Source organism: Amblyomma mixtum, chromosome 7, assembly GCF_055824585.1.
Source record: "Amblyomma mixtum isolate Tamu chromosome 7, ASM5582458v1, whole genome shotgun sequence".
NCBI lineage: Eukaryota > Metazoa > Arthropoda > Arachnida > Ixodida > Ixodidae > Amblyomma > Amblyomma mixtum.
This window is the reverse complement of record NC_143018.1, coordinates 111,210,331-111,354,509: the sequence shown is the minus strand read 5'-3', so window position 1 is coordinate 111,354,509 and position 144,179 is coordinate 111,210,331. Positions and strand designations below refer to the sequence as shown.

The 144,179-nt window shown below is 46.9% G+C and overlaps 2 protein-coding genes and 1 pseudogene across 2 annotated transcripts; 2 read left to right on the top strand and 1 right to left on the bottom strand.

The window, feature by feature from the left end:
* Positions 1 to 34,448: 34,448 nt before the first annotated feature.
* Positions 34,449 to 70,274, bottom strand: LOC149337219 (putative chitinase 10). Its single transcript, XM_089554354.1, has 8 exons — positions 68,532 to 70,274; positions 66,066 to 66,188; positions 64,242 to 64,394; positions 59,782 to 59,969; positions 57,022 to 57,343; positions 51,379 to 51,714; positions 42,166 to 42,363; positions 34,449 to 34,631 (listed from the first exon to the last, which is right to left on the bottom strand). The coding sequence occupies exons 1-8, from the start codon at positions 68,532 to 68,534 to the stop codon at positions 34,449 to 34,451; spliced, it is 1,506 nt and encodes a 501-aa protein (XP_089410480.1). The 5' UTR covers positions 68,535 to 70,274.
* A 14,744-nt stretch (positions 70,275 to 85,018) lies between these two features.
* On the top strand, positions 85,019 to 122,898 carry LOC149337218 (cathepsin L2-like). The gene is made up of 7 exons (XM_089554353.1): positions 85,019 to 85,055; positions 87,241 to 87,383; positions 95,371 to 95,562; positions 113,569 to 113,757; positions 115,903 to 116,071; positions 120,652 to 120,757; positions 122,799 to 122,898. The coding sequence occupies exons 1-7, from the start codon at positions 85,019 to 85,021 to the stop codon at positions 122,896 to 122,898; spliced, it is 936 nt and encodes a 311-aa protein (XP_089410479.1).
* Positions 122,899 to 124,529: 1,631 nt separating this feature from the next.
* Positions 124,530 to 135,409, top strand: LOC149337217 (uncharacterized; annotated as a pseudogene).
* The last annotated feature ends 8,770 nt before the right edge of the window (positions 135,410 to 144,179 follow it).

Genomic DNA, 144,179 nt, shown 5'->3' with positions numbered 1-144,179 from the left:
GGATCCTCGGACAAATTGGGCCGCCGCCTCGTTTCCAGGATGGTCCGAATGGGCGGGGCCCCAGATCATTGTGATCTGGCGGGTATTGGACATTTTTTGTAAGATTTTGATGGCTGCGGAGTGGGCCCTTCCTTCTGCAAAATTTCGAATTGCTGTTTTAGAGTAGCTGATGATGCATTTGGCAGTTGTGGAGGTAATGGCTAAAGCTATGGCAGCTTCTTCGGCCTCCTCCGGAAATTTTGTTTTATCGATTGTCTCCGAAGCAAGGGGAGAACCTTGCTGATTGACAACTGCCAGGGAAAAGGCGTCTCTGTCAGCATGTTCTGTCACGTCCACTTGCGCCGTGTCTTCCTGAACTGAAAACCTTTCGTGAAGTTTTTGTGCCCTAGCCTAGCCAAAGTACAATTGGCCCCGTTTGAAATTCGCGCACTGTGACGTCACGACCGTTTCGACTATTTGAAAAGCGTGAGATTTCGGTCGACAACTGCAGCTTACAACGATGAGACATTAAAGGCTTCTGCCTTAAAAGTGATTTAAGTGATTATCGGCTGATGGTCGGATTTCCCGCAGACACACCTCGCAACATGTTAGTGTGTCAAAGGACGATTCCAGTGAAAGGACGATCGCGAGTGAACGCTGCCGGGGCGAACGATGTTATGCACGCGGACGACTCTAGTATTTTTGAATGATGTAGTCGAGGCTTTGACGGCATATCGTCCGGTCAGGAATCATGGTGATGAGGATTGCTGCTCACTGGCCAAAGTCAATAAAGAAAGACAGATAGTGAACAAGGGAGCCGTAGCGCAATAAGAAAGACGTTTCGGGAGCGCTACGGCTCCCTTGTTCACTATCTGTCTTTCTTTATTGACTTTGGCCAGTGACCAGCAATCCTCATCACATATTTGAATGATGTGTGACCAAAAATATTTCGGACAGAGCGTAATCGTATTTGGTTTCGTTGCTTTGGTTTATTGGGGTTTAACGTCTCAAAGCGACTGAGGCTATGAGAGACGCCGTAGTGAAGGGCTCCGGAAATTTCGACCACCTGGGGTTCTTTAACGTGCACTAACATCGCACAGCACATGGGCCTCTAGAATTTCGCCTTCATCGAAATTCAGCCGCCGCAGCCGGGATCGAACCCGCGTCCTCCGGGTCAGCAGCCGAGCGCCGTAACCACCGAGCCACCGCGGCGGGGCGTAATCGTATTTCGCTCTGTCAGGAGGTGGTGTGAGCGCGTTTCGCTGCCTTTTCGTTCAGTTTCCTTGGCAATATTAAAGCCAAAGAAGAAATGAAGGCGCGAGCGAAACAGGGCTCTTCAGACTCTGACAAACAGTGGTAAATTTTGAACATGTGTGCGAAGCTGCACATTTTTTTGTGTTACTCTCACGCGTCTCCTAGAGCAAATGCTTAAACGAAGAGTTGGAAGTTCTCCATTGGTTTTTTTATGCATTTCAGACGCTTTCCGTAGCACCGCTGCAAACAATCGAACTGCCAGTTCATTTGTGCGCTGAAACATTCTGAAATTAAACTTGACGCTACTTTAAAAATTTGTTAAGTATAGAGCTGTATTGAATAAAAATTGAGCGACTTTAAAGCTTCGGTGCTGGCACATTTTTCTGTCCGGTATGAATTCCGAATTCAGAAAATAACAGCGGTGCCTTCTAAGTAATATACTCGAAATGGTATGCTTTATAACTATGTAAGATTGAGTGATTCTGATCCCAGCTCGAAACAGAACGGTAATGGGGTTTCCGTTGCTTCCCGACCCCATACAAAGCAAATTATATCTGTGCGCTCTCGTTCCGAACATGAAGCAGGAAATGAGCGAAGAAAACTTCTCATTCGTTGCGCAAGTTGTTCGCATGCACGATATTATTGAAAAGCTAACAGCATCTGCTCCTTTCAAACGCTATATCACTACCTCATACCCCTTTACACATTACCGAACACTTCTCAGTAGCAGATTATGAGGCCCTTCTCCTTAGCTACAATAGCATTCAGGAAAAACGATACCTGGTCAATCTTGCACGACACTGCAACTCGCATTAGCCGAGCGTTTAGCTGCACCGGAATTAATTTTTTTCTTACAACCAACAGTTTGAATAGTGGCCAGAAACGGCGGGGTCCTCCAGTGGTTCGTATGCCTCGGATGCAGTTGGTCATCCACTACTGTGGGGATAGATGCATCAGTGGAAAGAAATGCGTCGTATCCTCCTATTTAGGTGGGGATGCCCCCCCTCCTCCTCTCGTGTAGATTCAGAGCACCTCTGGAGAAAGTAGCTGGAGTGCAAAATGAAAACACTCGGCAACAGTTACGTTTGAGTGCGCAGGAGAGCATCGGTTGTTGGCAGCATGCCAATCCTGGTCATGAAGGTATTATTACCGCTGTATCTTACTCGCTGCTTGATATGGCACCGCGTACAGATGTCGATGCACGGCACTCGTTAGCAGTAATCAGCGCCAACACGAATCACCCAAATTCTAAGGACTGGTACTCTGTCTGATAGTTACCGGCTACTCACTAGCTCCGCCCGTGTTGCCCCAGGAGTGAAACGCATAATTCGGCAAAGTGTAAAACTTCAGGCACACTCTCAGAACGGCCTGAAGGAAATGGGGGATCTTTATTTCCTTCGCTTGCGCAATGGAGCGGAGCTATATAGAGACTTGTGACCCGCATCTCACGCAATCTAGGGCCGTCTCTGACTCGACTCAATAAAAATAAACAGCTCTTCTTTTGAGCGGGCCGCCGCGATGGTTCAGTGGTTAAGGTGCTCGGCTGCTCGCCAGAAAGAAGTTGGTTCCATCCCTGCCGTAGCGGTTTCATTTTTATGGAGGTGGAATGCTATAGGTGCATGAACTGTGCGATCTCAGTGCACGTTAAGAAACCATAGGCGGTGAGATTATCCGGAGCCCTTCACTACAGAGTCCTTCCTAGTCTGAGTCGCTTTGGGATGCTAAACACTTTCGAAGCGAACCAAAATTTTTTGACGGGCTTTAAAACCTAACCAAACCGTTTGAACCGCAGGAAAGACGCGATATGCCTCAGCAAAGATTCTCAAAAAGTACCATATTCAATGAAGGCATGCATTTCTATAGATGCGTATGAGAAGAGACAGTTTATTACTGTCGCATTTTCTCCGAACCTTAGCTCTAGCGGTGAGTGAAAATATTATATTCGCTGCAGAGTCTCCATTCACATTTTGGTATGTCTGTTGGAGGGCACACTTAAGGGACGTGTTACTGTTAATGGCTGAACACCTTATACACGGAATTGGTCATTCTCGACTGCACACTCATAAAACCCCGGAAGTTTTCATACCGCTCTTAGCGCAGTTGTACAGTGGTTGCGTACTCCATTCCGTAAACGATACAGCGCATCAGCTGCTGGTATTGTCTCCTGGCTGGTCTGAAATATTTCTGAACGCACATTTCTGGGCCAAAGCCCTTCATAATACGACCTGTAAAAACTTACAGAAAGCGCGACGTGATATTGTGAATTATTTTAGGGGTGCGGTAGTTGCTGGCTCAAATAAAGAAAAAGACAAGGAAAATTGGTTTCTACTGAATGGTTTAAACAGCTATTTTCGCTCGCATCTCACAATTCCCCCTGAAAGGCAACACACCGCCAAGCGAAAATGACAAATTATTTGAGTAGTGTGTATACTCGAAAAAGAAAAACTTATAAGGTTTACAAGAAAAAATAGGATTCCAAGTGCTATTTTACCCTTTCTAATCCAGTACTCTAATACACTGGGCCACAGAAGCAGCGACGATCTGTGGTGTGAATTCTCGACATCCTGTATGTGGCACAACTGAATTGGTGCGCGTTATCTTTGACGGTTCGGAAACACATGCAGCGGTTAAGCCATGTGCCACTGCCATGCGAAGGCAGGTGCTGGCACCGGTGGGGTTTGAGCGACCCAGATTTCTCATCCCTAGGAAACTCTCTCGTCCAATCAACAACTTCTACCGGCCACGGTGGTCAGTTTGCCCGCATTCCGGAAGGTAGGCCGATTGTGATGACGCCACAAGGTTACGTCACCTAGGCGTTCAACCTAGGTTGCTTCTTTGGAGGTTTTTCTCTCCCAACTCTGATTCCTGGGGCGACACCGACGTCAACGGTGGGTTTTCAGCAGAACGGAAGACAACGCTGTGGCGTTAAGACAGTTAGTTACCTTGCGAGTAAAAACACTTCGCAGAAAATAGCGATGCTTCCATGCGTTCAGATCCTGCAACCCTTCTCTATTTGTCGCCAAACATCAGTCTAAATACTTCATATATAAGTGCAACTGCAACGTAATGCTCGCCTGGAGATCAAGTGAAGCTGCAGATGGTTTTCAATGTAGAGAATGGTAGAAAAAGGACACCAGTTATCTCATTCACGATGGGCGAGTCTTCAACTTACTGTGCACAATGAAATTCTTTTCGAGGGACGATTCTCTGTGTCCTGCTGCTATTGTCTGGCCTGTTCTAGAGTTTACTGAGCTGTGCTAATTCTAATGCGGCCGTGATCTGTGCAGTTAAAACAGAGTTTCGCGAAATATGCTCAGGAAACCGCCGCGGGACTGAAAATGAAGCCTATATATGTGTCCAAAAGCAATGACGCTCATTCCAGCGTAGTCAAGAGTTAAAGCACCCGTCTCGCGACGGATATTGGCGCGGTTCGATTCCTCGCTGAGCTTCAGCTCTTTTTCCTTCCAGAAGTTTCGTAATAGGAGTTTATTCCCGCCTGCAGCGGGCGTAATAGCAGCATAATCCTTTCTGCATTAGTGCGGCAATTCTGGAAAAAGGAATGGAATATGGCACAAACATAAACTTCGTGGAAAGACGTTCCGTTACTTCAGTTCAAGAGTGCAAAGCGGGTGAAATTTACGAATTTAATTTTTCTCGTTGCGCACTTGAAAGCAGTTGGCGTATTAGATTGTAACGTAACTGCCACTCAGAAACAAAATAACGAGTGTCGAAGATGCAAGACACCGATAAACCGGGATGATTAGGGTAGACGTAATGCACGTTAAGGGAACACTGTTGGCGGTCATTGCAGGTTTTTTTCTTTGCCACACTTTCTTAATTCCAACTGTTTTCTGAGCTTCAGAACGCACATGCTTGTGTACTATACGTCCTCTTGGATAGATTTTAGTTTGGTAGTGAAGAATGCTTCCATCTCGCAGATTTCCCTGGTTGAAGACTGACGACGTTGCTGGCAAGCGCCACGAACTGGAGTGGCGCCGCTCTTTAAGAGGACTGGACCTCTTAGCACACGCCATTCTTATATTGACTGCACAGTGTTAAGGTTCCCGCATCGCAGAGAAGCCGGAATCGGCATGTTTGGCCGTGAAGAAAAAATGAACAAAAGTCCCCAAAGAAGCAATGTAGTGGGAGATTATTGGTAGCGACAGGTTGCTCGAGTGGAAAGAACAACCTTATTCCCGCAAGAATTACCGGTGACGGAACCTACCGTTCCAATGCAGTGGTGCATTGCTTTAACGCTACACCTCTGGGCCAGCAGTGCTATAAGGACTCCCAGGGATCTATGGAAGCGAAGTAGAGAATCTCCAGTTTCGCATATAAATGATCACTCACTAATTGACGCTGTCTCGTCATACCCCTAAGACGAAGCTTAAGTTTTGCTTACGGTTTTGTTTTTCAGTGAGCGGCTAAACAGTGTGTCTGCCACGGCTGCAATTAGTCTTCATGGCTACGCGAGCAAGGCAGAAAGGCAGCCGTAAAGCTAACGACTGATCAACGCGGCACTCTTATTGCAGACACCACCAGCACTGAGTATGAAGACCTCACTACGAGCCAGAAGACTTATTACACGACCTACGACACGTTTCCCGTCACCACTGCGCGGACCACGAGCGCATCCACGGAGCCCACGACTCCCACCGGAACATTGGGAACCGGTGCGTATCAGAGGCGAACGCGCGGGCTTTTTGAAGGGGCGCGTTAGAGCAAACGGCACCGTACGCGGCGTAGCAGTGAAGTTTCCGTTGCATGCGCTGTCTAGCAGCATTATTTTGCAGTCTGTAATGACAGGTGCAGAACACGGCGTCTTGCATTCAGCGTTCGTTCCCTGCGCAGTAGTAGCGTATAATTATTTATTAAGCAAACCTAAAAGAAATTCAGGGGCACTTTGACTGTCTAAAGTGCGTAGAGGCGAAAGCGTTTTCCGCATCACTTTGGCTGCTTCTGTGGCACTGGTGGCATCACATGTAATTGAGTACTAATTACTAAGTGATGAAAAATCACTGATTAATGCCTGAATACTAATTAACTGCTAACTAATGACGCTTAAGCTTCGCCTTTAGGAGTGGAACGCCAAAGCGTGTTGTAGCGCTGCCACGGAACGCCACCACCCGTTCGGCGCGATGCCTTGCCGTTTGAACGCAACGCTTTTTGAGGAAAGGAAATGGTGCTGTAGTTCTCTGTCATCTCGTTGGACACCTGAACCGCACCGTAGAGGAAGGGAGGAAGAGAGAGTGAAAGAAGAAAGACAAAAATGGCCCGTAATGAAGAAAATCAAAATTGTATTTGAGAAAAGGAAATTACGCAGTAACTGTCTCGCATATCTCGGTGGACACCCGTCAAAATTCAGGGGCGGGGGGGGGGGTGCACTTTTTTTGACCTAAAGTGCTGTCACTGATGTGCGGTTAAGATGTTAAGCTTCGCCTCTAATGGCGCATTCGGTTGGCGGGACGAGAGCAGAGGCGCCGAGCAGTGCGGAGCAGTACAGTAGCACGCCGAGCAAGGGGGTGACTGCCCTCCCACGGGAACGCTCTCCGAGAGTCGAGAGCAGTGCGCCACGACCACGTGACCGCACTTCTCTTCCCAGCATTCTCCGCCTGCCCGCAGTGGCGGCAGTTGCAAGCCGAGGAGGCCAGCGCGCTGTGAAAAACCACGTGTTTTGGACATACGCGATTGTGGCTTGCATGCCCTTGTTCCCGCAGCACCACGAATTGCCTCCAAGAAGGACTGGTACAGAAATTACACGAAAAATCGGAAATAAAACCTAAATTATAGTTCAAATGTTTGCTCTTGGGACATAAAAAAACTCTGCCTCTCCCGTAACCGAGAGTAGAGTAAGCATGAAATGTTTACGGGCATAATGCGAAGTGCGCGCGGACACGACGAGACGCAGGTCTGACAAGAACGTATATGCAGCGCGTTCGAAACTGTCCGAAGTGCGTAGAGGCGAAAGCGTTTTCAGCACCACTTTGCGTATGTGACACTGGTGATGTTACCACTGGATTACGTCACACATAAATCATGACGAAGTAATGACAAATTACTGATTAGTGTGTAATGACTGATTAATGACTAAATACTAATAAACTGCTAATTAATAACGCTTAAGCTTCGCCTTTAGGAGTGGAACGCAACAGCGTGTTGTAGCGCTGCCAGGCAGTCCGCGGAACGCCACCACCCGTTCGGCGTGTTGCCTCGTCCTTTGAACGCGACGCTTTTTGAGGAAAGGAAATTACGCAGTAATTCTCTGCCATCTCGGTGGACACCCGAGCCGCACCTTACAGGAAGGTAGGAACGCCACCACCCGTTCGGCGCGATGCCTTGCCCTTTGAACGCAACGTTTTTTGAGGACAGGAAATGGAGCAGTAATTCTGTCATCGCGATGAACACCCGAACCGCACCGTGTCGCCAACAAGAGAGAAGGAAAAAAAAAAGATAGCGCGGATATGACGCTTTATGCCATGTGACTTCCTCTACACTCGCTTTACAAGAGAGAGCAGCGGGACTGCTCCCGACTGCTCTCAGCGCAGGGAAAGCCCCCCTCCTCTACCATTGGAAGAAAGTGATTCTACTCCTGCTCTCCCACTGAAGGGCGTCCGCTTGTCTGAGAGCACTTTTGAAGTGCTCTCTAGTGCTCCTGCTCTCCCACTCGAATTCGCCATAAGAGTGGAACGCGACCGCGTCTTGCAACGCTGCCAGGGAGTCCATAGAACGCCATCGCCCATTCGGTTCTACGCCTCGCTCGTCGGTAAATTGGTTTTTGAGGAAAGGAAATCTATCTGGCTCTCATATCTCGGTGGACACCTAAACCTCGCCGGAAGGGAAGGGAGGAGGATGGCAGTGAGCGAAGACACCGTACTCACTAGACGCGCCTTTGTTTATTCCAAACCATCGAGCTGGCATGGCGGAGTGGATATCATGCTCGTCTCGCACTCCAAAGACCGGGGTTCGATTCCCGAGCTCGACCAATTTCCTACTCGGTTTTATTTATTTATATGACCTGACTAGAAAAGTTAATTACGCTAATTGGGTAATTAAGCAATTAACTAAGCTCAGTCCCACTTTCTTGGAGCATCACTATGGGATCCCTTCAATTGGTTGCATGGTTACTAGCCAAAGTACAATTGCCCCGTTTGAAATTGGCGCACTGTGACGTCACGACCGTTTCGACCAACTGAAAAGCGTGACATTTCTGTCGACAACTGCTGCTTACAACGATGAGACATTAAAGGCTTTCGCCTTAAAAGAAGGAAAAGATTTTTGCCGGCGATGGCATAGGCTATCGGATACTGAAGTACTTGAGCAGCGGCCAGCGGAAATAAAGGGAAGCGAGTAGACAGGGAGACGAAATAAACGAGGGGACCGATAGGTGGAAAGAACAGAGTTGCCCTCATGGCCTTTCTGTAGGCACTTGCCATGAACGCTCTGCAGCTGGCTGCACTTAGTGCCAACATCTATTGTATGTTAGGTGAACTATCACCACTCATTGTGTCATTGTAATCTTCAACGCTGTTGAGGAGCGCATCGTGAAGCACAACGAGCTTCCCAGGGCTGAAAGCATAATAAGCGGTCAGTCGAACGATGCCATTCACTCGAGGTTTGCGCTCATTTATAGATGTGGGTATCATGGGGTAGCGTCCCAGTCGAACAGGACATCGGCGTCCTACATACGGTTTACCTTTTCCGGCCCGAGGTTGAATCATGCAAGAGCTGTCGGAGAGGTGCACACAGACGTGAGGTGTATTCAGTGTCAGTCTAAAGTCACGGTCAGTGATTTTCTACGATCCTTCAGCAAGTCTGCAGCCTTGTCTGCATCAGATGTGGAGGGGACCACAGAACGGGAGCGGGAAGATGCGGACATCGTTTCCGGCCCACGCCCAGAAAAGCATGGGGCGCCACGGGAAGGTCTTCACATACTTGGTCACATGCTCCAGGTCAAACAAATTTCTTACGCTGGAGGATCCAGATCCTCCAACAAAACTCCAACATGAAGCGGAGACTCCAGCGGCACGTAGAAATCCGCGCACACAAAATGGATGATCTGGGCGAAGATGGCCTCCCATCCTTCTAAGGACCGCTCATAGTGTCAAAACTTTCAACAATAAGAATCATAGATAACTCAATCAAAGGGAACAGAATTCTGAAGCAGAATAGAATGCAGAATCTCGCTCGGTTAAATACTCTTGCGAGTCTCACCGCCCTCTTCGCAGCTCAAAACTCACCTCCTCTCACGACTGACGAATCTACCTACGCCTATAGCTAGCCCCACCAATTGCTGAAAATTCTCCTTCAACTCAGCCCTCAGTCCTCGCAAAGAGCAACCTCTTTTTGATGAGGGAATAAAGATGGTAATAAATCAACTAATTAGAAATGTCGAAGACATAGCAAAGAATGCTCAAGAAAAAGTCGAGGTGGCCTTCATCTCAATCGCGGAGCAATTTAATTGCCTCCAGCAAAAACGTGACAGTATTGTCGAGAACCTTAGCACACCTTACTCGACTTCTTTCTCATACATCACAGACACGCCACCTCCACGCAATACCACCAACACCTAGACCCAGCCCTTCCCTCTTTATTTCGCAACAGAAGTGCACAGGCCCTAAAAAAGAAAAAATAGTTTTCTTCTCGATATCCAGCAAACCTCTCAAAATGCAGATATCATAGCAATCAATGAACACACACACACACGCACACAAACACACACACACACACACATAATATATATATATATATATATATATATATATATATATATATATATATATATATATATATATATATATATATATATATATATAGATTGCAAGGCTATGATGCATCCAAACCATTCGTCACCAGAGCTGTGCATCGAACCTTCACCTACAGCACAGGTAACATGATAGACATGCTCAATGATTGCGTGTACATTAAATTCTTCCCTCACATCTCAAGTTGACCTGCCTATTTGTCCTCAGTATCTACAGCCACCTAAATTCTATACAAATGATAAACATGCACGTATTTCGCAGCCATACGAAAAACCGTCACTATAATGGCGCCATCGCGCAAGTTATGGGGGTTTTAATACTTCACAAATAGATTGGGAATATGAATAGACTCAGCACAGAGGGAAACATCTGCGGGAATTTATCCTCCAAACTCAGGTCAATATACGATGGTCCCAGTCAGGCAACCAGAGTGGGAAACAGCGCAGCAGAAATACCTGCCCAGACCTCATGCTTGGTAAAATTTAAGAGCATCTTGCCTGGACTAAAGCCGGCCAAACCTTCGGAAGCGATAATTACATTCTCTCACTAACGCGTTTTGCAAAAGGCCTCAACTTCCCAGTAAAAAATAGATGCATAGCGGATGGAAACCTCTATATATAAAAGCGGTGGACCACTGCAGCTCCAAAAATAGAGGACTAATCTTCTAGCGTTGCCCAATTAATCAAACGTATCCAAGCTCCTAGAAATGAAGCAGCAACTGCTCAGGAAGAAAATCTATCCGCTTTCCTCATGAAAACAGCTGAGATGATCTTCTTTAATTAGTATACAGCGAACCCAAATTATGCCTTTATGGCATGTGTGCGAAATAAAAAAAAGAGAGAGCTGACTACTACATTTATTTCAAGCCTGTCAAGGGGTTAAAAACGAATGTTGCGGTATAAACATAATCACAACCTTAAAATACATTCACCAAACTACTACACCAAATTAGGGAACAGACAGCCTAGGTAACCAGCAGGCAATTATCTCAGTTGTGTAGACTGGACATGAATCTTCAATCAATGAATACCAAGTATTTCCTCAGATTCTTATCTGGTTACAGCCCATCCATATCAGAGACCTCCGAAGTCATTATACTCCTAATTCCACACAAGGTCAGAACTTTGTTGAAATACTTCAAGATAAGTACCTGCTAGACAATGCTTAATTAACCCCTCTGGAATATGAGGAATTTTCTAGTTCTCACCTGGATATCTTATAGCCAAGGCAGGTGTTTTCGCAGCCTTACAGCAGCTCACGACTACATCAGCACCAGGAGAGATAAAGTCACCAATAAGGCTCTGGGAAATCTGGATGGTGAAACCATCGCGTCCTTAGCAGAATTCATGAACCAGCATTGAGAAGCTGGTACGCTCTGGAACACGACATCACCAGCACTGCACATCAAGACTTCACATCAACCCCGGAGGCCGATTACACGAGCGGCGGCACGTGGTCCGCCACCACTGAGGGGCTCACGGCGCACACCAGCACGCTTAGAACCGGCGCTTATCAGAGGAGAAGCCGTTTGTCGTCTGAAGCGGCGTATGAGAGCACACGTCGCAGTACGCTCCGCTGCAGTGAAGAGTTAGTTGCCATTGGATACCTTTATCAGGCATATACTGTTTCTGGCTAGATTCAAACAGGGGTAGAACCCGCGCCTTGAGCTCAGCGTTCATCCCCAGCGTTTTCCTCAACGTAATTTGCGGAGGCACTCAGCGTAAGCGCTGTGGAGCTGGCATTGCTTAGCGCAAACATCTATTCTAGTGTCTCTTTACTATCGCCCGCACTGTGATTTTGCGACGCGGTTGAAGCTCACCTCATGAAACACAACTGGCTGCTTTGTGCTCTAAGCATATCCACATAGTTGTCAGTCAAACTGATGGCAGCCTAGGGTTTCCACTTATAGCGCTGAATGAAGACGGGAAACCACTTGTCTATTACAACGCGAGACACCAGCCGCTTAAGACTGGTAGGCTCAGGTCCTAATAAACGCGAGTGTACCAGTGCTTTTGATGACGGCCGCATGTTGGCTTTATGCCTGGTGGCAACAATGCTTCGTGCCAGTTGCCAATCACTTCGCACTCGCGCCAGCGCCAGAGAAATTGTTGGCGGCAGCGGAAATGAGGATACAAACTGTAGAATGTAGAGGAGAAAAATTGCTGGCGGTTAAATATTCCTGAGTGCAAAATATTGTGCGAAAGCACGGTGTTTTGCAGGTGCAACCCACGACCACGTATCCAAGAGCGCGATTCCGGTGTCCCCTCACACAGGTACCTGGTTATGCGAATTTGCTTTCCTCAAAATCAACGAAGTCTAAACCTTCAGCTGGTTTTAAGAAAAGGAAAGGCGCATAAACACCTCAGTGTGCAGGTGAACGCCACTGCCTACTCACAGTCCACTGACCCAGTTACTCTTGCTACTCCGACACAAAGATATATACAATCCTGAAACCCTGAGTTTGCGGCTAAAAGTTTCTTCGCACTAAAACCTTGGAGGCTTAAAAGAGGAAAATGACTCGATGAAATAGAAGGACGACACCATGGACGCAAATATAGTCCTCTCTTGCAGCTTTATTTGTACAGCTTTACTTTCTTTGGCGAAAGGCCATTCCTGTTTGAGACCGAAAAATTGCCGAGAGAAGTAGTTACGTTTTAGAGAATATGTGCCCTGTTTGCGTCTGGCAGCTGGTCCAAACGAGGCTTCAGAGAGCGCGGCAGTTCTACACGGTTTTCAAAAACATTCTATACTCACGCTATGACAGATTATGATCTTCAAAACCTCATATGAAAAGAAAGTGTCTTCCGCACATGTTTGGCGGGAAGGAGGGAAACAATTATGAATAATTGTCCTCACCAGTAGAGTAAACACCAGCAATACAAGTTTTAGCTACTACGGTTAGCCTGAATGTTTGTAATGGAAAGTTAGAGGCGGTAGTGTCCCTTACTATTTTGATTTGTGTAATTACCCACGCACATCCATGTTTAGACATAGTCGAATTAAGTTTTTCTCCTAAGTCTCGGTAATTATACATGCAAGAGACGACTGCTGTTGCTGAGCGCCTCCCGGCGCGGCACACCATCCGCCCGTGTGTCTATCATTATTCATGCCTCCGTCCGCCCGTCTTTAACTTGCGTTGACATCGCATAGAACACGCGCGCCTCAGCGTTTCGACCTCCTAAAAACGCGGCCACCATGGTCGGGTGCAAACCTGGCTACTCCTGGTCAGTAGCTTAGTGTGTAAACAATGAGCCACCACGACCTTAGAACTTCTACTAAGCCGCGGTGGGTCGGCGTTTAGGGCGCTCGGCTATTGAGCCGGAGTTCTTGGGTTCGAGTTCGGCTGTGGCAGCCGTGTATAGATGGAGGAGGAACGCAAAAAGGCACCCGTGTGCTGTGCAATATAAGTGCAAGTTAAAGAACCCCAGGTTGTTGAAATTACTTCGCAGCGCTCCAGTACGGCACCTTATAGTTGCGAAAGCAACACTACGAGAGCCGCCGAGCCACTTCGCGGAGCTGAGGAAAGGCCATACTGCGCATGCGCGAGGAGCAGTCGCGTCACACGGCGCACAGCTGGCGCGCCGCCGCCGTCGCTGCGCGAGTGACAGAGGTGCCGCCGCCGCAGCATGTCGCTAGCATGCCGGGGCTGCCGCCGCTGCCGCGCGCTCTCTATCGCCTCTCTCTCTCTCTGCTCATTGCTTTCACAATCCTCCAGGTTTAACCAGAGCTAAACCACTGCCAAATTTTTGTCCTTTCTTAAAATTCCACCTCCCTCCCTTCCCTTAAGGCGTGGTTCAAGTGTATTCCGAGATGCGAAACAGTTACACGCCGTCCCTTTATCAGCGGTTAAATAACCTGTGTATTATTTCTGCAAGTAGTCTGACTGGCCATGCAAACAAGGCTGATAGACAGCCCAAAGCCAATGACTGCTCAACGCGATACCCTCATTGCAGGCGATATCCCTGGTACTGTGGGGCCAGACTTCACTGGGACCCCGGTAAAAGATTACACGACCGACAACACCACAACTGCGGGGCCCACGAGCGCCACCACGGAGCCCCCGACGCGCACCAGCTCGCTGTCAAGCAGTAAGTACCACAGCAAAGTCCGAGAGCTGTCTGAAGCGGCGTGTGAGAGCAAAGGCCACCGTACGCTCTACAGCAGTGGAGTAGCCTTTGCACACACTTATAGAACAGTCTTCTTTTTCAAGCTGTATTGAGATACGTGTCGAAAGCGGCACCTTACGCTCAGCGTACTTGGCCAGCGTCTCTCTCTGAGCCTTTTGAGGGCACTTACCCGGAACGTTCTGGAGCTGGCTGCACTTGGCGCTAACATCAGTTCTGCTTTATGTGTACTATGTGTACTACCCACTGTGATCCTGAGCTGTCCTGGTCGCAAATCGTTCCCGCACAGGTGCCAGTTTGAACGTTGACTGACACCACGACTTCACTCATCGGTATGCTGGATGTCATGCGATAACTCTAGTGTGTGAAAGCACGCGGCAACACGTCCTCAGGACTAGTGGGCTCAGGTAATACTAAATGTGAGTGTACTACAGGCTTTTGGGCATCACTGTGTAACGTTTCACTGCCTTATGGTTTCACTGCCTTATGTTTCACTTCCCATAACACAACTCCACCAGAGAAATATTTAGCATCAGCGCGAGATCGACAAATGTACATACTTTAGCATGTTGAGCGGAAAAGTAGCCCTGCACAAATAAAACGTTCTCAATGGCGAAGAAACACAGAGAGCACAATGCGGGCCCAAATTTATTCGACTCCTCCCAATTGATTTTCGCAGTTATACTTTCCTTGCCTATAGCCCTTTTCTGTTTGAGATAAAGGAGCGTCGAGGGAAGAAGTTGGGTCGTCGAGAAATTTTTCCCGGTCCGTGTCTGGCGCTCAAAAGAAGGCTTGATGGTTTTTAGGGGCCCAACGTCCCAAAGCGACTGAGGCTATAGGGACGCCGTAGTGATGGACTCCGGAAATTTCGAATACCTGGGCTTCTTTAACGTGCAGTGACATTGTACAGTACACGGGCCTCTATAATTTTGCCACTATCGAAATCAGATAGCCGTGATCGCACCTGTGTCTTTCGGGTGAGCAGCCGAGCGCCATAACAGCAGAGACACCGCGGCGGCTGAAAGGAGGCTTTAGACAGCGCGGCAGGTATACCCGATGTTCAAACTCAAGCAGTGTGCATTGTGGATAATATTGTTACGGGGATGTCACGGTATTACCGTTACAGTAAGTCTATATTGGCGGCTGCTCTGAGATGACCAGCACTCAGCTCAGACTCCAGGGCTCAGCTACCCACTGTCAACGTCGTCGTCGTCCAGCGCACCGCCACTTCTTCGTTCACGCTTCGTTCACTTATTGAGTAACCAGTTCACCGGTAACACTATCCCCCTCGGCTGAAGGCAACGTCCCGGTGCGTGTTAGGCGTGCGATGTCGAGGGTGGGTGATAGGGCTTGAGGCGAGCCCCATGAACGACTTCGGATGTCAGTGGAGCGGACGGGGACTTTGGGTGGAGCGGTGTGATCTCGTACGTTACGTCGGTCACTGCCCGTAATACACGATAAGGACCTGTGTAGCCCGGCAGAAGTTTTTCACATAACCCCACATGACGGGATGGGAGCCACAGCAAGACGAGAGATCCGGCAGGGTAGCGCACATCACGGTGCAGGCCATCGTAGCGGTGTTTTTGAGCCTCTTGAGAGGCGGAGAGCTTGTGATGAGCAACCTGGCGGGCGGCGTCTGCTCGGGTGATAGCATCTCGCGCATATGTAGTGACAGGGCCGGCTGTGGGCAGCAGTGTGGAAGGGCAGTAAGGGGTCTCGTCCAAAGAGAAGATAGAAGGGCGAGTAACCAGCGGTATCATGGCGCGAAGAGTTGTACGCGAAGGTGACAAAAGGCAAGCTGATGTCCCAGTCCCGGTGGTCGTCGGATACATACATGGCGAGCATGTCTGTCAGCGTGCGGTTGAGACGCTCCGTAAGGCCTTTCGTCTGAGGATGGTAAGCCGTCGTGAACTTGTGATGAACGGAGCACGAACGAAGGATTTCGTCAACAACTCGGGAGAGGAAGCAGCGGCCACGGTCGGTAAGGAGTTGACGGGGAGTGCCATGGTGTAATATGACGTCGTGCAGAAGGAAGTCAGTGACGTCAGTGGCGCAGCTGGTTGGAATGGCGCGAGTGATCACGTACCGCGTGGCACGCGTGTAACAGATCACTCCGCCAATATTTTGGACCTTGTTCTAACGACTAATAATCGGTGGCGACTGCAATCCACTTGTTCCCTGAGGAGAACTCCGGGAAGGGCCCAAATAAATCGAGCCCAACACGAGAAAACGGGTCGGTCGGGATGGAAATCGGCTGCAGGTGTCCAGACGGCAGAACAGCGGGCTTCTTTCGGCGCTGACAGAGGTCGCAAGCGGCCACGTAGCGTTGGACAAAGCGGTACAGACCAGGCCAGAAGAAACGCCGGCGCACGCGGTCCTACGTACGGGAGACACAAAGATGACCAGCCGTAGGTGCGTCATGCAGTTGTTCGAGGATAGTGGAGCGGAGGTGTCGGGGAACAACTAGCAAGTGCTCAGCGCCATCAGGTCGTATGTTGCGGCAGTACAGCGTGTTCCCGTCCAGCAAAAACCGGGCCAGAGAAGTGTCGCGCCGGTCTGTGCTGAGGCGATCGATGAGAGAGGTAAGGGTGGTATGCAGACGCTGTTCGTCGGCAATGTGGGACAGGTCGGAGATGGAGAGGAGACAGGCATCCGACTCCCAGTCTGTAGAAGGAGGATCCACGGGGTTGCGTGACAGGCAGTCTGCATCTTGATGGAGGCGACCGGACTTGTGAACCACGGAAAAGGTGTATTCTTGCAATAGCAGTGCCTACCGGCCAAGACGGCCAGTAGGGTCCTTGAGAGAGGAGAGCCAACACAAGGCGTGGTGGTCGGTTATAACAGTGAATGGTCGACCGAACAAGTATGTGCGCAATTTTCCAATGGCCCAAACAGGAGCCAGGCACTCGCGTTCTGTGATGGAGTAATTCTTCTCGGCGGAAGAAAGAAGACTGCTTGCGTACGCAATCACGCAGTGCTGGCCGCGTTGTCGCTGAGCAAGGATGGCGCCAATTCCGTGACCACTTGCATCGGTGTGAAGTTCAGTGGGGGCAGACGGGTTGAAATGGGCCAATACAGGAGGGTTGTTGAGGACGGCGATAAGGCTGGAGAATGCACTAGCCTGCTCTGGTCGCCAGGAAAAAGGAACGCCTTTCTGCAACAGATTGCTGAGAGGGCGAGCGACGGCTGCGAAGTTCGGGACGAACCGGCGAAAGTAGGAACAGAGACCGATGAAATTGCGGACATCGCTGGGCGAGCGGGGACAGGGAAATGCACTGACGGCACGAACTTTATCAGGGTCAGGTTGTATGCCACTCGCATTCACCAAATGGCCGAGGACTTTAAGTTCGCGGCGGCCGAAAGTGCATTTTTTCGAGTTGAGTTGAAGACCTGCGCGGCGGAAAAGTGCCAAGATGGATGAAAGGCGAAGCAAGTGGGTTTCAAAAGAGGGCGAGAAAACAATTACATTATCTAAGTAACAGAGACAGGTCGTCCACTTGAAGCCGCGGAGTAACGAGTCCATCATCGGTTCAAATGTGGCAGGGGCGTAACAAAGGCCGAAGGGCATGACCTTAAATTGGTAAAGGCCATCAGGGGTGACGAAAGCTGTTTTCTCGCGGTCTCTTGCGTCCACACAGATTTGCCAATACCCGCTAGGAAGGTCGATGGAAGAAAAGTAGCGGGCGCCATGTAAACAGTCCAGGGCATCATCTATGCGCGGAAGGGGATAGACGTCTTTCTTCGTGACCTTGTTGAGATGACTACAGTCGACGCAAAACCGCCAACTTTGGTCTTTCTTTTTCACGAGCACGACAGGAGATGCCCAAGGGCTGTTGGAAGGCTCTATGATATCGTTGGCCAACATCTTGTCGACCTCCCGCTGGATTACCTGGCGCTCTGGTAGCGACACACGTTAAGGCCTCCGGTGTATAGTTCTTGCATCGCCGGTGTCAATGCGGTGAGTCACTACCGATGTTTGACCCAGAGGAGCAGAAGCAAAGTCAAAAATGTCGGTGTAGGACACCAAAAGGTTGTGAAGATCCTGTGCATGCTCGGGGCTCAGGTCAGAAGCAATCATCGCAGAAATGGATTGCGGAACATTGGCCGGGATGTCGGGCGCTTGAGAAACAGTACAAGGCGGTCCAGGTGAGAGAGCAGTGACGGTACAGTCGGTGACAGAACACAAAGTAGGAAGCGATATGCCAGCAGGAAGAACTTGTGTTGACAAGCTGAAGTTGAGGACAGGAAGGTAGGTGCTATTCTTGGTGACGCTCACGATGAGGTGCGGAAGAACAACATTGCGGGAGAGAACGACATCGGCGAGTGGGCAGGCAAGATAATCCCCATCAGGAACCGCAGGAAATGGTGACATAGGCAGATAAACGGCAGAGTCGGGGGGCAGGCGAGCGTACTCGGTGGAGCGAAGGCGGGGCGTGGAGCTTGAGGGTGTGTCGGCTGAGCAGAGAGGCAGGTCCAATCGTAGAAGGCTGCTGGAGCAGTCGATAAGGGCAGAGTGAGCGGTTAGAAAGTCAAGACCAAGGATCACATAGTGAGGGCAATGTTCGAGGACTGTGAACAAAACTGGGATGGGATGATCGGCAACAGTGACGCGGGCAGTGCACAGGCCAGTGACGGCAGCAGTGCTGCCATCGGCAACGCGAACGGTGGGCGAAGCGGCAGGGGTCTGGACTTTTTTGAGGCGACGACAAAAGGATGAGCTAAGAACCGAGACTTGGGCACCAGTGTCAATGAGGGCAGAAACAGGAACACCATCCACAAAGACATCGAGGAGATTACAGGGCGAAGGCTGGGTCAGTAGAGGATTTTCAGGTCGGGGCACCAATGCAGCATCACCTGCGGGAGCTGCAGTGGTTAGTTTCACGCGAGGCGGCCTGCAGAGGACGGTGAGTAACTGCGGTGCGGAAGAGGTGAGCGGGAACGGTGGGCTGTCGGGGAGGGAGAGCGGCTGGTTCTACGAGCAGGCGGTGGGGACTCGGCGCTCGGTAGATCATTCCGAGACGTGAACCGACGGGGTCCATAGTCATAACGGCGGTCAACGTAGGGCAAAGGTCGGGGTGGTGTGGACCAACTGTTGCGGCAGTGACGAGAGATGTGGCCTATGCGCGAACAGGTGAAGCAGATCGGCTGGTCATCAGGGGTACGCCACTCATCTGGATTGCGATATCTTGGGTAACTTGGGACGAAGGTGTTGCCAGCCGTAGCGGTAGCGACCACGGGAGAGATGGGGCTCGCACTCCGAGGTTCGACAGGATGGCTAGAGGGCATGCCCAAGTTGGTGACCTCCTGGCGGATGACAGCTTGAATAAGGGATATTGTGGCGAGGGTTCTGTCCGACAAGGGCGCGTTGGTCGTAACAGGAGCCAGGGCCTCCAGTTCACGGCCCACGATGCGAGTCACGTTGTTGGGGTTTGAAGGCTGCCTCAGTGTCGGCAGATCCTCGCACGTGGAACTGGCAGCTGTGTTAAGCAGGCGGTCAAAGCGGTGTGCAATGCGCCGGTGCTTGGCTTGGCCTGCTCGAAGCGTCGACACACCTGCAGAACGGAGTCAACCGTAGAGCAGTCCCGGCATAGAAGAAGATGGAAGGCATCGTCGGCAATGCCTTTAAGAATGTGGCCTACCTTATCGTCTTCGGTCATGTTGTGATCGACCTTTCGGCACAGTGCCAAGACGTCTTGGATGTATGTAATATACGATTCAGTGGCCGTTTGGGCGCGAGCTGCAAGTTCTTTTTTGGCAGCAAGCTGACGGCCTACTGGTTTCCCAAACAGGTCGCGGAGCTTCTGCTTGCAGACATCCCACGTGGCAATTTCTTCTTCGTGTGTTTCGAACCAGATGTGTGCGTTGCCGGCAAGATAAAATATCACATTGGCCAGCATCAGCGTGGCATCCTACCTGTTGTGCTGGCTAACACGCTCATAAAGCGAGAGCCAGTCCTCGACGTCCGCGCCATCTGTACCGCAGAATGTGCCCGGGTCGCGAGGGTGGGCTACGACGACATTTGGCGTGGCAGGCGCAGATGTGGGGGCCGGGTCGGTAGTCAGCTCGACGGTTCGGCCCATCGGCTCGTCGGGTCGTCGGCATGTCGGCTCGAACCCGCGACCTCCACCTAAAGATGTTACGGGGATGTTACGGTATTACCGTTACGGTAAGTCTATATTGGCGGCTGCTCTGAGATGGCAAGCACTCAGCTCAGACTCCAGGGCTCAGCTACCCACTGTCAACGTCGTCGTCGTCCAGCGCACCGCCACTTCTTTATTCACGATTCGTTCACTTATTGAGTAACCAGTTCACCGGTAACACTAAGTTTGGCATTTGATTGCAGGCAAATGGTCGCCGAGCATATTTCTTCATAAAGCCAATTTATTGTAAAGTAGTTGCTGCATCGGAGAAAGGCGATACAATAAGCGGGGAGCCTCGGGCTACGTGGTGTTAACAACCAGGCTTTGAAGCGTTTCCCATCCACCCGACAGTGTCATCGGCGCTTCTTGCAGCGTTAATGTCGTGTGTAAACAGGGAAACCAACAGTTGATGCGCTGCAGAAGATAATATTTCAGATAATGAAAGCTTCGATTGCAGATCATCCTATGTATACGAGCAGTGGATATCTGGGTAATATGCGCAGTGTGGCTATTTGCAGTCTAAGAGTTCTTCTTAGGGCATACAGTGATCACACAAGGAACGACGACGTTGTATGTACAGCTTTTGTAAGAAGTTTAGAGCCCAGAAGGTTTGCTTCTGGGCCACACTGCTTTGCTCGTAATGCGCGCTGAGCGTCCCAAATCTCCTGAAGGTAAGAAGATTTTTCGTCCTGCTCCCTCCGATGCGTAGGACTTCCATGAGTGCTACAGGAGGGCCACAATAGTTCTCTGAAGCAAATCCCCTGGGCTCTAAACTTTTGACAAAGGCTGTATTTACCTCTCTGTATACACAGGTATGTAAATACAAGCGCTGGGGCGCAATCGTCATAGTCCGCGACTCTGCGCATTCCCCTAGGCAACCAGGGCTAGCCCAGTAAATGCCAAATAGTCTGCGATTATCTTGAAGGACTCGTTTAGCGAACACGCCAATAACTTGCTTAGGAAGCAGCAACAAAATAGCGAGCGGAATGTATCCTCGAGAGCCGGAGGCTGCCTCAACAATCTCAGAACAGGATCTCCAAACAAACCCACGACTAAAAGGAACACTAAGCTCGCGTACCATCCTCGAGGCTTCTAAAAGAAAAAAAGTGAGAGTTAGATTTCGCTTAACTGAAAAAAAAAAAACTATGCAGACAGAGTCCACGGCGTGCATGCAAGCACATCAGCACATCCAATAGCGCACAGCGTATGACGCGGCGCCAATGTTTGCTAGCACATGCCTCGGTCGTTTTTACAATTTCCTTTCTTTACACTCTATACAAACACTTCGTGAGGTCAAATCTGTGTAAACCTCGTATATTTACTGTGCATGATAAAACATTTTGTTCAGTATGAAAGCTTCCTGTGCACCATTATTCTCATTTTAGCAGCATTAAAAATGAAGCGACGAGGTGTTCAGTTTCAGCTTTTACTACTAACACGTCCCAGGTACCTGTCGTGGAGACTGCGTTAAGCCGGAGAGGCGTCACTTGGTAGACCTCACCAACCAGCGCCACAGAGCAGTGGATGGCGTAATCCTTCGCACCAGCCCCAACGACTCTGTTGGGAGAATACAAGTGCTGCACGAACAACGCTCTCAAGAGCGTTCCGTGCGTGTCGACGTTCCTCTTACATCTCCGCTGCCACAAGCTGTTGAGGAACGAACGGGAACGCCGATCTCTCCGCGCTTTGTTGGTGAGTAGCTGGTGGACGCTCGAGTCTTAACTCGCTTTCCTGTTTGGCTGGAGAATCTGAGTCGGCTGCATGCTGTGTGTGAGAGCGGTCCAGGAACGTGGTGCTTAGCATCGAGAGCGACAGAAGAAAGCGTTAATAAAATTCAAATTTCACTTCTTCTTAAACACATAATCAGAGCAATTCTTATAAGGGACCGTTGTCACTGGCTTCACAACATAGCTGCGGATGCACGTAATGACAGGAGGTACATGTTTAACTAAACAATAACATAGGTTGTCAACTATATCCTGAACCGTATGCAGCCATTAATTGGCGTATAATAGTAAAAGACGTGAACACAAGGCTATCACAGGGCTATCCACTATAAATATAATATATTGAGAGATGAGCAAGTTAATCATAAAAAATGAAAGATGGAAGAGCTCATCTGTTTCGTTCACTCAAGAAGGATATCGATGGTAGATGACAATCACAAAGCCCAAAGAAAAGTGTCTAAAGCATATTCAACATAAGAAAAATGTGCATTCGGAATCACAGTGATCTGAATGATTTAATCAGAAATGTAACTTGGACCCAAAAAAATAATGTCATTTTTTGACTGGAGGAAGCAGTTATTTCGGGGTGCAGGGATAGTGTAACAGTATTTGGAAGTGAGGGTATGATAACACACCAAGTTTAGTAAAAAATTAGAGGAACTTTAAGCTTTGCCTTGCAGAGTGGAACGTGACAGCGTGTTGGAGGTGGTAGTGGTGTAAATGAACGCATTTTAATTTTTTGCAATTGTTTCAATTAAATAATTGATCAACTACACACTATAAATTTTCTTGACTACAATTATCACGCATTGGCTTTCCATTGTTATTCTTTTGTCACCTTTCAACCCCCTTTTTCCAAATTTTAGTGCTTTTTATTTCTAATAAATTAATTACAATTATTTAATTAGCTCCTAATCACCTATCACATACCAATCAATTATCACTAGAACCACAGATTACCATGATGCGACTTTTTTTACACAGCTCCCGATTTTTTCCGACACGCGGTGATGGCTACTACTACGCCGACAGCTTTTAACCGAACGAGCTGTATTTATACCCGGTCGCGTAAAAGTTTTGACGCTTCACCGAAGACATAAAATGGGTTTTAGCGGCTATAATTTGTTTTCTCTTGCGCAGAAAATATTTTTTTATTTTCTTTCGTGTGGGAGCAGAGAAGTCAGAAACTGCAGGAGTGTTTTGGGGAAAAAAATGCTTCTTTGTCGTCCTTATTTTGTATTTCAAGGACTCGGCACAAGAAGAGGCTGTCAATATGTCAGGGTAGGTTGTAGAGGTTTTTAGTGCTGTCCATTAGCCACAAGGATAGGAATTCTTCGCTTGTAGCCATGGGTACAAAACCAGTGGCCGTCTTGTTCGTAAAGACTACGTTCGTGGACACGTCCACAAAAGGTGGCGAAGATCCAATTAAGCTGGCGGCGTTTAATATGTGGGGCATGTGCTTAGCACAGCCACTTCTAGAAATCCTCATCAGCACGTCACCGGCGGCTTAAGGGGCGCCCAGCTCCAGTTCTCCTAATGAACACCTCCTTTAGTAATATTGTGTTATTAGGTAAGGGGCAGATTCGCAGGGTAATCAGGGCATGTGTACGTTATAATATAGAGAATGACAAGATCGGAAGAGGTGAGCAGAGTTAAGAAGGGAGACTAGTTTGGGTGTTTGGGGCTTCATGCGAAAGAGGATCTCCTTTCCTTCTGTGAACGTCCTTAGCATATTCGTGGGTGCGGTGTAAACGGATGTGTTTAATTATTTACTTTTTGACAGCATGCACAGTCAGGCCGGAATGAAACGCGAACAGAGCATGTCAAGAAACAAAATATTTTACCTGCCTACTTTCAGCTGAAGTGCACAACTAGCCTGATTCATGTCTCTGGGTAAAGGGCCTACTGAAATGCATAATCGAAAATAGGTTGTAAAGGAATATCTCGCTTCAAAGCACAAATGCATGACATATGCGTGTTCGCGTTTCATTCCGGCCTGACTGTACCTCCTGAGTAATCCTCGTTGTGCGTAACTATTTTCAATGGTTTAATAGCAGCTAAGCAGCCGGTGTAGATGTGGGCTTCTTTTATATAGGTATGTTATTTTATGGACTATATCACATAGTGGAATGCGTTGAGCTCCATCCGGGGGTCGGATTGTTATTCCTGATGTGCGATGTATGCTATATCATTTTCTATCAACACTTATATTAACATAAACCACAAGCACATGCAACTTGTAACAACACTTGCGGAAGGCACAGCTGGTGCAGGTATTTAATATAGCCCGTCCAGCCACTTGCGAAGCGTGTGCTTGAAAAGAAGTGAAAACTGCTGATAAAACTAAAAATATGTTATAGTTTAATGTTTGCCACTTAGAGGTGTACATATGTGATAGACGTAAGGAAGGCAAAGTTTTGTAAACGGAGGAGTGTACAATTGTTTACAAAAATTACAAGTGCCAAAACTAGTGTACAGTGCTCACTTTATGATAAGACTAACGTATGATGTATTTGTGATTTTCCTTTTCAGGAAAAACATGACAGCGCAGTCTCTCTCTTGTCACTGATGGCAGTACTTTTAATTTGGATTCATGGTAACGTGTTTGCGGTGTTTTGGTACAAATGTTCGCTGCAAGAATTTCGTGATTTCAGCTAATAAATCAGAAGCGCGAACTGCTGGGTGAGTTGGTTCAAGTTAAAGTGATGAAAACTAGCGAAATAGTACGCAGGACCAGAAGAAGACACATACAAACTGTCGCCGGACTAACAACTAATTTATTATTAGTTCAACCTAGTATTTAAAGCAACTTACTTGCGCAAGCACACATACATACAGCATTTATCAAAGTGCGGATGTCATTAAAACCCGGATAAAAATTGCCACTCTTTGTCATTGATAACAGACGCGTCACTTATGCAAACGCCTTCGTTCTTTTTTGATTAAAAACGCTTCTAACAGTTCGCGCTCGTCCTTGGACTCTTCGGGGCTGATAATGATAGTGCTGTGAAGCAAAGCTTAGCAGTTTTGACACTCTTTCACCTCTATATCTAGGTTGCTCCTTGTAGCAGAATGCAGCATTCTGCCGTGTTCCCTGGGGCGCTCATTCAACCACCACCCCGTCTGCCTTATGAAAATTTTTCCACTACTTAAACGCGGCATTACCAACCTGTGTTTCTCAAATGCGCTGTGAACAAGTTGCCCGCATGCTATGCAGCAGAGTGGTGCCGAGCAGGTGGTCCGACTGGAGGCTACTGGTTTTCCTTCAGCGTTGCTTGTGGCGGTCGCGAAACTTAGGGTAAAAAGAAATTATGAGTCCTCCTGCCATTATCGCGCACCCAACAGATAGGACAAGAAATATGCAGGTGATCCCCTACTACCATGAAATTTCTCATACGCTGAAAAAACATTTGGTGTTTTCGTCCGTAGGCTTTCTGGTCTGTGCGTCCGCATTTCAGGCTCTCAGCGCGAACCTGACTGCAAAACAACACCCCAAAGGAAGTTTACAAAGTGTTCCATGGGGTAGTTTATTCTATCTCTAACTTCCCTACCTCTTGTGGAAAAAATGACATAGGGCAGGCGGGGCAATGCTTGAACGAGCGGTTCACAGAACACGGCAAAACACTGCCTTCTGGTATATGAAGGAACCTGGCCATACATGCGAAAGACTACCAAGACTGCTTAGTTTTGCTCCCCAGCGCTATCATAATCGACCGCCCAAAGTCCAGGCACGAGCGCGAAATGCTAGATGTACTGCAGATTGGGCTAGTTGGTGTAGATTCATAGTGATGGTTCAACAGCGCAAACACACACAGACCAAGAAGGAGACAAGATGTGTTTTAAATTAAAAAGAACGAACGCGTTAGCAGATGTTACCCGTCTGTTATCATCGCTGACAAAGAGTGGCAGTTTTTATTGGATTGCAATGATGTGCAGGCTTTGATAAATGTGGCATGTATGTGCGCTTGCGCAAATAAGTGGCTTTAAATGCCTCTTTGATCCAGTAATAAATTAGTTGTAAGTCCGGCGATAGCCTGTGCATATCTACTCCTGGTCCTGCGTCCTTTCTCGCTGCTTTTTCTCACTTGAACGGTTAATAAATGAGCACGTCATCAGGTACACGCCATTATCTATTCCTCTCCAGAAGTAAAAATGATGCATATTTCTGTAAATAATATGTGTGCCATGCCATAGAGAAAATTAGCACAACACAAACATTTGTTGCCTCCGTTTTGAACCGCTTCGTTCAGTCGGTTTACGGCAAGAGCCAAAAAGGCCAGTACAATACGCTCAAATCAAGAGCAGTGTGCGGTTGTTCCGTGTAGCAATACCAATGAGAGAGGCAGTAAATTCAAATAAGATTCAATAAAAACTTCGTTGCGTTGGCGCATGCCGAAAGGAGTGATTTCGGAAGAGGCAGGCTATTTGCTACCGGATCACAATGCCTACATTATTGAAGATACGAATAAAACAATAAAAATTCCACATGACAAAACCAGACTGCGCCGCTTACTCAATAATTATCACTAAATTTCCAATGCCTTCTAATGCTCATAAGTATTGCATAACGGTATAACACAGTGTAAGAATGACACAGCTTCTTTTTTTCCTGGGGGAGACGTTGTTACTTTCATTTAAAGTCTACGCCAATGCTAATGCAATACCGGGACAACGCTTCATCATCTGTGCTTTAGTACCAAAGACGCAACCGTGACAATATTACCACATAGCGTTACGGCCTAATTAAGCAGAGAAACCGCCGTACTTGCTAGACTTCACCTGCTCTGAACATTCCGATTCACCATGACGGTCGCGACTTAACGCGTTTATCAGTCGATAAAAAATTATCAACATAGCATAGTGGGCGAGTTGGTATTGCATCTTTAAGGAACGAAACAGCGCAACTAAAACGAAGGACCAAGAAAAAGAAAAAGAGAGACACGAACACGCGCTGATCGTGTTCGTGTCTCTCTTTTTCTTGGTCCTTCGTTTTAGTTGCGCTGTTTCGTACCTTAAAAAAAATTATCACAACTTCAGTTAAAATTGTGACCAAGGGGCAGTAACACGACTCAATTGCCATGATAACAGAAAAAAACAACAACTTAATGATGATGAAAAGAAAACTGCGATAAACTATTGTGAATCGAACCAATGAACCTTGAGTTCCGAGCGAAACACGCTTTCCCTATGGCGCTGCGGCACATTGGGTGAAAATGGTTAAAAAAAGGCCTCTGTCTTTCTCAGAGTAACGTGGTGTAGTAAGCGTATTTATTTTTGTTAATGAGTGCGCAATTGAAGAGAGCCGCTAATTGAGAAATAAAGCATAAAACAACCATTAACGCGATCGTGTCAAAAATTTAGCTTAAGTGTCTTCCTAATTTACGGCATTCGTTATAACGCGCGGCGGCGCTTATAAAGCAGCATTTTCTCAGAGATTTACGCGCGCAGTCTGAACAGTTCCAAAGGCCTTTAAATAGGGAAATACTGACAGTGATGGCCATTCTCGCCCGAAATGGCAGTGACCTGACGCGTCACTATCGACATCTCTCAGCTTCTTTGTTTTAAAACGCACAAGTTCAACCAAATAAAAAGTCCGTATTTCAGTGACTCTATGTGTATATGCGTCCCTCATTGATAATCGCCGTCGCTGCGTAGCAATGCGAATACTTATTTCTCCAATTACTACCTACGCAGCTCAGTAGGGCAATGGGCCGGAATGATGCCTAGCCCTGTTGGCTGCTTACAGGGTTTCAAAACGGGCACAATTTTCGCCAGCTTCCATTCCGTGGGGACCTCACTAGTCATCCAGGAAGAACTGTAATACTCCAGGAGTCGAAGACGGGAGGTGTGGGGTAGCTTTGCAATGGCGTCATAGGTCACCTCATCATGACCCGGAGACGTGTGTCGATTTGTCTCCGCGATAGCTGTGGATAGTTCTTTCATTGTGAAAGGCAGGTCTAACGCCGGCACTGCCACCTTTGGGATGCCTGTTTGACCATCTGCGGAGAGTGTCGAATGCCCTGACCCTGCCGACAGTAGCCTGCAGTATTCTTCTGAGACTTCTTTTATAGATTTTTGTTCGTGAAGGGAGAGCGCAGCGAAGGGGTGGAGTTGTTGAAGTGGCGTGCGCATACCTCTAACTATCCGCCAAATATTGGTTACTGGTTGGCGCACATCCAGCGTAGAATAAAAGTCATGCCACTTTTTCCGATGCCTCGCTACAGCGCTGCAATGAACGCGACAGTAACAAACCTTTTAGAGCCTCTGGCGCAGTCGCCGGAGGCTCGCCATGTTCATCAACCAGTCGTGAAGTCGATGCGCCATATGTTGCATGGAGACCACGAAAGCGCTTGCAGTGCTGGCGGATTCGAAGTGCTTTGAAACAAGCAAGAAACCTTATGCTGTCAGCTTTCTCCGCGGCGACCGTAGCACACCAGAAAAAAATGAAATTCGATAAACGCAAAAGAAGCACGAACAAATCTCAGAAGCGGGTTCTTTTTCGTTACGACGTTCAAAGAGCAGCTCTTCATCAGAATTTGAAAACTTTAAAAGGGCGCAAACACACACGACCACAAAGTACAAGAGACGAGACACAAGCGCCGACTGTCAACTGATTTTTATTGGAGCAAGGGAACACCTTATATACACAGCAGCATACACAAGATAAGAAGTTGCAGAACGCACGTGCGAGCAAGAGTCACTGCGGAAAAAAAGATACGAAAAACCAAGCAAGGCGCTCAAGGGGTGAACAGATTAGTCGCATCTAAAAAACAGGCCTCAGCGTTTAAGAGAGATATCGAAGGCTTGCTAATGCAACTGTTGCCATATTTCATGATATGAAAGGCTTCCAAGCTGAGACGTGCCGTCTTATCAATGCTTTTGCCGAGAATCTTCGTCTCATGAAATCGGGCCACGCAACCACTGCAATTACTAACATGCGCAACTAAATGTGCGTACTTGTCTTTAAAATTCTTAACATTTCTTGAATTTTCTGACAGAGTACCACTGGAGGTGCCTCCTGAACCTGTTGCTGCCATGTTTCCACAACAAGAAAAGGACACAGGAAAGAAGAAACAATAGTGTTGCCGTGTTGGGGAATGTATGCTTGCCTGAGAACATTATGCGCCTGCTGCAGAAGGGCCCAAAATTTGGCTTGGAGCCAAGTGTTTCTGCGCACGAGCTGATTGCAGCGAACAGGAAAATGGCCCTGAAGGTTAGAAATGAGGAGGATCGAGAGCGGTGTCTTCTTGAAGGCGTTGACTGTCTGAGAAGGTCTCCGCCAGCTGATCATGGCGTGCACAATGATAGAGGGCTGTTGAAAGGCGTAGTTTCACATTTTAAAAGAAATAACCTTATGCTTGTACAGGCAGATAAAGAGACGGGTTTTGTTGTTTTGCCAAAGGGTATGTACAGCCAGAAAGCGCTAGCTGCAATTAACAAGAATTTTGTATCTGTCAAGAAAAGCGAGGTCAGGATTAGGACTAAGTTCGTGAACTTCTGTAAAGATTTGAATCTTGATTCCCTTGCCAAAAGCATTACTAAGAGCAGAGGTAGCAACCTAAATGTATTTTTCACAGCAAAGACTCATAAGCCGGAAATACCTTTCCGCACTATTGTTAGTGAAGAAGGGTCGTGGCAGAGAAATGTTAGCCAATTTTTGCAAAGGCACCTAAAGATGCTTGTTTTAGATGACCCCTTCCTTATTAAAAAGTCTGCAGATGTGGCTCTTTTCCTTGAGAACACAGACGATATTGGATTTGGTTTCTCTGTAGATGTAGAAGATTTGTTCTATTCCGTGCCTCAAGGCGAGCTAATGCTGGCTGTAAAAGACTGTATTGAAACCAACGGCGACGTGTGTTTCCAGAATGCAACAGGTTTGACTGTGGAGAGTTTTACTGATCTTTTGCAGTTTTACTTGAGGTCAACTTTTATTGTTTTTGACAACCTGCCTTATTTGCAGCGCGATGGCATTTGTATTGGGTCCTGCGTGGCTCCCATCCTTTGTGACCTTTTTTTAGCTAAGGTCGACAAAGTTTTAGATAAGTATTTTAATGGGGGAAGGATTTTAAAGATTTATAGATATGTTGACGACTTTTTAGTGCTTTTAAGAAAACAGACTACCTTCACCTACCCCTCTACAGTAGGTGAAGTTTTAATAGCTTTCAAAAAATATGGACTTGGGCTAAATTTTACCCATCAACTACCTGACTCATCTGTTTTACAGTTTTTAGATCTCGAACTAACATTCTGTGAAACACACGTTTGCTGGTCTTTCCACCCTCGAGCGAAAAAAGATCTGCTGCCATATAGCTCGGCGCATTCCAAGACTGTGAAGAGAGGGATAGCTTTGCAATGCATGGAATCTGCTCTCAGGAGGTCGTGCCCGCATCGAATGCAAAATAGCTTCCTTAATCAGATAAGCCGACTTTTAGCGGCAGGGTTCCCCTCTTCGATCTTGATTGCTGTTTGTGAGACCCTCCTCCAGAAGTTGAAGCATGGAACAGGAATGACCGGTTGTAATCGGGAAAAGGCCGAAAAACCTTTGGTTGTGCCGTACCTACACAAGACCACTCACAACCTAAAAAAAGTGGCCAACAGGCACGGTGTGCCGGTTGTGTTTTCGGCACCCAGTAAGCTGGGAGGGCTATGCCCCCGCATCTGTGGCCCGAAAAAGAGTGGGTGCCAAATTAATCACAAGCATCGGTTTGCGACATGTTCCACGGGAGTGGTCTACGCTATTCCCTTGACGTGCGGGAAGGTGTATGTCGGCCAAACCGGCCGTTGCATCAATGATCGATTAGGGGACCATTCAAGAAATGTTAAGAATTTTAAAGACAAGTACGCACATTTAGTTGCGCATATTAGTAATTGCAGTGGTTGCGTGGCCCGATTTCATGAGACGAAGATTCTCGGCAAAAGCATTGATAAGACGGCACGTCTCAGCTTGGAAGCCTTTCATATCATGAAATATGGCAACAGTTGCATTAGCAAGCCTTCGATATCTCTCTTAAACGCTGAGGCCTGTTTTTTAGATGCGACTAATCTGTTCACCCCTTGAGCGCCTTGCTTGGTTTTTCGTATCTTTTTTTCCGCAGTGACTCTTGCTCGCACGTGCGTTCTGCAACTTCTTATCTTGTGTATGCTGCTGTGTATATAAGGTGTTCCCTTGCTCCAATAAAAATCAGTTGACAGTCGGCGCTTGTGTCTCTTCTCTTGTACTTTGTGGTCGTGTGTTTTTGCGCCCTTTTAAAGTTTTCAAATATGAACCAACTTGCCCAAAAAGAAGTGTTAATGAAGCTCTTCATCAGAGTGAAACATACAAGGTCTTGCTATTTGGGTCCGCTTAACCCGTTTACCTCTTATGTAGATATGCAGGCAGGCTAAATGTGAGAATGCCAACTCTTCCCGTGTACAGCAAACGTACGTGGGACTGTCGATAGGTGTGACCCGGCAACTCGCTAATGGCGCATGACGTTTCTGCACTCTGAAGCCCAGAGCAATCTGCGCAGGACTTCCGAAGGCTGCTGGCGGATATATACTAGCCGTTTGCCCGCACACAGCCGCCCTGGCTTTGTCAGGGTGCTGCACGGGAAGCCAATATGGCGGTTGCCCGCGATCCCCCTTCATGCAGCCCCCGTCTTTCATGCACAAACTGCATGTTTTGCCAATGCTCAGCTCACGCTTAGCCCTTTCAACAAAACCGTGTATGTGTTGATTACTGCACTTAAGCGCACGCTGACCCCCCCCCCCCCCCCCCTGCCCCTAAAAAGTATCTGCTGGCGTACAACAGTTAATCTGCAAACCACGCACCAAAACCACGCAGCACATATCGCTCTGAATACGGACTGGTCTGTCCGGTTTGAGCTCTGTACCGGACTTGTCTGTCCGGTTTGAGCTTCGAACCGGGAATGGTCTGTCCGGTATAATCTCTGTACCGGAAGGACTGTCCGGTTTGGGATCGATACCGGACCGGTATGAACAGGTATAGCCATCAAACCGGACGGGTCTCGCCGCTATGAGAGTGATACCGGACTGGTATGAAACCGATATGTTCCGGTAAAATCCGGTTTGCCGCGATACCGTTTTTTTTCAATAGGAAAAGAACCTTTTATATACGTATACTGAAGGGATTAAATGAGAAATTTGGTCAAGGTTGCTCGCCTTTAAAATGGAGGCCTTTTCCAGCGATCAGTAGGGAAGAACATAAGCACACAGACGAGACAAAAACTAACTTACATTCTTTATTGCAAAGCCCCGCATAAAACCTCTGGGCAGCTCACACAACAGTAAATTATATCTGCAATTCAACACCAGCCCTAGTAAAAAAAGGTGCTTCTCTTTTCTTATATCACTTTTACTTTTCTCCATAATAGGCCGGGACGCACCACTAAATTTCAGATGATTCCAGAATTCGTTTACACTACGTACACGTGCAAAATCTCCTTTTGGCGAGTTTGCTGAGCAGCACAGGTCACAAATATCTTTGACTGATTCATGTGTGAAAACCAGCGCGGTTTAAGGCATGCGCAGAATGCACGGAAGAGATCGGCGCGTCGTCTATTAGCGCTGCTCCTTCGCCATTACGGGAGCGTCTGCTTACCTTCAGAGATATCCTTACCCACTACCGAGATACCCGGCGCGTTTACGCACCGCCGGCTCCATCTCTAACCCTAACCCAGGCCTCCCACTGGCGCCGACTCCAGACCCGTACTGCTCCCTAACCTATTCTTCTACATACCCGCTACCCCGATGAAGTTCCTTTCCTCCTTTAAACTCTGCGGGAAACCGGGAGACTTTATCCATATCCTTCTCACATGCCCCACCTTCCCACATCCTCCATCCCCAACCACGGCGGAGTCATACTGGGAGACTCGCCAGGCCAGCTCCGCTGCTGCTGACCAGCGCCGGATAATTACCGACGCCTTGAAGCGGATAGCCCTCCAAGGGCCGTCCTTTGCCCTCTAAAGGCAACCCCCTGAGGTTTGCCTCGTGCCACGTAAGGGGAGGTAGAGTTCGCCCCCTCTGCATTGCTTGACAATAAACGTTTCCACCACTACCACCTTGAACCCCTCCCCCCCCTCGACAGAGTGCGCGTGTAGTTGTAGCTACCTTTCAAAACAATAGTGGAGCCTTAGGAAACGGGGCTCCGCAGTACGCCAGTCAGCATCTGGCTCGACGATGACTAAGACACGGAAATCACGAACGGCTGTTGAAGAGCTCTGCTCTGAAACAGCGCCATTATACACGATTCGCCTAATTTCCGCGTTAAAAGTTCGCAGTGCTCCCGAGAAGACTTGTGTCCACAACGAAGGAACAGAAAGGTGAGCAAAATCATTAACTAAATGCCCTGCCAATATGACGAAGTTAAAGAACAACCCGAAAAACGCCGCCTTGAATGGAGGCTTGTTGCTGTGATTTAAGTGAACTCGACATACCCTTTAAAAGTTCCAGCAGAAAAATATGGCGCTGAAGTGGGTTTCAAAGCACAAAAAAACTGTCTAGCATGTGGACTGTTGTGAACTGCGAACATAAACCTCGCGGGCGCAACGCCGACACAATACGTTCTAAGTTTGTCGAATGTGATGGGGGCGTTGTTTTGAACGTGTCGCTAAGCTTTGTTCGCTCTTACTGAGAGGTCAGTGGCGACATTGAAAGCGACTCTGTTGAATTTTGGTATTGAAATTCTATCCGTGTCCTTTTTCTGACTCTGATGTTAATGGTCGGGCGGAAGGAAGCAATGTATTTGTGAAACTTAATGAAGTGTTGCTTCCAAAATGGAATGGATTCACTGAGAGTGAGATAGTTATTGCCCATTTTCCTTATAGCTCATTATTATTACCATTACCAGTACTCTGAATGTTCTTGGTCCCCTAAAATATTGGTTGAATTACTGGTTGATTGACTGGCTATTGTCATTAATATTTGCTTCATGGAACAAGATAGGCGCCCAATAAACATTGCTGTTGGTAAAAATTTCTAAATTTATTGATTCTCATTTCTAGACAAATTCCTCAAGTAGCCACTGTAACGTTGCATTATTTTCAGTCGACGCCACTTCTTTCCCAGAGGCAGCTGACGTCGGTGATGTTTCGCAGGAATTTTTTTAGGGCTCTTTCTCTGGGGGATATTCTTTGTGGAGTTATATTTCTTGCATGTCATGTTGGCAGGTATGTTAGGCGCGATGAAAAGATTTGTCCACATCGATTACTGTCATACCGTCGTTAAAGAGAGAATTTGGAGCAAGTTTGTGGTTTGAGTTGAAGCCGCAACAAGGTGAACCGAGATGTTGTGATTTTTCTTATTTTCTATATAACACAACTGACATCTACGCCACAACTTACGTTCATTTCTTTGAAATAAAGCTAAAGTTACGCTGCATTGCCGGAAGCTTTCAAGAACTAGTTACAGCCATTGGGATCGGCAGACATTATCTCGAGACCTCTGAGCCAGCTTGCTCCGTCTTCAGGGATTGTACGGGGCCGTGGCGTAGGCCTCGATCTGCGGAGACTGCAATTTGTCGTGGCACTTCCCCTGGAAATCATCCAGGTCGATGTCGTACACCACGATCGGCGTTTCGCCGAGGGCCACGTCGTAGGCCCGGTTCAGGCGCGTCCTGATCTCAATGGGGCCCGCGAAAGTCGCCACCTGCGCGACGAACAACAATGACTGGTTTCAATGTGAAATAAAATGCTTTATGTTCTCTACAAAGAAGAAGAAGGAAGCGGAGTAAAAATAGGGCATACGCTTAAGCTTAGCCTTTAAGAATATAATGCGAAAAGCTGATAAGGTTCCATTCGCATCGCCTTTTCGACATTCATACAACGACCTTATTCCTAATTATAATACTCACACTTACTACTGTACGCATGAGTATTTGTCTCTAAGACAGTCCACTAAGTCGAGAGTCAAAACACGTTCACTATGTTCACCTTTATTCTGGCTGAACCAACAAGCCTTCGTGGTCTATGGGTAGCTTTCCCGTCTCGCAACCCGTAAGTCCTAGCTTTATTGGCCTTCTAAACAACATTCTTCATTTCTTTCAGCTCAGTTAAATTCCCTTGGTCACAGCAACCTTCCTGATAAATTTGGCGTCAATCCGAACATTCTTTGACCTGTTTGCGAGGTTTATTAATTCTTTGCTTCCATCGGGTATTTTCGATCGCGGCCAATGGCGTCGAAGTAGATACCGGGTTTTCTGGGACGCGGGGCCCTCAAGGCTATTGCGTTAAGGCCCGTAAAGCCTGACAAAGCCTCAGCGCCCTTGTACAGTTTGGAGTGCAGTACAGCGAAAAAAGCGAACATGTTACACAGAAGTAGCCTTGCACATTGCATAAAGAAGAGCAAAACAGCAGAAAAGCGATTCATAAAACGAGATTTCGTTTGGCGAAGGAAAACAGGGATGAAAAAATTTATAGAAGTTTGCTACAGCCGGTAATGCGAAATTTGAACGCAGGTCTTCACGGCTGTCAGGTGGCGTGTTAGGCTGCTATAGTAGGATACAACTTAAAAAAACAGCAGTTGCTAACACTGGGCCGCGGTCCGCGGCGTCCTGTATTACTCCGCTGGCCAATCGAAAAAGCAAACGAAACCAGTTTTTTAATGTTTGACTATATCAAACACTGCACGTAACAAAATTCTAGTGCTCATAACTTTTTTCTTGTGCTAAGCTTCTTGTTTACGTAACAAGAAACTCTTAAGCAGTGCACTATTTTTTTGTCGTGGGGGAATTCTGTGCGCGGAGGCTGAATGTGGGCGGAGCTTCACTGCAGACTTAAGTTGTATCCGAGTATAGCCAGTCTCCTTCCCGTCGCAGCCACCTTCCAAGGAACGTTTTTCTCTGCCACTTGGACAACCGGCTACGCTGACGACTACGACGCGGAAGCCAGGAAAGCGCGCATAAGAGCTGCGCTCTAAAATACAAGCTAGTGTGTCGGAAGTAATATTCTTTGCACACAAGAAAGAAGTAGAGTATACATAAAATATAAAGTCAACATGAGATCGGAACACGCAAGATTAAAAATTATACATGTCATTTCGCATCAAGTAGCGTTTAATAATTTTAAAAAGCTCTTTCAGAGAAATACTGAATTCAAGATCGTAGGAAAGTATTAAGGGCGGTAGGTGCCTGATAGCAAATTTTCGGTTTCTCGAAGCTGGTCGGAGTGCTAGGGAGAAGTTTCTTCCTGGTCTAAGGTGGCACAATAACAAAGCGTATTCTGTAATGGCAGTGTACATGCGTTTTTGTAGACATGTTGGAATAAAGCATAGAAATAAACTTAGCATCCTTTAAGCATGCTGTGTTTGAGGAAGAGAGGGACCGTAACCAGGTATTCCGTTTGACTGCAATAACCTTGGATTCTACGTATTCTTTGTGCAAGGACGAAGTTGCTGTAGTAACTCTTAGGCATGGTGCCGCGAAAGGAATACAATGAGAAAGTTTAGAATAGAAAAGGGATGATACATAGATAACTTCATATATTCTGTGGTAACACAGACGGTTCTGTAAAGACAACCAAGTGCGGTACATGTAATGAATATGAGAATAGAAATGTGGACATTCCAAGAAAGAGTTTCGCAAAACCAGAGATTCAGAAATTTGTGACTACTTGCTTTATCAATTGTTCTTTTGGCGTACTGAAGATTATTCACATAGTGTTCAATGGTATTAATCGGTCTAAACATAATAACGGCACTATTCGTCACGTTTAGGGCAAGGCTGTTCGCTTAGAACCATGTATATAATTTAGTTGGGTCAATATTTTCGCACTTTTCAGGGAAGAGATTGAAGGAACAGTAAGAAGCGATTCATGTCGTCAGTGCCGACTAGAAGGTCAAGAGAATATAATTGGCATATATATTCGACTCGGACAGGTGCTACGTCGAATCACAACCTTCTTTGTTGGCGCGCCTCAGTGCGCGCCTCTGTTTTAGTTGGCAGCGCCGTACCCAAGAAAAAGAGGCAGATAACTATTATGCTATTGTGTGTACACAATTTTCCCTGCCTTAGCCGATGCTGAAACGGAGCGTGAGCGAACATGCCTTGATGCTATTTCTTGTATATATTTCTTGCGCTGTGTCTCGGTCACATGAGCCTCGCGTGGATTACGGTGAGCCCGCCTATACACATGGTCTCATGAAACTGTTGCATTATAGGAGGGTCTGTCGAATCAACGGTGACAGTGCGATTAAGGGAAGAGCTGACTCCAGTCTGGCGGTTCTTGCCAGGAGCTTTCAGAGAGAGCTTAGGCAGCTCCACTTGAATCTTACTCTGCCATTTTATCCATCTTCAGTGTATCAACGATGCTACTATAATGTTTATAGTTTCTCGTTTTCTAGCGAAAGTGCCCGTCGTAATAATCCGCGCCCGCACCAATCAGAACACCAGTCACTAACGACAACGCGACGGTCTGACCTCGCTGCGTAACAGCAGCGAGGTCGAACAAAACTTCTGCTCAGGGGTGAGCACGCGCTGGACGTACAAGGGTAGTCGGCCCGTTTTACGACGTTCCGTTCGGCGGAGATGCATCTGGAGGCAGGTTTGGAGGATTTGCACAAGAACTGAACAGGAGTTGATTGACGATAGCAGATGTTCAACTAAGCACATGGACAAACGAGTGGACGGGCACGCAAAATGAGCAGGAGCGGCCCGTTGGACTCGACAGTCAGAATGTAAGGGGGGGGGGGGGGGGGACAATGAGTTTTATGCATTCAAATTGCAGTAATGTTATACTTTGCACGGGATGACATATCCGCACAGGACGGCACAACAGAAATTCGAAGCCGAGCGAAGTGCCCCGGCCAAGCTCCTAAAAAATTTTTTTAGGGACAGGGGAAGGCTGTTACAGCAGTGTTGTGAAACGCACCTTCTAAGACACCCCAGTTTGTCGTCGCGCTGCTTCTAATAATTCATCGACGGCATTAGTTGTTCACCACACAAGCGCGTAAACTTGGCCACAAGTGTTCGAGCAAGTGTTTACATCGAAGTAATGCTGAAGTTACTTAATCGGCACCGAAATTTGCAAACCTGCCCAAACTGCTCACACACTTATGCAGACATAGAACACTGCCTTACACAGTGCCACGTAGCCTTCCAGTCCCCCGCCTATCCTTTCCCTCCACCCCCACCGTGGCCCATCTGGCTTGCCTTCTGGGACCTGAACCTGCAACGCGCCCTCGTCACCTTGGCCCAGGACCTATTGAACGCCTAACATAAAGGCTGTTAATAAAAAGTGTCACACCACCACCACTAAACAGTTCCTATATTCTGCGAAATAATAGAAAATTGCAGGGACATTTACGCTCCGCATTAAGAGAATGACGCGATGGCTTTGAAGAATTAATGTCTAGATGTGCGGAATTGGTCATTCTGTACTTAACAATCATAGACCCATGGCAGTCCTCATACCCCTCCTGCCGCAGTGGTACAGCGGTTAAGCGATGCGCCACTGCCCTCCGATGGAAGATATGCTGCAACTGGTGGGGCTTGTACGTCCCAGGTTGCTCCTGTCGGGCAATCTCTCGTTATCAACCATTAATTTTACTCACACCTGCCACAGTGCGCAGTTTTGTTCACAATCCCCAGGGCAGGTGTGGTGACGCCACAAGGTTACCTGACCTAGGTGCCCCACCTGGTTGCTTGGTTGTTTGTCGTGGAATGTTTCGCGGATTTTTTGCTCACGGCCGTATTTTCTGTGACACGAGGTCCTCAACGCTATCGCCTTAAAAGCCTGAACGGCGAACGTTTCAGGAAATTTCTTGTCAGCTGCACTGTTCAGTTCAAGAAAACATTTAAAACTCAAATTCAGCTACTTAATCGCAACTGGCAGGGCCACAGCCACAAATTAGACCAGTTAGGTTAATACGCACTTATAATTTTACGAGAATCTCATTGCATTCGAGAACGGAATGCACATCTGCCAAATTGCGAAATTAAAATTAATACCATTAACACAATGCAAGTAATGGTTTGGTTTATGGGGTTTAACGTCCCAATGCGACTCAGGCTATGAGGGACGCCGTAGTGAAGGGCTCCGGAAATTTCGACCACCTGAGGTTCTTTAACGTCCACTGACATCGCACAGTACACGGGCCTGTAGGATATCGCCTCCATCGAAATTCAACTGCCGCGGCCGGGATTGCAGCCGCGTCTTTCGGGTCAGTAGCCGAGCACCATAACCACTGAGCTACCGCGGCGGCCACAATGCAACTAATACACTTATGGAAATTAAACACGTAGTAAAACTAAACCTACTGTAATATTATTAGCGACGATTTGCAAGAACAGTTTTCTATTAGTGGTACGGGACTATGTTCAAGCACAACATTCAGGGCAATAATAACTAGGCTCCATGGTTTGCTTCTTATTCGTATAATAGAGCCCTCACGGCTTCCCTAAAGATCAAAAAGTTCTTTGAAGCTGAGAACAGGGGCTCTTCTTACCATACAGAGATTTAGAGTTTGAGGGCTGGCATAATAGCTTTAATATACGACTGAGAAAAAGAAATATGCAGCCTGGTTACTTTTGACAAAAACTGTACATGGCCGGCTGCACGGGCAGGCGGTGTTCATCTTCGCGTTCATCTCGAAGCCAGATAAGCCAGGTCCTGACAGTGGTCCCGACAGAGCAACAGCGCAGGAGAATAAACAGGGGGAAATTGACATAAAGCGCCGGACAGCTCGGGCATAACGGATCTCAACGGAATTTTCACAGATAAAGCCCTGCAGGTGCACCAAATGATTGGTTTTATGGTTTTATGGGGTTTAACGTCCCAAAGCGACTAAGGCTATGAGAGACGCCGGAGTGGAGGGCGGTGCACCAAATGAGTGGAGTTGTAGCTTTCGAAGGATGTGAGCCTCCCGCATTGAAAGAGTAGGATTATGATGGAGGTAAAATTCACGATCAAGGCAGACAGCGTTGTAATAAGGGCAGCCTCTGCTCTCTCTCCGAAGAACCTGAGTCAAGGGAACAACGGTTCCTGGATGAGATCAAGCTTCAAGCTCGGTCTCATGCCAGCTACTTATATAACTTCGGCATAAAATGTGATGAAGATTGGGGATGGATGGCAACTGAACAATGAAGGAAGCCATGGCAATATTAACAGCTGTAGGAGAAAAAATGTCTCCTTGAGGGGCACCCCGCGTGAGATGATGTGGCGATGAAGTGACGTCAGATACATGCGCCTGGCGGTTAGAAAGGAAAGCCACCGCGATCTGCTCCGGCGGCGCGCCGTTGCTCTGCTCTACCGCGGAGGCCACGGTTGTTATACATGCGATAGCCATGTGGGTGTTAATGAAACAGGGAAGGATGTGGTCTTGAGAGACAGTCGAATGAATTGAGGACCTTACTGTGGCAAGGGGTGGAAGTTGAGAGCTGCCCCAGATTAAGAAAGCGTGTCGAAGTATGAGAAAGAGGTCCTGGGCAGACACGTATTGACGAAAGACGATGAGGGTGTGAGGAAGGTAGAACAGCGCTTGGGAAGAAGGTACCCTGCTCTCACCCTGGACTTCCTCACACTTTTCTCTCATTCCGAACCCCGGCAAGCCACCCGTCCTTATCAATCTCCGCCCAATTTCTTTGATTTCCTGCGTCGGCACGAGAATTAAGATTATGGTGCTCACTAGGCTTGGTCGGCATTAAGAGTCTTCGAACTCGTTACTACAAGCATAGCACAAAGAGCAAGTTGAAACATTTTATAGCATGCATGTACAAGCTACGACAGATACGCCATCAACAGTGCGTGTTAAGCCCAGTAAGCGAAAACATTGAAGTTTCTTTTGACTTTTTAGCGGGGTTAGCAAAGGTGCTAGACTACGATAAAACATTTTATATCCGTACTGAGTATATGCTGCGCTGCAATAAGCTACGTTTCTTTGTGACTTGTATAGTAACTGATGAAGTCGTTGGCAGATGATATAATCGATAAATAAAATGAATAGACCCTTTTTCTCCCGAGGCAAAATATTTGAGTAAACTATTATAATTAAACGATGCGAACAGTTTCAACATGAATCGCACTCCAATGAGGTTCCATTTGTGCATCATAATAAGAGTCACTAGTAATAGTGTGCACGGCTTTCTTCAGTCATAGAAAAAAGTTTCCTGATGGTCGACATTTTTGTGTTGCCACATAATAGGCGCTAGTATATTAAACTTGAAGCAGACAGGCAGGTGAAGAACAGATTCTGTATGCTTAACAGAAAAAGAAATCGAGCTTCATAGTTATATCCACAATGGAAGCAAAGTGCACCTTCGTCAATGGAAAATTTCTGACAAATTCTTGTGAAATACAACCACGAGAAATCTAGAGACACAGTTAATAACTTTTGATCCAATGAGCGCACCCTAAACTTGTTTTAGCGTGTATGGGAGTAAAAGGGTGTACGGTGCCCTCTAGCGAACGCCATTGTATGGGAAACGTATGCTGTTCAAGTCCCGGTGTAGATTTCGATGACTAAATGCACCGAATGCTTTTCCTAGGCAAAGCAGGCATAGCTTCATCGCAAAGCATCATAACCTGATGCAGTTAGCAATGGGAGGAGTCTTCCAAACGGGGTGTCAGGGGCCCTGAGGTGACTGAAACGTTGGTTAAAATGCTCCTTACACCTAAAAATTTGTATGCTCTGTAGACAGAATTTGTTTATGTTACCAACCCGAAGCATTCCGTACTTAAATCAAGAAACTTTGCTCCAAGACATGGGCAGTATACTTTCTCCCTAAAAGAGAGTGCACTATAGAACAACTTACTGCGTTTGTACTATCGTATACATCGTGTTTCAGATAGCCATCAGTATTTATCCTGTAGTCATGTAATCTATTCGGCGTGGACTCTACATTGAAGTAGGCCCCGTCGCATCACACGAAAAAGAAACTTGTGCTATTATTCGTTTCGCCGGCGCGCAGAAAAAAATGCAATCACGAGAGTTCTCCATGGTGCAGGCTCGAACCGAAATGTAAAATTGCACCGCGCGCGAATCCGCACTGAACCCAAAAGGTATCAATTGGACTCCGAAACCAAGCCAAAGGGAAAAAGAAGTTGGTTCTACGCACTGCTCCCAACTTTTCTTTCGTTCCTCTAAGCTCCTCAAGTGCATGTGGGTTCCTCAAGAGCAATTTTACCTACCAGTGTAATTAACCAACAGCAGTTCTCGTTTTTTTTTAGCGATAGGGTCACGCGCCCACCTTGACGTCCGCTGACCCCTGGATGCGCACGTAGCCTACGGTGCATTCGTCCGATGCGTGTCGGCTGCGCTGGAGCTGACACACGAGGTCGTAGCGAGTCCGGCGAGGCTGGTGCGTATAGTAGTCGAACGATGAGGGGCCCTTGGAGGGCGCGCCAAGCCCGACGGAGCCCTCCGTGGTGAAGGTGTCTGCACCCACCTGCATTGTATGCAGGATATCCTGCTACCTAGTATATTCTATACTCTTTATTCAGAGCTTACCCAGCAGCGCCAATAGGCGTTACAGCAGGGAGGTTACAGCATTGAAAAAAATGCATCCTCGTGAGTACAGAACACTTGCATTTCACTCAGTCGATTCCATTCGCCAATTGTTTTAACAAAAAAAGAGTTTGCGTAAGTGCCAGTCCTTGAGTCATACTCACGAATTTTGAGACTATGGTCTGTGCGCCTGGAAACATAGTGAGGCTCTATCAGATAGGTTCCACTATTAATACCGGTTTTATTATGAAATATTGTGTATAAGAGTTTAAGTCTCCGTTTTCTTCGGCGAGAGGCAAGTAGTTCCCAGTTAAGCTGATGCGTCATGGCACTTACGCTATCCTGCCTTCGGAATCGTCCTAAGAAAAACAGCGCAGTAATTATGAACGCATTGAAGGTGGCCTGTTCTGGAAGAGCTTCACAGGTTCACAGCGCCTCGACTTGTTGTTTTTGTTCAGAAAAGCTTTACAAATTAGTCATGCTATGTTATGTCCACTGTTCTCGTTGTGCTGGCAATCGAGACTATGCGCAACTGAAACTCTTTAGTGATGCCGCGGTGTAGCAACTCCCCTAATGATGCATTCAATAGGCGATTCGGATCGTCGTCCTCAATCCGCGGTGGAGCAAAGAATCCGTCGCGGTGTCGACGTTGGGAACAGACGAGCCGCTCCGGGCTGTGCTGCCGAGGCAAGGCGCGGCGATCCACCACAGCCAATTTCTACTTTTCAACAATTGCAAATCACGATCAGAATCAATAGAAACTATCATTTTCAACATGCTGTTCGGTTCGCAGACAAAACAAAAAAACATTGGATTCCCGTTTGGAATGCGCCATTAGTCCGTCAGTCACCCACTGCAGCATCATTTGCGTATGTTGGTTGGTTCGTAGCGTGAGATTATATGGTTCTTTCGAGCTTTGTTGCTAAAATGTGCGCCTCTCTTTGGTCTGCGGGAAAAAATGGCGAGTTACTTTTAAGCATTTCGAGCGGCAGTGCGAAGCACCTACAGCTATCTTTTAAAGAATGAAACTTTACCGACTTTGGACGAGGGGCTTGGTGGGATTGCATAGGTGCTTAAGCACAGTGCTGACAATCGCATTCAGGGCTTTGCCTTAGGCTCTGAGATAGTTCGCTCCCCGAAGAGGGAGATACGAGAGCGACATCATGAAAACTAAAACTGTCCTACATTCGAGGCATTCGCGGGTAATGAACTAGTGCAGCTATATTTGCTACGCTGTCAGGAAATCGTGTAATGAAACAGTGTCTCATGTTTTCAGTCTCTAAGGCGTCGCCGGGTTCTACATTTAAGAGAGCGTGAGGTTGAAAAGCAGAAGATAGGGTCAGCCTGTATCTCCACAGGTTTTCGATAGAGCCTTGCCGCTTCCATGTGCGCACTATGGCATGCCCGGCTGGCCACGTGCCGTCTTTACGGCTGGAAACAATGAATAAATACAAAATAATTTCATTATACTTATCACTGCAAAATAGGAACTAGAAACAATAACATAATGGCAGCTTTAAGAGGACGCTAAGGACAAAATCAAATTGGCCTGTAACGATACGGTACCACGTTCTAGCCACAAAGAGGACACTCACACCACGAACGGAGCTTTCATAAGGTAATAAAGACCAAAAATTGAAATATCGTATCGCTAGCATCGGCGGATTTCGCAAGAGGAATTCGTGTGTCGACACCAATTTTTGCGCTCAGAACCTACTGGCTACGTTCTACCGCACTGACTTCAGAACAGTGGCAACCCGTCCATTTCGGCAAGGTCGTCAGGAATGTATATCTACTAGTCGTCAGGTTTTACCGAGAAAGCAGTAGCAGTGTCTCAGGGGGAGAATGCCAGCATCTTTATGTAACACCGGAGTGTGAAGCCTCCACTCCCCGGAAGCATCACCACTGAACGCCCCTAAGTGCGCTGCTCACCAACCCAACACGACACTCGATCTGTCGCCTCACCGTCTCAACAAACATCCGCGTGTCTAGTCTTCACTTTCCGGAACGCCATCTATACCAAACTCGCCTACCATCACCCTCCATAAGGCTCTAACCGAAGCGCAGACTTACGTTCCGCCTGAAGGGTATGAGGCGATAGCTTTAATGGGTTATTACACATATATGCGGAATCAGTTATTCTGTACTCTACATACATGCAGAGAACGCCGGGAATCATCACACCCCTTCTGGAGCAGTGATCCAGTGGTTAACCAATGCGCCATTGCCCCGGCACCGGTGGAGCTTGTGAGACCTAGATTTTCACTTTCCTAGCAACCCCTCGCGACAGTATAAGTGTCACCTGCCACAGCGGGCAGCTTGCTCACAATACAGTGGGCAGGTTATGATGACCTCATACGATCACGTCAGGAAGATGGCGCACCTAACAGCTGGGTGCACGGTGCTCGTAGGTTGCTTCTCTGGGAATTTTTTGTCACGCCGCCGCCGAAGACAACGACGCCGGGTTTCCCGCTGAACGTGACACTTAACGCTGTTGCGTTAAAAATCGACCGGGAATTGCAATGTAAAGACGCAATGGGAAAAGCAGCTGCACTCCAGAAGCATCACCCACAAGCTATCTCCGCACACCATCACCCTTGCTTGCGGGGTGCTCACCCATACACCGCCAACATCGACCCACCTTCGACTCCCTTCACCCCCCCCCCCTTAAAATTCTAGAGGAAAAGAATTCATTAGCTTAAAAGCATCAGAGTAAACGTCAAGGCTAAATTTTAGTGCTATCGCACATCATGTCTTACCATTTTGTTTCCTTAAAGCACTTTCCTCACTGATGAATGCGTATTTTGCTGCCGCAAACGCCAATATTGCGAAGAAAACTAGACAATTTACTTTTACTGATAACTGCAATTGGATGGAGTTGTTCTGAGCGCCAGTTTTAATTTATATTGGTATTTTTTATAATGGGTTTTTTGGTTTTGTGCAGAGTAGAAACTAACAAACTATTTTTGTAGAGACCACCACTGGTTGGTGCTTGAGTTATTCGTTGCTGAAGATAAGAGCTAGCATTCAAAAAAGCCTTTTGAAATTAAAAAAAAAATGGCTGAGAGTTACGCTTCTCGGTAATGCACTTTTTGAGCGCAGGTGACTGTGATGTGCACACCACACTGTTGAGGGATTTGTGGAACGCGGCGTGTCGGCAGTGGTGCGTCGGACATCGGAGCGCCGTACGTGCCAGCCCCGCGTTGCGCGTGGGCGCGTGCGAGTGGTGTACGCGAGGCAGGCACGAGGAGCGTAGAGCTACGTGTCGGCAAACCCAGGTGTTGAGGAAGACACCGTAGCACAACTCCGGTCGTTCACGCGTGGAAGTGGCAGCTGTCGGACGTTGGATCCGAGCTGCCGGTGGCTTCCCTGGAATCATCGACTCAAGATCATTACGCCTCATTCAAGCGTGGAGGTGGCAGCCGTCAGACTTCGGGTCTGTGCTGCCGTCAACTTCCCTTGAATCTACGACGCAGGCCTAGTGCAATTTCCATTTTGCTGTTAAGGCTTCCTTGGATAGGCTGCACAAGCCTACGGCGTTTTGGAACGCCATCCACAAGACCTGGCCACGGTTTTCCTGCTGCTGCTGCCCACTTCTAGGGGGCGACTGACAAGAGTTCGTCAGCGTCTCCCGTGTCATCTCTGTTCCTCCTCTCCTGGCTCTCTACCACCGCCTCCCTGGACGCAACACCAGCGACGCATTGCAACTCGCCAACCCGCGTCTGTGTCACCTGCAAGGCCTTCCAGCTCCAACTGGGACGCTTTGTATCCGGTGAACTCTCTCCTTTTTGCCTCTAGTGTTGTACGCGTTTCTAGTGTGTGTTTTCCTTGATGTTTTCGTATCTTTTATTGGCTCCTTTCCTTTAAAACATAAACGGTGCTGCGTTTTGTTTTGTTTGATTTCTTTGTTCCTTTCCTCGAACCTGCACGCGAAAGCGTTCCCCTTCAGCAGTCGGGGACGCGTACACCCGATTCGCGACAGTGACGCGGTATTTGAACCATAGCTGACCACAGACCCAACACGCAGTGCCGAACGGAGGCGGGCATTGGTTTAGACTTCCGCAGCGCGCCAAGCGATCCGCCGCCGCTAAGTTATAGCTGAGCCTCTTCTCGGGAAAACCTCACTTGTAACATTTACAAATAACATTGCAGCTTAGGCGGCAACAACGAAAGAAAGTATGTCCACTCAAGCTGGTGTCATTAGCCGAAAACAGCTTTAATGCCCCGCCTGACAGTGGGCTATTTCTCTTCCTTGGAATTCCTTGGGTTCTGCAGCGCAGTTCAGTGCCTTATTCGCCATCTCTTTTCTCCTGCAGATTCCTTGATATCCAAGGCATTTATCGTGAATGGCGCGCGTTGTTGTTGACGTAACCCACCATATTACGCACTATTTGTTCTTACGGTGCACCATTTAACACAAAACGTCACACATCACTATTTGAGTAAAAGCGGTCGCACACAGAGAAAGATGATTCCGCACATGCAAATTAAAATGACGCGACAAATTGCCATAGGAAACGGCCGGCACAGCTGGTCTTCAACATTATAATCTTTAGGAGGCGTCCATTCAGACCCATAGGAAAAGAGGGGAGAAATAATCGCCGAATGCCGATGGCGGTAGCACATCAATCAAGCCGCCGACGCCTGTAACCATCCGTATATCGCTGTCGAAAAACCAAGCATGAAATTTCTGGAAGACTGCGCGCAGTGGCCGCTCGCGCGCACTAATTTTCGGAAAAAGCCTGCACATTTGCGCGCGAGCGGTGCGTACTACGTTAGTGTTGTATTTTGTAAATAGTGTACAAAGCTCTCCCCTGGCCTTGCTGTCACTCCCCTCTATACATCTCCTGGCTATCCTCTCTTTTTCCCTTTCCCCTCCGCCGGCTGCAGCTTGGGTGCTTCAGATATTGGATAGCAATTGCCGTGATTGGCGACATTATTTTCCTTCACTTCTTTTTCGTTTAAATAAATCACTACGAGCACCACCACGAAATTCTGGAAGGGGGCGACGGCGCCGAGAAAGGCAATATTTCGAGAAAGGCAGATTTCGCCAATTTTAAACATGCATTTTCGTTATTATTGCCGCTTACTGTTGCTAACTGTGTTGTCATTGCTTTGTATTATAGCTTGTGTTATGAGTATTTCTAAGTGACCTTATGCCTTAACACTACTTTGTATACTTTTGTTTCTCAAACCTAAAGTTTTTTCGCGTTTCATACTTTTTTGCAATATTGTTTACTTGTATTCTCTTAACATCGAAATCTTGTGTAATGATGCTGCTAAATACGCGCGTTAGCTATTGTTTTAAATAACCCGTTGTGTATATATTCTGTACGTATTTGTAAACTGCTCACTGCCTTCTCTAATGCCCTCCAAGGGGCATGAAGGAACCTTATATAAATAAATAAATAAATAAATAAATAAATAGGCACGAGGCAAGCTGCGTCTTCCGCCTGACTTCCTGTGAAGGCTGGAAACATCTCGATCCGTCGCTAGATGCACGCCGCTTCGCCAAGGGGCAAAGGTGGCGTTGAGGGAAGGTCTAGGGCCTTGAAATGAGTAGTGTTAGCGGGAGCCCGAGCCTTCCAGAGTGCTCCGGAACAATGCTATTCTTTTTTGTAACGAAAGCTACATTGGCCATGAACTTGCGATTTCGCTGTGGTGCTGCTCCGAGAAGGCACAGAAACCGACTTTGAGCTCTTGCCTAGCAACCGCCGCAGCTGGCGGACGCCGCTCGCCCGCCGCGCCATCTAGCATGACGTCACACCGTGTGCTTCGCCGCGGAGCCGCCGCCGCCGTTTGGTATGGCGTCACACCGCTTGCCTCGTTGTTGCGCTCGCCTGCGCTCGGCTTGCCAGCTGCGTCGCATGCCTGATAACAATTCGGAGGATTGAAAAGGAGAGCTCGCGTGCGCCGCAACCACAGTTGAGGCCTTTCTCTACGTATAACTTGGCATAGCGGAACTAGGCCACTGCCATTTTTTTTTTTGGCCACCGGTCACCGCCGCGTGACCTGACTTCACGCTACCACTTTCCTTCTCGCGCTATGTTTGCTATCGCAGTCTTTCGTCCGCCTCTACGTTCTGCATTCACTCTCTTTTACCATCTGATGCGCTCGTTCTCTCGGTTACGCCGAGAACGGTGACGGGGACGCCGCTACACGCAGGAACGAGCGCGTGAGAGCTCCTTTGTAAAACAAGCCGTTATGTGTTGTCTTTTGTCAGTGGGGCCCTTATCGAATTGTAAAGCCAGCGTGCTGTGCTGTGCCTACTCACTGTAGCCGCTTATTCAGTGGTGAAGGATTAATTCGCGATGGGTTAGCCTCCCTTCATTGAATTAGCAGTCGTCGTTAGTAGGCAGCGAATTTGTTGTGTTGTTGTTAACAGCGTTCATCAGCCACTAGCGGCAAAGAGGTGCTAGGTTATTTGCGATGATTATTTCGGGCACAACATGTGTTATATGACAAGGCAAGGTGAAAAAGCTACTAATTACAATATATTCGAAAAAAATTCACTTAGGCATGAAAGTACTTCAGCAGTCTTCAACACAGCACCTAGCCCATGAATGCAGGGGCTCCATCGCTTCACCAGTGCTTTGCTTCCGGAAGAAAAAAAAATGCTTCTCAAGGACCCTGTTGCCACGCGTTCCCAGCTTTTTACATCTCGTTGTCCGTGCTGAAATCGCTCCGACCAAGTTCCTCCTTAACAAACCAAGGAATGCGGCATTCTCTCAGCGCTAGGTAGATTGATCACGCTCAGTTCAGAAGAAATTCAAGAAGAGGAACTGTGATCTGCTCCGTAGTTGCACGAACTATGTGGGACTGTGTTTTATCACGCTAAACAGCACACAAGAACTCAGCAAGACGCCGTGTTTACACTTTTATGCAACTTCTGTACACGTAATCACGAATCGAACAAGGAAGGAAGAGAACGAACATGGAAGGAGTTGCCTTCGTCTTGGCAAAGCGTTCGTCATTGGCGGGGATTAAATAGGGTCATTCCTGAGGCCCTTTTTAGACCCCGCCAATGACGAGCGCGTTGCCCATACGAAGACCAGTCATCTTGTCGAAACGCTGGCAAGCATCCTGAGGTTTTCCCTCCATTGTTCACTTTGTGCTCCTCAAGAACCATCTGGCGAACCTCTTTCTACCACGGACGTGTATGCAGGTGTCAGGTTGTCCTTGCGTATGTGACACCCCGAACAGCAGCTCACTGTGAGTCCCACTAGCGTATAATGCTCCTCGATTGCCTCTCTACAGTCCCAGACGAGTAGCAGTACCAGTTTGTCTCCCGACGGTGTTGTCGGAAAATGCGGTTTCGGCGACAATGGAGGGCGTAACTTCTTGATTCCTCGTTTATTCTGTGCCTAGAAGTAATGCGCTCAGTATTGGTCTACAGTGACGATAAGCTGCAGGGACTATTTTCCTGAGCTTCAAAGCACTGCAATAGTGCCTCACACTTGTCCTGAAGTTGGGAGTGAGTAATGTTGGTAGCCACTTAGTGTCAGCGCTTTCGGCATCGCACTGCCTCGCCCGCCCGCTTGTTGCAACCGGTCAGACCACCTCACTCCCCTTTTGAGAAGATCGGGGTTGACTTGCTTGGTACGCTTCTAAAGTCAACAACAGGCAAACGCTGGATTATTGTGCGCATCGACTACTTGATACGTCACGCGGAAACAGCTGCTCTCGTGTCCGCGAAGGGAACAGACGTCGGGTTGTTTTTACTCCGCGCAGTCATCCTTCGCCACGGAGCTCATCGAGTCGTAAACAGCTACCGTGGGCTCCAGTTTACTGCCTAAATCGTGGAAGAGCTACCACGGCTATGTCACTGTGACTCTTCATTCAAAGCCTTACCGTCCAGAAGCGAATGGCCTGACGGAGCGCACCACCGGCACCTTCACGAATAGGTTGTCCATGTATGCAACCACCGACCATATGAACTGGAACACCGTGCTACCGTTTGTCAGGTACGCTTAGACCACTGGAAAACACGTCACCGGATACTCTCCCTTAATTCTGCTTTACACCCGTATCCTACCCACCTTTCCGGAGCCGATTATTCTATTTTCTCAACAACCTGCTCCACCCGTTTCGCAGACCTTCTGCATTTCAGACAAAGCGCGACGACAAACTCGCCCAGGAACGATCAGGGCACAATTCACACAAAGGCTGTTACGAGAGTGGGCACTTTGCGGTTACGTACAAGCCAGGTGACTGCTTTTGTCTCTGGACTCCCCTGCGTAGACAGGGCCTTCAGCAGGAATTCCACCAGGAATTCTTCTCGAAGTACTGCGGCCCTGTAGTCTTTCTTTAGACTTTCTTTTTTAGGGATGTCGACTACATAATTGCAAATGTTAACTCAGGTAATCGCCGCTCCCGCAAGACCCAGGTTGTACACGCTGCCATTACAGCGCCGTCTAAATCACCCAACGACAAGGTTAGACTGACCCGGGCAAAGTGTTACGCCACGCTGCAGTGCAGTCAGGAGACAACAGACTCTATCAGCGCGAGGAATGAGCTGCGGAGACCGCCAACACAGACCGTTCTGTGACGTTCCGAATTCCCAATTTTAACCTTGTAAATGAACCCATTCTCATCCTCGCAGCTTAGTATGAATACTATGATACTTGGCATGCATCGAATTGGGTTAATTTTCTTGCTTTACGGCGTGACGGAACCTACATAAAAGTATGTCCGAACATCAATGACAGGCCCCACTAACAGAGGTCCAGCTCTGAACCAAACAGGCGCAACAGCGAAATTCTTTTGAGGCCTTTCAGACGTTTAGCTGTCATGCACCGGCTTTTCGCGGGTATTCTACGGACGTCCAGAATAGCGTAAGTGGAAATACGTCTGGTTTCCGACAAATATTGAGTTTGGTTGAATATTTTCACCGTAAATTTTGCTACTCCTTAGAAGGAATTAGCTTTAGTCCCACAAATGTGTCCATTGAGCTCACCGCTACGCTGTAGATGAAGCGGGTCCACAAGGTACGGTCGAACTGCCGCCGTATGCTGTCCATGGTGTACGCGACGACGGCGCCCGGCGCCGAGCACTGGACGGTGGGGAAGGAGCGGCGGCCGGCCGGAGGCTTGTGCGTCGCCACCACCACGTACAGGAGGAGCGGCAGCAACTGCTCGAGGCCGTACGAGTGCACCCTCTCGGGCCGCACCGACAGCAGAAGGAAGCGCTCCGGCCGTAGGCTCCGCATCATCTGGGCGAACCTGAGCAGGTTTGCGCTATCTGTCCGGTCGCCGCAGGTGCCATGCGGATAGTCCCAGTCCAGGTGCAGGCCCTGTCCGAATCGGAATGGCGCACGTCAGAAGCGGAAGCCCTTTATAGAAGTCGATGACGGCTTCTGACGCTGGCCGAATATTTGTAAATATGCCTGCGCGTCCCTTTATTGTCTGAAACTGGCATATGGGCTAAGCGGGAAACCGTAGTGGTGAGGTCCAGGTTACTTAGACCGCCTAGCGTTCTTAACGTGCCTTCTGAGTGAAAATTTAGCAGTATGTGTTACAATATTCATGTGAAAGTAAGCTTCTGAAGGCATTTTCAATTGTTATTTGAGGCTAACCAGAACTCTTTATTAGCATTATTTATTGTTTGCGATGTGGATGGAGAATTCGTTCTCTAAACCAAATACTGCACCCCAGGAACAGCAGAAACACACCTGATTACGAGTAAGTCGCCTTAGATGTCATAATTAAAAATTTGTCTGTAGAAAGGCCGTATACAATTTCGTCCACCAACAAAAATAAAGGCGTACAATTTGCCGTACCTCGCTCTTTTAAATAATGTAGCAATTTTTTCGTAACTTTGGTTACAGATGGCAGAATGTGCCTCTGTTGGAAGATTTGCGGTTAAGATGAGTAGGTTTGGGAGGACTCTTGCGAGCTCGATGCAATAAATCCGCGGGGTCAGAGAACGTAAAATATTTTCTCTTCCGTATTACGAAGGCGCTTGCGCCTCTGAAACCCATTAATATTTACATCCGTTCGAACAGAAAGAGTTTTCGTTTAAATGACTCAAGCCATAAGAATGATTTTTTACCTCATCTACACGCTTTTGCGGCTACGTGTTTTAACTGGAACATTGAGATACGGAAGGCGCACAGATGCTCTAAAAGTAAAACTGAGCACACGAACCGTGGACAGCCTACTCGTCGGCAAGCTCTAACAGTGGAAGCGCATGCAGAAAGCGGGGGTCCAGTGGACCTCCCGCGCCGCTGGGATCCTTGCCTTATCGCCGGCACGAGCCAAGCCAGACTATTTCATCAGTGCTCGTCACGGGCGGCTATAACTCTTTATTGAAGGATTTATCGTTTACATTCATCGTGGTGAAAATGACGTTGAGCGGGCACGTTGTGCTTCGTCACCAATGGGACCATTTACAGAGGCCGCGTGCCTGCCGTGGTTCCTCCCTGGCTTCGAGGTTATTATTCAGCCATTTAAACGCCTCATGCCGGACATAAATCCTTATATCAAGTATAAGCGCTCCTGACATGCACGGACTGCAATAGCGCGGCTGCGCCAGGGCCGACGGTAAGGCGAGCATCTAAACTGCAAGATGCGTCTGGCAGACACTCGCCGCCTACATTCGCTTCCGCTGTAAGAGTGCACTGGACACAGTTTTGCCACCACTAGAGTGATGCGTCATACTTTTGATGGGCGTGCACAGGGCAAATACGCTGGGAAAGAGTCCGTAACAAACGCTTTAATTCGAAAAAAGTTTTCTTCTTGTTAGATGAAGTCTGTCCCAAGCATGCTAATAAACGAGACAACAAAATTATTCGCTTGCTGCAGCGAGCACAGAGGAAAGTCAGTGATCAATACGTGGTAAAAATGACAAGGAATTCACTAATTCTGAAGATGACGGGCGAGTTCTGTACGAAAGGATTTTGAATCGTTGAATAAAACTATGTCGTCAGGTAGGGAATTCCAGAGTGTTATTGCATTGGCGAAAAATGAACTATTCATTGCTAATGTACGGGTCTTGATACCGGCTATGGGGTGGCTATGGCTGAGGCGACTTGAAGTTCTTATCGGGGATTTTAGAAGCGGGTGTCTTGAAGCTGATGAAGTGATGAAGCAGGCAAAGATGTGGGATTATGCGGCGTGATTCAAGTGATTTGAGGGAAAGAGAGCGTTTGAGTGCACTGATACTAACTTCTTTGGAATATTCTGAGCTGATAAACCTGACGGCGCGATTTTGGGTGGCCTCGATTTCGGCGGAAAGGTGTGCTTGAGATGGATGCCAGATAGAAGATGCGAATTCAAGTTTAGGGTGGACGAATGTTTGATAAGCCAGTTTTTTTCACATCTGGATATGCTGATTTCAGGTTTCGCCGGAGATAACCTAAGACACGTGAGGCATCGGAACATATCGTTTGGACGTGAGTTACACAAGAGAGTGACGATGTCAGATGTAAACCAAGGTACTTGTAGGATGTTGTTGGAGTAATCGGAACCGTGTCAATGCTGTAAGTGTGCTGGGTCACAGTGCGCTTGCGAGAGAATGACAAGATGTGTCATTTTTCAAGGTTTAAAGGCATGAGCCATCGGTCGCACCATGTAGCTATTGCATCAATTTCTTTTTGCAGGAGGTGACTGTCGGTGGGATGACGAATGGGGCTGTATATGACACAGTCGTCAGCAAATAGTCTTAGCTTCGCGTTTATGTCAAGTGGAAGATCGTTTATGTAAATTAGGAATAGCAATGGTGATAAACCTGCGCCCTGGGGGACGCCTGATGTAACATTAGTGAGGGGTGAGCGGTAACCATTGTTTGAGGTAAACTGCATGCGTTCATTAAGAAATGTCTCAATCCAGGTGATAAGGTTGTCAGGAATGCATAGGAAAGAAAGCTTTGTGAGCAGGTATGAGTGTGGAACGCGGTCGAAAGCCTTTGAAAAATCTAAAAAGATGGCGTGGATTTGAAGGTTGTCGTCTATTAAGCGAAGGATGTGAAGTGTGAATTCAGCCAATTGTGTTTCACAGGAGTAGTGTTTACGGAAACCGTGTTGGTGAGGATAAAAGAAGTTAACTGAATTCAGATGGTTCATTAGATTGGACGCTATAGCATGTTCAAGTAATTTGAAGGAACGCTCGTTAAAGAAATAGGGCGATAGTTAAAAGGATTTGTGCGGTCACCTTTTTTAAAGATTGGTATGATTTCGGCTATATTGCACTCGTCGGGAATTGCTCCGGATTCTAATGATTGTGTAAATAATAGGTGCAGTATCTGGCTTGAGACTAGACTAGTGTTTTTCAGGAGTTTACTGTTTATGTGGTCACAGCCAGATGATGAAGAAATCTTAAGGGAACTGATTAGATTTTCTATTCCCGTCGCGGTGACTATCTATCTTTAAAACAGATTGATAGGGTGTGGGTAACATAGGGCACGTCTTTGCAAGAAAGCAATCTGCAAGCGCTCCAATATTAAATGATTTGATTGCGCCAGCGTTTATAATGTCCATTTATAGCATTTCCCCGTAGTGTGTTCGTCTGAAGCCCGTGACAGGCTGGTCACCTGTCCACCGGGTAGTGGGCAACCTGCGCAGTCATATATATGCCTAGCAACCGGCCCGTGTCAGGCGGCAGCTATTTTAATCATGAGAGGCTGCTTGGAAAGAGCAACCTGGGTCGCAACCCAACCCAAGCAAAACCCAAGTCCCACCAATGGCAGCACATGCCATAGAAATTTCGAGGCGCATCGCTCCTAGCACCACTTCGCCAGGAGTGGTCGGAAGACTCCCGCGGATCTATGAGTGGAAAGAATGACCAATTCCACATATAAGGACATTAACCCCATTATCGCCATCCGAACAACTGCCTTCTGTGAACACTGGATCTGAACACCGGAACCGAAGTGTAACCGAACTGCTAGCGCACCTAATTCGCATTTGGCCTAACTACGCAAATCGGCCATCATTTTTTGTTGTGAAAGGTCCGCTCACGTTGAAATCTCTTAAAATCTCAAAAGTAAATCTTAGCGGCTAATTGATTTCAATTTTTTTTGTCTTAAAAAAAATATGCGCTTTACACGACCTTTCCACTGCATTTCTCAGCCGTGGTGTCACACAGCAAGAGAGTGCTACATGCGCTGGTGAATCGTCACCACCTACTATCACGGCGCACCTCGCCTTGCAGCTGGAGCGCCTCTGTGACAGCAAGAAGAGTTTCGGCCTCCTGCTTTTCACTGCTCTCAAAGCCAATGGCCTCTGGAAGCTCGCAGCTTCTTAACCCCAGCAAAGCCGCGCCTCTCCTGAAGAAACAAAGGCAGTTGAAATACAAACCCCACGTTATCATGAACGGATCTCTCCGGCCTCTCCCTGAGGCCCCAGGGTTTCAGTATATTCTCTGTGCTCGAATGATTCGACGTAGCCGCATCCCCGCCCTCTCCTTCAATGAAACGAGCGTTTGATCGGGGCTTAAAGATACGGGGGAGGGAGCGTGGAAATTTTAATAGTCGTGTGTTGAGCCCTTTCACATTGAATTAAGGCGCACAGAGCTTTTTGTGTGGCAAAGTTTATCGATGTATAACGCTTTCAAAGTCACTGTGCGAAATTTTATTACTTACAGAGCACCTGAAAGTTTCCTTTGGGGCCAGAAGATTGCTACCCACAACGCCGTTTGGTAACTGCAATACTGGTAATAGCTTTATTTTCGATTATGTGTCACTCAAGAACAGCAAGAAAATTGCATTATGTATTTAAAGTAATTGCTAGAACCTGTTCTGAAACTTTGTCTCTGAAGCTAAAACGAAAGTGAAAATTCCATTGTTTCCACGAATATGAGCGCTAAAGGTTTCTATCCAGTTATAAAGTGTAACGTTCTGATCTTAAGTACACTTGCTAGATGAATTAAAATTGCGTAAGCACTTCCAACGAAAAGCCAGACTGTATTCGCAAGTTTTTGTCATAGGAAATTCGGGCATTGAGCAATTACGCCGATATAATGAACACTGCTAAAATATGCCGTATTTTGAGTTTTTTACGAAATTAAGAGGCTTCAAGACAAAAATAAAAGCGTGATTTCTTTACTAGCGTAAAATGGTTAGAAAAACACTGATTGCTACGTATACAAGTTATTCCATTTTGCTGTAGTAGAGAGCTGGTGTCTTAAAATCTACAACGTCAATATTATTGCTTAGCTCAGAATTACTGTTCAAATGTAATTACCTATTTTAGAACAACACGACGTCTATAAGCTGAAGAGATCTTCGTTCGAATCCCTGCAATTTTTAATGACCGATTCATGCTTTGACAGCGAGAGCAATACAACAGCTTGTAGCCCTTTTTGTTCCTTTCTTCGCATATCCAGCAGTTCTGTGCAAACTTTATTTTTATCGAGAGATAGTGTAAGAACGTAATTTTTGTCATATGTCGTATGATTTAACTACAAAAATCAGTATATCCGCCGACTCCAATTTGGAAGGCTCCATTTTTTTGCTATTAACGCTTTTGCTGCCGTCAAAAACGTTCCTCCTTTTTTTCAACGCAGTCCTAAGATGTGAGGGATAGGAAAACGCTAAGAGAAAGATTTTTCTAGGCATCCGAAGAGTGGATCGTTACCTTCATTGTTTCCATAACAGTACTCACGGCGAACTTGTTGTCGATCAGGAAGTCCGCCATGGCGTGCGCGAAGCGAACGAGCCGTTCGTCATTGCGGAACACCTTGGTGAAGTTGGCGTTGTCCTCTGGCTCGCCGCCTAGCGTGATGTAGACGGGCAGTGGGTGACCTCTGTGCTTGAACGCCGATGTCCCGGTGTCTGTCAGGTTCGGCACGAACACCGAGTCCAGGCTGGGCCGCCTCCACTGGACGCCATCGTGGAACACGGCCACGGACGAATAGATGATGGAGGAGCAGAAGTCGTAGGGTATGTGCAGCGGCAGGTAGATGGCGTCCGCCGACCGGTAGTACCTGCCACAGAGCGTTCCATGAGAGCGCGGATGGTGAAACGCCATCAACAGAAAGCGATGATAGCGGAGGCAAGGCAGCCATGTAGCTGCCGCATTTGCCATTGACATCGCCGGGGAAGTTCCGCCGTCGACCAAAACTAAATCCTGGATTGGTTACAGCACTTGGTTACCGCCATCTCGCTCTTACCGCAGTTGGTTGCCATCCTGGATTGGTTATCGCTGTCCTTCCGGGATAATGTTTTCTTTACATTCTCAAGGGAAGACACGCAGCAAAGCACACCCTTAAGTTCTTCACCAGCAAACCCCTCTCAAATATAAAATACTGCACATAAAACAGACTTCCGCGCGGTGCGTAATGTCATCTAGACTACATTGGTAGCTACTCTGTGTGATACGTGAGATGTGGTGCGGGAAATCAGCTCTGGCGGCGAGGATCTCAGCACCGCTTCAGCCTTTGAAAGAGCCAGCGCATAACCAGAGCCGCGCTGGTTAGATGGAGTAAGCTCGAAGAGATGTGATATAGGAAAGTATTTTTTTACCTGTGCAAACCTGTTCGTTAGAAGGCTAGCAGATCATCGTTACTAGGAAGTGCTGCGAGGACAGATAATAAATATCTCAGTAAGACAAGTCCTAACATGATTTCTGTCGGTAATAAGCACAAAGCAACTGGCACACAACAGAGTTTAACTTACTTATGCCTAATAGCAACCATTCTGCCAGACGAGTAGGATTCTGTCAGTGTCAAATACATTAATATAGTTCAAAACACAATATGCATCGCTACAGATATAATTATCTCCTACAGCCTACAACCGTCCACCAGTCACTAAAAATAAAGATTTGGGGGTAGCATACAAACGGGAAAAAATGGTAGGGGGCACTTAAGCTCGGCCTTAACGGTATGATGCAATACAGTATTGGGTTAATTCCCATATACAAAGGTCATTCTCCGATTTACCTTCATAAATCTCTGGGACTCCTCTTACAGCTCCTAGCGCAGTTTTTCAGCGGTTCAGCAATGCGCCACTGCTCTGCGATGGCAGGGGCTCCCAAGGGTGAGACGTGTGGGGCCCAGGTCACTCTTCCCGAGCGACTAATTAATAATTTAACTGCCACGTGCCATGGAGTGCGGTTTGCTCACTATCCGGCGGCCAAGTTGAGATGACGCTGAAAGGCCACGTGACTTTTGTGGCCCACCTACCTCCTAGGTTGCGCCCAGGGCTCCACCTGCCAGAGTCATGCTTGTCATTTTTCTCTCACAACACCGACGCCAACAAAGCAGACAACGCCGACACCGGGTTTTATGGTCAAAGGGGCCTTTAACGCTGTCCAGTTAAAATATTGTACCAAGTCTGCCTGTGCCCCCTCCGCACAGGCTTCGTGATCCTTGTGTAGAGCACTCGAGTAGTTCCCATGACACTTAGGTTTATAGGCAACGCTTGCGTGGAGGTAGCGTTGCACAGGCATGAAAGTTACATGGCGCAATGGTATTGCCGAAAACGATGGGCGGCTTTCTAATTTAAGTTTTTAATGTATGGTACATACTGCTGGAACCCTCTACACAAAGAAGACGCAGGGTGTACATTAATACAACAAGTAGACGGATAGCGGTTTGACGCAGCCGTTGATGTTTAAGACATTTGCGCGCATAATCTGGTAAAAATGACTCATGCTGATGGGGACAAGGCACATGTTCCCGATAGCTAGCTCTTGTTTTCTGGTTCTGTGTCGCTTTTAAAATGCTTCAAATGTAAGAGAAATGCATGTACACAAACGTTTTTGGGATGCGTGATAAATTCTAGGTTGCGTCATCCATTCAGCTGTAGTTGGTTCCAGAAGATAAGAGCATGCATGTTTCCCATGCATCTATGCTTTTCATTCACCTGATTTACCTGACCATGCTGAAATAAATTGTTTTTTTTTGTTCAACCGGCATCCAGCAAAAGTTTTTTCATAAATGTGGGAATTATTGCTTTCTTTGTGCTGATGTATTTATCTTTAATGTAGCCCCTGATAAGCGTTTTATCTATGAGGCATTGAGCCTGAGTCGCAGTCCACCGTATCTTCCCAACATAATGAGTACGCCTTGAAAGCCGCGTTGCTGGCGATATATAAGCGCATCGCAGTAAAAAAACACGACAGGAAAATTGGCGTCGTCAGCAAAATTTCTGCAGTGTTTTTGACCAGAAATTTGTAGCAACAACATAATTTTGTATAATTGCTACAGAGAAGCACTACACAACTATGCAGACTGCAGAAAAGTACTACAAACAACAGTTCAAGAGAAAACCACAAGAAAACAGAAAATTTTCTGTTTACTACAAAACTCGAAAATATATTGTTAGATTTTTTGCATGTTTGTGCTGTTGTTTTTTTTTACTCGGATGCGCGCTCAGATGTACTGTACAGGCTGCTTAATAAATCTGTAGGGACCCTTACTTGGTGTCGAAGACGCAGAAAATTTCGCGGTACTGGTAGTGGCTCGTGTCTCCACGGAAGGCGTTGGCCGCTGCGCTGGCGGCAGGCAACGAGTGGTTCACGGTGCGCAGCTGCTGGGAGCAGAACTGCTGATAGTTGAGGCCGCTTTCCCGCACCGGATCCTGGGCCGACTCGTCCGGGCCCAGCGTCTGCGCGCAGCGGGCGCTTTTAGCCACTTTTGAAAGATCATTCGCTGGAAATTTTATTCCTACCCGGAACCGTATCCTCGATACTCAAAGGCAACCATACTCAACTTTTTTTTTGTCGCTTAGCCACATCTGAGAGTTGCTGATCGCTTCCGACGTGTTCATCTTGCGTTCGGCGATCCCTAGATTAATATTTAAAAAATCAGCTCTTGATGCTAACCAACTCGTGCTTTGTGGAAGTTTTTGTCGAAACAGTTTGGGAGGATTATGATCTGAAGGTGTTTTCAGCCTTCGACCTGAAGAGCTACCTGTGTGATCAGTTAGAACCATACTAGCTTAAATTTGTATGCAAACCAGCACGAAGCAGGCGACACATTTGATGGACTGCTGGCTTAAAGAAAGAAAAAATGTTCCTAATGCGTTTTTTCACGCAGTAATATGCAGAGTTACACACCATTTAAGATCTTTGAGGAGCAAACACCACTCCTTTTCATGGCTTTTTTTAAACGCTCCTGCCCTTTTTTTAAGTTTTCATGTGAACAAGGAAAGATGATTCAGATTTTGGAAAAACAAAAAAAAAGATCTTCTATACAGTAACACCACTTTCATGCAACTTAGCAGTGAAGTTAACATTGGTTGGAGGTTAGGGCAGAAATTACGGACGATGTACGCCAAGATAATGCGTCGGTACAAGTGCTAACCACCTGATCCCTCGCACCGCGGCGGTAGTGCGGAAACGTATCAAAACATGAGCTCTAAACAGGACGTCTGCTCTACGTAGAATCAAATAAAGTGTTATGGGTCTACATGTGCAGCTAATATCCAAAATCAATGCTGCATTTAAAGCATCAAATATTTATTTTCATTGATGACTAATATGGACCTGAAATAGCTTTAAGCCAGTTCCTTTTTGGCCAATACCAAACCTTAAAGGTGAAGTGAAGAGGGATCTGAACTCGTCTTAATGCCTCGGGAACTCGATCTACACGTTCCCAGCATTCTTAGAAACTTTGACTTATTTCCCTGTGTGGCCAATTTCCCTAATTAAATCGAATTAACGTCCAGCTCCCGCTCTTTTTTTGAAGAGGGCCATGCGGAAGAGGGCCATGCGGAAATTAGGTTATTTAAGAAGAACTCTGCGACAATGTACAAACGAAGTTAAACTAATAGCGTAAAAACCTTAGTTCGACCAGTACTAGAATATGGATCAATTGTTTGGGACCCGCACACTCGTGGCAACATAGACAAGCTCGAATCTGTACAAAAGAAAGCAGCTAGGTTTATATACCAATCATATAGCTGGCGTACTTCCGCGAGTACTCTAGTAAAAAAGGCAGGTTTATGCAATTTACAAAAACGGTGTCGGTATGATCGATTAAAATACATGCCCTTCCTGTTTCATGATAAACTAGGTATGCGAAAACACTATTACATAGAGCCTGTACACCGAAGAACCACCCGATCGCATCATAGCAAAAAACTTAGATTATTCCTGTCACACTCAAACCTTCGCTAACTCTTTCTTTCCTGGAAACTGTCCGTGAGTGGAACCGGCTTCCGGCCAGCATTGTAGAATGCCCTACTACTGAAGCATTTATGAATGCTGTCAGATTGTAACTGATGATTACGGAGTGTTCTTGAGATTGCTTTGTGTTTCTGCACGCAACTTTCCATCATCTATTTTTGCTCGTGAGTGCATCTCATTTTGTTGAAGGCAGCGTGTTGTGCCTTGATTTGTTTTGCGCATGTCACTTATGTTTTTTTTCTTCTCCCGCTCCTGCTTACAGCCTCACCTAGAGGCTAGCAGTACTGTGTAAATAAAATAAATATATATATCCCGTAAGGTGAGCGGAGTCAACTAACGCGTGGAGTGCCTTTCAGCCAGCGCCGTGGAGGCTTTGCTTTCGCTTTATTTTGTTTTTTAGGTTTCCGTGAACAAACAGTTTCATTCGCAGATAATATCGCCCCAAAATAAGCCCGCAGAAATAAAAATACGCGCGGACTATTTGCTGCTACGGATTACTACGTATTAGTCCGCCGATGGCAGAGCGGCAAGCCGCCACGGGACTCGGTGAAAGGCACTCCACGCGTTGGTCGACTCCTCCCATCGTACGGGAGAATTCAAGAAAAAAAGGCGGGAGCCGGACGTTAATTCGGTTTAATTAGGAAAATCGGCCACACAGGGCAATAAATCCAAGTTTCTAAGAATGCTCGGGACGCGTAGATTGAGTTCCCGCGGCAAAAAGACGAGTTCATATTACTCTTCACTGCACCTTTAACAAACATTCCAGTGCCTGCGAACTGGCAGGGCCAACGGCTCGAAATCATTTCATCGTAGTGGCTACTACCACCGGAGCTCTCCCACGGGTGGCATGGTCACAATGCGTCCTGTATCAAGCACAATCACTTGATATACGAGCTCCAGCTGGCTCATAGGTTGGTTGCATGGGGGGGTGGAGAGAGAGGGGAGGAGAGTAACGATGGCGAGAGTACCTTTTCAGAAGTGTAGACGTCGAGTTTTTGGTTTGCCTGTTTATTCTTTTTAATGATGGGTTAGATTGAATTATTTATGGGTCAGCACGTGGCATTGGCCTACGACAAATAATAATTTCAAATCGACTTTCTTCTCTGAGCTACTTCGGTTCCCGTTTCAGCGAGGCTTGTATAGGCCATGTGGGACATGAAAAGTAGTGCGTTGTAATCGCTTATAATTAAATAGTTTTAATTCAGTGCTTCGATAAAGCTAGCCTGGCTCAAGAGCTGGAATCACGAGTGAAAAAGCATCGGTTCATATCTCCATTTTCATCATGCCTCACGTGACCTGACTGGCCTTTGACGTCGTAACCACGCTTGGCTGTTGAAACCGATACCGAAACAGGTAAGAGAAGAAATTGAATGAGCAGTTATTTAACTGTCGTAACGGAATGTCTTGTGCTCTATACAAAGTAGCCGCTTACCCATCATTACCAGGAAGAAAATGTGCAAACAGAAATTGGCGTCTATGCTCCTTTAAATAAATATTCAAAAAATAATATTTTAACTCGGGACACAAAATGAAGCAACTGCTGGCAGCTCCTTCGTGATGCGCTAGCTGCACAAAGCTATGTCATACATCAAGGTGCTGCCAGTGGAACACGGCACACCACAGTATACAAAACCAACCACAGGAGCAGTGCGAGGAGGCCTTACTCAACTCACACCATGAAGGCCAACGGCGCCTGGTGCACCGTGCCAGAGCTGATGCATTCTCTGCAAGAGACCCGGATTAGGCATCCGCCGCGGAGGCTGAGTGGTTATGGCGCTGTCTACTGTGCCGGAGTACTCGGGCGGCCGCGTTTCGATGAAGGCAAAACGCACATGACGCCCTTGCGATGTGCGATGTCAGTGCGTGTTAGGGATCCCGAGGTGGTCTATATTAATCAGGACAGCTCCACTATAGCACCTTTTTCTTCCTTTCTTCTTTGACTCCCAGCTTCCTCCGTTCCCTTACGACGCGATTTGGGTGTCCACGTAGATATGAGGGACAGTTACTGCGTCATTTCTTTCCGTCAAAACCAATTTTGTTGCGAGAGCAACACTACGCCCACCGCTTCGCCTCTTCAGCGTCGCCGCACTTTTGCCGTGGCGGCGACTCCACGAATGACCTTGAGCCGTCGCCTAGCAACCGTAGCAGCTGCCGCCACCCGGCTTCGCCAGATGGCGCCGCCGGCGCTCGCTTCGCCAGTTGTGCGTAGTAGAGGGGAGCAGGTGTCGTTTCGAGGTTATATATACGGTTTGCCAATATACACTACTTTACTAACCATCGAAGCGTATTCATTAGTGTAAATAAAGTTGTAACCAATGCTTAACTATGTGTTTTCATTGTGTATAAACAATAGAGCTCGGCCAAAAGGCCTAAACGCCTAACCACAAGCGAATCCTAAGCGTAGCCAGGCAGCCGTTGCTTTCGCAACACAACCAGGTTTAACCAGAGCTAAACCACTGCCAGTTTTTTTAGTTCAAAGGCAAGAATGTGGACATAGTGTTGTGACCATTTTGATAATTGTGTGAACGTGAAGATACAAAAGTCACTGTGTGTAAAGAGAAACAGTTGAAGCGAGCCATCAACACTATTGCGTCACGCCCTTAACGGCTGAGTTTAATTGTCCCCTCATATTGTTTTGCTGTTCCTTTTCACACGGGCGCCTCACGCTACTGCCCACAACCACTGGTCTAAAGAAGCACTTTGTGACATAACCATTGTCAGGATGGTCTCTTAGTACAGCAGGGACACACCTGTGAGGGCAGGCGCGTCGTCCTTTTTCCGAGCATGGTGGGCGAGAACGGGATGAGGAGCAGCGCCAGCGGGATGGTGACTGACACGAAGGTCACCGAGCTCAGCACCCACATGACGAAGAAGCGGCGGCTGGTAGCTTCGACCCGGTCGTTCTGCGAGGGGACGCCGACGGCACAGCGTGAGAAATACTTTCACTTTTACGGTCTTTCCTTCAACGGCCCGAAGAGGGCAGCGAAGTTACTGTTTTATTTTGTATTTTCTCTCAGTCGGGTTCAGTACAGTTCCCTGATTTAGAATACTGCGTGAGCGAAATGGAGCGGCAGAGTTGACAATAGAACCAATATCTTGCTTACGTAAGTTAAGCAAGATATGCAAATCCTACAGATATGATAATTCTGCGCAACAGTGAAGAAGGCGCACTAAATACAATGCACGTTCACGGTAAAAAAGAAACAATGAGAAATAAAATCTTTTGCTGTCATAGATATTTATTAGTTCATCATGTAGACTATTTCGGTCTACATCTGGAGAAAGTTGATTGCGGGAAGTGTTTGTTTTGAATCAATATTCGTGCACTTTGTCGGACTTGTCAGATGTTTCAGTTTGGTTTGGTTTATTAGGGTTTAACGTCAAAAGAAATTCTGGCTGTGAGGGACGCCGTAGTGAAGGAATCCGCTACGCTCTTTGCCAATGCCAGATTGGCTAACGTACGCCGTGAAGAAATTTGTCTGAGACTTCGCTTTTGAATTTTCGGGTGTTCCAGATCCAGCATGGCTTTTGTTTGAAATACATTACAAAAGCAATCCTAGTCGATAGTGATGAATTGGGCTGGTTGTTCGGCTCTACAAGGCACATACGTAACGAAGCTGCGAAACGTGAGTTGTTTTACTTATCTTAGCGAGCGCCTGCATCGGCGAAAGCGTGTCATTACCAAACACTGTGACACCGAAAGGTGCGCAGACACAACACCATGACCAGCGCTTTCTTCGCGCCTCGAATAGCAAAGTAAGTTTGTAACAGCAGGCCCGAAGAACTAATCAACGTAGAACTGGTGCATGTCCCGCGTTGGATTTAGCTGTTTTGTTTCGGAAGCAACACTGCGCTAGGTCTGAGCGATTTCGCGGAGTCCCGGAGAGGCCCAACTGCGCATGCGTGAGGAGTGAGTGTGAGACAGTTACTGCGTAATTTCCTTTCCTGAAATAAAATTGCCATTTTCTTCATTGCGGCCCCCTTTTTCTATTTCTTCTTTCACTCCGACTTCTTTCACTCCGACTTCCTCCCTTCCTATACGGTGCAGTTGAGGCGTCCACCGAGATGACAGAGAATTACTCCGCATTTCCTTTCCTCAAAAAGCGTTTCGTTCAAAGGGCAAGGCATCGCGCCGAATGGGTGGGTGGCGTTGTTCCGTGGACTCCCTGGCAGCGCTACAACACGCTTTGGCGTTCCACTCCTAAAGGAGAAGCTTCAGCGTCATTAAATAGCAATTACTTATATTTAATAATTAATCAGTTATTAGGCATTGATTAATAATCGGTCATTACTTAGTAATTAGTCATTAGTCATGTGTGAGGTCACCAGTGCCACAGAGGCAATCAAATTGGTGCAGAAAACGCTTTCGCCTCTACGCACTGTAGAAAGTCAAACTGCCCCCTGAGATGCCGCTGCCGCTGCGATTGCTGCGCTGTTGCTTCCGCAGTTCTACTCGGGATGGCCATTGGTCAAACCACAGCCAATTTTTTTTACTCTTGTCTGTCCATCTTCACCATATGGGAACTGAGCACCTAGGAAAGTGCTTTGTGAAGCGCGAGGGAAAAGCTCCTCACCTGCGTGACCGTTACGTAGGTCGACCCAGCTGCCCCCGTCACGCCCTTGGTCCCTCGCTGCGTGCGGGCACTGGCAGCCGGAGGCGAGGCTGCGTTGCGGCCGACGGCTGCCTGCTCTTTATCCTGCGGCAGAAAAGAGTGCGCTTCTAAGTTAAAAACGCAGATAAGGGGACGCAAAAAGACGTCGTGGTAATGTCTGCTGTAGACCAGTACTACCAAGTCATGCATGCGCGCGTGTTGCCGTGTTCATTTCTTTGCTTCTTGTCCTTGTCTTTTACAGTAGACCTAATTTTTGCACCAAATGAACCGACTAGCAGGCTGGAACCTACTACTAAACGCCACGTTACACGCTCGCTGTAGCAGTTATGTAAGCGAATGCCGACCAGATCCGATTTCACCAGTCTTTCGACCAGTTGAACGCTGTCACATGACTGGCCTTACTTTTGCAAATAGCAAATACGTAGTGGTGTACCGTCTGTGCCGGGCAAGACTTACAACACCTTCGACGTGTCTCCTATACGGTGTAAGGGGAATGTTCATATCTTCATTTCATTTTAGTTAAATTGAGTTGCATTCGATTATCCAGTTCAGTTAGGTCGGTTGACTGAATCCTACCCAATTTATCTGGTACACTGAATTTCGAAATGAAAAAGCATTAACGGGAAAGTTAAAGGTATAACTGCCTAGTGAGGGTTGGCATTAGCAGTTTACTGACCAATTACCCATAATACCCGGCTAGCTTCGCTGAGAAGTGGTGTCTCTACGAGCACCTTTTTCTCCGCCATGGCAATTTTTTCCCCATTTTTCTGAGAGAGTACAGTTATTCAGAGCAAACGCTGAAATCAGAGCTTTTCTAGAGCAGTATAGGCGCCGTTTTCCAGTCACAGCCGCCAGTGATGTCTCCCTAACGAGTTCCAGGAGCAGGGCTAGTTAGACCTCTAGTCAAATCGATTTGACAAATTGTTTGTCACCGCCTCATATATTTCAACATCTACTGCCAGAACAAGTAGCCACTGAATTTACAGGTTACGCAGAAGAAATTTGCTGACTGCCATGAACTAATTCCTTGCTTTTCCTAACTCCAGACCAGCCTCAATTGCAAAGGAAAATGATAGGTGTAACGTCAGGAGACAGGAAGAGGACAGAATGGGTCTAGGAACAAACGTACGTTAATGATATCCTTCGCGAAATAAAAAAAGAACATGGCTTGGGCAGGGCATGCAATGCGATGGTCAGGAAGCCAATGGTCGTTAACGATAACAGACTAGATAGTAGGAGAAAGCAATAGTAGCAGATTCCGGGAATAAGATGGCCGCAGCTGGCTCGGCACAGGGTTAATTGGAGAGATGAGGAAAAGGACTGTCCTGCAGTGGGCCTAGTCAAGTAGGTGATGATGATGACGACCAGCCTTTATAGAGGATGAAAAAGGTAGGGGGTCATACCCAGCAGTTCTGCACAAAAGCCTCTACTAAAGGAAAAGAGTTTGTGAACGCAGTTTTTTTACATATTGTAAGCTTTCGCTATAACAATCAATACATCTGAAGATCTCCCGTCATCAGGCTTGCATTTTGTATTGCTATTTACTCTGCTGCGATCGTCGAAAGAGTTCCGCGTTGGATTTATAGGACAATCTTAACTGCTCCATGCTAGCGATGGAAGAAAATAAAGAAAGATTTTGCTACACACTGAAATATTGCATAGTTACCTTCAATATTTTCCTTGCATTACCTCGGAATTTTCCAGTATTCAAGTTAATTTCTCAATAAAGTTGGACATGTGTTCGAGCGACGTGCTTTGATAGCGGAGCCCGCCGTCGAGCGAACTCTTTGGCCGCATAGGAATTATGTCTGAAACATGCCACCGCTTAAAGCAGTATCGAAACTACTCTCGTCAAAGATATTCCCGGATTGCAACCTCGCAGCGTTATTTCAGCTCGAAAACTGCAGAGTTAAGTCCTAAACTGAACCGTAATTTGCAAATGAAAGAATATCGAGGGAATAAATGTTTGATGCGTGAGTTTCTCTATACATAGCCGAGAAAGGCAGCGCGAGCTGGTAAAAAAATACAATGACAGCGAAAAAGATGTGCGCTGTAGCTACGAATACATATTTTGAGAAGAAAGGAATCATTTACATCTCGTGTCGTACCATTCCGACGAGGAGAAAACAAAAATTAAGAAAAAAACTGAAGCTGTAAAGCTGGCAGCTGCGTACCTTCGTGCGATAAAATGTGCGAAAATGACGTTTTGAGCACACACTTGGCAAAATAACTTTGAAGTTTGTTGGGCGCGTTAATCACAGGGCGCAGAATTCCCACACAGTTTACCTCGCCGCAGCTCCCATTCAGTCACACAGCTGCCTGTCTCGACCGCGACACAGTGACGCACGCTTTAACCCGACGTCTCTCTGTCTACCACCGTACGACTACCCGCGTACTTCCTATACTGCCACATTTACGCTCACTCACCATGTCCACTTCAGCAGGTACCCACGGAACTCCTGTGCCAGAGTGCTGTTATGCCACGTGGTGGCGTGACCTGTGCCTAGTCTTACAAGTGGGAAAAGAACCAGAAGAAGTGGCGTTAGGGAAAACAACGGGTAAGAAGGCAAACAAGTGCAAAACTAAAATCAAGCACACGAAAGCAGTGCAAAGGGAGTCCAAAGCAAAACTTCTTTAGGCTAAAGTGAGTAAAAAACAAAAGAAAAGCTTTAGTAAAGCTATACCCTGCTCATATATGAAAAGAAGCAGTGCAAAAGCAGAGAAATGGGTGAGCCGGAACAACTAGGCATAAACTAAAAAAAAGCAAGGGAAGTTAAGAAACACTGAACACCGTTAACGCAAAAGTGTGAGACCAGCTCAGCGAAAGCGGCACCAAGTAAACCGAGGCGGAGCTCCTACCTTCGGTTCGGGTTGCGCCGGCCTGCAAAACGTCAATAATTTACACTTGATTTTCAGTGTGCATGTGCCTTGACCTATATTCTTCATACCTCGGCTGGTACTTATTCCGCATGCAGTAGGCTGGGCAACCGACAGACGCTTAAGAGTGCATCGGCGTCCACACAGTGTACGTAATTGCGCATTCTGTGAAATTGGTTGCAATTAGACAGTGGGAAACCTGTATTTAAGAAGTAGCAGTCTATGTTGGTGCCGTTCACAACGCCGAAATGAACTGGCTGTCACACAGACCCAATACATCTCATGCTGTCACTTGAAATAACCTCTTAGCGCCAACTTCGAGTAGGCCCTTGGCTTCTGGACAAATGTCAAAGGAAGCGCGCTCGGCCTGATGGTCTCCTTGAAGCCCAATTGGAGCGCTCGGAAAAGTTAAAAATACAAATATCCCAAAGATGTGCAGCGTTTCTTTATATTCATGATCAGGATGCTCTAAGTCAACGGCTGCTGTTGTCCCCTGCTGAAATCGCACAATATCCGAATGGGGAATTGGCCACAGTTCGGTCTCGAGTTCCAAAAAATAAAAATATAGAATGCCTGTTTACATACAGCTGAAGCCATTACACGAGAGGTGGCAAAGAAAAATTTTCAAAACAAGCATATTTTAATTTTAAAATATTGTCACGTTGTAGTGACGGCAGTCCAGCGGTTAGGAGGATAGCAAGAATACTGGCTAACGAAGCTCTTTATTTGGGCTGACTTGCGCCCGCAAAACAACTGAATCACTCGCCGGCGGCGGCAGCAACAAACGTGCTCGTCAGCCGTGGAACTACGAATGACCGCCGCTTCTGGCATCGCTCAATTTAAAGCCGGCGAGGAAACTTCGAGATAGCAGGTCAAGGTCACCTACAGTCATCTGGAAAAACGTAGCTACAGCTCTTCATGCCTGCGATCAATTTAGACTAGTCCGGTCGCTTCTCGCGTCACGAACAAAAAATGATAACGCCCCTTTCCTGTGGCCTTGAGCGCGGACACTACAATGATACGTGACAATATATTGGTAATGCTTTTTAGCTAGTCCTGATTGAAGAACCATGCCAGAATCTAAAAACAAGTTCGATTGAAGCTAACGAGGGAATCTTCTGATTGCCATGACATAGTTACAAAGATTGTAATGCACTGACTTCGCTGAGTAGCCCCTGATGTTCTTACCTAAGTAGAGAATGAGACGTACTGAAAAACAGGCCAAAGCATGCGATAGGCACCTTCAAACGAGTCGTTCTCTCGGAAGCGAGGAGCTGGCAGCAAGTCAGCACTGGGCACCAATTCTTCTTCTTCGTCTCCTGTTGTTTTGAGGAAATTATTGGTCTATGAGAGCTCTTCTACTTCCTTTCCAGCCTTGTATAAAATTTCGGGGTAAACTTAAGCTCCACCGTAATGTTATGTCGTGATGGTGCTTATGGGCCCCTTAGGAGCTTGGAGTCCCCTTTGCATTGCACTTCGCAAACAGGGACTGTGAGTTTTATTTTATTTTAATATACATTATTCCAAATTTTTTAAAATATACCAGAAGACATAGAAAGCCTTCCTCTACCCGGTCGAACGAATGTTTTTCAGATATCGAGGAGCAGTCGTTCGAGTCCGGATCAAAAATTTTACTTTTCAGCACAAATGCGTTTCTTTCCTCAGAGGCACTACGTAAAGGCAGTGGAATGATGTCACTACCTTGCAGACCAGTGAGGAAGTGTTCAGTGACACCACCACTGCTGTAGGGAGTGATCGTTGTGGAGGGCTTGAAATTTCCGCGAGGTCATGGGTTGTGACGTCAAAACCCTTTTGACCAATCAACATTTTCTCAGCCCGACAAAGCAGACGCCTGGTTTTCTGCTAAATGGGGCCCTTAGTGCTGGTTATACGACATATGTTTCGTTTCTGATGCTCCGAGTAGATCGCAGCCTGTTTGTCGTCGTAACCTCCACTGCACTGCCTTATACAGTACGTACTACTTTACGGTCTGACCGCGAGACGGGACGACCGCTGTGCCGCTGATTGGTTGAAGAACAGGAGTGATTAGTTTGTCGTCAAAGGAATGGGTGCGTGTACGTTTTTGGTCGGCATGTGCTTCATACCATCGGTACCGCTAACGTTCTGCCATCTAGGAAGCTTTCTACCGGACGACTTCCGCCATCGTTTCGCGTCATACTTCCGTGAACCAACTGCAACTGAATATTGCATTATTACAAGAATAAACAGCAGCTAGATTTTCTTGCCTCGTAATTCCCTCCAACGAATCATAAATGAACTTCATTTTCCGTCCCGCGCTGCTTTCTTCCTGTCTCTGAAAGATACCCTTATCATTTTCCTATATTTGGTTGGCTATCTGTGGTCTTTTCAGTTTACTTTCTAGGTTTTGCCGCCGCCTCCAACAGTTATAGATTTTTTTTTTTTCGCGGACACTGGAATACCGCTTCTCATAACATGAAAGTGCCTGCTAAATGCTATCAGACTTACGATTTCCTGGCTATTTCTCGTGGTCCGGTGCTGTGGTCGGTAGTGTCGTCCACATACATATTCTCTTACTTGTTATAATACTTCCCTTGAAATTATTAACAATTCCTTCTCCCTTTAGTTTTGCGCGCACCATAGGACTCTCTGCGTAATCTCAAGGATTTATTCCGTTTCGTGCGACTTTGACTCCTGAGTAACCAAAAAAGCTACTGCTATCAGCAATCAGAGGTCCTTTACTTTCTCTGCGGTAATTATTACCTATAGGAGGGCGCGCATAGTTCGGACAACTGACGCACGAGGGTGGGAAGGAAGACGAGGAAGACAGGCGGGCATATATGGACCTTGTGTACCTTGTATGTTGCATTAAGCCTGACAACGTCATCATCATTATCATTATTGTGGCTGGAGCGCCTTTAGAAATGAGGTTTTCCCATCGATAAGCAAAAATGTTGCGGTAGTCCGGTAACTAATGCGTCCAGTTTCCGATCCGACATTCCCGAATTGAGTTGCAGAAAATCGTAGCTTGATTTCTGATGCCGGTTCTGCAATGCAGAGAACTTCAAGGATACTTTGCAAGGAGGTGAAAATCTTTGCGTTTCTAGCAAGGACATATGGTTTCAGTAGAGCAAATGGTATCAAAGGAATAAATGCTTTGAAAGCACAGCTCCAACTTTTTGTCCTTTTTTTTGAGACTGCTAGAGAACGCTTTCATTGACCTGTCCGGCGATAAAGAAGGTGTGCGTGTCTATTTTGTTAATTCGAAAGCAGTCACTCGTGAGAAAGAAAGTGTCCGTATAGTTCTATGAAGCCTCCACCTTCAGATGGCAAGTGGGCCTCAAGAACCACATGCCACGTTTGGCAAGTAATAAATTAGAGGAGGGAAATCCATGTCACGCGAAGAACTCTTCGTCCAGTGGTGGCTATCATGGACTGGTGAGGTTCTGATTCGGACGGAAGAATGAGCGACCTGAAGGTCTTTGCTGTGACGAAATCCGAGCGGTGGCGAGAGTCCAGGGAGAGGTTGGTTCAGCTGAGAAAAGGAGCGCATACATTAGAGCGGTTCGGACGCACCGGACGCCACTGTTCCGCTGAAGTGGTTGTGTGCCAGCCACCTCCACAACCGAGTACTGATGGATAGTGGAGATCAGACACGGAATCCAACACCAAGCGTGGAAGGCACCGAAGTGTAAAGTAACAAGAAGGCTACGAGTGCAAGAAATAAATATATATCTATAGGGGAATATTCGTGATGCTATGCGTCATGCCAAGGAGAGAGAAACGCTAATTCTACTCACTTCCCTGGCGTCCGACCAACGATGGCCTGCCCCCTTTTTTTTTTTTTTGCTGGATGCGACGCTTAGGTTCCAGCTTTCAAGAGAAGATCGACGGAAACACCCATGTCCTGACTGGCTTATTGGTTTATGATGGGTTAACGTCCCAAAGCTACTCAGGCTATGAGGGACGCCATAGTGAAGGGATCCGGAAATTTCGACCACCTGGGGTTCTCTGACATCGCACAGTACACGGGCATCTAGAATTTTGCCTCCATCGAAATTCCACCGCTGCGGCCGGGATCGAACTAAATAGTAATTGTCAAAAACTTACTTATTCAGTGTTAGTTAACCAGCCTGCAAGTTAGCTCGTCTTCTCGGCATTCTGACGTACCACACGGGTGTCAATGTTACGCCGAAAAGAGCGCGTTTCTAAGTGAACAAAAGTCTCTTTTTTAAAAATTGCTTAAAGTCTGAGCGGACGCACTTGTATATGTAAACAGCGGGCGCAATGGCAAGAGGGTGAGGAAAGAAAGAATAGCCTCTTCGATTTCTGAACACAGGTAAAGCCGCAATTTCAAAGCAGCTACGCGAACAATGGTATCCAGGTTAGGCGCGGAAGCTGCAATGCTCTTTCTAGAAACCGCAAATATGGAGCCCTCTTTTTTCGGGAATATAGGCACCATCGTGGTATAAACTAACTGAACCCCATTTACCACCTCACTCCGTCCGCTCTGTGTAGGCCGCCGATGACGGCAGATCAGCTCATTTACTCATCTCGAGTGTAAGTAGGACGCTCTTAACTAAGAGCTGAAAAGGATCAGAAGGTTCTCACGGCTCGTTAGCGTAGATGTATTAGATCAGCGGGTATTTGAGTGATGCAAGGCAACAGCTTATGCCGCGCTCGAAAATTTTGGACGTGATCAGCGTCGGTATGCAAGAAGGCGCAACTGTTAGCGCTCTATTTCTCGCTTTAACGAGAGGGTAATCGAAATATGAATGTAAACCTTTTGGGGCTGTCATATGGCTTCGTGGCGTCTTCTGGATAATGAATTGCAAACAATGAAATAGGCTATGCATTAACAATGTAGTTATAGACTGCATTTCGCAGGGATGTCATGAGAGTTGACTGGTCAGATGTTTCCAACAGCTCGGATGCAAATTATACTTATGATTTTTTCATTAAAAAGTTCATTGACATTTATAGATCTTGTTTTCCTTTTGTTACTATAAACTTATCCAGAAAAATAAGAAAACCATGGATTTATGGCGATCTAATGGCAAGAATAAAAATTAGGAATGGCATGTTCCACAATTTCATTCTGACCAAAGATATCAACCTCCGAAGAGAATTCAAAAAGTATCGGAATAAGCTAACTAAAGATATTAAGAAAGTTAAAGCACACTACCTGGAAAAGTATTTTAGTGCAGTGGAAAATAATAGTAAATCATCATGGAGGAAACTTAATGAAATTCTTTACCGCTGAAAAAGAACTAGTCCAGGGGAAGAACTTTTGATAGATGGACAAATATTTAATGGGGCTTCCCTAGCCGACGCATTTAATGATCACTTCGCTATCCTCCCTACCCCTCAGCTATCTGGACATACAAAGCTTTCGAATATCCCTCCTTGCCTACACAGCTTATTTCTTACGCCTATTTCAGACGAAGAAATTTTTTCTAAATTCTTGAATCTCAAGAATTCACGCAGCTGTGGCACTCAAAGTATGCAAATCGAGCCATTAAAATACTTTATTGATTACATAACACCTGTACTAGCGCACATTTTCAATCTGAGTTTTACTACAGGTACGTTCCCAAAACAGCTTCAAGTAGCGAAAGTGAAACCAATTTATAAAATAGGAGATCACAATGACCTCGGCAATTACCGTCCCATATCAATTCTACCAGCGTTTTCTAAAGAATGAGAAACACTTCTTCTGGTTCGCCTTGTTTCCTTCTTAGATACATTAGACACACTGCCGAGCGCAGAGTACGGGTTCCGGAAACATCGGTCTACCCAATGAGCTCTACTTGATCAAAAGGAGTATATTTTACATAATATAGAAGCAAAAAAACTTGTGTTGGGTGTGTTCATTGATTTTACCAAAGCGTTTGATTACCTGAACAGAACCTTACTCCTCGAAAAGTGGGAATCTTATGGAATTTGCGGAAATTCAATGGAATTAATTAAATCATACCTCTCTCATCGTTATCAATTTGTTGAGGTCAATGCTCACCCTTCACATTTAATACAAACGTACACTGGAGTTCCTTAATGGAGTATTCTTGGCTCCATTTTTTTGGCTGAATTTTTAATGATAGCCAACTTTGTACTCGCTAAGGTAGCTGCTTGGGCACAGGTAAATGACTTAGTAATCAGCATTCTTAAAACAAAACTATCGTTTTCCGTCCTAAGATATGACAGTTTCCACCTAATTTAACGCTTAGTTTCAATAATACGGAGATAGAAATAGTAAGCGAATTTAAAATGTTGGCGGTGATCTTCTCGGAACATATATCTTAGGACAGACACATCGGTTATATCTCAAGTAAGCTCGCCTCGATTAACGGCATTTTGTACAGACATAGAGATTTCCTCCCTAAAAATATTTTGTTACTCCCATATAATTCTTTGTTTGTGTCTCATTTACAATGTTGTAGTCTGGTCTGGGGTACTACTACCCTAACTTAAACAAGTTGAGTACATTACAGCGAAGGGTTATTAGAATTATTACACGCTCTCAATACGACTGTGATATATACTCTGTAATGCAAAACCTTTGCATAATACGTTTTGAAAATATGTACAATTATCATCTGTGCCTTGGGCTTATCAGGGAAAAGGAAGCTAGATGCAATAGCTTAATCAGGTTCGCCGAATTAGACATGAAAGGTCCATCACGCTACCCCACAGGCAATCTCGAGTTTTGCAAAGTGCATTCCCTCTGAACTAATTATGGATTTGAGACCCTAAAATGTCGAATTCCTAATATACTCAACGCATACCTAAAGTGAAGTGAAGTGAAGTCTTTATTTCATAACAAAGTGTACAAAATGAAGTACTGGTCAATCTAAGCACATAGTGCTTGTTAGAAGACCAGGCAGCCAGTGTTGCATCCTTAAACTAGGATATAAAGCAATATACATTCACAATATTGACATAACGGGAAAAAATAATAATACAAGGTAAATACAAGTAATACAGTCCTATGCGAACAAAATATAAAAACGATAAAAAGTAAAAAAAACGAAAAAAGAAATCCGTCAAGTTTCCCACTTGGCAAAAAAAAAAACACACATTACAAGACAAAGTTGAACACCATTTCCTTACTTCTCTCAGCATTACAGCTCGTGATTTTAAATCGTACAGTATCTCACTTAGTTCATTGAATATCTGAGGTACATAATAATTTCTGGCTTTCTTTCCATAGTTTGTAAAGACTCGTGGTTTAACATATTTCTCAGTTTTTCGTAGTAATACATCTTTCTTTACTAATAGCTTAAAATTGTTAGAATAATAGTAGCGGGTCAACACAGTATACTTAAATAGCTCATGCACTGGAAGTATTCCTAGTATGCGGTATTTCTCATGTGTCTCTATATGTTCCCATTCCGTTCCATAGGCTATGCTATTGACAATTCTTTTAATTATTCGGTTAATATTTTGTTTCTTGTGGTCAGAACACGTACCATACAAGGTGATGCCGAATGTGATAATTGTTTCGGCTAATGACTTATATACTGTTCTTCGAATGTTGACAGGACTTTTCCCTCGAAGGTTATACATCATGGCTGCGACAGCCCTCAGTTTTCTGCAAACGTAAATGACATGGTCACTCCAGGATAGGTGCTGGTCAAAAAAATTCCTAAATACTTGACCACTGGCTCGAACTGTAATGGTTGGCAGATGCATGAACTACAATTAGAAGAATGCAAATATATGTCCCTATTTAACGAAAGCGCCTTATGAGGATTTCTGAAGCACATTAATTTCGTTTTTTGTGCATTTATAAAAATTAAATTATGAGCGAACCAATCTACTATCGCTGATAAGTCCTCTTGAAAGCTTTGATATCCCGTGTTATAATCGTGAATTTCCAGAGCAATTGCAGTGTCGTCTGCGTACTCGAAAATTTTTGATTTCAGCGGTAGCAGGCCGAGGTCGGAAACATATACGTTGAAAAGTATCGGTCCGAGAGTGCTCCCTTGGGGCACACCAAACTTTATTATTTGAAGTTCACTGCATGTCTCTTCTAGTTTAACGCACTGAAGTCGGTCGGAAAAGTAATTTACAAAAAATTGATAAAAGCGTCCTATGAAACCTAGCTTCATTAATTTCTTCAGTAATAAGTTGTGTTCTACCGTGTCAAAAGCCTTGCTTAGGTCTAAAAATAGAGCTAAGACTACGTTATTATTTTCTATTGATGCGGTTATATAGTCGGAGAATTCCTCTAGCAAAGAAGTTGTGTTTTTATTTTTTGTGAACCCGTATTGCGCCATGTTATTCAGGGAATACTTTTCGCAAAAGGATTGCATTACAGAGACAATATGCTTTTCCATTATGTGTGCAATAGTGGACAATATCGCTATCGGCCTGTAATTTGTGCAGTCATTTCTTTTACCGTTTTTGTAAACCGGCCTCACAATTGAAATTTTCAATTCTTTGGGTATTATACCTGTTTCAAATATCCCATTCAATATCTTAAGGACGACCTGTTTGATAATCTCGAAGTTCGTGCACAAATCCCGAGAGCGAATTTTATCAAACCCTGGTGGTTTAATCTTTTTCATGCCCCTTATTATATTCCATAGATCCATTTCAGACATCGCTGGGAGATATGCAGAGTGCGCGCATGCGCGTTTCGGTTCATATTCATCATGTCGGTCACTTTGCGTTGTTCTCAGTTTCTCAGCTACAGCGATAAAAGTTTTATTGAACCTGTCACACAAAGTCTGAAGGTTTTCCTTTGGAAAATTTCGTTTGATGGTATCATCAACACCGGCTGTTTTGGATCTGCCCATCAATTCGTTTGCCGTACTCCAAGTTTTTTTCACGTCATTTCTGCTGTCTGCAAATCGACGCATCATGTATTTCCTTTTTTCCTCCCGTAACTTTGCCGTCACTGCGTTTCGCAACATTCGGAATTCTGCCCTGTGATCCTCATTGCCAGGTTCTTTTCTACACTTTTGCCATGCTTTGTCTTTTTGAAAGCACAACTCAACAATGTCACGCGTGATCCATTTCTTATTATGGTTCCTTTGTTTGATTGTTACGATTTTAGTAGACATTGCGTATATCGTCCTAAACGTTTCAGTAAACTTGGAATATAAGCTAACATGGTCTAACACTAAAAGCGCATTCCAGTCCGTGTTTTTTATGTATTTGTCAACTTTCTCGTTGTCTATGTACTGTTTCTGTATTCTGGTGTCACAGTCAGCATTCCTTTTGTCAGACATAATTACGTAAAGTAATGATCGGCTAGTTTGACTCTAATTACACCGCTTGTGTAGCACTGATTTCTTAGCCGAATAACAATGTGATCAATGCATGACCTTGTTATTTTCGTGCCCAAGTATTCCTCTCTTGTGTAGTCCTTAATTACATTTACCAGTCCATACTCAGCTATGATATTAAGGTAATCTGTAACAGCCTTCCTCGATACTTGCATCACGTCAATATTGAAGTCCCCTACCAATATAAGGTGCTGCTCATTCATGTATTTCTTTAGTAGAGAGTTTAGTTCCTCTAAAAACAGATCTGTGTTCATGTTCGGCGGCCTGTATATCGCACATATGGTGTAGGTAACATCCATTTTGCTCAAGGTGACAAAAATAACTTCCGCATACTTGAATTTTACTGCGATATTATGAAATACCCAGTTATCTTTTACATATATAACTACTCCTCCGCCTTTTCGAGTTTCCCTGCATAAAGCAATCTGAGAGTACCCGGTCAGTGTATACCTACTCAGTTTGCTTGTATCGAGATTGATCTCTGTGATCACTATTATGTCAATGTTAGCAAGCCTAGCGTGTAAATATGCGCATAACTGATCCCAGTTCTTCTTTATGCTCCGCACATTTACGTGTATTAAGCCAAGCTCACCTTTTGTCTTGTTTTCAGCTGTAGCGTTGGAAACGTGTAGGTCCTAATCGCGGAAGGAATCGAATGAAGCCATCTAAGACATTTTTGCAAGATCATTCTCAGTGGCAATGACGATCACACTAGCGCCTTCCGATTTGCGGGCTAGAAACCTGCCATTCCGTGTCCAGATAAATTTATACCCGAGTTCCTTGCCGAGCTTTCTGCACTTCCAAAACAGTTCTTTTTGTGCTGTCGTGAAGTTTTCATTCACGAAAATATTTTCGCTTCGAAGGGCGTGTTTCTTTGTCAGCCACAAGTCCCTTGTTTTCCGCTCTGTAAACCTCACTATTATGGGTGCGATTTTGTCTTTCTGTGCCTTCAATCTGTGCACAGCTTCAAGTGAGTGTTTTTCAGGCACCGGCAGATCAAGCTTCCTGCTAAGGTCCACTAGGACCTGGTACAGATCCTGGTCCTCTGCTTCTTGAACGCCGTGTATTTCAATATTCTTCCGTCTCGAACATTGTTCTCCACTTTCTACTCGTTCTCTGAGCTTTGCGATTTCGTTATCTTTTTCTTGCATGTTTTGTTGCAGTTCTTGTGAGGTTTGCTTTAGTTCAGCAATTTCCTTCTGCTGATCGTTCACCTTTGTCAGCAGATCTTCAAACTTAGCTGCTAAAAATTCAGTTGACTTCTCAATGGCCTCAGTTGTGTTACATTGCTTATCTACCTTTCTTTCAAGATTTTCAAGCCTACCCAAGACTTCCACTATCTTCTGGTTTAGATCACCAATCAGCCTAGCCAAAGAGCTGTGCTCACTTGACTCAGATAGTGCTTTCTTTCTGCGGTCTTCCGCATCACTGCTATCTGAATCAGTTTCATCATCTTTTCCTTCTCTGTTACACGTGTCACATTCCCAAGCCTTGATTTCACCCTGATTCATTTTCTTCAAATTCCTGCTGTACACGCCCGAACATTTGCCAGCATGATACCTTTTCTTGCACCGATTGCAAATTAGATGTTGCTCATCTTTTTCAAAGCATTTACAACATGTCACACACTTCTGCGGCATAATTCAGCTCAAGGAATGGTGCAGTCCGGTGGAGCAAAAAAGAGAGCACAACTTCCACAAAAAGCCTGCTTACCTAAAAGCAGAGAAGGCTGTTATTCTGTCTCCCGATGCTCCACCGGACTGCGAGCTGGCATCACAAGTGTTGTCCTTTTAAAGCTGTGGTCCGTGACGTCACCACCGTAGCCCGCGCAAGCAGCGACGAAATCGCCTTCGCCACGTTCTTCACGCAGTTCTGCGCTGTTCTTCATTCATCGACGATCCCTCCCCCATCCGCCAGACAGGTCAGCAGGAAAGCGGAACGTAGCCAGGCAAACAGCGGGCGGTAGGCCGCAGGGCTCGGCCTAAAAGCAGAGAAGGCTGTTATTCTGTCTCCCGATGCTCCACCGGACTGCGAGCTGGCATCACAAGTGTTGTCCTTTTAAAGCTGTGGTACGTGACGTCACCACCGTAGCCCGCGCAAGCAGCGACGAAATCGCCTTCGCCACGTTCTTCAGGCAGTTCTGCGCTGTTCTTCATTCATCGACGATCCCTCCCCCTTCCGCCAGACAGGTCAGCAGGAAAGCGGAACGTAGCCAGGCAAACAGCGGGCGGTAGGCCGCAGGGCTCGGCCTAAAAGCAGAGAAGGCTGTTATTCTGTCTCCCGATGCTCCACCGGACTGCGAGCTGGCATCACAAGTGTTGTCCTTTTAAAGCTGTGGTCCGTGACGTCACCACCGTAGCCCGCGCAAGCAGCGACGAAATCGCCTTCGCCACGTTCTTCAGGCAGTTCTGCGCTGTTCTTCATTCATCGACGATCCCTCCCCCATCCGCCAGACAGGTCAGCAGGAAAGCGGAACGTAGCCAGGCAAACAGCGGGCGGTAGGCGGCAGGGCTCGGCCTAAAAGCAGAGAAGGCTGTTATTCTGTCTCCCGATGCTCCACCGGACTGCGAGCTGGCATCACAAGTGTTGTCCTTTTAAAGCTGTGGTCCGTGACGTCACCACCGTAGCCCGCGCAAGCAGCGACGAAATCGCCTTCGCCACGTTCTTCAGGTAGTTCTGCGCTGTTCTTCATTCATCGACGATCCCTCCCCCATCCGCCAGACAGGTCAGCAGGAAAGCGGAACGTAGCCAGGCAAACAGCGGGCGGTAGGCCGCAGGGCTCGGCCTAAAAGCAGAGAAGGCTGTTATTCTGTCTCCCGATGCTCCACCGGACTGCCTACCGGACTACCGGAGGAAAACATTGATATTCTTTGTCTTAACCCACATGAACTGAAATATGTATACTTGTAATGCACTGTTTTTTTTCTCTCTTTTTTGCTCCATTGTATGTTATTAATATTTTTACTCATAATTAGGCCTTGCCTAATTCACTTTTCATGAATGCATACATTTGTTAATGCTTCCTTAAATATGAACTATCAACCAATGTCGCCTTTATGTTGCTGTATTACATTTGCGCGCTCCTTTTTACCATTACATTGTTCTTTGCAGTGTATTTACAGTGTTCAATGCTTCCTTGTCTGATATTAGTATCTAATCTTCCTCCGACTTACGCACTTGTATTCACCTGTTTTTTTTTATTTTTGCATGAAAACAACTGCATTCAGTGTACATACCTTTCTTATCAATTTGTTAACAAGTGCATGCTTTTGGTGTGTGCAAGTCCTACATCCTTTTTTTATCATTTTTTTATTGTACGAGCGGTACATTCTATACTTTATCATATATATATCTTTTCTTTCTCTTATTTTTTTTTCTCTTTTCATTTTTCGATGTAATATGTGTCGGGTTGTCGGCGTGTACTGCTGCTGGTTTGTAGGGGACGAGGACTTGTCAAGCTGCTATCGCAGCTTTTTGCCTCGCCTCCCCCATCTTTGATGGAAATAAATGGAATATTATTATAATTTAGCGCTGCGAAATGCGCTTTTAGCTCGAAGCCCCCTTTTGCAGAAGAGCATTCTTAACAGCTGGTCGGTTCCTGCGCTTAGAGGAACGAACAGGCTCCAAATCGACAGCAACGTGTTGTCGTTAAGTATGTTTGAAGGAGAAATAATAGTGTGCCAAATGGCCGAGGGTATCTCGCATACAAGACAGCTTGTGGGAGTCTATGGAAAAAGCTATATCCGTCTGTGGCCTTTCATAATCGTCTATACACGCCCAAAGCGGTTGCTATTGCTAGCAATTGAAAAATCTATGCCACCAGTGAAATACCTTCAAAACCATACAAATGTTTTTATCTGTCTATCGAAAAGTATATCGGCCGGAATCTAGAGCTATAGACTACCATAGGAGAGGTTTATATTTGTTTTGGTGAATTACCTTTAGCCGGCCATAGCACATTTTTTTGTAGGGGATATTAATAGAAGAAAAAAATTTGGGCCCCTCATTTTAAACTGTAACTTACATACTGTAACTTACATCGTTGCCTTTTATCAGTTTCGCTGATATGTACGGAGTCGCAACCGGCATATGGAATGCGGTAAATGATGTCTTGACATTTTAGCTGAGGATGCATGTCTTACACGCTCACCAATGCTTCCCGAGTTTTCTTGTCGCAACAGACGCCACCTTCACTTTGAAAGGGAAGTAGTATTTTGGGCCAACGCCTGACTTGCCCAGCAGTGTAGAGGTTTATTGATGCACGTGTGAACTGTACACCGTGTGTATAATTTTTCATGTGCGGATTATCCTGCGGAATGTTTCATCTCCATAAGCCGCGAGCTCCTATAGCTGGCCAGCTAGCTTCGCATTGTAGAAGCGTTTTCTTGAGTACGATTTGGTGATTGAAGCTCATTTTCGAACTGCGCAGAGAACAACCACAGAGCCAAACGACACGCACGCACGCACGCACGCACGCACGCACGCACGCACACACACACACACGCACACACACACACACACACACACACGCGCGCGCACACACACGCACGCACGCACACGCGTGCGCGCGGCGCCCATATATTTCCAACGAGCCATGGCCTACGACAGCGGCGGCCACCTCGTATTCGCAGGCCTAATGACAGGCTTATTCATTACGTGTAGCCACAAGCCAGTGGCCGTTGCTTGTCCCGAAGCGCAATACAACTCGCGCACTCTAGTCGAACCTATCCTTAATTATGCAGAAAGTCATCACTACCGCCGAAAAAAAAAGCGCCGTCAACTAGTGCAACGCAAAAGAATAGTCTCTTTTCCAGGCAAATCATTTGCAGTGCGTTATTGGAGTGACACCTTTCCTGCACCATGAAGGGTGCCGCGACCTAATAGGTTTAGCAGTGTATGCTGACAATCTTGCGCCATACAGAACAGCCAGAAAGGAGTACCCAACACCACACAAATCCCTCAACAAGTTAGAAGAAAACACCCTTAGGAGACTACAAACCAACACATACCCAGCACCAGCTAAATTACACCAGTGGTACCCTCCACTATACTCTCCGCAGTGTCCACATTGTGGAGCGGTAGCTAACCTCTGCCATATGGTGTGGGCATGCCAATATAATCCCTTAGTTGACCCCATTCCCAACCCCTCGGAGGAGCAGTGGGAGGCTATTCTGCTCAGCGATGATCCTGACCGTCAGCACTGGCTGGTGGGGAGGGCCAGCGCAGCAGCAGCAGTCAGTGGACTACCGGACTAGCCGGCCCACCCGCATGTTCTGAGAATATTGAAGAAATAAAGATGTTTGTAATCAATCAATCAATGCCACAACACAAAGCCTCCGCGGATTACACCCAGCTGGAGTGCAGCATATGCCCAGTTTGCCTGTTATACATATAATGAAAAGTAATAAGGGAGTAATTACTGATTGACGTCCACCCAAGCGCAGCCATACGGCTACAAAGGAAAGCTATACAGCTTTCTCACAAACTTCGCAGTTAAAGAAAAATTCGTCCTGGTCCGGGGTTCGAACCGGGGACCACCGCTTCACCGGAGCAGTCGCTCTACCAATTGAGCTAACCGGGACGGCAAGCTTATGGTAGGGCGAGAGCGAATTGATCAATAACTCGAAGTCGGAACAGTGTTGGTCAAACGTTTAGGGGAATCCTCCAATGTGGAGTAGATCGATGAGTAATTACTCCCTTGTTACAAATCTACTCCACATTGGGGGATTCCCCTAAACTTTTGACCAATAATGAAAAGTAGTACAGTTACAAAACACAAACAACGACAAGCTCTCTGGACAAGGAGGGTAAGCGCTAATAGAATAAGAATGAGGTGGAACGGAGCTGGCAAGTACCGTTAGATCACAAATGCCTCTTTACTATTGTCCCTATGTGACAGAACCTTGATGGCTAACCCAAAGGCCTGACAATAAATTGAGGACAACTCAGCAAGGTAGGCAAAGGAAAATCACTGGGGTAACAAGGGTAATCGACAAGGGTAACACTGGGGTAACCGATTGGAATGCACCCAATCACCGCCATGTGGCTACAGTGGAAAGGATAGCTTTCCTTTGTAGCCGTATGGCTGCGCTTGGTTGGTTGCCAATGGGTAATTACTCTCTTAATACAAATCTACTCCACCTTGAGAGATTCCTCTAAATATTTGACCAACACTGTTCCCACTTCGAGTTACTGACGAATTAACTCTTCCCCTACCATAAGCTTGCCGTCCTGGTTAGCTCATTTAATAGGGTGACTGCTCCTGTGTAGCGGTGGTCCCGTGTTCAGCCGCCGGACCAGGACGAATTTTTCTTTAAGAGCGAAGTTCCTGAGAAAGCAGAATAGATTTCCTTTGTAGCCTTATGGCCGCGCATAGGGGGATACCTGTCTGTAAATACTCCTTTATTACAAATTTACTGTACCTTGGGGGATTGCCCAAATGATTTCACCGTGACTATAGTAACGTTAAGGGCAGGAAGAGAGCAGAGTTGTTTACAGGACAAACGCGAGTTGATATCCTATCTGAAATCAAGCGGAAATGGGCGTGGGCAGGAATGCAAGATGAAGGGGAGGCACCTATGTTCTCTTAAGCTAACGGAGTGGATTCCAACATAAGGCTGGGCCAGCATCAGGTGTATGCTGTGTGCACAGGCGGACAAGATTAGGAAGTTTGAAGTATAATGTGCCGCAGCTTTCATAGGGTGAGTTTAATTGGATGTCAGTGGGAGTGCCTTTGTATTGCAGTTAACGTATTTGGGATTGGAAATGATGATGGACCCTTATTTCCTGATCCACCGCCCAGGTACTCAATTCCAGGAGCCCAATAGGCTAAAGCAGACCAACAGCAGGGTCTGTACATTATGATGCATTGCCTGTGTGTATAATATCGTAGATCCTGTACAACCGCCTCCTATCGAATCATCCGTTTTTTTTTTCATTGTACATCTCCCACCCCGATCGCATTTCGAAGTGACTGGCAACTTCAAGGATGCTTTTACTATACTCGTCTGACCAAAATGTTTGTGCCTTGAATTTCAGCTGAAGAGAGTGTCTGACAACTGCCCTTGTTCATTTCGTCATTCGCCGCACCCCTTGACCGACCTTTCACATGCCACATTCGGGGAGCGCTGAACAGCGTGGCAAACCATTTGAACATTGACAGGTTAGGAAAGTTGGCTATCGCATTCTTCCTTCCACGCGCGCTTAGTAGTCCTGAATGGGTGCCCGTTACTGTAAAGATGTACCCATTAAAGTGCATTGACGAACTCATTTCTTCTTGAAATACTTCATGACTGCTACATCTTTAATTTTTAGTAAGTTTGTTTCACTGGAGAAAGGTTATTTCATGTGTATGACATGGATTGGAGTGGGATTTGGAGTGTCAGATCTTCTTATCCGTCCTGAGAAAGCCTTGTGCTTGGTTTAGTTTATACTACTGAGCGCGAAGTATTTAAAGAACAGGAGAAAGTAAGGTAAATCCTTTTTTTTAATGAAGACTGATGTGGCTATGCAGATGGGCCGTCATGTCGTTAAAGTAGCGATAGAAAGGAATGCTTTTTAAGGCAGCACTAAAAAATGAATAATGCGCGCTAACCAGACCCATGATCATTTTGAACATGTCAGTTCTGTCGTGATAATCTGCATTTCTAACGTATTGGAAGTTTAAGTTTGAAAGAAGGCACAGATCCCCATCTTAGTAGCAGCTGTTTCGAACATAAATCGAAGCATATAGAAGCGCAAACCCTGCTTAGTAAGAAGCCGATCGCTATCTTGGAATTCATGCGGTATAAACGTGGAGCCAAGCAGAGGGTTTAAGAAAACACCGCGTGTCTCTGACTACTCTGTATGCGACACCTCACTTCTTCGCCATGCTGCGCAGCTTGTTAGTGTGCGCTGCCTCTGCCGCTGCTTTTGCTGCGCGAGATCGAACGGCTCTCCGCACTGAGTGGGAGGCCTTTAAGGCCAAACACGGTGAGTGGCTAATGTCGTGGGTCACCAATGTGGGCATTTTTTTTTTTGACAAACCACGTTCGGATGTAGAGTAGGCGCTTCAGCTTGTCGGCTTTCATCTAGAAGTAATCAAGACCAGAGCCTACGAACGCAAAAGATCACAGGCACAATTAATGTCCGTCTTAAAGGTACGACGAGAAAACGTTAATGGTTATTTGCTACTCTTTTTATTAATGATTATCTGTTGTAATTACACGCAATAATTATCATGCATCAGCAGGCGTTCTAGATGGTGCAATACATCGCAAGGCAAAAAATTACTACTTTAACCACGTCGAGTGCTAAAGGCCTAGAGTAACTTTTTTTATTCGCGACCCAAAGAGGATGAGTTGGACTCCGAACTGACTGTTCCAATTTTCTTTCCGGAGAAATGATTTTACTTTTGATCCCGATATCTGACAAAGAAAATTCATGTTAACTACTGCCTTATAGTTAGAATTTAACTCGAGTTTTAATCATTGTCATTACTAAGCTCAACGTGCGGCGTCCCAGCCTTCTCGACCAGCTCTGAATTATTACGACAGCTCTCAATTATTATGTCAGAGCAATCATCTTGCCTTTCATTTTTCCTCGGCGCGTCTTGCGCGGTTCGTTTAATTGCGACGAAGCATTATTTCGCAGCAAGTTGATGCTTTGAGAAAACCCACTTGAGGTCGTTGGAACTGTTTGAGCGGGCCACAAGAAAGCTCCGTAAGTTTGTCTACAGATAATACTCTTAGAATGGAATAAAATACTGATCACTGCTTTCAAATAATCTTCAAGTAGCGTAACATAACAGTGAATATCAAATGATGTGAAGGACAGCACGCCAACAAAAAAGGAGCACATATTCATAAACTTATCAATATCACCACAAAAGCAAACACCGGTCAAGCAGTATCCAAATGGACTGCACAGTGTCAGATGCGTCGCAACATGTTGGTCACTCTGTTCCATCAGTAGTAATCTTAGTAATACCCCGTTTCTTGTTTTACCAGGTAGAAACTACTTACAGGGGCCGGAAGACGATTTCAGGTTCAGAATATTTGCTGCCAACAAGCGGTACATTGCAGAGCACAACAAAAAATTTCATCAAGGCCTCGAGTCTTACCGCCTTGCTATGAATCATTTTGGAGACATGGTGAGTAAAGAAAGGCGTACCCGCTAACTGGTTTGCTGTTACAGATCTATAGATACGCAATGACAAACCTAAGCGGACCTACGCGGCATGGTCACTATATGTACGTTTGGGTAAAATTCCCACTGGAGAGGTGACTGACATTCCCCATTCCCAGCTGGGAAACAGGAGCGGAGAAAGAAAAGAATGATGCTTGCTTCGGGTAGCATCTTTTAATTCTACCCGGGCTAAGTGTCACAATCGCCAGGATTAGTGTGGCCTTAACGCTTATTGCGCAGAAAGGAGAGCGCAAGAATTGGATTTTCCAGGGTTATTAACCGTAAGCTAAAAAGAAGGGATCCGCCGCTTCAGCAGCATCCACGGACAGCGGGAAAAACCACACGCTGCTCACATTCGAATTACGGAGGAATGTTTGTGTACCATGTGGACGACACACAGCAGGGCACTCGATCAAGTGTGACAGGCTGCCCCGAAATCCCACTACCGCGGGTCAAGGTACTTGTGCTTTGTGCTGCAGGCAGTATAGAATACGCCAGTATATCTTCTACATGACGGAATTTGAAACACTCTGCACATGTCTGCAAGCTAGCGCTGTCTCAATTTTTGGTATGGGCTAGCTTTGCAGAACGAAAACAATGAAAATGAAAAATCGAACGCCAAAGAAGTTTAATTCTTTTGCGAAAACGAAAGCTTAAAGAGAATCTGGGAGTAGTTTCCCACGGCTAAAGACCTCTCACTTATCAGTTATCCTTAAAATAATCTTTAACGAAGGTTCTGGAACTACTCTCTACATCTAGCAAACGCTATCCCAGAAAGGTCTGTTTATAATGAAAGGGGCGGTATGAGACGAAAGCATTTTTTTTTACATTTTGTTTCCGTCAAGTGCTCAACAGTTCGGGCTCGAAATGTAGTAAACGTGCACCATTTCCTCACAAAATTTACCGCGTTACAGGTAAGTTGCAACGTTAGTGGGCTCGTCGCAAAAATTCGCCACTATTTTGGAAGAGATGTCTCACGAGCCGGTAGGTGCGTGTCTGGCTCTGTCTCAATAAAAGGAACACCATAAACACAACGCATTCACTTATTCTGCCGTAGGCAGAGCTTCTACTCATTTTAAGAGAAAACATCAATTTCACGTGCTCTAGTGCAAGGAATATCAAGTTACAGAGCACAGCAAAAAGGCGTGCAACGAAAATGGTGGGCTAGTTGAAAAAACACCGGACAACTCGCTCCGATTGGAAATGAGGGCACAAAAACAGCCAGTGGCTTCATAGGTGCCCTCATGTTACAGCTAAGCGCTGTCAGCATCCAGGACTCACCGCACAGTCAGCTTTTCGGACGTTCAGGACAGGATCATACAGAGCAAAAGGAAACGAACATATGTAGTAGCAGCAAAACCCTCATGCAAACTATTTATATCCGGTGTAAGCAATGGTTGTGTGGCCTACGACAGCTTTTCGCAGTCGATTCAGTTCTGAACAAGTTCACTTTATTCCGCCGGGCCATTCGCTGTGGGTACAGTGACATGAACTGGTCCACTTTATTCCGTATTTATGTTTGCGTAAAAGGAATTATCCGCCCCCAAAACTTCTTATTTGGAAATATCCCCGCTTTGTCTGATGGCGCCTTCGATTGATCCCACTTGTGTGCAGTAATGCGAACTAGTGCGCACAGGTGCGGAATTTTGTATTAGATACTTTGCACCGGTACGCATAAGGCTGAACTTCCACGGGGCCCTGCGCATCAGATTGGCTCCGGTGCATCTCTGATTCAATTTTACCAAAGATGCCGTTAGGCACCCTCACCTAAGACATTACAAGTGGAGTAATGACGGGATACATTTTGCCGACAGACTTTGTTAGGTAGGATGACCATCACCCTAAAATTCGATATAGTGCTGCTGAATCGACGGGCGTATTAGTAGACCCAAGTGCACTTCCAAGTAATGTCCCTTTGAAAGAAACTCCAGGCAGGAATACCGCCTTGTTGTAGCTGAGCCTACATCGTATTGTACATTATTAAAAATTGTCTGACCTCACTTCCAGTGAGAGACTTCACTTCCACTTCAATGGCTCGAAAGGCAGGATCTTGTCCACGCAGTTACTTCAGTTATGCTTCGCCAGCTCGTCCAACGGCAACGGCCGCAACGGCACCTTGGCGGTGCCGTTGCGGTGTTTGAGCTAGGGCGGTGCGCTTGGCTGCAGCGGCATTTGCACTTGCGTCAGGCTCCATGGATCTGACAGGAGTTGTTTGATGGTGTGGAGGCGAACGCCGTCTTTATACCATTGGTGATGACGTCTCGAATACTTAGAGCCAATCCGACGGATTACAGAAATCATGCGAGTAATGACGTAGTGATCTTGAAAACCATTGAGATTAATTATCACTCGACTGGTTCTTTGTCATCCGATCTACGAGTGGTCCAATAATATTGCTACGCCGCCAGTGTCGTCGGCGCCTCTCAAGCGGCGAACGAGCTGTTGGAGAGCTTTGTCACTTATCCCTTTGTCCAAATCAAATTAGTGCTTGAAGACAGGGACAGAAAGGTGAGACAAACACACACGCTGCGCTTTACCACCACCATCATCGTACTCCAGCCAACTCGGGTAACTGCAGTATAAAAGCCTATCACATAGCCTCCAATTAACCCTGCCCTGCCCTGCTGCAGCCACCATAATCCAGCAAACTTCTTAATAACATCCACCCACGTCACTTTGTCACGCGGTGTACTATTCTCGCCCTCTCTTTAAATACACTTCGTCACCTTTTGGGACTACTGATTACCTCGCCTTCGCATTGCGTGCTTTGACCATACCCATTTCTTCGTCTTGCTTCCGGCTGTAGGATATGATTAACTTAATGTTACACCTATCATTTTCCGATGCATAGCTCGTTGTGCGGTCCTAAAGCTAAGTTCGACCATTTTTGTTAGCCTTCACGCTTCTGCGTCGTCCTTTAATAGCGGCAAATTATGCCTGTAGCAGTCTGTTCTTAAGGGTTATTCCTAAAATGCTTTTCACAACCGCAGAGTACCCTCTAAATGGATTTCATTCTATTGTTATTTTTCGAGTTATTTCGCTCTCGTTGTTCGAATCTGCAGTAACTACTTGCCAAAAATAAATGTACTCCCTTGCCACGTACAGTGTGTCACAACCTATTCCAAGCTTGCTTCCTTCAGTGTCTGGTACACATTACCTTATGTTTCTTTGTTTTAAATTTTAGACCCGCTGTTGGGCTATGCCTGTGCGGGTACTCGATCGTGTTTGCAATTCGATGTCTGAAACCCTTGGTAGGTAATTTATCCGCAAATGAAGGTTGCCAAGATATTCATCATTACAATTTCGTCCAAATCTTGCCCATCCATTCGTCTGAATACCTCTTGTAAGCATGACTTGAACTGCACTGGTGAGATCGTATCTCTCTTCCTGACACCGCTCCTGATTAAACAAAGTGAACAAGGACGGAGAAGACAAGCACCCCCCGATGCTTATCTTCGCTTCGACGAGAGGAATTGCGTTCGTCTGAGCACTGGTATTATGAGTATGTCCTTCACTGCAAGGAGGAAGCCCCGGTAAAGGCGATGACCGTGTGATGTGGACGGATGTTTGGATTGGGAACGGGAACTTTGAAAAGTTGCCCCGACAGAATAGCCGCTAAAAGGATTAATGGGTTGACCTGCAAAAACGTGCGCAAAATTAAGCCAGCTCATCAGAAAGGAATCCGGGGGTTGGGAGGGGGGAGATATAGCGAACGTGGGCTTGAAAGGCTATGTGTCCAAGCATGCGGCGCTGCAAGAAAATGTAAGGTATAACTTGTTTGGTTGACCTAGCAAATTTGTAGAAAGCAATTGAAGTGCACGGCAGAATGAAATGCGAAGAAGCGAAAAATAAAGATGTGCGGAGAAAGATACAAAGGGGCGATGAGGAAGGGAGTAAGAAACCAAGGGTTCCAGAGAAATGATAGCAGGAGGTGGAGAGCACAAGGTAAAACAAGAAAAGAACAAACGGCAATATGAACGGGGAGACCAGGACGTGTCGGGGGTGGGTTTCGTGCTGATGAGTTAAACGATAAAAAGGCGACATGAAATGCTGAGAAAGTCGCTGTTCCTTGTTTTTTTACCCTTTGTAGTATCATTTTTTCTCTGACCACGTAGAAGACCTTTTAAAAATTGCATCAGTACCGATCTGTATATGAGAGCTTACAAGCTTGCTTTGAAGGTGCTGGTCCTTCCTGGTTGTAAGGTTTAAAATTTGTCGATAAGGAATGACTCTGGTGCGGTCTGATTAAAAACGAAAGGTTTAAGTTAGAAGCGGCTTTACACAGCGCTACACACAAGAGTCAAGAAAGAACTGACACTGAACTGAAGTTAATCAGAGCTGTGGTCACGTTCATTAAAATGCGCCGAGAGTGGCTTATGGACGCTCTTTTCTGTGTCAGAACAGTGGCAGTCTATTATCGCGCTCATTGATTGTCCGGTTTTTCCGATATATTGCTTCTGACAGCAGCAGCGTTAAAACATCTAGATAGCATTTCATTAAGCGCAGGTAAAGCTAGTCTTTATATCGAAGATGAAGTCCCTTGCCGTACACTGAGCAGTAGTGTCGCTTTGAAAACGCTTACAAGTTTTGTATCCATGCCGAGAGTATGAGCTTATTTGTCGGCGGAGGCTTCTCATCAAGCCAGCGTATACTAGTGTGTCTTTGAGGTTTTTGTTGCGTCTGTGTGTTACCCTTCGTGCGTCGGGAAATATTTTCTTAAGACGATCGTTGGAAGTTCAGATAGGGTGGTATTTCTGCAGAATATTGTTTTTTTTTAGGAAGGGCGTTCATGTATTTTGTTATCAGTGCAGGAGGCTGCTCACTGTTAACTTTTGGTCGTATTTTAAGTAGATCGCCGCGTGTTACAGGGGTTTCTCGTTGGAAAGCGTTATCAAGGCATTTCTGGACGTAATACCTATCAACTAGGATGCTTCGGTACCATGCCCACAACTCCCTTGGTAATGCGACATGAAAACTCCTACCTGCTCAGAATCAGGCGGTTGACTATAGAAAACCGGAATAATGAGTTTGGAGCTCTTGAATGCAACTGTGGTGGCACTTTTCATCGCATGTGCCCTTGCGCCATAGGCAGCCAGCACAACCGGCACAGAAGATCGGCCTCTGATGTCGTGCCGCACCAAGCGGCGCCGCTTTCTCCCGGTCGCACTAAGGGGCCACTCTATCGCCACAGAGCGGCTGCGCCTTCGGAGCTTCTCTCTTTTCCTTGAAAAAACACAGATTATATGCCCACAACTGACAACCCAAAGCGCCTGCGCTTCCCGTAAAAATCACACAAAAGATAGTTAAAAATCTAGATACAAAATTTCACACTCATGTAAGTGTACAGATGGCGCGTACTATCTTCCTGTGTTTTTTCAAATAAACTTTCAGTTGTTAGTAGCGCTTGTCCTTGTCTTCCTTCTCTGTTCTTGTTCCTAGTCGCAGCGCTGGTAAAATTTTGAAGATGTACCAACTAGCTCAAACCACCATTTTGCTCCAGTTCTCTTTTCCTGTACCGTGGTCAGGAGTGCTGGCTCGATCTAGCGGTCAAATGATCCGCCCTCTTGTGACCTTTTCGATAGCTAGCAACGACGTTCCCGAAACCATCGCACCCCTATCAACAACTGAAGAACATTTGCGAAGAAATCTTTCAAATATTCAGGAATTTTTTATTACACGAGATTACTATATTACTTAAAACGGCAGCCATTCGCCCGTCGAGAAACAATGGATGAATACTCCAGTCGCGGGTTTTTGGTCGGGCCGTCTTCGTGTGGTCTTGCACCATGCAGTTGTACCTTGCCCCCCAAAACCTTGGGGCTCGAAACTGAGCGGGAAAACAAAAAGTTTAGCATTTTATGCAACAAGTGGCGCATAACAAGGACCTAAGGGGAGTATTTCTTCTCGAAAAAAAAAAACGCGCGCCGGTAGCCAAAAGTTCAATCGGAGCACCCTTTTAATTCGCACCTCTCGGATAATGTGCGACGTTCGTGCGTATGGACGCACTGAATTGTATCCCCACAAGCATGAGATGAGGCTTGCGTGTAGTTAAAATATAGAGCTTTGACAATTTTTATTGCGAAAGCAATACTGCTTGCACTTTTCTGCCATCGATGGAGGTTCATCCTTCGCTCGGCCGGAGCTGCGGCGCGCTACCAAGTGACCACGTGACGTCACGTCAAGAGGAGAGCTGGGGGCCCAACTCGTCTCATCGATGGAGGCTCATCCTTCGCTCCGGCGCAGCTGCTGAGTGAGGACGCTCGCTAGACTGGGATAAAACGGGGCTGCGGCTGTGCTCCTCGCAGTGCTGTGCTATGTCGGAGGATGCGTACAAGGCGAGGCTGCCGCGGCCATGCGATGGCGCCATGCCGAAGAAACAGACGAAGAAAGGGAACAACGGTTGGCGAAGCAACGTGCGTATGCAGCAGAATGGCGAGCACGCCGATGTCATCCCCGATGTACAGACCAAAAGCCATTTCTTTACGGATCCCGAAAGCGTGTTCATCGGAATAAATAAAGCACACTTACAATAGACCCATGTTGTGTCCAGAGTGAATCCATGCGGGTAACCATATTAGCAGAACCAAGTCGTGACCAGAGTTGCACTATACGGGAAACCATGTCCAACTACCAGCAAAGCCAAGCGCAGCCAGGTGTTATTGCTTTCGCAATCAGCCAGACTTTACCAAGCTAACCCTTCAGCCAATTTTTATGCTCGTTTTCAAACCTTGTCACTCCACAAAAAAATGTCCAGGCTGTATTTCATTTAGAGACACCGGCAATAAACCATTGCAGCTGTAGATTCTTTTGTCACCAGACAGGCCTTTAAGTTTCTATCCTTTCCATAGAAGCCAAGGACGCCAACTTTTTAAGCTTTTAATGCTTTTAAGTGTCTTTCGGGTCAGCAGCCGCGCCTTTTGGGACAGCTGCCGAGCGCCATAACTACTGGGCACCGCGGTGGCTTGCAACTGGCATAGGGCAGTTTGAATTGGAAGTTAACGGTAAATGTATTCCCTTCCCAGCGAACGCAGCGAGCGAACGTAGAGAGCGAACGTAGTGAGCGGCAGCAAGCAGTGCAATCGAGGTAAATACAAGACTTCAAGTGCGGTTTGCAGTTGGTTTGAAAGCAAAAATCTAGCATAGATTTTTATTTCTATTGGACGATGCCAGCGTACAGGTATTTTCATCGTGCGGATATTTTCTTCAATTGCGTAGAACCAGCAACCGGTCCTGTCGCCCATCTGGAATAACTAAAATGCCAAAAAATGTTTTCGAAGACATTCGCAACGAGCAGGGTTATCATCACTTTATTAGAATGCAGATTCTCCAAACAGTGCCGCCGAGCTATCGCGTGTGTGAGACTATGGACCATGGGATCTCAATCTCACTCACATGTACGAGTCAAAGATGAGCCCCGAGTGCTCTGTTCACACGTTTCGACACATATTATATTGGCATATTGCCGCGACTTGGACCGCTCTCCAGGCCATCCTGTCCCTCCAGCGTTCCTATGCAGCGCGAGAGTTGACTCAAAGCTCAGACCAGGCGTATTAACGATCTGTATGTGTACTTTTGTATCTCTCTTCTGTCTTCAGCCATCTTTCTTCCAGTCTCATTCTCCCCCGGTGCAGGCTAGCAAGCCAGAGAACTATTTCGGACAAACCTCACTGCCTTTCTTTAAAAGTGGCATAAACTATTGCTAAAACACACTATAGCAGATGCAGTTTATGATATTTGCTACGTTCGGTTGACGTTTATCATTCAATATATTTGATCGCAGCATTGTTTTACAATCAGGTAGTGTCGTCTACAATGAGGCGTTTCATTGCAAGATCAGTTGCTTTGAAACTTTGTGGAAAAGGCACTAAAAGTTGCTGCGGATGCAAGTGGTTTTTAATTGCTGCTTAAAATTCTTTCCACTCCTTTTTCTGTATTCCCACTCTCCTGCCTAGCATCATGAAGAATTTACGGAGTCGCGGAGCTGCTTTAGTGCCCCCGATATCGACGCTCCCGCGACAAAGTTTTTGTCGCCGGCTAACCTCAATACACAAGACCTCCCAGAGACCGTGGACTGGCGCGACAAAGGTTACGTTACGCCTGTCAAGGAACAAGTCAATTGCCAATGCTGCTGGGCATTCAGTGCGGTAAGTATATGTCGTGCTCTATGCGAACACGTGGACGTTTTCGTACTGCACTATTTCGTTTCCGCCGACTTAAGAAATGACTACATTAGATTGCTTGTACCGTTCACTTTTCTTCCGTTTCCGACAGGTGGCTCTGCATGTTGTGTTTTAAATGTACTAGTACTCAAAAGGCCCAACCTGGACCTCGTGGAGCTGTTCATTGCAGCCCCCCACCCCTGATGACAAGAAGCGCTCAGAGTTATGAGAGGAATACCGTAAACGTTTGTTTCATGCGTGGAAGGAAAGTGAGAAAGCGTGTAGTCTTACTTAGACGAAAACAATTGGGGAGGGGGGAGCCGAAACACGTTTCGTGTCTTGCGGGCTTCCGCCGAGCCCGCAACAAGTGAATTTGCTGCCGACAGCAGGTATCACACAAGGGCCTTTCAATTTCCCATTGTCACACACTCTGACACTTCCTGCTTTGTGTGGTCGCTCCGACGATTAATGCAAAGGAGGCACAGTGGAAGCTCGCGGCGCACTTTCAGAGCACGGCGAGCTTATTACAACGCTAGTAAAATGGTCATCATTCTTGGAGCGGAAATTCGTTTCCCTAAGATTGTAGGATGCTGGAAAAGGCGGCTGCTGCGGACCCACTAGGTTCCAAAGGTGGCCATTAAGCTTGCTTTTGAAGCCGATGGGAAGCAGCGGCCACCCAGAAGAATCGTCTCTACCCGCTGAGCGTCGCAAGCAACTACACTAATGTGGTGTAATCGGCAGCAAGTGATTACTTCCGACCGACGATGAGCTCAGTCGGGTTGTTACCAAGAAGTCCAAGCGAACACTGCGTAAACTAGAAGACTCGTCTTCATGGAGCGCGTCGACGGTCACCACGGCGTGAGTTCTCCCGCCATGTACAGTCCTGTTTGTGCCACAGATGCCAATCGATGAGCTCAAGCTCCTGAAAGCGCAAGCCACGTCTATATGCCTTGAAGGCCTCGTTCCTGGAAAGATCAAAGACATGAGAGCCAGCCACTGTAAAAACGAAATCGCGAGTGATGTTATGAAGCGGGGCCCATTGGAAGGATTCACGGCCATTCAGTGATGCCAATTTGCCTATGTTAATCAAGCTAGCGTCTAATAACATTTCAAGAATCCATGTTCAGCACCTCGGCTGGTCTAAATGCATTAGGCTGACCTTCAGGCGTGACTGCATACCATCGTATGCGATGGTTGGGCATTTTCGGAACCTGGTTCGGGGCCGGTTTGCCCCAAAAAGGGGGCCGATCCGCAAGCAAAATTGTCCGCTTTTGCAATGACTAAGGCCATAAGAAACTGCGTTTGCAAATATAACAGAGCAGAACATAGAGGCTGGAGATTTTTTGGCGCGAACTGACGCGAAAGTGCTAAGGAGCAAACAGCTATCTTTGCAGAATCTTGGCGAATTGAATGTTAAGGTGAATCCTCACCAAACTTTTAACTATACGTAGGGCGTTATTTTCGAGCAGGAAGTGTTACAGAGTACCGATGCAGAGATGGACGAAATTCCTGAGCAAGGAGCAATTGCAGTCCGCAGAATCAAGGCGACAAGGAAGAGCACTGATATATAGAGAAAGCATATTCGTCTAACATTTAAAAAGGCGTAACTCTACGAGACTCCATCCGCGCAGCATTTATAGAGAGCGAACTACGCCCCTATATACGAAATCTAAAACGATGCTTCAAATGTCAAATTTTGGACACGGCTGACTCGCCTGCCGGAGCAAGCCTACATGTGTCTTTTGCGGGGAAGATGAACAAGCAGCGGAGAGAAGTGAGCGAACACGTAAATGTGTCAACTGCAATGGCGCACATGGCGCCTACTTCAGATCACGCCCAATTTGGAAAAGAGGAAAGGAAATGATCAGTTTGAGGACAGAAGAAAACATCCCACCCTGAGGCTAGGAAGCGGTTCACCTTCCGAGAGAAGGGCACATCGCTGAAGCGACGAAGCGCGGATAGCAACCGCCTCCACTCTCAGTTGGCACACAGGTCAAGCTGGACCTGGTGTCGACATCCAGGTCCCCATCTCGTTCACAGAAAACATTGGCACAAATCGTTGGGCGCAAGATTTCGCGGGAAGATAACGCTATCTCCACAGGAAGCTCCCTTTAGCAGCTATCGGCAGTGGTCTCCTCGGTGACAGGCATTCAGAGCAGCGCCACTAAACTGGACCTGTGCTCTCATTCCACTAAGATTTCAGCTGCTGTTCCAATGAACTCTGCTTATGGAGCGCAACCTGGTGCAACTGGAGGGATGAAAACAGGTTACGCGAAGGGCACGGGCCATCGCCAACCTGAATCATACTCAAAGTACTCCGTTGAAGATGGACGTCCCGCAAGCCATTTGGTATCTTTGCTGCCGAAGGACCGCCGACTCTTTGGCGGTAGTGACATCAAAGAATAACAACTTATCACTACGCCCGGTTAATGCGAATTGACGCAATCTTTATGCTGCATGGTATGCTCGTTTGAATCCTGTTCCTCTTCGTTATTTTGTTCCTACTGCAACCTGTTTTAGAAACGTTGGTTTCCTTACCACAGTGGACCTGTTATGGCGCAGGACATAACTTTCTCTGGAGACAACAGCCACAGAAATGATGGATCATGGGCGATGTTTTTAAATTTGTGGGCTTCATCAATGGGAGAATAATAGGACATTTATTTTAAAGAGCATTTAATAGAAAGCAAAAGCAAAAAAGAACCACACGCGGCCGGGATGATTGGAACCCACAAGCTCTCAAATGCGGAGGTTAAGTTGCGCTCATTGATTAGATTTGATAGGTCAGCCTGTTCGATTTTTTCTGTCTTTGGGATTAGATAATTTAACGTGAAGGAGTAAAACTGCGCGTAAGTAAACTTCGACCTAAGGAATTTTCTTTGAATAATCTTCTACTTCTGTAGAAGGCCTTCACATGGCTAAGACTCAAATCAAGTGGCTCAAATGTGCGGGCTACCCACAGTATTTAATTCTAAGCTCATGTAAATGCCTTCTCCAGAGGTTAAAGAATGCTGAAAGAGAAGTGCAGTGCTTAGAACAAACAGGACCTTTCGTCATGCCTTATTTTCACTGTCTTTCCGATAACATCAGGAGGGTGGCAAAAGTATTGTTTTTTAGGCCCCATGTAAGCTGAGAAAAGTTTGTCCCCTGCTCTCAGAAACAATGAACGAAAAAAGGACAACAGCATGTGCAAAACGAACGATCACACCAAGCTGAGCAGATGTTCTCTGAGGTGATCTATCAATTACCTCTGTCTAGCGGGTGGGTGTACATTGGTCAAACTGGTGACGCTACAATGAGCGGGCCTTGTAGCATAGAAGATCGATGTGCGCTGGTACGGGTTGCAGTCAACGTTTCTAGATAAAGACAGTTGGGAAACTTCGCCGGCGAGCCATGGAGCAGAGCGGCCCCACGCGATCGCCGTCTAGGCGGTGGCGCTGCGGTCGCTTTAGGATGAGCGCGTCGTCTGCTACTCCCAGTTCAACGTTTTTAGATAATATAATCAACATAAACTACGAGGAGGCAATCGGTACGTCATGTTTCTCTAAACCGCGGAAAGAAGGGCTTCCAATTTTTTCCGATATTTACAGCCAAAAGCTCAACCTCGAGCATCCTTACCTCACGTACCCCAGACGTAGAGCGCAATGGGCGCAATGCAATGAGCCAATGGGCGCCGCGGCGGTGAAGAGAAATCGTGGCCTCTGAGATCAAGCGCGATGTTAAAGTACCGATTGCTGAGGTGGTCACGGAGGCCATAAAAAACAAACGCGGTACTCCCACCACCCAAGAGATGGCGCTCGCATCTCTTTGAGATGAAATCGGCGACAGAAAGGGGCCGCATACCCGGACAGAGTTTTCCAACTGTCTTTATCTAGAAACGTTGGTTGCAGTCTACCAATGAAGAGTTGCGACAGCCGCTGCTGCGTACCTCAGCTCGACAAGACCACATTCTTAAGACAAGAAATTCAGGGGGAAATTTGACTCTCTAAAGTGCTGCAAGGCGAAAGCGTTTCCTGGCGCACTGTTTTTTATTTTTCATATTTTTATTATTTTTTATTTGTTTTTTATTTATTTTATTTTTATTTCTGTTATATGAAACCCATGCATTCACTAGATGCACCTTTATTCATGCTCAAACCCTGACCCTTCGTGGCGGAGTGGTAGCGTCTCCACTTCAAATGGTACGATTCCCAGCCTCGACGCAGTTTCGTTTTTAAGCAGTGACGCCGAAAAGCGGACACATTTCCTAACATTCCTTGGTTACGACAGTATGAGGCATTAAAGGCTTTCGCCTTAAAAAACTGAAAGGTGGTTCATGGAATCTTTCCTTATTGTCAAAAGGGGTGACGAATTCGTTAGCTCGCCCTCGATATCGGTATCGAGACAAGAAATCGAATTTTTCGAAGGACATGTTTGGGCTTCACACCGTTCTGATACATCTGTGTCGTTTGTAGTGCGGTTGTCATTACTTTGAGCCGTATCGGCACTAGTGCATTTCTTATTATGTTTATAGCCTTTATAAGCCACCTGTTTTATAAAGGCTAAACTACTTGAACATATTATTTACTCCCAAGTAGCTAATCACCTCGATAGAAATTCTTTTTTCTTTCCAAACCAACACGGATTCCGTTCTGGCTACTCATGTGAAACTCAACTTTTTGAATTTACGACTGACCTCCACCTAAACCTTGACTCCTTGTTTCAAACAGATATCATCTACCTCGATTTTTCTAAAGCTTTCGACCGAGTTCCCCACCAGCGCCTCTTGGCTAAACTTTCCTCCCTTTCACTGCACCCGCTGATATTATCATGGATTCGCAGTTTCCTAACTAATCGTTCGCAATACACCGTCATCGACAACCATCCTTCTACCGTTACTAAAGTTACCTCCGGAGTGCCTCAGGGCTCAGTTCTTGGGCCGCTCCTGTTTCTTGTCTTTATCAATGACCTTCCTGCTGGCATTTCATCATCCATCCGTTTGTTCGCAGATGATTGCGTTCTTTACCGCCGTGTTAGCACTACGAACGACCAGTCATTGCTGCAGGACGACCTGAACTTGATACAAAGTTGGTGCTCTACCTGGCTCATGAAATTGAATGAAACTAAATGCAAGTTTATGCACGTGTCCCGTAAACGATCTAACCTGCACTTTTCATACTCGCTAAACAGGACCGCGCTATCTGAAGTTGAATCCTACAGATACCTCGGCATAGAAATAACAAGTAATCTTAACTGGTCGAAGCACATTACGTCCCTGGCTGCTAGCGTTTCTAAATCACTAGGATTCATCAGACGATCGCTCACATTTTCTCCCCCTAAGGTTAGACTAATCGCATACGAAACTTTCATCCGCACTAAACTTGAATATGCATCGAGCATTTGGAATCCCCATCAAGAGTATTTAGCACATATGTTAGAGGCCATTCAAAATCGAGCTGCTCGGTTCATAACATCAAATTATGATTCTTGGTCGAGTGTTACTAATATCAAATCCTCCGTTGGTTTACCTTCCTTGGCATCCCGTCGTAAGATAGCAAGGCTCTGTCTATTTCATAAACTTTATTATAATTTTCCCCAACTGCGTGAGAGCCTAATTTTGCCCCCTTTAAGATCATCGCGACGTTTGTTTAATTGCCGTAGTATTCAACGCATTCATGGTTCAACCAATGCGTTCAATTCCTCGTTCTTGCCAGCGGCCATAGCCGAGTGGAATGTTCTTCCTGACAGTGTTGTGAATGAAGTTAATTCCCTAAAATTTAAACAGATGTTAATTGATTTATTCCCCAAATGATTCCCGTTGAAGGCCCTTTTTCTTTTTCTTTTCTTTTTTTTTCTTTCTTTTTCTTGTGTTTACCTACTTACTCGCTTGTTTTTATTTTGAAGTGTTCACAGCTGTATCTACATGTGTCTAAGTTTATGTTCCAACTTTGTTCTTTGTTCTTTGTGACTTGATTACTGTTCGACCCCCCCCCCCCCTTATGTAATGCCCCCTGGGGCCCTTAAGGGTAAATAAATTATGATGATGATGATGATGATGATGATGAATAAAATCAGTCGGAAGTCAGAACTTTGTCTCTCCTTATCTGAACCTTTCGTGCCGTTCTCTTAGCGCCGCTTTACTAGTTCGCTTCAAATGAACTAACTAGCCCGACAGAGTGTGCTACTTCAGAAATATTTAAGCTTAAGTGTTTCTTTATCAGGTCTTTCGTCTCCAGAAGTAGCTTGTCTGCTTTCTGTCGAAGCATCCTACCGTCTACTTCTGCTGCGCATTCCGTAGTGATACCTGTGAGGTAATCGTTCATTATTTGAACATTCAGGTCGTCGTCCTAAGTTAAAGCCGAATATGTGGTCTGCAGTGAGATCCTGTATTCCTCTATTTTTTAGCGCTAACTGTTTAACGGGCTTCCGATTCAGTAGTTTCATCTGTTTCCTCTCCAAGTAGAGGCTAATTCGAGACCTTACCATTCTGCGGTCGCTACAAAGCAGCTTTCCGAGGATCTCCACATCCTGACCGATGCCACGGTGAGCTCACAGTATGAAGTCGATTTCTACTTTAATTGCAGTATTGGGGTCCTTCCACGCCCACTTCGTGTCCTCTCGTATGTGGAGCAAGGTATTAATTACGCGTAAATTATGTACCTCGGCGAACTACACTAATACCTCCGCTCTACTATTCCTAGAACCTTGGCAAAAGTCTCTTACTGCCTGATCTCCAGCTTGCTTCTTGACTGTTTTGGTATCGTCGAAGTCACCCATCAGTTGAATGTACTTTGTGTTTATTTCGCTCATTGCCAATTCCACGTCTTCACAGAAGGTTTCGACGGTCATTTAAGCGCGTAGGGCTGCAGCACCTTCAGTTTGTATCTGTTAATATGCGTAACTGCGAAAAACTGCCACCCTCTCGTTCTCTCTTTATGGGCAATACGTACACGTTCTGTACATTCATTTCTATTATGCCTTATTGTTTTCTTAAACCTATTATTATATTGCTTTGTATTAGCCTGTTTCTTTATCCTCTGGTGCTTAATTATTTTTCCATGTTATATTTAGCCTATTTATTCTTCATTTGCTTGTTAATAATGTTTCTGTTACATGTGACCCCCCCCCCCCCCCGCCTATGTAATACCCTCGAATGAGAGCCTGTAGGCGTATGTTGAATAAATAAACAAATGAAAATAGTGTAAGTTCCTCTATGCTGCCAGCTATATCCTGACTGATGAGGAATACTGCACCTTTGAAGTGATTTTAGCTGAAAAATGAGAGACAAGAGGGAACAGCGACCACACGAGCTTTTCGTGTGTGCTGTTATTCTTGTGCCTCATTATTGCGCTAAATTCGCTTCAATCAAGAACCAACCAGCTCACCTCCATGCGCTTACGAATCCCACACCTAGTCCAGGTCTTTCCGTTAGTCCACGATAGCATAGTATGTGCCTGCCCTTTAGCCCAGTATACGCCTTATCTGTCCTCCAACCTCACTAAGCCCTACAACATCTCATTTAATGTCTGCTAGTTCCTCGAACAACACTGCTAGACTATCCTCACTGCATAAGGGTCTAGCGTTAAATGTTCCGAGGTACAGTTTCCAACTGCGGCCTGTGCGGAGGCAAAGATGGTTAGCATCCTCCGCTGCATCACAGGGTCTGACCGTCGCCTTCGTGAGTGTTCCGCGGCCTCTAGGGACTGAAAGCCGACGGATAATTGGTGCATTATTGTACGAGGTTGTGGACAAGTGCTACATCAGGCTGGCAAAAGCCTTATGTGGTGAGTGAGTGCGCTGTCAATTCTGGCGACCGAGATCACGCCGCACCTTAGGCCTGGCTGTACATTTGCGTCGACACGCAGATTTCTTTTTAATCTGGTGGAGGATAGGGCGGCCCCGAGATTTGAACCCCGGTCCTCATTCACGCGAGGCAAATCTATCTCTATGCCATCGCGGCCTCTACCAGCAATGAACCGCAGAAATTTAGAGGGTGTTATTCTCCTTGCATCTCTTCCGCGAGCATCTCAGGACGCGTACTGCACGTCATAGCGGCATGCCAATTACGTTGGGTACAACTAAACGATTTTTCATCGAAACGAACAGGCGGAAAGTGGCATTTATGGCCTTTTTACTAGAGTAGACAAGCTTTCCTGTATAAGTTACAGCGCACCACCTCAATTCGTCAAAGCTGTTTTTCCTTTTGACCGTTTAGAGGTATGGCATCGCGTGAATAAACATAGCCACAGAGAAAGGAATGAAGAAATGAGGGAGAAAAGGCGGCTTTTCTTACTCGCATGTTTTTTCAGGGCTAACGATGGCCGGCTTGGGGTAGTATTTGGCCGCAGCACTGCCGTCTAGTAAGTTTCCCCTAGCGCCTTCGGGGCCCCAATGCCGACATTGAAGGGAGTGACAGAAAACCAAGTGACGTTTTGCAAAATTCGCACATTAGAATGTGCAGCATGTTCACTTACAAGTGCAGAAATACGTGCGAGTTGGTTCTACATTGCTATGGGTTCACGTAGTAGGCCTGCACTTAATTATAGGAACTTTCTGTAAGCCAAAGCGAACCCAATCATGCAGGAGACACTCAAAGGAACACACGTTTCAAAATGTCTAACAATTGTAGATGGCTTTTTAAATGTTTAGAAATGAGCTCTGATTTCAACGAGAGAAGCGCTGATAAGCCGCTTGCCTTTTTCCGTGGGTATCGTAATTCGCTATCACTCAGAACTAGTCACTTCTGTTGAATAAATTGAATTGCAATTGAAATTGAAGTTCTTTACGCAAAAAAGACCAGGACCCTAAGAAAGAACGACACGAAAAAGAGCGCACTGGCAACTAAAGCAAACATAAAAACACTTAATAGCTTGGTGAGAAAGCGCATCATTTCCGCACGTGTCACAAACATAGAACAAGACAAAACACGATGAAACCACTTCATTTAATTACTAATGAAATAAAAAAACACTGAGATAGAGCGTCGAAAGCACCGATGCCCAACCGCAGCGCTTCAAAAGGTGAGAGATTTTCAGCGATGCGAAGCAAATTAGGCCACAGAGTTCCTAGGAACCTTCGTCCCTTGTCGACAAGTAGAACCGACTTCGAAGTATGCACGAGCCAGTACCGGCCGCGATAAATAGGGAGGCCTCCGAAATTCCTCTGTCAGTTCTCTGCTTTCCGCGTATGGTGATTCTAGTAGCGCCAAAGTCGGGCACACACTGGACCTCTCCATCCCTGTTTTTCTTCCCATCTTTGCACTATTTTACAACGCAGGGGAAGATTCAAGCGAACTCCTGGTCCTAGCGACCTAGCATGCTCACGTAACCTGTCGTTTGCGCTGCTCCCCATGTGGCCAGCGTAAACCTGGCTACAGGTGAGGAGAACGCCATAAACGACATCCGTCGAACAGGGAACAAACTTATTCAGGTGATTAATCTCAGATGAAGACCTTTCGAGCCCACTTCATCCACGAACCTGCGCAGTTTTGAAAGGAAAGTATATGGGGAGCGGAAAACACAAGATCTACTCCAACCCTCGAGCCTGCCTTCTTAAGATTATGAGATGCTCTGTGCATATGAGACATCACCTCAAAGGGCTTTCTGCAAGGTTGGTTGTCGTACTACTCATACTATTCTGTTTTATCCTACGGTAGCAACTCAACAAGGACTCGGATACGCTAATTAGCAGGTGCACTGGGCAGCCTGGTTCCTGCATTCTGCCATCTTGTAAGGAAAAACTGAGCTCGACATGGAGAAAGCAGACCAGAGACATGAGGTTGACAAGCCCCTTTACATCAGCTTAGAATAAGAGGACCAGTACGATAAGGTTGCTTTCTTCGACGTCGGCATATATGTCCAAGAAATGTGGTCGATCCTCTGGAGGCACAGTCGCACTTCAAAAATCGGGATACACCCGTTCTTCGGATGCCCAGCGGTGAAACATAAAGCACATTGCTCACCGAGAGGAAGTGTACACTTATATAAGAGCCCAAAGGGGGTGAAATGAAGATCAGCAAGTTTGATAGTTTGGTCACTTGGTACTTCAGTTTTTTACATGTCAAACAGCCCACAAAAAACACCAGGACACAAAGAACGAACGACAAGGACCAGAGCGCACTAGAACCTAAAGCAAGCAAAGCAAAAAAAAAAACACGTAATCAATCGGTGCGCTCATCATTTCCGCATTTGCCATAAACTTAGACCCAGAGAGAACACGAAGAAGCATTATTCTGGTGATTAGTCCCACATGAACACTTTTTCGGGCGCCCTTCATCTACGAGCCTCCTCAGCTTGAAAAGTATATGTGGAGCGGAAAACGCAATATCTGCTAGAACCTTCTAGGTTACCTTTGTAAGTTAATGAGATACTCTGTGCGTATAAGGCATCACTGGAAAGGGCTTTTTGCAAAGTTCAGAGTCCTTGCGGTCATACTACTCTGGTTTATCTTGCTGTAGCCGCTCAGCAAGGACTATGATACGATGAATTGCAAGTCGACGGAGTAACCTGATTCCTGCAATCTCCCAACCTGTCGGCAAAAACTTTCCCGGACATGGTGTGGACATGACTTGAATAAAGCAGACCGAAGACAAGAGGTTGCCAAGCGCCTTTTCACGAGCTTAGAATGGGATGATGCTAGTGCGCTGCGGTCGGTGTCATTTTTTCTTACTGCCGTGGTGTTACTTGTGCGCCATCTGACGATCTTAAAAATGAAGTATCAGCTGGCCTAACGTTCTAGCTGGCTGAACTTCAGTGCGGTGGATAACCTTAATTTTTAGATCCAAGAATTTTTTTTTCTGATAGCCGCTTGTATTAGACATACGAACCTGGCTTATTAAGCCAGTTTTCCACTTCTTCGTCAGATTGGCTAATTGCAAACGAGTTCAGTGAGCCATTGTAAAATTGTGCTTCCAAAACACCGTGAACTAATCATACGAAAACATATTTCACGCAGGTTCACCCGACAGTACTGTCTACTAAATTAGTAACATCTGTTGATTACTGTTTGCTGTAGCTGAAACAAGAACGCGAACGTGTCTGCGACATCGAGAACTCGACAAAGGAGCAAAATAGAGGAGTCATTTGCTCCATACATATAATGTAACAGTAATTCTCATCATACCTAAATAATCCCACGCCATAAAAACAGTCCCTCAATACAGCCAAATTCGAATAGATTTCTCCGCTCTTTGAAGCTTTGCAAGCTCAGCGATTTTAGCCCCCCATTACAGATCCCAATGACAATTGAAGAAAAAACACCAGTTCAGGCTGGCAGGTTGACTGAAAGATTTTTTATGTATTGCCATTTTAATGAGGAAAAGCTTAAGTGGGAAAAACATGACGCTACCTTAATAGTAGATTACGGAATCATAAGACTGGCGTAGTGAGGTGCAGAGGCAGCCACCAAGGTACTAATTTCTATGAATGCATACTGAAGTTAAAAAAATCCCGACAAATATTAGAAAAGCGCAGAACGTATACAAAAACTGCAAACAGCACCGCCAAGAAAAATTGCGTAAACCGTATGTTCCGCTGTAACAGAAGAGGGAACAGTAAACATCCCTTATTTTGTGTTCTCGCAGAAGGAATTTCCGTACTGGAGAGAGCCTGAAAAAGGCGATTAACATAGTTTTTTTTATTGTCTGCGCATTGTACACTTTTTTTTATCCATCATGCATCCGTCATGCATGTGTATATTGTAACGAATACGACGCGAAATCGCCGCGATCAGTAGGTAGCATGGCGTCCAACATAGGTGTGACACGACGACCGTAGACTAGCTGGAAAAAGGTAAGGTAAGTAGTGTCCTGCTCTGCTGTATTGTAGACAAAGGTTGCACACGGATGAACATCATCCCACGTGCGACGTTAGACACTGACATACACAGGGAGCACGTCTGCGAGTGTTCGGTTGAGGCGTTCAGTCAGTCCGTTTGTTTGCGGATAAGCCCTTGTCTTCCGGTGACTGCTTTCAGTAAGTTAGAATAGTGCCCGCATTAAGCCAGCCGTAAAGGCGCTCCACGGCCCGTGACGACGGCCGATCGTGCACCGCAACGCAGTATTATGGATGTTACAAAAAAAATGAGCCATTTCAGTCCTAGAAGCGCGGGCCAGCGGCTGTTTCTCTGCGTACCACATAAAATAGACTGTCGCTGGAACGATCCGTTTGCTCCTCGATGATAGACATTGGGAATGGGCCCAACAGGTCCATGTCCATTTGTTGGAAAGGCGCTGTTGGCAGCGGTATGGGCTGGAGAAGCCCTGCAGGTTTCACGGTTGGCGTCTTTCGCCTCTGGCAATCGCGGCATGCCTTCACGTAGTGCTGGACTGAAGACAGCGGCTTGGGCCAGTGGTACTTCGCAAGTGTTTCGCACGCATGTGCGCGCATGTATAGGTCACTCGCAAATGGCCGCCCGACGGCTCGTCGTGCCAAGCATACAAGACATCTGGACGGAGTTCGGTTGGCACAACCTTCAAAAAGGTTCCCTTGTTATGTGAAAAGTTCCTCTCCTCTTGTACAGTACGTGATCTCGGAGGCTGTACGAGCACAAAATGTGGTCTAGGCGAGATGAACTACTCAGCACTGTTCGGGAAATGATATGGCATGGCTGACCAAAAACTGCGTCTGATGGTCTGGACGCGCGCGAACTGGAGCTGAGTGTAGACAACGGATGCCTTGTATGGATAGACACAGCGGTCGTTGGTTCGAGGCTGCTAGTGAGCACCTCGTAATAAAACGCCTCGTTCCCTAGCCGGCGTCTCGTTACTCGGCGTCTGGTTACAACCAGTGGCGACGAGAATAGTGTGGATGAGGACAACCAAACTACCGAAGATCGGGAAAGCTACCTGAGATCCAGCCGGAAAGTGGCAACTTCGAAGTGTACTAGGAACGCTTCGAATTATTCGCTGCTGCCAACGGCATCAAGGATGACAAGAAACTGCAAGTTTTCTTAACGGATATTGGCGAAAAAAGCCTTTGCCACGCTCGGGAGCTTGCTGTTCCCAGTGGCTCCTGCTAAGTCTTCATTCAAGGAAGTGGGAAGTGCTCTAAAGAAGCACTACGCTCCCAAACGCTCACTTGTCACCGAACGCTATGGGTTCAACCAGCGCAAGCAAGAAACCCATGAGACCATCGCGGACTTCATTGTCCAATTGAAGAGACTAGCTTCAGACAGTTAATTCGACACGTTTCTGAGCGACGCTCTGCGGGATCGGCTCGTCGTGGGATTGCGTTCCGAAGCCATACGGTCCCGACTGCTAGCCCTTCGTGACGATGAGATAACATGGGCCCGAGCGTGTAGTGTGGCCATAGCCATGGAAGGTGCAAGCCAGGACACCAAAGACATGCTGAGATCGCCCAGCAGAACAGTTTCTTCGGACGGCACCGAAGACTACTGGACACGAGAGACAGGGAAGCAGAGTAAAGCGGATAACAGAGAAACGTCTGTCGAGGAAACAGGCAGAGTGAGTCCAGTTCGGAAGACGTCACAAGGGAAGAACGCTCCATGTCACGAATGTGGAGGTCCACACCCTCCAGTGAGTTGCCCTTTTTTTAAACCCCCAGTGCTACAAGTGTAAAAAAAAGGAAACATTGCAAAAAATTGCGGAACTAAAGTAGCATACTCTGTAGAGCCAGATGATAGCTGTACTCAGCTGCTGACTTTGTGTCACACTACCCAAAATGGTGGCGCACCTGCTATTGCCATTGTGGTTACGATAAACAGCAAAGGTATTCCAGTGGAAATTTATACTGGAGCAGCTGTCTTAATCATGTCGGAAGTCGAGTGGGCGAAACAAGCCGATGTGAAATTGGCGACATACAACGGCACGGCTGTGCCTATTGCTGGAGTTATAGACGTCAAAGTGCAGTATAAAGATCAGTGTTTCGAGCTGCCTCTAATTATTGCAAAGGAAACGGAGGGCGCGAGAATGTCCCCGTTATTCGGCCGAGACTGGCTCTCCCAGATGAGGATCGATTGTCACGAAATCATGTCTGTGCAGGCAGTGGAAGGTGACACACCCTTTACAAAAAAATGTCTCCATGTGTTTGACTAAGAATTTGGCGCTATTAAGTGATTAAAAGCTAGCATTGTCTTGAAAGAAAATGCGCGCTCATTGTTTGTTAAAGCAAGGTTTGTTAAAGCTTGTTAAAGCTGGTCTTACGCTTTACGCGAGCAAAGCTGGCGTCGCGTATCGGGTCAGGCACGGCACTTGGGCAACGCCCCTGGTCATAGTCACTGAAAAGAACAGCTAGGAGCTAGGTGATTACCATGTCACCGTAAACCCAGTAATTAAGGTGGACCATTAACCCTTGCCGCTGCCTGAGGATATTTTTGCCACTTTACAAGCGTCTTGACCTCTCTAAGGCGTATCTCCAGCTCGATCTAGACGAGTAAGCTCAAGAACTGCTGACTATAAACACGCACTTGGGCCTTTTTAGGCTTCGTCGCTTGCCGTATGGCGTAGCTTCTGCCCCTACAGTGTTCCAAGCAGTCACGGACCAAATACTCCATGCTATGCCGGGTACGGCCTTCTACTTGGATGACATATTTATCACAAGCGAGATCTAGAAGCAGAGCTGTGGAAGAGTAGAGCAGGTTCTCTGGCGCCTGAGCGAATGGTGTCCGAGTCAATAAAAAAGGCGTGCGTTGTTTCTGCACCGCATAACGTACTTAGGACATGACATTTATAAGGATGGGTTGCATCCCACGCCTGAAAATGAGGTGACCGTTAAAAATGCGCAAAGCCGACCAACGTGACCCATGTTGAAGGCCTTTTAGGGCATGGTCAATTTTTACGCCAAATTCTCGACAAACTTAGCAATGGTCCTTTAACCACTGCAAACTTGCTCCGTAAAGGAAGCAAATGACACTGGTCGCGTCAGTGTGACGAGGTTTTCAATTTATGGAAAGAAATGTTGCCCGACAAAAATGTCTTGCAGCTTTACGATGTGAAAAAAGAAATTCAGATTACAGCCTGGCCCGAAAGACACCGGCTCGATCCCGGCCGCGGCGGCTGAATTTCAATGGAGGCGAAATTCTAGAGGCCCGTGTATTGTGCGATGTCAGTGCACGTTAAAGAACCCGAGGTAGTCGAAATTTCCGGAGCCGCTCACTACGGCGTCCCTCATAGCCTGAGTCGCTTTGAGACGTTAAACCCCAATAAACAAACCAACAAATAAACAGATTACATGTGGTGCTTCTGAGTACGGGCTGGGCGCAGTACTGTAGCACGTCGAAAATGAAAAACCAGTAGCTTTTGTCTCGCGGTCATTGTCTGCATCAGAGCTGAACTACAGCCAAATAGAAAAAGAAGTCCTAAGCATTGTGTTTGCAGTAAAAAAATTTCACAAGTACCTTTACGGCCGAATGTTTAACGTCTTGACTGACCATCAGGCGCACACTACTCTTTTTGATCCGAAAAGACAGGGCAGTGCGGTAGGTACTGCAAGAGTCCATCGTTGGCTCGCATTTTTGGCCAACTATCGCTACGAGACAAAACATCAGCCGGGATCTGCTATCAGTCATGCGGACGCATTGTCTCACTTGTCACAACCAGACACAGGTGACCGGTGTGATGAAATCTTTTATTTTTCGTCTTTGAACGAGTTACCATTGACGGCAAAGGATGTGGAACGAGAAACAACGCGAGATAAAGTACTCAGCACTGTTCGGGAAATGATATGGCATGGCTGGCCAAAAACTGTGTCTGATGAGCTGAAATCATTCTGGACTCGCCGACTGGCGCTGAGTGTAGACGACGGATGCCTTGTGTGGAGAAACAGAGTGGTCGTTGGCTCGAGGCTGCTGGTGAGCACCTCGTAATAAAGCGTCTAGTTCCCTGACCGGCGTCTGGTTACTCGGCGTCTGGTTACAGCAGCTGTACGAGCACAAAATGTGGACGAAAGCTCTTGGAACAGCGACGCCAAGGCCTTCGAGATGCTCGATGAGCGAGCGCAACTCGGGGTCAGCCTGTTGACGCTGGGCCGTATCGGACGACTTGGTGAGAGCAAAAACCGGGAAGTCGGTCTCGGTGCCAGGCGGGGCAACGTGAACAGGTGCACGCGACAAACAGTCGGCATCGTTGTGCTTACGACCGGATTAGTAACCAAATGTGATGCCATATTCTTGGAGTCGGAGGCCCGATCTCGCAGGCGACCCGAGGAGTATTTGAGGTTGGCAAACAATCATAACGAATAATGACGACTGAGAGCTCGAAACGGGCGACCATGGGAATAAGGTCGGAACATGCTGACCGCCGAGACTAGTGAAAGGCACTCCTTCTCTGCGGTCCAGTAATCTGCCTTGTATTCGAGAGGGAGCGGCTACCGTACACTTAACTTTCTCCTTGCCATCTTGCCAACGAACGAGAAAAGCGCCGAGACCAAGATTGCTGGCACCGGTATGATTTTCGGTGGCAGCTTGATCACCAAGCTTTTTTATTTGATTTAATTATTTTTCTATATATACCATAGAAAGGGGTGTGGGAACAGCCGCACGCAGCGGTTTGAAATACGCACCACCCATGGTTGATAGGTATTATTGGTAAGTATCGGTTAGAATGGGCGAGTATTGGCACAGTCTGGAGTGGCCTGCGTAGCTCGTTCTAGGCGGCCTCTTGATCCTCGTGCCATGCACAAGGGAAATTATCTCTGGTATGTAGTGTAAGGGGCTCGCAAATGATGAAAAGTTTCCGACGAAACGCCTGTAGTAGGCATAAGCGCCATAACCACTGAGCCACCGCTAAGGCTGTTGCGTTAAATTTCTATTGTTAAACCTAGTTTACCGTGCAACTGAGTTTAACGTGGAACATGTGTCCACTAATGATGCTAGGTGGGAGAGGTCTGTACATTGCATGTGTTTTGTCCGATTCAAACGTTTAATTTTCATTTCGTACTTCAGTATCGAGAGAAGCGAAATTTGCCTGCTATGAATGAGGTATTTCCTGTTGGGCACCTTCTTGCCTGGAATTTTGTGCGCCGGCTAGATTTCAAAGCCAAAGTAAGTTTATGTGGCCGCAGCTGTATAAACTTTCGTGTGGCAAAACATCACAGGGAGGGAAATCGGAGCAGAACAGCGGTCACATCTAATTTTCCCGCATAGAAACAGCTCCCGCGTGACTCTAAAGAGCAATCCACATTGGTCAAATCGAACTGATGACTCAAGCAGTCAAGCAGGAGACAGGCTTCCTTGAAAATTCATAGGTTTCTACATCACCTGCTCTGAATTCAGTGCTTCCGCGTCGCCTAAACGGTCATGTGCGCACGAAAACCTCCGTGAGCATGCAAATAAATTCTTGCGGAAAATGCTTGGCAGCCACCAAGACTATCATTTCTCAGAGCAAAGTCAATCTCGCTTTCAAGGAAGTGTGTAGTCTCCAAATATTTCAAGGAACTTTGACGCTAGATGTTCCAAGCACGTCATGCTTGCGTACGTGGCAACGAACGTGTGAGCCTCTATTTTCGTCATGTTCCCGAGATAGTGAGTTGTGTTAAAACGACCAGTATTGCCTTGCGCCTTAAATTCGTACAGTTTTCATGAATTCTATGTTGATTGGAGCGGAAGTAGGTAAATGATTTATCCTTGTGGTCTAGCAAGCCCGGCGAACTATCATGCGAATTGATTGGCCAGATATGGGTAGAATCGGCAAATGCACCTTCTGTGAAAGACTTAATCATAGTCCCCAGATATCGTTCTATTCATGTCACTTGCCGGTCGTAGGTGGCGCTGGTGCTCTTTGTGTCCCCTGTGGCCCCCGCTTTAATGCTCTGAGTGAAGGAAAATTCAATCACGTTCAACTATCACCTCCAACGAAAGCTATTTAAGCTCTTTATGTTAACACAAATGCGTAAACAAAACATACAAGTTATACTTTAGTGAATCGCCTTATTGGGGCGAATGATCTGAACGATTACCTGTTGCAAGCACTGTGCCCGCGATTGGGTCAATGTACGCTTAGCAGGCGTTCCAGTACCTCGGCATAAACTTTTTGAAATTGGTTTTTCTGTTCTCCAGACAGGATCTCTTGAAGGCCAGCATTTTAAGAAGACTGGTAAACTCGTGTCTCTGAGCGAACAAAATCTCGTTGACTGCGTGGAAAGAGATAAAGATGATTGCTACCCAGGCAGTCCGTGGACTGCCTTCAAATACATAAAGGAAAACGGAGGCATCGACACCGAGGAGAGTTACCCTTACGTTGACAGAGTAAGTACACTTATTGAACTAGCCTAACACAATATTCCTCAACGCATTAACGTCCGCAGCCCTACCCCGGCAGAAAATGCCGGTTTCACTCAAGTCACCTGCAAGTGCTTGACATGCCCACTAAAGTTAATTTACTCTGATGATACCCGAAGCGAGAATATACTATTACCACGCTTCGATGCAATGCTCGAAAGTTTCAGGGCAGCGTTCAGGTAACCTGTTAAGGTTTTCCGCATTCCATTGTTACTCAGCCATTTCAAAATCAGTCAAGTTGCCAAGAAAACTGAGACTTCTGTATAACGTTTCATACGGCGAAAAAATAAAGCTAACTGCCGATGCGCCGCATATGGGCTGTATGCCGTACTTGCGCTACGGTGTTGGTCAAATGTTTAGGGGAAACTGCGGTAGGCACAAGTTGCTTTTATCATTGAGCACCGCCATGTTATTTTGTGACAGTTCGGATAAAGGCTAAGAAATTGTTAGCCTTCCTTGACTTGTAAAATAAACAACTCTGCCATGTCGCTGCGTTGTTACCTCATCCATAAAATTTCCTGCACAAGCGGAAATCAGTGCGTTGTCCAAACTAGCCATTCTATACGAAAGCCTAATGAGCTCAAAAATCAAAGAGTGAGCTCGCCGTTCAGTGTTGTTTGCGACTCGAGCTTTCAAATGCAGTTTTTAATTTAAAATAGCGTCGAATTCCATGACCGTTCCGCTACCCTCCCTCCCGTGTCTTCAAAATGGCACTTCATGCAGCGGTTGTCACCATATTTCTAACGGAAGACGCGTCCTTTAGCCGACTGCCCTCGTGCCGTGATATGTATAATACGTGGTGCTTACATGAACGCGACAGAAATTGTGTCGAGTCCACTTTCTGAAGGACAGTTTAAAATATGGAGGAGATAGTAGAGAAATAAACACTCTTCGCTGTTTCTCTCGTCCCTCATTCTGTCGAGTAATCAACTCCCCGTGCCCTGTTCGCGCCCATGACCCCTTCGTCTTCTTTAAGGCTTACAGCGGAGATCGCGCGAGGCTTGCACCTCCTTCGTCATTAGAGACGCGGGACCACCGGATCAGGCACTGTCGGCAGCCGAGAATCAGCGCGCTCATGAGTGTGGGAAAAGGCCTCGGCAACTGTAAAGTCCAGCCGCACTTGACGCAGAAATCGAAGCACACAGTTTTCATAGACAAACCGGTCATCGTCTCCAGATGAACGGAGCATATGTCGGGGAGCATCCCAAACTGCCTGGAGAGGCAACGAAGCCGTCATGTATGGGCCGCGCGAAAGCTGGCGCGCGTACAGCTTTTCGTTGAATTGTACCTCAGTTGTAGCTTTCCATACAACAAAATCATTGCTGTTGTTACTAAACCATTTGCTCGCACACTGTAACACAAGATGTAGAAAGTTGGCTATTTGACATTCATTCACTCCCCGTTTGCCATTAGACAACATGCTCGCAGCGACACCGCACAGCTCCATTTAAAGCGTTGGATAGAGCTAAAATGTCACAATCAAAATTGGCGCCTAAAGTCCACGTTGAAATAGGTGCGCGCGTATATTTCAGCTCTCGTCAATTCTCGAAGTGGGCGTTAAGGCCGTTGCACCTAGCCAAAAGTTTGGAGCGTACTATATTTAAATATATGTAAAGTCTCCCCTGTCACAATAAACGCTTCAAATAGCTGTGAATTTGATATCTAGCTCACTAGTCGAAACGCAGCAAAAAACAGTTTGCCTGTTCTAACTTCACGCGCACACAGTTACTACGAAAGTCAGTGTCGGCTGCACCCAAGTTCAGGTTGGAGGATCCCGCGGCTCGAAAAAACTGCGAAGAGTGGACACAACTGTGCATCACTGCATGAGGAGGTGTTAAGTTGTTTGATAGAGAATGAATAATTGTAACGCAATGGTAAGTAGTCTAAGTCCGCGAAAAAGTTTCCAGCCATACACAGATAGGCCAGGGCCGAGTACCTTCCCAAGTGCAAGTTGCACACCACGGCAAACCAGCATGTCAGGTGACAACAGGTGGATTCATTTCTCGGAATATCACTGTTTATCAGCAAAATCTAATCCCAGTAGGGAAAAATCAGTGCTGTGCAGGCGAAAGAACAGGAGAAGAAAAATTAACTCACTTTTTCTGTGCCCAGAAGCAACCATGCAGGTTCAAGAGGTCCAACGTGGGCGCCAATGTAACTGGCATCGCCGTGGTGTTGCCGGGGAACTCCGAGGAGGCGCTCAAGGCTGCTGTTGCGACTGTTGGGCCCATCGCTGTAGCCACGAATTCCAACTTCACGAGACTACAGCATTACGATGACGGTAGGCACCCAGGAAGAATCGCTTTAAAATCAATGTCTGTTTTCGTAGTGTATACGAGAACGTTGCTTTTCTTTACAAATCACTTTAATCGGAAGAAGTGTATTTGAAGAGCTGCGCAACTTAAGTCCCATCGCTTGCAAGAAAAATTGCGAGGTTAAAATCATGTTAGTAAAACCTCCGCTGACTGCTTAGCCGTGAGTTGACTGCGCTGGTTTGTAACTTAGGAGAATTGCGCCGTATCAATGAAAACAGCTATTTCCTCGTATGACGGAAACATAAAGTTCATAAAAAAAAGATTCGGCCTACACTCGTTAGTGCGAATGATTCCTGAAAACTTCCGCCTATGTAAGAGCTGGAATACGCTGACAGTACCGTTGTACGAAAAAAAAAGTAACCAACTTTTGCTTTGCGCGGTAGGAGACAAATTTATTTATTGAAAATACCGACGCTAAGACTTTGCTTCCATAGTAAAAGAGCGCCATCATGTTCCCACCCCTCTACGCTGTGCACGTCCAGGTTCCTGGTCCCGTCCCTCTTACGGGTCATTATACGCTGCTCTGCTATGCAACCTGTGTATGTACCGTGCACGAAGGAAGAAATGTAGAGGACACACAAGCGCCACCTGAAGGGTATGACGCGATAAGGTTAATGAGTTAATGACCATTTGTCCGGAATTGGTCACTCTCAGCATTACATTCATATGTTCCTGGGAGTCCACATACCACTCCTGGCGCAGTGGTGCAGAGGTTAAGGGATGCGCCGCAGCCCTGCGATGGCAGGTGCTGCGACCTGTGGGTCTTGTGCGACCCAAGTTGCTCTTCCCGAGCAATCTCTCGCGATCAATCATTCATTTAAGTGCCACCTGCCAGGGTGGTTAGTTTGCTCACACATCGGTGGGTAGGTTGTGAAGACCCCATAAGGTCACGCGCGACCTAGGTAGCGAAACTGCCTGGGCCACCCTTTTTATTGCTCACAGCGCCGACGGCGACAACTCCGACGCCGGAATTTCTGCGTAACCGGAGTGTTAACGCTGCCGCGTTAAAACCTGTTAGTGCCGGTATGAATGGTGTGTGTGGTAGAGGGCTGCACCGGAATGCGGACCATCCATTGTTCAGCGAAAGCAGCCGTTTTTCCCGCAAGCTGAAAACTTGGCTCATAGGCAGGTTGAAGTCGGTTCACGTAGCCGGCTCCTGGCAGTGCTGCCCTTGGCGATCCACCTGGTCACTCTGCTTCCGACCCGAAGCTTGTTCAGATGATCATCTCATCGTTGAGCTCATCGGAACGTCAGACCTTGATGGACCCTTTGTCCCAGCATGCCTCCGTCTTTGACTTCACAAAGTTCGATGGTTCGCAACGGTTTACTCCGTCTTGCGCCAGTCTTAGAACCGACACTGGATCTTTCCTACCCAATTCGTCAAAAGCCGTAGCGCACGTCACCGTACAAACGCAAGATCATCACCGAGCAAGAGCATGACAAGCTGAAGCAGGGCGTTTCTTGTGGGAAATTTGAGCGAACACGTAAACCCCGTCTTAAGTGTATGACCGGATAGCGTGACGAGTTAATTGCATATATGCAGAAACTCATTCTCTACTTCACATTCATAGATCCCTGGGAGTACTTGGAATACGAGTTTTATTGCTGACTTTATGGAGAACTATGGCTGCTGTGCATCTGCTATAGATATCTTCCAGTATTTTTACATAAGGCTCTTCTATACCTTGATTCCGCAATGTGTTCATGATTGTTGAAGTTTCGACCTGAAGTTTCGAGGCGCTCTCTTGAACAACTGACCTAATCGCGCAGGCAAGCGGATGGAAAGTTATAGCAAACTTACGAACAACTCGAAATGCGAATAGTATTGGGCCGGATTTTAGGTGAACCCCCCGTGTGGAGTAGATTTGTAGGCGCATGGTTGCACTTGGGTGGATGATAACGAGCAATTACTCCTTTAATACAAACGTAAAACGGAGTACGCGCCTGTGGGAAGAACGTGCTTCTTTTTCGGTTCGCTAGTAAAGATAACATCAAGAGTATGAAAAAAATCATGGCCACTGTGAACTGAGTCTGCCACCTGTGTTCTCGCTGTTTACATGCGCGTACACTTGCAGAGCGAAGTGCGCTGCAATTTTTATCCGGTGGTGCACTGCATATTAATATGTTCTTTACTGTTCTTCACACTACCTTCGCAGTGTAAATGCGGACAGCCCATTTGCCAATACGCAGAGCTGTGGTCCATTAGAGTGACAGATAAATGCTGAAGGAACGGAAACCTAAACGGAAATCGCGGAGAATCATTTGAGGAGCTAAAAATAGAAATTTTCGCTCAGTTATGTGGGAGATGCTGTAGAAGAACAGGGCCCATTCAAGATGAACGAGAAAGCAACATTTCGTCATCAAGCAGATTCAGTATGGCTTATGGCGATGGTGGTGATTTTTAGTACGGGACGTGCAACGACTTTGTGAAAGCTCAGAAATCCCGCTGGCTGCCGGCACGTACACAAACAAAACTCGCATGATTACAGGAAAAGCACCCCTGCTTCAGTATATTTTATAAAGCAAAGCTTTAGAAGCGTCTTGCCTCTGCTTCTGCAGACGGAAAGAAGGAGGAAACACGCCTCTCCTCTATTTGAAGCAAGCCGGACGAACGTCCCACGTCATGCATGCCTCACCTACTTTTTTTATAGCGCCAGCCTCCATCGATTAAGGAAAATCATTTGAGTCATTTGAAACCTCAGCAGTCATGGTGGCCCTGCGAAATCAAGGAATCGAAGAGCCGTATGCAAAAGATCTGGAAGATATCGTTAGAAGCTGCTCAGCCACTACAGTTCTGCATAAAAAGCGCAATAAAATTTCAATAAAGAAGGATGCCAGGCACATAGGCACGGCCTCTCAGAGCTGTTCACCGCTTCTTTACAGAAGGCACACGGAGAACTGGACTGGGTACATTAAGAGGCTAAGAGTTAATGAAGAATTCTTCATTAGCCTGCGATTGGCGGATTAAATTCCCTTGCTCAGTCCATCAGCGGATAAACTGAAAAGCACGAACAGTGACGTAAACTGGCAAAGCCGAATGGTGGACCTAAAGATAACATGCAGAAGACTAAAGTGATGTTCAACAGCCTTAGAATGGAAAGAAAACACCACTTTACGATTGGTAGCAAGGCGATGGAAGTGGTAAGGCATTAAGCCTAATTTGCGTGGGTAGATACCGCACATCCAGGCCGCGATAGAAATCACTCTAGGAGTAAGAATAGGGGCGGAGCACATTTGGCAGGTTCTCTCCGATCGTAATTGGCAGCTTTCTAATATCTCTAAAGTGAGCGGTGTATAACAGATGTATCTTAACAGTACTCCCCTTACGGGCAGAAACGTTGAGATATACAAACAGGGTTAAACTTAAGTCGAGAACAGTCGAACGAGCTATGGAAAGGAAAATGATAGGTGTAACGATAAGAGACATGAACAGGGCACAGTGGGTCGGGGAACAAACGTTAGGTAACGGCATCCTAGTCCAAATCAAGAGGAAGAATTCGGTTTGTGCAGGACACACAATGCGAAGGCAGGGTAAGCGATGGTCGTTAAGGGTAACAGACTAGATTCCAAGTGAATGCAAACGTATCAGGGTAAGGCAGGAAGTTAAGTCGGCCGATAAGATTAAAAGCAAATTCCGCGATTATAGGTGACCACAGCTGGCACAGGACATGGCTAATTGGAAAGATAACAGTGGTGCTTTTGTTCGGCAGTGGGCGTCACGAGGCTGATGATGATGGTGCTAGATGTAAGCTGGTCTGCTTTGACAGTGTTCAGCGTCAGTCACATTTATTGTCACGCCATGGGGTAGAGGCATACGTTTCCTAACGCCCGTGGCTGGGGCATGCGCCTTCGCGCAGTGGCTCTCTGTACCATGCACAAAAATGGACAGTCAAACCTTCACCTTCGCCAGTTCCCCGTACTCGCCTCTTCAAAAGCGATATAGTAAGCGAAAAATTTGGGTACCGGCCCTTCAGGCGTTAACCGGAGGAGCTAACGTCCCAATGTGCTACGTGTACGCGGTGTCGATGAAAGCGATGCCTGCATCAGCAAGTGCGTGCCATGAATCGGAGTCGCCGAACGCAAGACAGGCTAACCACGACAACTGCATTCTGGCGCCTCAGCCTCAGTCTAACACCAACCTGTTTGACTTGGCATGTTTGCTTCAAAGAGGGTGAGAATTTCAGAGGTAGACGAAGGCACTCACTGCCTCATTCACCGCTAGAATCACACAGCAGCTGAGTTAGGCGACAAAGACGCCGTGAGATCCTGGAAATTTTTATTTTTGCCACGTGCTTCTTTCGCAGAATATACGGAAAGAAAGCAAGGGAAATAAATTCCAAGTTTGCACACCTTGACACATGGGTCTCTAAAACATAGCTGTAACCACCACGCATTCTACTTAAATGCTGTGCGAATATTGACAACAATATGTCACAGACACTGTAATAAGTTCACTATAGCATATATATCTTTAAAAGGGCGGAATAAAAGTAAAACAAAAGAGCATTACATGAGGACAGGATGTAATAGCCTCTACATTGCGCAGGTGTCGTCGATCAACGAGACTGCTCCAGCATTAATCTAAATCATGCCGTACTTCTGGTCGGCTACGGAGTCAAGAACGGGAAAAAGTACTGGCTCATAAAAAACAGGTAGTGTGCCCGCTAACGATGCGAAAGCATTGCCACCCATTTGGAGAGAAAGGTATGCCCTGTGATGTCCAAAATAAGAGTGCCCTATGCTTGCTCTGCAGTGAGCGGTTGGTATATGGTCAGATGCTGTACCCGCGGCTGCCAGTAACACAAAACAAAACATCACAACTAACCCATAGACAGTACAAAATTCCTGTGGGCAAAGTCACATGCGGCACTTTGCTTCATTTTCATCGAGTTCCACTCTTCGTTTCCGCTACGTCTAATAAGTTATTCTGTTCATTTTATCCTGTTCATTCATGTCTATTTCGAGCACCCGTACAGTTTAACGTAAAGCATCAACTCTCCCGGCTTTAATCCTTACTGTCGTTAAGGTATTACTGAACTATCTAGGCACTTTTTAAAAATAATCTTGAAAAGCGAAAATATTCAGGCAATAGAGCGCTTTTCAAAGTAACTTACGGCACTATCCTTACTATACTGTCACTGCTTCATATCTTATTAACGTTCACTAAAGTGAGGAAGTGTAAAAAGCGGCTGGCACAAGTGTCCATAATACTTTTCTTGTCTTGAAGATCTGACAGAGATTTCAGGGGGCAGTAGATACAAAATAACACAATCGAAAATCTATTACATCGCGGAAGGATGTTCCTATTTACTCTGTGTCTATCTAAATTTCGCGTTACTTACTGTTATCTCAAATGGATGCCATTTGGATGAGAATATTTCAGTATGCACAGAACGTATACGTACATGGCCTCAACTACAAAAGAAAAACGTCTGACTTAAGTAGGAGATAAACTCTGTAACAATGATCGACGCCATTTTGGTGTGAATGCATTACATGACTCATCGGCGAAGAAACCCGAAGCCGGCGTTAACCAGCTGGACTGGTCACTAAATTACTAAATAACGTCACCGCGGTAACGAAGAAAAATTAAATTACTTGAGTAACAAAGGTGAGCGAAGTATATGCGTAGCCTTGCAACTTTATTCTGATGAGTTAGTCTGTTAATAGAAATGAATAGAAAAAGTTTTAAACAATAAAAATAAAAAAAAAGAAATAATAAAAAGGCAAAGCAGTTCTTCCGCATTCAAAGCACTTAGTGGCCTGCGTAGTTTTTCAACACAGCTTTATTTTTGAATAGGTTCAATGTGCAGTGTTAGAGAGAGAGAGAAAGGAATTTTAATTAGAGGAAAAGGTGGAGAGGTCGGCCGGTGGTAACATGGTCCTGGCCTGCTACTCCACAGAGGGCGTTGAGCACTGATGCAACTTATGGAATGGGGTAGGACAGGAGCTTCTGAACCCCATTCGCTTGGTCGAGTAGCAAAATGGTTTCGCAGCAGGCACATTCGTTCTTCCATTGTAAGCAGAGTACAACCAACGAAGTGGCTCTTTGAAAATGACTTTAATGTTATCCTTCACTCATTGTTTATGAATCCACCGTGCGGCCTTTTCTGTGCCAGCTTATAGATGATGCGCGTTCTAATGATATGATCCTTAATGTTGTGCCAATGTGCCGACTGGAAACAGCACATCCAGAGCCCACATAATTGTTCTGTTTGTTCTTAGGAAAGACCGACCGTTTATAAGGCCTTTTATAGTTCTTTGCAGGAAAGAAGAGATTATTTTGTTTTGGACATTGCTTTACGTTTTCGACTGAGTATGAACTACTCCATCAAACTATTCTGCGAAAAGCGCAGCTGACTGAAAGCACTGGCCACTTCGCACCCGTCCAATTAGCGCGCACCGAGACTCGTTCTAATGAGTGCAACAAGGATATTGTTATGCGTGGGTCTGTTTTATACAAATGGTAGCACGCTAAGAGCTTAATTTTGAAAGGAAACTGGAATACACACAAAGAACTAATCAATGGCTCTGCTGACCAGATATTTGGGTAGTGACGGCTGAATTCAAGTAAAGCGCTTGTTTTCTTAAGACACGCCAGTTTAGACAACAATCGTTCGTTCCAATCGTTCGTCTTTTGATGCGTCGAAATATTTCTTGCGGTGCCTAACTATGCATATTTGTGACTTGCAGCTGGGGACCCAACTGGGGAAACAACGGCTACGTGAAGATCGCCCGCGACCAGAATAACCTCTGCGGCGTTGCGTCGTTTGCAGTCTACCCACTTGTTTAGTGGCCATCCATCGAGGGGAAACAGCGATTAAAGGACACAAAGAAATGCCTTGAGAAAGTTTGGGTCGTTGTTTACGTGATGCTGGTCTCACTGAACGCTTATGGACGCCGCTGGCTACCGCTTCAAATTAGCAGCTAATATCTTGTATGATGAAAGATATCTATTAATTCAAATAAATCGCAAGCTATTTTTGCATGGAAACATGGTGTAAGGGGACATGCGCGAATTTATGAAAAATAAGGCATGCACAAAGGATAAAGAAAGGCTTTACGCTATTGTTAGCTAGAATTACTGAGCATAATGCATTAAATTTAAAGAAAAAGTTATACAACGTTTAAGATAAAGCTAGATGGAAACGGAACATAACTGGGCGTTGAAGTAAACAAGCGCACAATTGCGTGCAATCTTTTCCACAGGCCCTTCACTCAGGCTTCCCTCATAGCCTGAGTAGCTTTGGGACGTTAAGCTCTCATAATCCATTAACCAATTAGGAATTCCAGCAACCCTATCGGACGTACTATATTGAAGCACGCTTTACTATCATGTTTGCTCCTTCGTTTCACGAAGCAGCTTGGCAAGCTGATGTGGCACGATTAAGGCATCCATCAAGTACTTTTAAGAGCGTTAGCTCTTACTCATCATGTTTTGAGATTTCATGGGGTCTGCTACCACCCTGACATCACAGCGCCATCTTCGGCAGCAACTACTGATCACGTTTCGAGATTTCGTGGGGTCTGCTACCACCCTGAGATCGCAGCGCCATCTGTGGCAGCAACTAGAAAACAGCACATCTCGCACTGAGACTTGTAGCGTCATCTGCAATAGCACAACAACCTCCCGCGTGCCAGTGATGACGTCCCAGTGGGGAACTGCGTTGGACTTGGTTTTCTCTGACTTCTTTCGAAGGGAGGCGGAATTCGTTGTGGACCAAATACGCTCCGTACCTAACTACTTCACTGATCACAGGGCAGTGCTTGTGCTAATTAAGAGGAGCCAAGAAGAATCCGAATCCTTGGATGAAGACGAAAGTGTTATGGAAGAAAGTTGTTCGTCTAACCAATCAAGTACAGAATTTGATGACGGTGCCAGTGAAGACGGCAAAGAGTGATTTGTGAGATATTTTACTTATTTATTTATATATCTATAAGAGATACTATCAGTCGGGGCTGAAATATGCAGAAATGAAATATTTGTGACTGTGTTTATAATATGGGGAAAAATTCAAGGGGGCACTTTGACTGTCTAAAATGCGTAGAGGCCAAAGCGTTTCCCCACCACTTTGACTGCCTCTGTGGCACTGGTGACGTCACCCCTGGATGACCTCACACATAATTAATGGCTAATCACTAATTAATGACCAATTACTAATGAATGACTAATTACAAAATGATGGCGCTTAAGCTTCGTATTTAGGAGTGGAACGCGCCAGCGTGTTGCAACGCTGCCAGGGAGTCTACAGAACGCCATCTCCATTCGGCGCGAAGGATAGGACAGCAATTCACATCTCTCTGTCAGGAGGTCCTATTAGAAAGGTGGAGGAGCTCCGTATTCTAGGCCTTTTCATTCACCACAGACTCAGACCGGACTCCACCATTGTGAAATTCAAGAGAGTAGGTGAACAGGCAGGGCGCATGATCCGCTGCGTTTCCAACAAGCGGGGCGGTCTGCCGGGAAGGGACGCGCTTCGGCTCGTCTATGCCTTCGTGACTACCCACATCCTCTACGCCGTGCCATATATACGCACTACTAAGCAAGACGAGGCGAGATTAGACGCCATCATCCGCAAGGCAACTAAGCGAGCCCTGGATCTCCCGGTGGCTACCTCTAATGCCAAACTCAGGGCATTGGGGGAGCTAAACTCATACCCGGGGCTACGGGTGGCCCACTTCGTGAACCAATACAGGCGGCTCATGCAGACGGCCCCTGGGCGCCGCCTGCTAAACCGCTTACACATCCAACACAGCTGCATTCCAGAGGAGGCGGAGCGTATCCCATTACTGTGGCGCCATATGCTCTGGGTCTCCCAGCTCCCCCGTAACATGGACACCGACTTGCACGAAAACCGATAAGCGCGGGCTCGGGCTCTTGAGAGACAACATGGCTCCCTACCCGGTGTATATTATGTAGACGTAGCAGGGCCATCGCCCATGGGATTTTACACGGCCGCTGTCGTTCACCAGGAAGTGCACGTTGATGGACTCTCTTTTCGAGCCCCGAATTCAATGCGAGCCGAGGAAGTAGCGATGGCGCTTGCTGCCGCCCACGCCAATTCGAGCATCATCATTACGGACTCCCGAAAAGCATGTGATGATTACTTGGCCGGGGAGATCTCCCCCTTAGCTGCTTGCATTCTAAGACGGACTGCCACTGATCCAACACCGAAAAGAATCATTTGGGCTCCTGGCCATCAGGACTTACGAGGTAATGAGGCCGCTGACGCGGCTGCTCGAGCGCTTATTCACCGGGCTCCTCATCCCAGCTCTTCTGGCCCGGAGACTAACCAGCCGCTGCTGCGATTCAGGGAAATACTAACGCATTATAGCGACAACCACCGCCTTTTCCCGGCCCCTGCAAAGAGGCTGAGTAAGAAAGAGGAGCGAACTTTAAGGCGCCTGCAGACAGCTACTCTACTCTGTCCTGCAATCTTAAAGCATTACGATCCTAACAGGGATGGGCGATGCCCGCACTGTGAGACCTGTGATTTCTTCCACATGGTGTGGGCATGTACTCAATATCCCCACCTCCCCCCTTCCCCTACCCCTTCCAGAGAGCATGGGAGACTGCCCTCCTCAACTGCTCCTCGCCTGAGTCCCAAAGGGCTCTGGTGAAACGGGCGAGAGACGGCGCATTGTCATGCGGTGTCCCGGACTAGGGACGCCGACCATGTAGCGGGGCCACTCTGTGGCTCCCAAACTCTATTTCAGGAATTAAAAGTTTTCACCACCACCACCCTTTGAACGCTATGCTTTTTGAGAAAAGGAATTGGCGCAGTAATTCTACCTCACCTCGGTGGACACACGAAGAGCACCGTAGAGGCAGGCCGGAAATCGGGGTGAAAGGAGAAAATGATAATTGTATTTGAGGAAAACAAATGACGCAGTAACTGTCACATATCTTGGTGGAGTGACTTAGCCCCTCAGCCACTCAGGACAAGAATTGCAAAGCATGATCAATCAGTTAGACAGGCTGAGCAGAACGGTGGGGCTAAGCATTAACATGCAGAAAACCAAAGTATGTTCAACAGCCTAGAAAGGGAACAGCAGTTCGCAATTGGTAGCGAGGTGCTGGAAGTAGTAAGAGAATATGTCTACTTAAGGCAGGTAGTGACCGCAGATCCGGATCATGAAAGGGAAATAACTAGAAGATTAAGAATGGGGTGGAGCGCATATGGCAGGCTCTCTCAGATCTTGAATGGTAGCTTACCAATATCCCTGAAGAGAAAAGTATACAACAGCTCTATCCTACAGGTACTCACCTATGGGGCAGAAACGTGCAGGCTAACAAAGAGGGTTCAGCTTAAGTTAAGAACAACGCAGCGGTCTATGAAAAGGAAAATGATAAGTGTAACGTTAAGAGATCGGAAGAGGGCGGAGTGGGTGAGGGAACAAACGCGGGTTAATGACATCTTAGTTGAAATCAAGAGGAAGAAATGGGCTTGGGCAGGGTATGTAATGCGAAGGCAATATAACCGCTGGTCCTTAAGGGTAATAGAGTGGATTCCAAGACAAAGCAAACGTAGCAGGGAACGGCAGAAATTTAGGTGAGCGGATGAGATTAAGAAGTTTTCGGGGATACAGTGGCCGCAACTGACAAAGGACAGGGTTAATTGCAGAGACATGGGAGAGGCCTTTGCCCTGCAGTGGGCGTAGTCAGGCTGATGATGATGGTCTTGGTGGACACCAGTCGTAGATGACGTAACCTTTTGGCGGCTGCGCTCATCGATGAGTCACCCCCAGGTGCCGAATGGAACGCCGGACAGACTGGAGAATGAGCCATTAAAGATTTTTCCTTAATAAAAGTACATATCGTGTTCCCATTGGTTTATTGGTTGGTTTATTGACATTTAACGTCGCAAAGCAACTCAGGCTATGAGGGACGCCGTAGTAGAGGGCTCCGTAAATTTCGACCACCTGGGGTTGTTTAACGTGCATTGACATCGCACAGTACACGGGCCTCTAGAATTTCGCCTTCATCGAAATTCGGCCGCCACGGCCCGATTTCGACTTCCTGTAATCTCATTGTATCGTCAATTCCTCAGTAAGGCTCTCAGCTATCGACTAAATTAACTTTGCACCATTATCATCTACAAGAAGTCATCACGAGCTTAAATTGATACCGTATTTTTCGCATGCTAATTTGTTCAAATTCAGTTTTTTTCCCCGTTCAATAGAAGTCTGGAAGGAAGGAAGGGCAAACTGTATTTTCACTATTGGTTTTTCCTGCGGTTCGGGGGAATCTTCAGAGACGTCTTGGTTCTACCCCCAGGAGCCTTCTCTGTAGAACTCGTCCGCCTCCAATCAGTGGTCGGTTGCCTCAGACGTGGTCTCCAAAATACAAAACCCGAGTGCGGAGCAGTCGGAGACTCTGCTGTACAGCGACCGCTGTGAAGACCAACAAGGTCTGGTACAGCGAGCTCAACGGGCGGCAGTGGCAATAGAAGCCTGGAATTCTCTACCTGTGTCCATTCGTTCTTGTCCATTTCAAAATTTTGTAACTGCCGTTGAAGACGCATAATAGCTGTGTATTGTTACCCTGTCGTTAACACTTCCTTTCTTGTTTGATATTTCGTTTGTGATTTTAACTTTTTTTGTACTGCTCACTTTGTACATTTTGCTGCATTTTGTTACCTTGCATTTTGTATTTTTCCCACTCCTGCCATAGCTCATATAATTGCGCTGCAGTATGTATAAATAAATAATAAATTCTAGTAAGCCACGCAGCCAATGCTCGTTACTTCAACGTCTTCGAGATGGTGGCAGCCTTTTTTTTAAGTTGCCTTCCTTTGCTTTTATTCCTCCTCCTCCATCCACCCAACAACCTGACTTGTTCTCAAGTCAAAATACGGTTTGGTTTATGGGGGCCTAACGTCCAAAAGCGACTCAGGCTATGAAGAAAGCCATAGCGAAGAGCTCCGGAAATTCCGACCCCCTGGGCTTGTTTAACGTGCGCTGTGATCGCACAGTACACGCGCCTCTAGAATTTCGCCTCCACCGAAATTCGACCGCCACTGCCGACCACGACCGCCACACCCGCGCCTTTCTGGCATCGAATGATAATACATTAGATCAAAAGTTCTGCGCCATTTCCTTTCCTCAAAAACCAAAGTTCAATTTCATAATTAGTTAACAGGAAATGAGGGAAACTTCTTACTTCTTTTTTTCACTCCCTCCTTTATGCCTTACTTTACGCTGCGGTTCAGGTGTGCACCGTTATGTGAGGCAGATACTGCCCCATTTCCTTTCCCCAAAAGCCAAAAAACTTGAGAGGCACTCTTACTGCCTCACACATCTGTGTACATCTTAACTGCACTGTAAGAGAAGGGACAACGCAGGAATGAAGTATGAAAGAGGTATCGTATTAGAGCGAAAAAAATGGTTTTGAGGGAAACAAATTACAAAAACATTACACCGAGAGAGAGAGAGAGAAAAATTTTATTTCAACAGGAATTCGGGGCACGCCCCAGGGTCCCCGTACCACCCCACTGCACTCAAGTGTTTATGTTCCTAAGGTCCATAACACTGGCAGCACGGCCAGTGGCGGTGGTCTGCATGGCCGGGTCCTCCGAGCGCAGCAGAGTCTCCCAGTCCACCCGGGTCTTGAGGTTCTCTAGGTCCCGCGGGGGAGGGTCCGCCGGGCAGAGGGAAAGGGTGTGGAGGGAAGAGGAGAAGGGTTCTGGGCATAGGGCGCATGCCGGAGTGGGAAAGGAGGCATGATCGTGTGCTAGGTTAAGGGGTGAGGGGAGAGTGTGTGTATATAGTCTGCGCCAGAGTGTTGCGTGTTTGTTATCTAGGAAGGCGTGGGGCGGGGGGCTCTGTATGCCTGGGTCAGCTCATTGAATGAGTGCATGCGCTCCTTCGTGAATCCCCGATCCGAGGTCACCTGAGCCGGGTTTAAAGAACCTTATGCTAAAAGAATGGCGGCCTCATTTCCGGGATTCCCGGAGTGCGCAGGCACCCATATAAGCTCCACATGGCGGGGCGTGGGTGCATCGGGCGAGTCCAGTATGTCAAAAGCAGGGACATGAACTCGGCCTCGAGCAAAATTTAGAATCGCAGTTTTCGAGTCACTTAAAACATACCAGGCTTCCGTGCGAGTGATAGCAAGTGTAATGGCGGCTTCCTCTGCAGCCTCTGGGGACTTGCCTGGAGGGAGAGGTAGTGTGAGGAGGGCGGATAAAGAGGAGTCCACCACAGCTGCTGTCGCTTCATCACCCGTGGAGGCAGCGTCTACCCATACGGCGTCCGGCTCGGAGTCGTACGCTCTATGGAAGGAAGGGAAAACTTTATTTACACTCATGGTTTTTCCTGCGGTTTGGGGGCATCTTCAGAGACGTCTTGGTTCTACCCCCAGCAGCCTTCTCTATCGAAGTCGTCCGCCTCTAATCAGTGGTCGGTTGCCCTCAGTCCAGGGCTCCGCTGGCCACTGCCGCCCGTTGAGCTCGCTGTACCAGACCTTGTCGGTCTTCACAGCGGTCGCATGGAGCGCCTTTGCACGGGCTCTGCGGCGCCGTCACTGCCGCCGTCTCTATGTCGCCGTCACTGCCGTGGGTAGTCCACAGGCTTATATCATTGGCATAAAGAGTGTGCTTCAGGTGGGGAATAGTGGCCAATTTTCGGGCGAGGGGTTTGAGGGTAATGTTAAACAGAAAGGGGGAAAGGACGGATCCTTGAGGGGTGCCGATACTCTGAAGCGTGTAGGAGGGGGAAGACAGAGGGCTTGAATGTACGCATACATGCGCACACCCACATTCAATGGGGATAGAGCAGTCATGACCGCCTGATGTTCAATGCGATCAAAGCTTTGGAGAGATACAAAGCTAGGACTGCCTTGGCGTGACCTGGATGAAGCGGGTCGAAAATGTCGTGTGTGAGTTGCAGCATGGCGTCCTGTGCGGATAGATGGGGGCGAAATCCCACCATGCTATGCGGGTAGAGATTGTTGTCCGCCATGTGACTTTTGAGTCTCGCTAACACAACATGCTCGAGGAGCTTCCCGAGGCATGAGGTTAGCGAAATCGGGCGAAGGTTTTGAAGTGTAAGTGGTTTGTTGGGTTTAGGTATGAATATTACCTTCGCGTGGAGCCAGGACTGAGGGAGGTTGCCCTCCCTCCAGCACTGGTTGAAGTATTTCGTAATGTGGGTGATCGATTGGTGATCCAGATTACGGAGCATTGAGTTTGTGACCTGGTCTGCACCAGGTGCGGAGTTGACGTGGAGAATCAGGAGGGCCGCTCTGACTTCCGTCTCCGTGATGTCGGTGTCGAGTGTGGGATTTGCTTGGCCTGTGTAGTGGGGTAGAGGTATGCGGCCGGCTGGAGATGTGTACATGGTTTGAAGTGTGTCTAGCAGGGTGTCGGGATCGTCAATGTGTTCATGTCTGAGGCGTGTCACGTGGTGCTGTGTTGCTGATTTGGTGCGTGTGGGGTCAATGAGGTGTCAGAGGAGCTGCCATGCGCGTTTGCTGGACAGGTTTCCGGCGATGCCGTCGCGTATCTGTCTCCAGTTGGATCGGCAGAGCCCTTCAGAGTGCTGCTGGATTTGTGTCTGCAGCGCGGCCAGCCGCTTTTTAAGCGTTCTGTTGTGTTCGTTGCCTTTCCAGCGTTCCAGGATGCTGTGATAAGACTCCCAGAGGTGGGCTAGGCGTGTGTCAAGGGGAGGTATTTCGGTTGTGGTTTCAATGTGTCGCATGTTGTGGTGAACGTCATGCTTGAGTGACTGCACCCATGCGTCGGTGTCTGCGATGGAAGTGTCTGGGAGGGCGGTGCGTACAGCGCGAAAGGCATCCCAGTTAATGAGTTTGTGTGTTGTATTTGCTTGACGGGGTGGTTTGTACGGGACAGTGATTTGTATAATATAATGATCGCTGCCCAGTGTATGTTGTGTTCTGTTCTAGGTAACGCCGCGGATACAGCGGCTGACCATCAGGTCCGCATTGGTGTCCATGCTGACACTGGTGCCGATCCGCGTAGGCGTCTGAAACGTTTTGTGCACAGTGAGTTGGGGCTTCTGCAGGAGCAGCCAGAGCCTGCGACCTCGATGTGTCGTGGTTGTGTATCCCCAGTCAGTATGCTGACTGTTGCAGTCCCCAACGATGAGTAGGGGATGTTTCCCTGCTAGATGGTGTAGCTTTCGCAGAAGTGATTCTAGTGGGGCCATCGGAATGGACGGGGGTGGTATACGTTTGCTATAAATATAGAAGGAAGTGAATGTGTGTGATCTATAAGTTCTGTGATCACGCAGGGCGTCTCAGACGTGATGTAATGAGTTTTGTAGGTTAGGCTGCGGTGGATGATTGTGGACGCCCTGGGTGTGTTAGTGGTATCCGAGTCTGTAGATGTGTAGCAGGGGAGGGTTGCCCGATGTGCAGACTCCTGGAGAAGTAGTATGCGGGGCGTGGGTGTGATGGTGGGAAGGAGAAGTTGCAGAGGCGCGTGCTTTGCCCGGAAGCCGCTGCACCAAGTTAAAATGGGGAGATAATTAGTGTTCCCCCCCGCATATTGGATGATGGGGGGATTAAGGAGGGTAGTAAGACGGGTGTCAATTGGTATGTGTGGCTCACGAAAGGTGATTTGTGCTTGCGGAGGTAGAATGGGGGGAGTGGAGGGAGTTTGAAGTTGGGTGAAGCGATGGGTAAGATTATGTTCCAAGAGCTCCATCATCTTGGTAAGCATAGAGTCCATGCGCTGCTCAAGTTTTTCGGTGAGGGTGGCGGCAAGGTGATTGAATCTGGCCTCGAGGCGGCCGTCTAGCTCTTTTAGTTTGTGGTCAAATTTGGCTTCGAGTGCTGCTAACTTAGCGTCTATTTCTGGGGGCACGGGAGGGGGTATGGCGTCTGTGGTGCGTTGTTTCTTTGCAGGAGGGGTTCTCGAAGTGTCTGTCGATGATGAGGTCGAGTTAATGACAGCGGTTGCGGGTTGAGGGGGATGGACGGGAAGGGGGTGATTAGGAGGGAGGAAAGGCAGCTTACCTTGTCACGCAAGGCCTTTAGTCCCTGGTCTCTCGGATCTGCCTGGGAGGACTGGGGTGGTGGGGGATGACGGGTAGCCTTGCCAGAAACGCGGTCTGCCCAGGTGAGACGCCAGGCGTTCTTGCTGCCATTCCCTGCGCTATCTGTTGGGAGGAGGAGGGAGTGGTTTTAGTGGACGCCGCCTGATGGCGCTACGTGAGCGCCAGGAGAAGAGGAAAAGTAGTGGAAACCTACTTTGCTACTCGCTTAACTGCGACTTCTGAAATTTCCATGCTCATAATTACTAATATACACCACAGTACATGTCTCTAAAGCACCCTTCTAAGACAACACTGTATTCACTAGACGCGCCTTTGTTCATTCCAAACCATCGAGCTGACCTCGCGGAGCGGTTAGCGTACTCGTCTCGCCCTCCGGAGGTCCTGGTTCGATTCCGCAACTCCTCCAATATCGATCTCGGTTAGCCGTGTTGGCAGATGTGTCCGCGTTTCGGTTACGTGCCTTATATGGGCATATGATATCGGAAGGAATGATATCGGAACGAGATTTAATGCATTCATTGATAATTGCATGATAATTAACCTTTCTAGTCACATCAGATAAATAAATAAAAAATTCAAGGGGCACTTTGGCTCTTTAAAGTGCTGCAAGTCGACAGCGTTTCCTGGCGCACTGTTTCGTTTTTAAGCTTGAAATGCTTTTAGCTCCCGTTGTTGTTGTTGTTGAAAACTTGTATTGTCCAACACATAAGGACCACACCGTCTGGGCCGCTCTGTCGCACCCCCCTTTACGGGGAAGGGGCCTTAGGAGCGGCCCAGCCGCACGGGATGGTCGCATTCGATGCTGGTCTGGTTGGTTTCGCCGGCGGCCTCTTCTGCCAGTTGGACGGCGGTGAGCTGGAGCTCAGGGTCCGAGGTCCGCAACAAGGTTTCCCAAGCTTCCCTACTGCTAAAGCTTTGCGCCCTGCCTGGGGAGTAAGTGCACTCCCAAATTATATTGTCGAGGGTTCCTCTCGCCCCATACTTTTTGCATTTATCGTCCTCGCAGTCCGATCTAATATGTTTATTTAGTACTGGGTTTGGGTATACTCCATTCTGCAGGCGTCTCTACGCAGTCACCTGACTCCTTTTTAACGCCGTGTTGATGGGGGAAAACACCTCCGTTATTGCCTGTAGTGTTCCGTAATCTCTTGATACGAGATTAATCGCCCTTCTCTACCATGCTCGGCCTGAGCCGACCCATACTGTACAGCTCGGAGGTAGAGATCTCGAGCTGCACTGTGGGCCGCGGCGTTACAGCTGACAGAATCGTGCGCCGGGGTCCAGATGGTGTTGATCGTCCTATCAATCGCTCCTTGTGTAAAACTTTTGGTTGTCAGTGGGCTTGCCCTTCCTCTACTGAAGTTTTGGATTGCAGTTTTACTGTCGCTATTAATGTATCTAGCTTTGGTGCCAGTGCAAGCAATCGCTATCGCGGCTTCCTCCGCTATCTCAGTTTCTTTCCCTAGTATGTTGGCCGCCGTAATGAAGGTGCCCCCCCCCCCGCGCCCCATCTACCGCCGCTATGGTGACGTATCGACTGTGTCTGTCCCCTGCCGCATCTACGTAGGCGACTTCATTTCGGGGTTTGCCATTTGTTTCTACCGCTTCCGCCCTTTTCTGTCGCCTTTCGTTATTAATCTCAGGATGCATGTTGCTGTGTAGGGGAGGGATTCGTAGGTGCGCCCTGATTTCCCTGTCAGAGTCAACCCTTTTTTCTTTGCCCCCTGTCTGTGGCCATTCCAATATTACTGAGCGTAGCTCTTCCCACTTGCGTCGTGCTGTCTTTGAAGTTGCGAAATTTTAACCGCTTCCGTGATTTCTGCAATCGTATTGTGCAGTCCTAGGGCCAGTAGCTTCTCCGTCGATGTACATGTTGGGAGCCCTAGAGACTTTTTTACGCATTTCCTGAGGAGCCCGTTTATTTTGCTCCTTTCAACTGCCTTTAGGTTCAGATATGGCACGGCGTAGCCCACTCCACTAATGATGAAGCCCTGTACCAATCTCAGCATGTTTTTTTTCCTTGAGGCCGCCTCCCTTACGTGAGACCCTCCTGATGAGGTTTAATGTCTGGGTCACGTGGTTTTCTAACATGTTAATTGTGATCGTGTTTCTTCCGTGTGTCTGTAAGTGGAGGCCCAATATTCGTATTGTGTCTACTTCTGGTATCTCCGTTCCATCAACGTACACCTGTGGGTCAGAGGGAGGTTTCTTCCTGAGTGCCTTGTCATTATACACGAAAATTTCTGATTTTCAGGCGAATATTTAAGTCCTTTGTCCTCCGCGTACTTGCAGGTCACGTCTGCTGCGGCCTGCAGCGTTTGATTGATCTCTTCGTCGCTCATTCTGTTGATCCAGAGGTTGATGTCGTCCGCGTACAGGCTGTAACTTAAGTTGTAGTTCCCAATTTTTCGCAATTCCTTCGGAAGGCCTGTCATGGCCATGTTGAAAAGGGTGGGTGACAGTACCGATCCCTGAAGTATCCCCCTGTTACCTAGCCTGATCACTGCGGATTGTATATCGTGGCAAGTTATAACCGCCGTGCAGTCCGTTAAGAAATTTCTGATATAACGATAGGTTTTTAGCCCTATTCCTGCCTCCTGGAGCCCCTCCAGGATGGCTTCGTGCTTGACATTGTCGAAGGCCTTTTTTAGGTCCAGTCCCATAATGACTTTCGCATCTTTGGTTCTGGAATTATTTATGTCTTGCTGCAGCCGCAGCATGACGTCTTGTGTGCTCAGATGGGGCCTGAAGCCATACATCTCGTCTGGCCATTTCTGTTTTTCCTCCATATAATTTGAAATTCTGGTCGGAATGATGTCTTTCATTAACTTTCCTACACATGACGCGAGTGATATAGGCCGGAGGTTTTCCAGCTGCGGTTGCTTCCCGGGTTTTGGGATCAGAATCACGGTAGCCTCTTGCCACAGCGGCGGGATCTCAGCATTCTCAGCATTCCTACATGCAGCCGGTAAGAGCCGCTATCGAGTTGTCATCTAAGTTGCCCTGGCCCTAGAGCCGACTTGGTTTTGAGTTTCGCTATTTCTGCCCTTACTTCAGCTGTGGTGATGGGGGTGTCTAACTTCTCATTTGGAATTCCCTGGTAGTCGGGTAGCTGTCTAATTTCCGTGTCGTCTATGTATGTCTCGACGAGTTTTTTCATGAATATGTCGTCGTCCTGCTCTTCGCATGCGTATCTAACCTTAGCCATTTTGACTCGTGCTTGTGTTTTGGACGTTTCAGGGTCTACTAAATGTCTTAGGATGTTCCACCCGGACCCCGGATGATCAGGCACCCAACCCTGCGCAAGAGGCCCCATCGGTCTTCTCTACATATTGCCACGTTGTAGTGACGGCAGTCCAGCGGTCACGAAAACACCAACAAGACTTGGAAACGAAGCTCTTTATTTGGGCTGACTTGCGCCCGCAAAAGAACTGAATCACTCGGCGGCGGCGTAAGCAACAAACGTGCTCGTCAGTCGTCGAACTACGAATGTCCGCCGCTCGCGGCATCGCTCAATTTAAAGCCGGCAAGGAAACTTCCAGATAGCAGGACAAGAGCATCTACAGTAATCTTCGAAAAACCTAGATGCAGCCTTTCATGGCTGCGATCAATCGAAATTAGACTGGTCGCTTCTCGCGTCACGAACAAAAATGATAACAGCCCTTTCCTGCAGCCTTGAGCGTGAACGAAGAGACACTACAATGATACGTGACAATATTATCAAATCACAACATTCTACAAACACAGCCGCGTGACGCTACCACCACCCCACAGTACCTTGCCGCCCTCATCCAGTGCCACATGGCGACAATTACAGAGAGGCTGCTTTATTCCCCCCCCCCCCGTCTCTCATGCTTTCACCCCACCTTTCCTCCTGCTTGTACCACCTGTGGCGTGTCCAGATTCACACTTTTCCACTACCTGTGGGAATGTCCTTCCCCAGAGGCAGTACCCCCCATCCCCAATCCAATTCATTCTTCTTGGGAGGCTGCTTTACGGACCGCTCAGCCCGCCGGCCAGAAGTGGCTGGTGGATCGAGCTTTACGTGAAGCCCAAGCCCGTGGACTCCTGGACCAGTAGGGGACCACCCTGGAAGATTTTGTTTTTTGTGTACTAAAGTTGTTTCCATCCATCCATCCACGTCTGGGGGAGGTTCATATTCCTCTCCATATCGCTACATTTGTTAGTCCAATTTAGTTCCCGTAGTTTAAAGGCGTAATCTTCTATTTCTCTGTTATGACGGGCCAGCCTTCTTCTGAGATTTTGGTTGATTCTACCTTTCCTTTTAAGTCGCCGTTCCAAGCCCTCTTTGGCCTCCCTCATGTGTAAGAGTCGGGCATCCGCTATTTCCGGAGCTTTTTCTCCTTCTAGCGTCTTAGTTGTTTTCCTGGTGTCTTTCTTTACCGCTTCGCACCAGTCCTATATATTTCCTGTCTTTGTTACGGCTCTGTTCCCCCTAGTCTCTCTAAATCGCTCCCAGTCTGTGAATTTCGTCTGGAAACACTTTTTGCCTTTGACTTTGCTCCTGATTTCAACCGTGGTATCCACTATTGAGTGGTCGCGCCCCAGGTTGAGTTCCGTATTTATCCATTGCGTCGTTTCTACATTTTTATACAGGGTCAGGTTCGGTGAGGTATCGGCGGTAATGCTGTTCCCCGCCAGCGTGGGGTGTAACGAGTCAGTCAGCAATGCTATCCCCAGGTTATGCGCGTCCCCCACAACTGTCTCCCCTTTGCGTCTTCCTTAGTGTACACCCCCCCCCCCCCCCCCGCCGGGTGATGGGCGTTGAAGTCCTCCATTATAATTAGGGGCTGGTTCCCCGCTATTTTAAGTGCCTTCTTCATTATCGCCCTCAAGCGGATCTTCCGTTGTCTCGGTGGGCTTTAAATATTGAGTAGGAAAGTGTTTGATTCGTCTTTTTTTCCTGTTAGAATTTCTACAAAGACATTTTCTATGACATTGTCTTCTAATTCGTGTTCGATGGTTGCTACCTTTCTCTGCACCAGTGCGGTAACTCTCGATTTGTCATCTTCCCCACTGTGGAAGGCGCGATACCCCTGTAATTTGGCCGGGCCGTCGGTCTCCTGCAACGCTATAGCAAGAGGGGCTGATTCACGGAGAGACAGCGTGCTCTTCAATACCGGTCGCTTGCGCCGATTCCCGCGAGAGTTCGACTGCCAAATTGGGATTTTATTGGGCGGTCTGTCCACTATTCAACTTTGTTATGTTCTCCTCAAGTAGAGTCACTCTCGCATTTAGGTTGGCGGTTTTCCCCTTTAATTGCTGGAGCGCCTCCGTAATAAGGTGACAGTGATTTTGCATCTGTATCTGCATTTGTTGAATCTGATTGGCTAAGACGTCAAGTTTACTGTCTTTTCCTTAGCAAAATTCTTAAGACTTCTCTCCAGTTTCGCATTTAATTTCTCTAGCTTTTCATCCACTGACAGGTCTGAGATGTTTCCTTCCCTAACTTTGCGTTTAGATGGGGGTGGAGAGGTATCCTCGAACATCATACTATTCTCCGCTCCCTTGTTTTCGGCTTGAGCGGTAAGAGGTTCGCCTTCGATTTTGTTGGGCACCCCTATTTTAGATCGGCCTGCTTTTATTTGAGATTGAGTCGCCACTGTATTGCGCTCTGTTTATAAATTTTGTATTTCCTCCTTTAAACAAAGGATCGTTTCATTCATGCTCTCAATAATGCGTGTTAATTTTTCTATTTCCTCGTATTTTTTGTCCTTCTTAATATTTCCGCCCTGGGTAACCCTGCTTGCGAAGCTCACGCCTTTGCTCTCACCATTGTTGGTTGCTGATTCGCCTCGGGCTCGACTGGGGGTACTGGCTCTCGAGCCCGACAGTCCCCTGGATTGGCTCCTCCCCGTGGATTGGTTCCTCCCCCTGGAACAGCTTCGTCCCCTGGAGGCTGTCCGCTTGCCCTCTCCTAGTCTAGGGAAGGAGCTCGTCCTCGGCTTGTAACCTTCCTTTTCCACGTCTTGTCTGGTTCTTGAGCGGCTCTGATGTTCTCGGTTTTTTTTTTTTTTGCGGTTCGGTTGGTTGCTCCCCTCGCTTCCGCTTCTTGCTTCATCTTCTTTCCCCAGAGTCTCTTTTTGATTTCCTATGGTGTACGATGGATCAGTTTGCATTTGCTGTTCCCCAGCATGTGATCTTTCCCGCAGAGTTGGCACTTCAGCTTGCAGGTGTGGTTCTTTGGTGTATTTTCCTGTCCGCAACCACGGCATTTGATGTTTGCCGGGTTTGGACATACGTCGATACTATGGCTAGTCTTCCGCAGGCCTTGCATACTTCGTATTTCTTCTTATAGAGATAGCATCTGTGCGGGGCTCCCTCAAGTATAACTGTCCTCGGTACTCTCTCCTCTTTGAAGAGTATTAATATAGTCGTGGAATCTTTCCCAAGTGTTCTTAACCCGATAACCTCCGGGTTTACCTAGTGCCTTAGCATCTTCATGATGCCCTCTTGGGTGAAAATTCCATCCACCCCGTGCACCACTCCCTTGCCGTCGGGGCTCCAACCACGTATCGCCCGGGTTATGCTTAGCTCGCTTCGCCCCAAAAATCCTTGATTATTCGAGAAATCGGACTCGCATGGTGGAGAACTTGGTATCCTCGTATTCCGGGCGAGTTCCGACAACCGATTCTTCACTCGTTTTCAGTCCATGGGCAGGATTTCTACCGGAATGAGGTTAGAAGTGTAGGAAACCGTAGGTAAAGATGATGGCGAATCTTAATGAGAATTGACAACAGAGTTGAAAAAAATAAAGGAAGAAAAGCTGAGCTTGGTGGCAATTGCCACAACCCCGTTTCAAAGGGGGCGCTCCCATCCATCCATCCATCCATCCATCCATCCATCCATCCATCCATCCATCCATCCATCCATCCATCCATCCATCCATCCATCCGTCCATCCGTCCATCCGTCCGTCCGTCCGTCCGTCCGTCCGTCCGTCCGTCCGTCCGTCCGTCCGTCCGTCCGTCCGTCCGTCCATCCGTCCATCCGTCCATCCGTCCATCCATCCATCCATCCATCCATCCATCCATCCATCCATCCATCCATCCATCCATCCATCCATCCATCCATCCATCCATCCATCCATCCATCCATCCATCCACCCACCCATCCACCCATCCACCCATCCACCCATCCACCCATCCTCGCCCGTGGGGGCTCCCACCACGTATCGCCCGGGTTAGGCTTAGCTCGCTTCGCCCCCAAAATCCTTGATTATTCGAGAAATTGAACTCACTTGGTGGAGAACTTGGTATCCTCGTATTCCCGGCGAGTTCCGACATCCGATTCTTCACTCGTTTTCAGTCCATGGGCAGGATTTCTCGCGATAACATCAAAGCATGGAGCTGTGCGAAGACACGTCTGACCATGCTCGCACTGCAGCACCTCCCCTAGCTCCCGTTGTCGGCAGTGTGGTGACGTCACGCCGAGACCGAGAGCCAACATCCGGGCACAGGATTTCACTCATCCGGGCACTGAAACGAGAGCATCCGGGCATCGTACGAGATTTAACGAGACTATGATGAAAAAACAGCGCAAGGAACGGGACGAAAACACGAAGGAAGAAGACACAGACACGGGCGCTGACTAACAACTGAAAGTTTATTTCGATGCAGGACACATATATAAAGTACAAAGAGGGGTGTGTGTCCAAGGCGATGCCGCACAATCACCGAAACAGTGTAGTCACGTCCAAGGGTAAAAACGATAAAAAGGTGCAAAGCCGAAAGAAAGACAAAAAGCGATAAAACCACGGTGTAAGAGGCCGGGACGGAAGGTAAAAGCGATGAAAACGATGAAAACAGATATGCACATAGCCAAAGGCAAAAAAACAGCGTTAAACTAACGGTGAAAAACGGGACTAAAATTGCGGCACAAGGTGATTAACAAAAAAGACAGAGAGGGGCATTTAAGAACAGGATTAAACATTTACCCTGCCCCTAAGAAAATCCAATTCTTTTTGCGACAGGCACAGGGAGGGTGCACTCACACATTGTTCCTTTGCGTTGTGGATTTCGAATGCTTCTACGATTTCCCTGGATAACCTATCCCGTCCTCTAGCAAGAATTGTGCAGCGATTGAAATCTGGGTAACAGGTTTCATCTGGATCATCATCTTTACGTTTGCACTTTTTGCAGTGCTTGGCAAGGTGCCAAGAAATTGCAATATTGTCTACATTATTCCTGTGCTCTTGAAGCCTAATGTTGAGGCACCTGCCTGTTTGGCCAATGTATCTCTTCCCACAGGATACGGGCAGAGAGTAGACGACGCCGGTTTTGCAGGGGACGAGTTGTTCCGAATGAGTCTGCCCACACCCACGGGCGATCAGAGGTTTGTTCACCTTCGGGCATAGGGCGGAAAGCTTGTTTGGCGCTGAGAAGACAACGTCAACCCCTGAACGTTTCGCGACCTTTTTGAGGCTGTGGCTGACCTCATGAATGTAGGGCATTACGACCACTCTTCTATTCTCCCTGTTGGACGCCTCCTGCGCGTCATGTCGTCCTTGTTTCTTGGCGACGGACCCGGCCACGGACACCAGAACGTTCAGGGGATATCCGGCAGTTGACAGGCGCTCGACCTGGTTGCTGAAACTATCCTGGAAATGATGTTCACAGGACTTCTGAAGCGCATTTTGAAAGCAAAGTCTTACTATCCCTCTCTTAACGAGTTTTGTATGGGCAGACATAAAAGGCAGAAGAGGTTTTTTACCCCTGGGCTGATAGGACCAGCAGGTATGCTGGTTAGAGAAATGCAGTCGCAAGTCCAGAAATCTGATTGAGCATTCATGCGGTGTTTCATGCGTCAAAGCCAGAGGAATACATTGGCCAAACATAGAAAGAATTTCGGATACCATAGGGTTAAATGCTTCGTGGCTGCAATTCAAAAGGACGAGATAGTCATCCACGTAACGAAAAATTTTTACTACGCACGTATCAGCGATCCTGTCATTCAACATCCTATCGTATCTAGCAAGGAAGAGTTCGCTTAGGATAGGTGCTACGCAAGAGCCTATGCAGACACCTTGTTTTTGTATATATGCATGTTCACCTGACGTAACATAGGAAGAATTCAGATAAAATTTCACAAGTCGTAGAAAATCACCGATGGAAAGGCCTACTTCCTTCTGAAAATTCACGGCTCCGAAGGTGTCGATAGCTTCTTCAATGCAAGACAGCAGTTCTCTGTGCGGTAAAGAATAATATAAATCTTTGATGTCGACCGAGAATGCGTTTAGGTTGCGGTCGTGTTTAATACTTAAGAAATCTATAACCTTTTTTGAGCCATCGATCACAAATGGGTCATCGACGGTTAGCAATTTTAACTTGTCTCTAAGAAAAATCGCGAGAAATTTCTGCCATGACTCTCTTTCAGATGCGATTACACGGAAAGGTATTCCAGGCTTGTGGGTTTTAGCGGAAAAAAACACAGATCCACTGAGACGACTCGCGGTATTAAGTTTACAAGCCAAATTGTCCAGTTTTAGGGACTTACATAAAGCCACAGCTTGCTTTTTCACCTTGGAGAGGTTGGCGTGGTTCCTATTGAATGCAGTCTCGAGGGCGCTGGTGGCTCTTGAGCTAAATTCACCTGCGGATAGTACGGTAAAGCCACCTTCTTTGTCAGAAGGGACCAGAAGTAGTTCATTGTTTCGGAGATAGTTGATGGTCTGACGCACTGGAAACTTTTTGGAGAATGGCTGGTACTTGCGGAGTACATCGACGCCTTCCGAGATGCATCTGGTCTTGTCACTATCGGGTGCTTTCTGTCCAACCATCCGCACGAGCAAAAGTTTCCAGTGCGTCAGACCATCAACTATCTCCGAAACAATGAACTACTTCTGGTCCCTTCTGACAAAGAAGGTGGCTTTACCGTACTATCCGCAGGTGAATTTAGCTCAAGAGCCACCAGCGCCCTCGAGACTGCATTCAATAGGAACCACACCAACCTCTCCAAGGTGAAAAAGCAAGCTGTGGCTTTATGTAAGTCCCTAAAACTGGATAATTTGGCTTGTAAACTTAATACCGCGAGTCGTCTCAGTGGATCTGCGTTTTTTTCCGCTAAAACCCACAAGCCTGGAATACCTTTCCGTGTAATCGCATCTGAAAGAGAGTCATGGCAGAAATTTCTCGCGATTTTTCTTAGAGACAAGTTAAAATTGCTAACCGTCGATGACCCATTTGTGATCGATGGCTCAAAAAACGTTATAGATTTCTTAAGTATTAAACACGACCGCAACCTAAACACATTCTCGGTCGACATCAAAGATTTATATTATTCTTTACCGCACAGAGAACTGCTGTCTTGCATTGAAGAAGCTATCGACACCTTCGGAGCCGTGAATTTTCAGAAGGAAGTAGGCCTTTCCATCGGTGATTTTCTACGACTTGTGAAATTTTATCTGAATTCTTCCTATGTTACGTCAGGTGAACATGCATATATACAAAAACAAGGTGTCTGCATAGGCTCTTGCGTAGCACCTATCCTAAGCGAACTCTTCCTTGCTAGATACGATAGGATGTTGAATGACAGGATCGCTGATAGGTGCGTAGTAAAAATTTTTCGTTACGTGGATGACTATCTCGTCCTTTTGAATTGCAGCCACGAAGCATTTAACCCTATGGTATCCGAAATTCTTTCTATGTTTGGCCAATGTATTCCTCTGGCTTTGACGCATGAAACACCGCATGAATGCTCAATCAGATTTCTGGACTTGCGACTGCATTTCTCTAACCAGCATACCTGCTGGTCCTGTCAGCCCAGGGGTAAAAAACCTCTTCTGCCTTTTATGTCTGCCCATACAAAACTCGTTAAGAGAGGGATAGTAAGACTTTGCTTTCAAAATGCGCTTCAGAAGTCCTGTGAACATCATTTCCAGGATAGTTTCAGCAACCAGGTCGAGCGCCTGTCAACCGCCGGATATCCCCTGAACGTTCTGGTGTCCGTAGCCGGGTCCGTCGCCAAGAAACAAGGACGACATGACGCGCAGGAGGCGTCCAACAGGGAGAATAGAAGAGTGGTCGTAATGCCCTACATTCATGAGGTCAGCCACCGCCTCAAAAAGGTCGCGAAACGTTCAGGGGTTGACGTTGTCTTCTCAGCGCCAAACAAGCTTTCCGCCCTATGCCCGAAGGTGAACAAACCTCTGATCGCCCGTGGGTGTGGGCAGACTCATTCGGAACAACTCGTCCCCTGCAAAACCGGCGTCGTCTACTCTCTGCCCGTATCCTGTGGGAAGAGATACATTGGCCAAACAGGCAGGTGCCTCAACATTAGGCTTCAAGAGCACAGGAATAATGTAGACAATATTGCAATTTCTGGGCACCTTGCCAAGCACTGCAAAAAGTGCAAACGTAAAGATGATGATCCAGACGAAACCTGTTACCCAGATTTCAATCGCTGCACAATTCTTGCTAGAGGACGGGATAGGTTATCCAGGGAAATCGTAGAAGCATTCGAAATCCACAACGCAAAGGAACAATGTGTGAGTGCACCCTCCCTGTGCCTGTCGCAAAAAGAATTGGATTTTCTTAGGGGCAGGGTAAATGTTTAATCCTGTTCTTAAATGCCCCTCTCTGTCTTTTTTGTTAATCACCTTGTGCCGCGATTTTAGTCCCGTTTTTCACCGTTAGTTTAACGCTGTTTTTTTTTTTGGCTTTTGGCTATGTGCATATCTGTTTTCATCGTTTTCATCGCTTTTACCTTCCGTCCCGGCCTCTTACACCGTGGTTTTATCGCTTTTTGTCTTTCTTTCGGCTTTGCACCTTTTTATCGTTTTTACCCTTGGACGTGACTACACTGTTTCGGTGATTGTGCGGCATCGCCTTGGACACACCCCCCCTCTTTGTACTTTATATATGTGTCCTGCATCGAAATAAAATTTCAGTTGTTAGTCATCGCCCGTGTCTGTGTCTTCTTCCTTCGTGTTTTCGTCCCGTTCCTTGCGCTGTTTTTTCATCATGGATAACCAACTAGCCCGGCATCTTGCACTTCTTAACGAGACTCTCTAAGCCCTCCTACAGGGCCGGCATAC

Bases quoted from the DNA above. Each gene is read 5' to 3' on its own strand.
- LOC149337219 (XM_089554354.1), bottom strand. The intron at 59,970-64,241 runs GTGTGTCCCTGC...CGCTGCGCGCAG, and splicing joins CGACGCGCCTGCCCTCACAG to ACGCTGGGCCCGGACGAGTC. The intron at 51,715-57,021 runs GTGAGTACTGTT...CGATTCGGACAG, and splicing joins TGATCGACAACAAGTTCGCC to GGCCTGCACCTGGACTGGGA.
- LOC149337218 (XM_089554353.1), top strand. From the start codon at position 85,019: ATGATGATGGACCCTTATTTCCTGATCCACCGCCCAG. The intron at 87,384-95,370 runs GTGAGTAAAGAA...TCTCCTGCCTAG, and splicing joins TGAATCATTTTGGAGACATG to CATCATGAAGAATTTACGGA. The intron at 113,758-115,902 runs GTAAGTACACTT...TTCTGTGCCCAG, and splicing joins GTTACCCTTACGTTGACAGA to AAGCAACCATGCAGGTTCAA.